Source organism: Vipera berus (assembly GCF_964194415.1).
Source record: "Vipera berus genome assembly, chromosome: 1".
Lineage (NCBI taxonomy): Eukaryota > Metazoa > Chordata > Lepidosauria > Squamata > Viperidae > Vipera > Vipera berus.
In genome coordinates, this window is record NC_138202.1 from 213,470,860 (window position 1) to 213,615,038 (window position 144,179).

General features: G+C 40.4%; 1 protein-coding gene across 1 annotated transcript; it reads left to right on the forward strand.

Annotated features, from left to right (window-relative positions):
- The first annotated feature begins 20,028 nt into the window (after nucleotides 1-20,028).
- WDR35 (WD repeat domain 35) lies at nucleotides 20,029-66,003 on the forward strand. Its single transcript, XM_081314243.1, has 27 exons — nucleotides 20,029-20,288; nucleotides 23,821-23,938; nucleotides 26,497-26,568; nucleotides 32,961-33,053; nucleotides 33,687-33,815; nucleotides 35,304-35,434; nucleotides 35,946-36,111; nucleotides 36,949-37,094; nucleotides 37,539-37,664; nucleotides 38,052-38,237; nucleotides 42,523-42,583; nucleotides 43,222-43,366; nucleotides 43,796-43,865; nucleotides 44,234-44,287; nucleotides 45,143-45,252; nucleotides 45,956-46,166; nucleotides 46,882-46,962; nucleotides 47,060-47,196; nucleotides 49,145-49,348; nucleotides 50,438-50,584; nucleotides 50,931-51,063; nucleotides 51,995-52,105; nucleotides 60,303-60,467; nucleotides 61,659-61,799; nucleotides 62,825-62,981; nucleotides 63,432-63,672; nucleotides 64,743-66,003. The coding sequence occupies exons 1-27, from the start codon at nucleotides 20,265-20,267 to the stop codon at nucleotides 64,894-64,896; spliced, it is 3,513 nt and encodes a 1,170-aa protein (XP_081170369.1). The 5' UTR covers nucleotides 20,029-20,264; the 3' UTR covers nucleotides 64,897-66,003.
- The last annotated feature ends 78,176 nt before the right edge of the window (nucleotides 66,004-144,179 follow it).

The window sequence follows — 144,179 nt, forward strand, 5'->3', positions numbered from 1 at the left end:
ATAAATTTCGTGTCTGAATATCAGTGAAGCTCATTGAGAAGAAAAGACAAGAATGAGAGTGACCAAATAAATGACATGTTCTGATGGCTTTTATGCTCAGCTGTAAGGGAAGGAAAAGTTATTTCTCGAATAACTCCTGAATAGTTGCTGATTGCAAATGTCCTTAGAGCTACTGATTGCCTATTGTGGATGATTAAGCAGAGGCTATACGAATATAAGGCACTCAGATGTCAGAGAGCAAAACTGAAGCTATTAACAAAAAAAGCAAATAGTTTGACAGTGATGTGTCATGGGAAAATTCCTAACAAAATTTCTCTCTAAGCGAATCGCATGTATTTGGCTAACCTGAGAGCCCTGAGGGAAAAAATAAGAAATAAAAATGTCCTCCTCATGTAGCCTAGGACGAGTAGATGTGCCTTTGCAGTCACGACCTCCAAAGCTTGTGCTATCTTTGTATTCCTGCCCAAGAATAACCTGGCAGAGATCTGCAGCAGACATGTTGGGTCTCAGTGTGAAGAAACAAAGGACTGGAACATTGAGTGGCTAGTTTTGGTCGGTAAGAGAAAACAACAATTTATCACTTCAAAAACACAACAGGAGTAAGAGAGGAAGCAATTCTATATAAGGCAGACAGTCAAATAAAGAATCAAGCCCAGAAAAATGATCACAAACAAGGGATAGAAAATTGAAGCGTAGGAACAGAACCGCACAGGAAAAACGGGTTGTGAGCCTCTAAGGCAGGGGCTCCCAACCTTGGCAACTTTAAGACATGTGGACTTCAACTCCCAGAATTCCCCAGCCACCATAATTGGCTGGGAAATTCTAGGAGTTGAAGTCCAGGCATCTTAAAGCTGCCAAGATTAGGAACCTCTGCTCTAAGGAAGAAACAAGTGATTGGTCTAATCAAGAGTTAAAAGACTGGAGTTCTAAGATCAAGAGGTATGTGGCGATTCCCTGCAAGAAAACCAAGAAAAGAGGCAGGGCAGTTGGTGAGTCCTCCAGGGACCCAAAGCAAATGTGTGTGAAAAATTAGTAGGGTTGTGAAATGTTCTGTCTCACAGGAACAAGAATCACTTACCTGACAGAACAACCAGAATATAATTAGAACTCAGGCTTTAAATGGATTTTTTCCAGGACTGAGAGATGAAAACTTTGATGCAAGGACCTCAAAGCAACATCTGTGGTCAGTAAAAAGAAATGGCTATGTTGTTGTGAAGTAACCCATTATGCTAGTATTGGAAAATGAGCAAGAGTATTGTCTCATAAAGCTCACATACTAATGTCTTGTCTATATACTAATGGCCTAAGCATGAGAAATGAAAAATAAGCTTGAATTCTTACTACACAAATGTAAGCATGACATAAAAGGGAAACAGAGCCCCCTCTTAATTAGAGAATCTAAAGAGCACGTTGGAGATTTCAGGGGTCTACATATGTTACAGACATTTTATAAGTTGGATCCACAAATCATGAATGGCACCAGTGTTACTGGTTATCTAGCAGAGCTTTCACATTGGGCTGGCACAAGGCCCTTTTTGACGAATTACACTGCTATATCAAGGAATCTATGTTCCTCAATCCGTAAATTCTATATTGACAACTATCCCAAGAGTGATCACTGTCCCAATGTTCTACTTTGAAGCCCTTTAATGTTCCTTTTTGGAAAATCATCCTGCTCCATCTAAAGATGGGACAAATATGAACAAAATGCCATGCAGCCAAGAAATAAGGAATATTAATTTCCTGCTTAAGGAATATAAAAAAAGATCCTCTTTCTTATTCATCCCAGGACCTGTTGCTCTTCATTTCATTTCAGTGGAGGCTATTCAAAACAATTTCAGTTGGTGGATACTCATTTTGACTTCCCTGTTCATACTATATTCACCTATATCGATGACCACGCTAAGATCACTGATGACTGGGGCTAGCTTTGGTGATTCCAATCTACAAAAAAGAAGATAGAGATTTACCCACCAAATATCAGCCCATTAGACTGTCAGTGTGGTTAGTAAATTATATACTAAATACTTGTACAATAAGCTTCTGAATTGGGTTATTAAAGGAGAACATCTTGACTGATGTGTAGGCAGACTTCAGAGAAAGCTGCTCAATTATTGACCCTGCTTTAACTCTTCAACATCTAGCTGAGAAATACTTCTCCAATGCTTGCTCATCACTCTGTGCAGGACCTACTGATTTTAAATGGGCTTCTGATCTCACCTCTAAATCCAAACTTTGGGAGAAATTGAATTCCTCCTCAATTAATATAAGATTACTTGTCCTTATATACAGGCTTCACCTGGATGAAGGTGTAATACACAAGGACAATGCACCAAGGAAATTCCTGTCAAGAGGGGATTGAGACAAAGCTGTATTCTGCCCCCCCTTCTTTTTAATCTATATATTAACTCTTTTATTAGACAAACTGAAAAGTCCATTTCTTCACCCACCAAAATTGACCAACACATTTCTATTATTTTGTATGCAGGTGACACCGTGCTGCTTTCTCAGATATAGATTGGCTTGAAACAGGTACCGTGTTTTCCCAAAAGTAAGGCCTACCCCAAAAATAAACCCTAGTTTTGGGGCGAGGCACACACCTAAAAATCAAACTAGGTCGGGGTGGGGATGTGGAGCTGCCCCATGCACCCCGCACCCATTTACTTTGCAGCCAGGCCTCTCCTCGCTGGCCCACTTCTTCTGCAGCCAGGCCTGAATTTCTCAGTCACAGGCCTTCCCAGAAGGCCTCTGCAGCCAAGAACTGAGCTATGGATTCAATCCATACCTCAGTTCTGCAAGACCTCTGCAGCTGAGAACTGAGCTATGGATTCAATCCATATATGAATATATATATATTCATAAGATATATCTGATCTGTTAAGAATCAATAAAAAAGAGAAGTTAGATACTGTAATTTCAAGCTAGAAGCATTTCTAAATTGTTTAAAACAAAATGAAATGAATATGACTTATGGATTTTGAAAATAAAAGAAAGTAACATGCAATACAATAGATTAAATAGTTCTTGCTTAAGCTTACGAAAAAACAAAATGTCATCTATTTTGATAAATCATTGTGGCAATTGAAATGAAATTCTTAGAAAAGATATCCATAAAAGTTTTCTATATAGAGTTTTGCATTAGATAAACAAAAGTGAATTTTAATAGGAATTCATGAATAATAGGAATGGAAATAATTTATGGAACTATTTGGTACATTTTTGTTATTCTCTCATTGTAAATCTGTACGGATTGGAGTTTAAATGAAAAAAAAGAGGGTGCAATCACCTTCATGTAATATATTTGTTTTGTTTTCTTGTTTCCCATATCTAATTGTCTTCTTTCTGGTTCTGTCCAGCAGATTGTCCTGAGCCACTTTTCTCCTCTTGTTCTGACAGTTCACTTGTTTCTCCCACCATCCAGTGCATATACACAAAAGCTGAGCAGCCCAGGAGAGAGATTGGATCTGCTGCTACTACATTGTATTACAAGATCAGAGGCGGTATCTCAAATCCAGGCATTAATAATCAATCCAAATATCAATCATCAGTCCATATACCTGAACATCTTGCTTTACTCTTATTGTGGTTGAATAAGTACCACTTTGCAGCATTGCCAAATCCCAGAGATATTTCCGAGAGGAGCAGGAAGTGGACTCATTTGGTCTCTTTACATTAAAAGTGTTGTGTACTGGGTTCGTTGCGCAGGAATGAAGACGAGGAGAGTGAGTTCAGCAAAGATCATGGTTTATTGCTTGCAGGATCTGAACTAGAGAACAGGGCTGCAGATGCAGCAATTTATACCCTGGCCCCTAGGCTGCGGCCAATAGGTTTGAAGCAACCTATTGCCGCCCTAGGGGCAACCAATAGCAGCGCTGGAGACTGGTTGTCTGAGGAGCTGGGAGCCGTTAGCTAGCTTCCCTGCTCAAACAGCCTTCCAGCAATTACCACGTGGTGTTCTCCCAACAAAGCAAGCCCAATACATTACAAAAAGGATCAATGGGAAAGCCATTCAAGGGATTAGGATTATTTCACAATTCAGAAGAGAAGAGCAATTCACAGTCATATGGTTGGTAAAATAAGGATACAATATAAACTGCTTGAATATTTTGCTGTACACTATTTCTCTGTGTGCACATGTGTCTATATAGTGTCTGCCTCTGTCTCTTTAATTTACTGGAATTGGGCTGAATTTATTTTGTTTCACATTGTGAACAACATGCATAACTTGGGGGTGGAATATATTCTTCATGAAAATATATAACCAAACACTTAGGTGTGATAGGACTGGTGATAGTTTGGCCCTCTGCATTATTTAGAGTTGTCTGAGATGTATTTGTAGCTTCTATCATAGCTAATTAGTTTTATTGCTGAATTCTTACCAGCTCAAAAGACACAACAATAATTGCTAGAGCCTTGAAGCTTATGAAACCTGCATGAAAACAAATATAGAATTTCTCTTAGGCCTTTAGATTTTATAAATTATACAGCTTCTCCTTCAGTATCAAAGACCTTATTCTTGTTCTCAGTCATACGACTACCTATTGCCAAATTTCTACTAACCTCTATAAATAAAACACATTGGTTGTATATATTTGAACCACAGCATGTCTTTCTAGTCCAAATAAACGGATTATAATCAAAGGCAGCACGGAGACATATATCCAGTAGGCTTCTGAAATTAGGTTTATCATTAGGATGAATAAATACATGCTATAATGTTAAGAACATTTTTTTAAAAAAATCTTTCAGATCAAATCAATGTTTCCTGCTTCTTCTCCGATAGCTTCCTTTTCCCAGTAACTGATTAATTAAGGCTGATTAATTATACGAGCATAGTAAGCTGCCTTACTAGTTCTTCTACCTAGTGGTGATGGTGTCAATTCTCCAGATTCTCCATTTGAGCATAGCTGATTAAACCTGGAACCTTCTGCACACTGAGATGGTCCTCTATCATTGTTTCATTCCTCACCATGTGCAGCATGAATTATATTTTTCCCCTACACTTGAAGCATCCCTTGTGTCATACTTAGCATAAATCCTTCCACTGATAAGGTTCAAGACAACTATTTCCAAGCATCTGGATTGGGATAACCACCTCTAGTTAAAATATAACTTCACATCATCTTCTGAGACCAAAAAAACTGCTGCATCTTTGCCAGCTTCCAACAGGCAAAATCAATGGGGAAGCCAGCAGGAAGTTGCAAATCATGGGCACATGAGGTCCTCATTTAATGACTTACATGGTTCTCAATTAACAGCAACTGGGATTGCAAGAAATGTCATCACCAAGTGGCACAGTCGTGTGGTTTTTCAACTTATGACCACTTATTTAATGATGGGGTTTCTGATCTCAGTTAGTGTTAAGCAAGGACTACTATAAATTGATTATGAGTCACCAATGTGAGTTGGCTGGGGGGGAAAGGGGGGGACAAATGGAATATTAAGCTCCATCCAAAGAAGTGTGCTTCGAAAATCACAGGATACATATACATACAAAAAGGATGGAATTTCAATCACAATGCTACAAAATCTTGCTTCTTTCAACCACCTCAACAGACGCTACTACGGTGGTCAAAACCTATTGAAAGTATTGAGCCCCAGGTACCACAATTTAGAGAAACCAGTACCTATTCAAAGAAGGGGAGCATCAGGGCACAAAAACCTTGCTCCTCTGAAGAGAGGGTGAAAAGATTTTCAAATGTTAGCCTGGAGAGGGAATATGATGGATATCTTCTTTGCTGCGTGCATTTAAAGGCCAGAGGACTATATAATTTGCATAGCTTAATTTGGAGCCTGCTCAGAGCAAACGGGTGAGTCTGATAGCCCAGAGCAACGTTTCTCAACCGTGGCAGCTTTTAAGATGGGTAGACTCAGCATATTGGCTGGGGAATTCTGGAGTTGAAATCCACACATTTGCCAAGATTGAGAAACACTGTCCTAGAGCAGAGGTCCCCAACCTTTTGGGCACCAGGGACCGGTTCAGTGGAAAGAGGTTTTTTTGCGGACTAGACAGTGCGTGGTTTTGTGTGTTCCCTGCATCTGTTGGATGGGGCTTTGCTTGTTTGTGTGGACCAGTTGCTGGCATGCCACGGCCCGGTACCAGTCCACGGACTGGGGGCTGGGGACCCCTGGCCTAGAGAACTCTTTCAAATCTTCAACTACAGAAGTCACCTAGCTGTAAAGCAATGTGATTTTTAAAAAGCCAGATGCTTTATTGTGGCATTCTTGCAGCTGTATCTTTGGGGGGGACAGGAATGATATGCTAAACTTTTGGGCAGCTCTTTGACCTAGCAAGTGCCCAGTGCATGAAGGGTAGGCAAAATGAAATACTGATCCACTGAGGACAGTGATATTACTATGCCAGTAAAATCATTAATATCTGGCCATGAAACTCTGGAAAGGCAGAATTTTTGTGATGCTTTCCAACAGCATCAATTTCAAATCAGGCCAAAGGGTATTTGCTGAGCATTTACACAATCTATTATCAAATCCCACTAGTCTAAGACAATCCAGGAAACTTTCTATATTCACCCATTGGTTATTGCTAATAATTAGCTACTGTCAGCATCAATTTGTCGGATCTTTTACAGCTTTCAGACTCCATTGCAATACTACCTGGTATGTACTGCTTCATTACGAAGTTATCAAAAGAGTCTAAAAATACTATTTATGGCACTTAATAGATTAATTATTAATACTTTTTCCTCATTAAGATAAAGGGAAATGCATGAAGATATAATCAGGGCGCGAACCACTGAACATTTCAGTACATAGACATATCTGCAAATGAAATTGGCATGCAATCTGTATTTTGTTAGATTCAGGGGCTTGTCTACACTCATGTAAGCCACTATCGGAGATACTTACCTGCACAGTATATTCCTGGAGACCAGGATTAAGCCAAAGTGGGATTTACTTCAAGCATTCAAATAACAACAAGTGTTGATTTCTTTTTTAAAAAAAGTACGTATTTCTTTCCTTAATTACTTTTCTCAGCAATTTGGCATAAGATGGGCCAGAAGCTAAATAAATGGAGTGAAGATTTTGAAAGTAATTTTTTTCTCTTAAGTGGGAAGAAAGGCTGTCCTGAACACCTGAGTTAAATTAAAGCAATGCATCTTATCAGTTCAAGCAGAAACTGAATATAAGAGAATTTGATACAGCCTCAGGCCAAAGAAGATTAAATTCCCGCCCTGAAGTTGCAGTAACTTCCCATATTATTGTTCAGTTTCATTACAGAATTTGGAGATGAGATAGCCACCGTCCTTTCTGAGAATGTGATTTAGTTTTCTATTCATTTAAAGTAAAAAAAATAAAGTAAAAACAAAACCAAAAAAACCCTAGGTAAGGTAAGGTAAAGGTTCCCCCCCCCACATGCCTGCTAGTCGTTTCTGACTCCGTGGTCATGTGGCCGGCATGACTAGACGCCAAAGGCGCACGGAACGCTGTTACCTTCCCACCGCAGTGGTCCCTATTTTTCTACTTGCATTTTTACGTGCTTTTGAACTGCTAGGTTGGCAGAAGCTGGGACAAGTAACAGGCGCTCAACTCTGTTACGCGGCACTCGGGATTCGACCCACCAAACTGCTGACCTTCTGATTGACAAGCTCAGCGTCCTAACCCACTGAGCCACTGCATCCCTTCAAAAAAAAAACACTACTGTTACCCTATTTCAGTATTTCCCTTACTACAGTATAGAAAAATTTCAGATTTTGTTTGTTCCAGTGTTTTGTTTCTGCAGGGAACTATAATCCTTTATGGGTTCAACCAAGCACCTAATGTTCATTGCAATCCTATGCCTCAGAAAAAAAATGTTCTTTAGACCCCGGTGTTATGTACTGGGCTTTTTGGAATATCACCACGTGCGTTGCTGGAGAACTAATGGTTCTCCAGCAACCCAGACAGGACGTCTCTGGTCCTGCAATTGGTCAACTTTGGGTAGCAAACATGGGTTCAATCCGATTGGTTGCTACCAGAAGGTCTGGCTATATATATTGAGGCAGGGTGACTCCAAATCCTCAGTACAGTTTCAGCTTAAATAAAGAATGAGTTTCTCTGTACTCAACTGCGTGTCTTCATTTCTGCTCATCAGAGCCCACGACATAATACCCGTGATCACTAAGGGTAAATATTGTGGTTTTACAGAGAAGGATCACATCTCAGAATCTCTTAGCAACTGAAGAGGTACCATCATCTGCCAAAACATCAGAACTGTGGAGAAGACTATGAGTCTTTCCAGCTGAAACTGGACAACTCTTTTCTTTCATGGCAATCAAGCCATTTCACTCATAAGGCTTCTTTGCAAGGTGGTTTGGATTTCCATTAAAAATGAAAGGCTGCATTTCTGCTGGCTGAAGGAAAAAGCTTTTGCAAAACTTCTTTGCTGTTTGAACCTTTATATAAAGGAGCAAAATGCTGCATGAAATTTGGAGAAAGAGCAGACATTCTGTTTTCTTTAGTGCATTAAAACCTGTATTAAGCAGCTGATAGAATTAATGCATCTTGTTTTCAGAATAAATTCAAATCCCCAGTCCCCAAAGCCTGGAGAATAGGGGCCAAAAAGTTTGCTGGACGCTAGACGCTAGACGCTCTCTGACCCTTTCCAGCTTGACCCACAGCCTCGGGATATTTCCATCGAAGATGCCTACTTTCGACCTGCCAGATTCATAGCATCTAATCAGTATTTCTGAACTTCAATTTTGTTTTTCCTGGTGTGGAACCATTGCCAACCAATTGGTACTTGAGAATCGGATTAATGCCTCCTTTCATGTTTGTACATCTTCATTATTTCTCATTTTGATCCCTCATCATGAGAGGCGAGGTTATTGAATATTTTTTTATTCCACATTTTGATGTAGTATAAAATTTTCAGAATGTAAAAGTGCCTCAGTTTGACTGTCCTGACAGCTGCCAATCTATTAAAGAATCATCTTCTCAAATCAGTTCTCTTTAAGTTAAAAAAGAAACTTACACAGAAAGTAAAGCACAGAAAATAACATAGCATGGCATTTTATCTACACCATGACTGTAGAGTTTTACTGTGGACATAATATATCTGCAGGTCATGCTTCTTGAATTTGGATAGTCTATTGACCGCTATGCATAAACAGTAAAAGAATCAAACAAACTGTTCCTGATTTTATTATTTCATTCTGTATGAATGAAGTTATTTCAATGTTCTGGCTTGAACAAAACTATTATGCCCCTCTACTTGTGCTCAGGCTGAGCCACAGCTGTGCTGGGAGTCTGAGTTGGACAATTTTTGTATTTTATGTCTCTTAATTTTTATTGTTGTGAGCCGCCCTGAGTCCTTAGGGAGAAGGGCGGCATATAAATTTAATAAATCCTAATCCTAACAGTTGGGACAAATCCAGGATGCACAAAAGCGCAGGCAAGAGAAGCAAGTAGGACAGAGGAATGCAATGGGGTGGCTCCAAAGGCAAAGGAGGAGGCATTAGGAAGCCACTCCTTGGCTGAATTATAAAAGGGAAGGTGTGGGAGGTGCTGGTTGCTGAAGGCAACCATTCATGTTGAGGATCGAGTTTCTGTGGACTGTGTTTGTTTGCCTTGGAGATTGACTCAGGTCTGTGAGAATAAAAGGGGTTGTTTTTTTCTTGTGGTTCCTGCCTGTTTCTTGGAAGAGGGATTTCTCCTTGTGAGCATAACAAGGACTCACGTAGGCTGGGACAGAACAGCTTCTCTGTGAAATGTTGACTTTCTAAGTGTAGGGAACAGTCAATGTTATTACAGGTATTAATATCCTGCTCTTACTCCAAAGATGTGGGAAGAATACAGATGCTCCTTACTTTTTTATTTCATCCTCAAGACTTTGAAACTGCTAGATTAGGAGACTAGAATGGAGCTTCAGGTTTCAGAGGTGAGATTTGAACTTGGCCTTTGCTTGCTCCAGTCATCGCTTCCATTAGGAGTCATTGTTCACAGTCTGAACAACACCAGATCTATATATTTATATACATTTATAAGCTTCTTAGGTTTTAATAACCCACATGAACTATTCTAGTAATTATTCTAGATTATGCAATGCCACAATTGTAATTTCTTTTTTAACACAAGTGTTTTTCTATTGCCTTTTCCCTAGGACTGAAGGAACTGACTGGCCCAAGATCACTTAGCTGGCTGGTGGGACTAGAACTCACGGTCTCCCAGTTTTGAATATGGTGACATAAACAACTAAACCAGAGACTTGTTTAGGTGTTTCCATTGTTGAGAGGGCCATTTTTATTCTCCCTTTATTTGTGGCTGCATTTGGATTTTTAGGATATTTATTACTATGATTTTTATATTTGCATTTGCTGTCTTTATGCTTTTTATCTAATTGATGTGTGCTGCCTTCAGTAAGATGGGCAGTTACATATTTGATTAATCAATAAAATTTGGTTAATCAACAAACCAATCTAGCGCTCTCTCTTTTTTTTTTACATAGTAGAGTTTATTTTGCACAATTTCTTTCACCGATTACAGAGAAGGGGAAAGGATATTGAGACCCCTCTCAGTGGATTCCTGGGATTTCATTTGTCCTACACAGTTATATCCAGTTCTGTGTTTGCATCCTTTGAAGTTATGACATTGCTTTAAAAAAACATAAATAAAAGTTAAGAGTGTCAGGGACTATATCCTGTGGTCACATTCTCCTTCGCTTCTTTCCAAGAATCAGTATGAACTGCAAAGCCAGGGATTCAGTGACTCTTGTATTATGATGACTCTGAGACCAGCTGAAATATGGTTCTGGGAAGAGAAGTAGAAAATGGTTTATATGGGATTGTTTGTTCAGAATGAAAGCAGCAAAAGTTAGATACAAATCCTTTAATAAATTGCAGGACTCTGCTGAAATTGGTAACAGCCCAATAGGATGTCACCAAAAACAACAAAAAAGAGGAATTAATTACAAGATGCTAGCAGCAGCTGGAGCTCAATAAATTACAAGCAGAGACTAATCGGAATTTCAAAACATATCATTGATTTATACTCCATTTAGATTAATGTAAAAACAACAGTATCATTTCATGGTGTCATCTGGGGAGAATATTTGGTAACCACAAGCTTTGGATAGAATCTTATGAATAGCTTTTCCCTCTGTCAGCTGCTTAAAATTCCTGTTTTCTGCTGTCTTTGGCCAGGCATGTATAATCTTTAGCCAATCAGTCATGGGTTACTATGCTTTGTCTTCTAGATTTTGGAGTACTTTGGGAGCAAGGAATGGACAACTCAATGCATCTTGAATTTCAGGCCTCTCTGGTTAGAACTGTAGGAAGTTGGAAAACAACCTAAGGGCAAGGCTATGCATCCAAAGCTCAACAGATATAAAAAGAAACCAATTAAACTGATCCTAGAAAGAAAGCAGTTCATTTGGTTTTAAAGTCACATTAGTCCATTTAACAACCAAACACTTTTCTAAAGTGAAAAAAATTCAGACCACCATCATCTAGCCTTTTGCTGATGAATTTTAACCAGTTGTGGCTCCAGACAAAAGATGTGGAAAACGGATTATCCACTCCTAGAACAGCATCTAAAGGCACCTAAGAATTCATTTCTGCAGCTTTAAGTATCTTTCACTGGAAATACTGGCTTGAATCAGTTTGAATTGTGGACGTTTGGCTTGGAGAGGACTTCTACAGTAGAAGCAGTTGAAATATTGTGAGCTTAAAGGTAAAGGTTCCCCCGCACATGCGTGCTAGTCGTTTCCGACTCTAGGGGCCGGTTTCAAAGCTGAAGAGCCAGCGCTTGTCCGAGGATGTCTCCATGACTAGACGCCAAATTTGAGCTTACTTAACAGTATTAAATGTCAAAAACAGTAGCCTATTTTTGCGGACAATATCAGATTGAGAAATTAAACTTGGATAATATGCAGCAAGTGGCAAAAGTCATTGTATATATATTCACAACAGAAGAGTAATCAAATTCAGGCAAGAGTGCCCCCCCTTATATATCAGATATTACATAATGCAAGGCAAACATAGACATTTAGAATACAGTTTCTAAGGAAAAAATAGAAAAGACCTAACTAAAAATCAGAAATAATTCCTAATAATTACAAATATATGGACTTGAAATAACAGACAGGATACAAAAAGAAGGAAGAGTATAATTTATTTATTTATTTATTTATTTAATTAAATTTTTATACCGCCCTATTCCCGAAGGACTCAGGGCGGTTTACAGGGATCACCCGCCGGCACTCCTTAACTGCCGGCACCCTGAGAAGGCCCTCCCTGTGGGAGTGCACAGGACGATGGGAAGTTGATGCCGGCAGCAGGTGTTCCCTTAGATAATCTGGACCCAAGCCATTTAGAGCTTTATAGGTCATTACCAGCACCTTGAATCTCACCCGGAGGGCAACCGGAAGCCAATGCAGCTCACGGAGAAGAGGTGTTACACGGGAGTATCGGGAAACTCCCATAACAACTTGCGCGGCTGCATTCTGCACCAGTTGAAGCAATTTGCAAATAGAGTAGTTTCTTTAAAATGTTTTTATTGATTTTTATTTGATATTTTTATATTTTTTGTATATTGGTAGTCTTAAAAAAATATTGCAGTTTGTAATTTTATTTTATGATTCATATTGTCAATTGCTCTTGATATGTATACAATTGGGTTTAGTAATGATTTTCAGGTTTTTAAATGATTTGTATATTCAGTTACCTCTAATGACTTATAGGAATATTGGAAAATTACAATTACAAACATGTTTTAACATTTGGAATTAATGGCCTGTCCTTCATCTTCAAAAGTCAGTTTTGAGTAAAAAGAAGAGGACAATCAGGAGCAACGTAAATGTACTCGGTGGCAATGAATGCACGATTGGAAGACTGAAGGACCAAGTTAAGAACAGTTTAAAAAATGTGTCTGGTTGCTAAGACTTGACATTGACTTACTAACACATAATCAATCAAAGATGGAATACCTGAGATCCATTCAAAGCAAGCCATAAAAGCCAAAGAGTTTATTTTAGTACGTATCAGCATATGCAGCATCTGGAAAAATACTAGATGAAGATCTCTAAAAAAAACTTAAAAGCAGACAGTCACAAAACAAGAAATTGTTCTCAAATGAACTGAATAAGAAAATGGTGCTCAGGTGGAAAAATAGAAAGGCGAGAGTGATTAAAATTGTCAGACAGTATAAGAGTGGATTAATTATTTGAGAGCCATCACAAAGTATGAAATACTACATATCATGGGGGTCTAACCTTTTGGCTTCCCTTGTTCACATTGAGTAAAGAGGAAATCATCTTGGGCTGCCTATAAAATATACAATATAGTTCAAGTATATAAATCATATATTAATGTTAAAAGTTTACAGTCTTGTGATGCTGCATTACTAGCTGTCCAGGGCCGCATGTGGTCTGCATGCCACAGGTTGGACACACCAACTGCATATGATAGGCATCCTGCCTTAATTTTTCTCAACTCACAACTAGCTAGATTTTGTGTTGTAAATATGTCTGTGTCTGAAGCACTGAAAGCTTAATTCCAAAAGAAAACAATGGAAATTGTGAACTTATTTTTACATGTCCTGGATACATAAGACCTACAAATAGCACCGAAAGTATAATAAAGAATCTCTTTATAACCCTTCATGAGACAGGAACATGACCTCTTAATCCCTAGAAAGCCAGATAAGATCAATATTGCTAAAATAAAAAGGGCCAATGGCTGAATAGGCAGAAAGCAACTTTCTATATTTCCATAATAGTGATTGTATGTTGCCACAGGGGACTAATACATTCTGTGATTTACTATAAGAAAATTATCTATATTTTACATTGTTATAGTTTTTAGTTTAATGTATAATATTTTATATGATTTTTTAATATATTTGTTGCTTTTACTGATTGTGGTACACCACCCAGTCGCTTTTAGTAAAATGAGCAGCCGTATACAGGTAGTCCTCAACTTACAACCACAACTGAGCCCAAAATTTCAGTTGTTAAGTGAGACAGTTGTTAAGTGAGTTTTGCCCCATTTTATGACTTTTTTGCCACAGTTCTTAAGTGAATCACTGCAGCTGATAAGTTAGTAACCCAGCTATTAACTGAATCTGGCTTCCCCATTGACTTTGCTTGTGAGGAGGTCGCCAAAGATGATCACATGACCTTGGGACACAGCAATGGTCATAAATATGAACCAGTTGCCAAGCATCTGAATTTTGATCACATGATCATGGGGATGCTTCTAAGGTCATAACTGTCAAAACGGTCATAAGTCACATTCTTCAGTGCTGTTGTAACTTTGAATGGTCACTAAACGAACTGTTGTAAGTTAAGGACTACCTATAAATGCAAAAATTACATTAAATCTACAAGAAACGGTTCAACTCCAGCAAGAAAAGGATCCTAAATCATAAAGAACTAGCATGGAAAGAAGACATCAGCCAGCCCATACTACACCCAAGAATGTAGTATAACTATCTTGCTATGTGAACAGTGCAGCAGCTCCCTTTTCTATACTCTGCACCCCTAGAATACTTCTGATATATTTTTGCACTCCTTACAAAAGTTCGAAATAACGGCAACAAATTATGTGTATACACTATAATTTTGAAAACCCAAGTTTTCGCATCCACTGGAATATTGTCTCACATCTCAAGGTGGTGCGAACACCCCCGGTTGGGAACCCCTGGTCTAGTGTAATAATCAAGGCTCTAGGCTAGAAACCAGGAACTTTTGAGCTGTGGTCCCACCTTAGGCTTGAAAGCTGGCTGGCTGATCGTGGGCCACTCACTATCTCTCAGCCCACGAAGTCAGGCTTGGGTGACAAGCTGGCCAGTCAATTCTTGTTGCAACCAATGGATCAACATTCAGGTGATTTGAAAAAAGTAGGCCCCGTACTTGCAGGGAAACAATTAATGGTAAAATAATTGTACTGGAATTTAGATATGAAAAGCACTCAGATAGGCTGTTTATAAAACCATTTATGCAAAAGTGGCAATGTTGGAAAGCAAACTCACTTTGGAGGATCGAGAATCCAAGGTGGCCATGTGTAGCAGCCCTATAGCCACAAAGCTGCTAAAGGGTCTTTCTCTAACTTCAAAAGCCCACCCAGTTAATAAATCTAATTTTGATCAAAGCCTTGGAGGAAAAAATGGTGCTATCTAGCTTTGTTAGCTTTTATAGTTTAACAGTTTTAGATACTGGATAACCAGTATATTCTGAAACTTATACGATATGGCCCACAGACCTTAAACACCTGTCTGAATCATTCAAAGGACTTTGTTTAAGAAGAAAAATAGGTGGACTCTATAATGAATTCAAAGAATGGAAAAGACGTATTATAGTATATCTTTGGATTTCTGACACCACATTCTCTCTCCTCCCAACCCTGCCTAATGGACAATTTTCACTGAACCCGATTCTTTTTAGATGAAACGATTTAATAATGTTGCAGGACATTAGCTGTTAATGAGTTTTGGACTTAGGTTTAATGGAAACATTAGCCAATATAGTTGGGAAAAGATAGACAGGAAATTTTTTAAAAAAAATAAGCATTACCTTTCTCCATAAAATAAGCAAAGTATGTGTTTATACCTCTGCACTTGCTGTAAAAGAGCATTTATTGGGTTTAGCCTCAAAGAATTGTAAGGATAGTCATTTTTAATATTTAATATATTTAATATTCTTTTGTTATGTATATGTAGGGTGTGGGTCTATACATATGCTGTGTATAGTATGTTTAGGTGTGTGTCATGTATGTGTTTCACTCTGAGAGCGGGCAACTAAATTTCATTTTGATGTGTGCCATTGTGACAATAAAGGTTATCTTTTCATTTTTCTGTCAGAGGGATTAAGAATGAGTTCTTGCAAAGAACACAATATGCATCATCTTCATTTAAATATTGGAAGATGAGGTGGCTCTTAAAACTGATCTAGATCAATGGAGCCATACATACATGCACAATTACCTCTAATTTTGTTGGATTTTGTTGGATCCATGTTCAAACAAAGCATTAACCCTTGCTAAAGCAAATAAAGCATACAATGCACAACCATAAGTTACCCACCCACACTTTAGCCTAATTTAAGGAAAAACAATCTCTGCCCCACAACCTGTGGCCCCAAAGCACCCTGACCTGGCACTGCAAAAAGTCAGCTAAGTAGTTATAAGAAAAATCCATTTAATCAGTTGCAAAAATCAACACTTTTTCCCATGTGGTATTTTTTATAAAAAATCTGTACATGAAATATATCCTTATTGTTAAACTTCCAGGACATTCAAATTTATTCTATCTTCAGTATTTACTGTCGGATAACGATAATACAATTTCATTAAATATTTGTAAATAGTGATATTTGGTATCTAAATAGATTATACATATTTATATATTTATATGAAATGATGTGTATAATTGAGGAAAACACATTCTTAAAATGTCTTGGAAACCAATCTGGTAGAATTTATAATTATTATTATAATGGCTTATGGAATTATTATTATTATTATTATTATTATTATTATTATTATTATTATTATTATTATTATTGGCAGGGCAGACTTGGTAAAGATATCCATAAACAAATTTATGGTATTTTAGGTTTAATCTGGTACTACAAATATCTTTGGGCCAAATTTGTGTAAACATCCCTGGAGGATAGGGCTGCTAATATGGAAAACCTGAAAGGACTGTTCCAAGGTACTGACCGACTGAATCCTACTGCAGACCTAGTGCAGAGGTTCATTCAAGATATTGGGTGAGCTCATTAAGTCCCAATACAGCGTTTTTGTTGTTGTCAGTCATTTAGTCATGTCCAATCCTCAGCCACTCTGTGAATCAATACTTTCTGTGCCCATCTGTCTCACACAGCTTCCTTCAGATCTGCCATGGTCAGCCTGGCGGTATCCTTTATAGTATCCAACCTGCAGCCCTTTCTCCATTTTTTTTGCTGATCACTCCCAGCATGACTGACTTTTCCAGTGAGTCAGCTTGCATGACATGACCAAAGCATGGCAGCCTCTGTTTGATGATCTTGGCTTCAAGTGATATTTTTGGTGAGGTTTGGTCTCTAGGACTTCGTTTGTTATTTTTGCAGTCCATGCATAATAATCACCTCCAGCACCACGGTTCAAAGACCTGTCTCCTCTCTGCCTTTTTCAGAGTCCCAAGTTTCAGAGTCATAAGTAGCAATTGGAAAAATATAATTAATAGTTCTTAAACATTTTTATTGTATTAGCTGAAGAACACAAGTAAGGCAACTGATTTCAACATTGCCTTAAAATAAATGGACCTCTATAGGCTTTACCTTTGTCCTTTTTTTCCTTTCCTTCAATTAACTTTAAATCTTGGTGATTGGACAAGTCCTTGCACTTTTCTTGGCAAAGTTTTTAATAAGTGGATTGGCATTGGCTGACTCCCAGGGCTGAGAAAGTGACTGCCCAAGGTCAACCAGCTAGCATGTGCCTAAGCTACAACTGGGGCTCAGTTTCCAGTTTCTAGTTTGATGCATTAAGCCAGGGGTGTCAAACTCAATTTCATTGAGGGCCGCATCAGCATTGCGGTTGCCCTCAGGGGGCCGGGTGGGTGTGGCCTGGGTGGGCGTGGCCTACTGGGTGGGCGTGGCTAGAGTGTGTATGGCCTACTGGGTGGGCGTGGCCAGCTCTACATCGTTTGCATCAAGGGTGCCTATGGGGGCCTGGGCAGGAGTGGGACAGATCTGAGGGTCTCTGGCAGAAGGAGGGTCTCTGGGCCAGGGCCAAGGCAGTGGGGGCCGTTCCCTCACTGTTTCCAGGGTGGCTTTGCGGGCCACATGAAACCACTTTGTGGGCCGGATCCGGCCCCTGGGCCTTGTGTTTGACATGTCTGCATTAAGCACTACACCAAACTGGCTGGATGTCCTAATTACAGCGCTATCCATTTATCCTTAAGTCAGCAGAAAACTATGGAGGCAATTTGCTCTCCATTGTCAATGCATATTTTGCCTCACACCTGTTCCCAGTTACTGCAATCACAATCTTCCAAGATAATGAATGATAATTATCCTTTTTTTTACATAGTGACTGATCTTGGACAGAATAAAGGGGATTACAGCTATGACAAACATAGTAGGGCTATCTCACTCATGGGCTGAGAACAAGTTAAAAGCAAAATGATGCCGAGCATGTTCATGCTTTAATTAGGTACAACTGGTTTAAGGTCCTAGAAAAACCTAGATTTCCTGGTAGGGCAATAAACTCAATTTTCTGCATATTTGATAATTGCAAGCATTCAAAAATTAAATGATTCGTAATAGATAGGGGAGCAAAATGATGCTTCTATATTAGACATTTTAAGAGTCACATTGACATCAATGGTTTATTATTTAACATTAAAACTGTTGTCTATAAAATAACAGGACTTCAGTTAGGTTTCAAATTATTTATCATCTAGACCCAAAACAAACCAAGTCATGTTTAAATAAACGTGAGAACTAGCCAAGATCCAATTCAATTCAACTTTGAGATGTGAACAATTCAAATGGGCTTCAAGTGAAACAATTATTTATAAAAGCAAAAATATTTCTTTATAATATTCCACTGAGCTGGAAGAAATAAAAGTGAGCGGGAAACAAAAGGATTCAGAATTCTAGATTTTTAAAAATCTGAAGTACATTTATCCTTTGGCTTTTATAGCTGAATAAATCCAGGGATGATTGGATGCAAAATTGTATCCCTCACTCAAAAAAAATTAAAACTCTTGCTTAACTGAATAACAACCAGATTCAATTTGATCCCGAGACCTCTCCCCACTCCTTTCTTCTAAAGGCTTTTCTTGCTCTCTTCCTTAGTCCTTGACACTGTGAGGTTTCCCTAATACTGAAAACGATTGACAGTCTCTTTGAATTCATTAATAAAATTTATTAGTGGGGGGGAAAAAGATATAGTGTGGCAAATCTTTCAAATGAGAAAACTGCTGGGAAAACCCTGTTTTTGTATTCCTAAAGACCAGCAGTTCCATCACTATGGAGATAGTGATCAAACGAGCAAGGTCCAATACTTAACCAAGAGAGATGAAGAAAGCAAAGCATGACTTTTGAGATCCTGCCATAACTGTGCAGAGGAAAAGCACATCCTAGTGGTCACAACTTGTTTACTCTTTTTCCCCCAGTTCCTGGAAACCTGATCAATATTGGTTGCCTCTGCTTTTTCAATACTTACTCTAACCTTGGTGTTCCCTCTGGGTCTCTCATTTACTTAGGAACCAGATCTAACCTTTACAAGATCAGCTGGGAACTAAGCAAAAACAAACCGGAGGGTGGGGAAACCTCAGAATAGAGTTGGGGCAACGATGAACATGGGCTAATATTAATTAGCCCACCCCACATACACTTTTCCTAATCAAAGCTCTCTTCCTCCAAATTTGGAATGAAGGTCCAAGGAAGAACGTGTTAGGGACAAAATGTATTCGCTCCTATTGAATTCCTGCCTCACCTGTTTTTACTCAAGAGGTTGAACAGGATAAAAAAAAAATATGAGTCCAAAACAACAATTAGACTGAGAGTGGCTCCCGTTGCAAAACCAAACAAGAGTCGCAAGGAGCCCAGCTGACATATAAATGTAATATTTATTAATCCTGCCCAAATTGCAGGAAACAAGATTTTTTTTTCCCCCAAGGATCCAATCTTTCTATTTCGGCGCTTCTCTTTTTTTGTTATAGTTCAGAAGCAGAGAGCTTCCAAGGAAACCCATAAAAGAAAAGACACAGAAATACTCCACTCTGTCCGTTCTCCCAAGCGGAGGACAAACCACTCGAACAGCGCTCTAGAACAGGAGTCTCCAAGCCCGGCAACTTTAAGACTTGTGGACTTCAACTCCCAGAATTCCTCAGCCACGCCGAAGTCCACAAGTCTTACAACAGGGGTCTTGAAACTTGGCCCTTTTATGACTTGTGGACTTCAACTCCCAGAATTCCTCAGCCAGCATACGCTGGCTGAGGAATTCTGGGAGTTGAAGTCCACAAGTCATAAAAGGGCCAAGTTTGAAGACCCTTCTCTTACAAGTTGCCAAGGTGGAGACCCCCCCTGCTCTACGGTGGATAGAAGGCCGCTAACGCGCCAACAATTCAAACGGGCGAAACCTTTCCGTTTCCCTTAACCCGGAAGCGTTGTGACGCTCCTTCATATTATGTTTCCGGTTTAGGATCGGTTGCCACGGCGGCCGCACTTCGGCGCTCTTTGTTGTCATGGAGACAGCGGCTCGGGCGAATTGAAACGGTTATCCTGCTGGCTCAGAGGACCAGGCGGCGCAGAGTCAAGGAGGGGTATAAAAGCGGTCAGGATGTTTGTCTACTTGAGCAAGAAGGTGGGATCGGTGGTTTGTTTTTTTTGTTTTATTTTTATTTTATTTTTTGCTTCCTTCGTCCTTCCCCAACCCGCTTTTTTTTTTTCAGGAAAAGTTTAACCGTCTAAATCCGTAGCGGCCAATTTGACGCGGTCAGAATTTCTTACTTAAATAACTCGCCACATGTATCTTAACGGTTTTTGACTTGGTTGTGGCTCGTATTTAATTTCTAAATTGCCTGAAACGTATTAAGAGCATGTATTAATCCAGGGGTCTTCAAACTTGGCCCTTTTATGACTTGTGGACTTCAACTCCCAGAATTCCTCAGCCAGTGTGCCTGGCTGAGGAATTCTGGGAGTTGAAGTCCATAAGTCATAAAAGGGCCAGGTTTGAAGACCCCTGTATTAATCTCTGCAGATTGAAAGGCGGGGGGGGGGGGGGAGGGAGTTGCAACAGTTTGTGCTTGCAGTGCCTCTATATAGAAATATTCCTAATGTATACAGGTAGTCCTCGACTTACAACCGTGCATTTAGCGACTGTTCAAAGTTACAATGGCACTGCAAAAAGTGACTTATGACCCTTTTTCACACTTAACAACCCTTACAGCGTCTCCATAGCGAAGCAGGCAAGCCAGCGTTTGAATTTCCTGCATCGGATGAGGAGAGCACTTCTTTCTCCTTCTGTCCTGGTCACTTTTTACAGAGGCGTGACTGAGAGCATCTTAACAAACTGCATCACTGATTTTGGTGGTAGCAGTGCCTCAGATAGAAGATCCATACAGAGAGTGATAAGGACAGCTGAGAAGGTTATAGGAAGTTCGCTTCCTGTTCTTCAGGACCCTGCTTATAAGCGCTATGTGCTTTTAAACTCAAAAGCATTGTTAGAGTCCCCACACACCCACTTCATGGTCCGTTTCTGTTGCTCCCCTCTGGGAGGAGGTTTCAAAATATTTATAGCGTAACTACTAGATTCTGTAATAGCTTTGTTCCTTATGCCATCCGTCTTGTAAATTTGCAGGATTCTTTTTCTCTCTCTGTGTATATGTACACCTTCGAACTAGACTGTGATGTTTCTCTGTGTCATACATGTGTGTTTAGGCGGGCAAATGCATAATGGTTTTGTTTTTTTAATCCCATTTATATCCCGCCCTTCTCCGAAGACTCAGGGCGGCTTACAATTTTAAGCACAAACCAATGTGCTTAGCAATAGCCTTCATTCTATGTATATGCCTGCTTATTAGGGCTTTCGGGGGCCCCCAAGCGGCATTATTACAAAGTCAGCTTATTGCCCCCAACAATCTGGGTCCTCATTTTACCTACCTCGGAAGGATGGAAGGCTGAGTCAACCTTGAGCCTGGTGGGATGCGAACCTGCACTAATTGCAGGCAGCTGGTGTTACTTAAGGAGGCATTAGCCTACTGCTCCACCAAGGCTCTTTTTTTTTGAGAGCTGAATGCAACGAAATTTCATTTTAATGTATGCTGAGTAGTGTACATTTAAAGTGGCAATAAAGTTTTTATTCTATTCTATGCTATTCTGTCCTATGGTCATATGAGCAAAATTCAGATGGTTCATATTTATGATCATGTGATCAGCTTTTGCATCCTTCTGACAAGCAAACTCAATTGGGGGGGAATGTTTACTTAATAACCATGCTACTAACTTAACTGCAGTAATTCACCTAACAACTGTGGCAAAAAAGGTCATAAAATGGGGCAAAGCCACTTAACAAAACCTCGCTTAGCAACATAAATTTTGGACTCAATTGTGGTCGTAAGTCGAGGACTACCTGTATAGTCATAATTTTGTAACTGCATATTGAATCCATATCCTTGGCAATAAGTGAAACCGTCACACTACTTATAGATATGAATGAATTCAACTTCTTTTTACATATATGAATAATCTATATTTTTGTCCTAGGTTTTTCCCAAAGAGTTCACTGTGATTTCTCCATCCCCATTTAATCTTCACAATGATGTGTAATGTAGCTTATCTTGGCACATATGTTTGCATATGGAGAGAATTGATATGTATGTGTGTCATATCTAATATTCCCCAATATTTCAGTTTCATGATTCTTCCAGGGAGAAAATTCTACAATTTTTCCTTCAGATTTTTTAATGTTTGTTGATGTCAATTTATGACATGACTACTAGTTTCAAAGCATTAGAAACTCATTGTACTACTGTTTAACTCGAAGAGACTTAGCTAGTCCCATCTGGGAGGGAAATAGTCTTGCCCATAAAACTCAGGCACCCGAGTTGGCATACAACTGAAAAGAATCTAGTTCCTGAATCTGAGAATATCCAATACTTTTACAAAGTGCCTTTTCCAATACATACACACCCAACAATATGAACCACAAGTAGTTCAGGCAAAGAAAAAAGCATTTATTAAGTAGGGGTCAAGTCTTTATATAAAGTATAGAAACAAATTATAAACACATTTGATATGTGCGATGTGTCAGAAGGTAAAAAAAATCAAACAATAAAAGACATAGTCTTGGTTTTGTTAGATTTGTGAAAAGACTCACTTAAATTATGCTGCTGGGGTTTGTTTCTTTAACATTTGCTACTTTAATCAAGGACTTCAGAATACAGCCCTATCCTTTCCTCAAAGGAAATAGCTTTAACTCATAAAAAACTTGAAAGCAGACATAAATATCATCTAAAATGCTAATCTCTTTATTGAAACACTACGGTACTAATAAAGCGTAAAATTCTATTCAATACTTTCTACATACAGTGGTCTAAATCAATTTGAACTGGGGATATTGATCCTCCAGTTAGAATAACAGAGTTGGAAGGGACCTTGGAGGTCTTCTAGTCCAACCCCCTGCTCAAGCAGGAAACACTATGCCATTCCAGACAAATGGCTGTTCAGACTCTTAAAAGCTTCCAGTGATGGAGCACCCACAACTTCTGAAGATTCATTATTACATATTAATAGTAATATACATTATATATTATTAATATGAAATAATATATAATATATAACATATAGTAGAATAATAAAAATCTAATATATTAAAAATATATTAATATATATTATATTATTATATATGGAATAAGTTATTCCATATAGCAGCAATTCTCAAACAATTTGGTCTCAATTCGTAAAAATGATTGTATACACAAAAGGTTTTGATTTATATCTATCAATATTTTTCTGTATTAGAAATTAAAACTGGAAAATGTTAAAATATTTATTTGATTTTTGCAGACATTTTCAGAACTGCCATACCGTACTTTCTTGCCAATCAAGAAACTTTTTTGATCTTGAAGTAAAATTATGTACTGTGTCAGATATTACTTTCTACTTTTAGATATGATGCTACACGAAAGAATTATTTGCATAGTTTAAAAGGGTAAGACCTATGGAAAAAGTTACTATTTGTTGCAGGCGTGTTCTTTGTATATATTCTGTAAAACATTTTGTACATAAATTTAGTTTGGTTTCAGTTAAATTAATTGCTGGAACAATTCACAATTTGTGTTCAGTTTCAGTGTTGTTATTGTTTTCATATTTTTTTAAAAATATATTTATTTCAGATTACAATCCCTGGTAATTTTAGACTTAGATCTATTTGTTGGAGCAAAGATCAAGGCTATATATCCTGTGGAGGTGAAGATGGTCTACTGAAAGTTTTAAAGTTAGAAATAAAAACAGGTAAATTACATTTGTCTCAATATAAATTTGTCGGCAACCTAGGGGATATAATGATTTTTTTTCTTTTTCACTGTGTTGTGATTTGGCCATCTTGTTCTGTCCTTGCGTTGCTCACGTTATTTGTTCTAGGACAATCCCACAATCTCTCTTATAGTCTAATGTTCCAAATATTAAAAGCAAACCTCAACAATCCTAACTGAGGGCATTTGAGACAAATCTCATTAAAATTCCCTGTATATTTACATAACAGAATAAGGTATTTTGCCATTTTCCTACTCATATAGAGTACAAGTAGTCCCCACTTAATGTCTGTTCTGCAACTATTCCATGTTATGACTGTGCTTAAAAAATGGAATGGTGACCGATCATTATGACCATCACAGTGCTCCTGCAGTCACATAATAAAAAATTGAGCCAAACCACATTTACAAACACACACACACACACACACACACACACCACCACCACCACCACCACCACCACCACCACTTCTGCCACCTCCCCCAGCAGATGATCATCTTCACTTGTCTCCCTCTGCTGGGCTCACCATCCCTGGCCATGCATAGGGAGATGGGACACCACAGCTCTGGGGCTCATTGCAACCTCACCCAACCTCACTCACCAACAATAGGCATCCCCAACTCTACTGTGCCTAGCCAACCGCCTGCTCACTCTCACATAACATCCTTCACCCAGCAGTAGCCATTTACCTGACTGCTTGCAAATCCCTTTGGACTTGCAGCTTCCTGCTGGTTTCCCCACAGATTTGGGTCATTGGAAGCTGGCAGGAAGGTGCTTATCGACCTGCAATCCTCACTTAATGATGGCAGTGGGAGCTGCAGGGATAGGCATCGCCAAGCAATGGGGCGATGTGGCATCACACTTTATGACCATGTTGCTTAGTGGCAGAAATTCCAGTCCCTATTGCCGTTGTTAACTGAGGACTTTGTGTATGCAAAATTGGCTCGATGGTGAAAGGGCTGAATATAAAGTACTCAATATCAAAGGTATAAATGAAGGGTGTCTTTTCTAGGTCACGGAGTCATTGAGGTCCTTTCATCCATAGTCTAATAAGATCTCAGTATAATTGATCTTATTAATAAAGGATGCGGTGGCTCAGTGGGTTATGGCACTGAGCTTGTCGATCAGATGGTCGGCAGTTTGGCGGGTCGAATCCCGAGTGCCGCGTAACAGAGTGAGCGCCTGTTACTTGTCCCAGCTTCTGCCAACCTAGCAGTTCGAAAGCACATAAAAATGCAAGTAGAAAAATAGGGACCACTACGGTGGGAAGGTAACAGCGTTCCGTGCGCCTTTGGCGTCTAGTCATGCCGGCCACATGACCACGGAGACGTCCTCGGACAAGCGCTGGCTCTTCGGCTTTGAAACGGAGATGAGCACCGGCCCCTAGAGTTGGAGACGACTAGCACGCATGTGCTGGGGAACCTTTACCTTTACCTATAATTGATAACCAGGGTATATATATTCTAATAGGATTAAATGTTGTGGACATTTTTTTAATCTTTTGATGCTGGGCAGGATTTCAGGTAGAATTATGGGAATATTTTAGTAAGATGGAATGAACTTATAGTTGACCATTCCATTCGGTGATTTATATTGTGCTGATTCTGATTCTTGATATTCACTTTTAGCTCAGCTTTACTAGTGATTTACAATGAATTATATATTAGAAAACCATAGCTTCCACAAAATTTTAAAATGTGTGCTTTATTAATTTGTGTTATATTCTTTTATTCGTTTTTATGTATTCTTTTGTAGTTTATAAGTACTAATGTGAAATATATATTTTTCTTTAAAATGTTCAAAGAATTTAAAAGCAGGCAATTGTTTCCCCTCCCATTTATGTGAAGTCACAATATCTTGATGGCTTGCCATCAGTTGATGAAAATAAACACATAAATGAAATTAAACCTAGCCACAAAGAAGTTGCCTATTACTATGTTAGGTCTGCATCAGGTCGAAACATAAAGGTCTAATTCAGACATGTCAAACTCACGATGTCATGTGACATAGCACGACGTATTGGAACCTTTCCCCCATTGCTGGCAATGGGGTGGGTGCAGTTTCCTTGTGACACATCTGGTTTAGCAGGCCGGCAGTTTGATACCCCTGGTCTAATTAAATTGATTTATTGCTAAAAAAAAAGTTAGCACCTGTTTGGAGTTAGATAGAGGTCCATAGAATTCAAGGCAGGTTGATCTTAATCCGCTATGGTTATATAGTGATTCTAGGCTAATCGCTCCATTCCCAAGTTCTAACACTCCTTCTCCTACAGTTAGAAAATCAAAATACTGTTTAAAAAAATACAAAGAGAAGCTAGATTTGGGATTCCAACTTCTTTTTAATGAGCAAAAGAACAAGTTCAGTTCCTTTGGAATTCCTGCTTGTTCCTCATCAGTTTCTACAGAACATGCCTCGTTAAATATTATGATTAGTTGAAAGGGGGCACCATTTAGGGAAGAAATAAGCTAATAAATATTATAAATGTTAGTTTATGTAGGGTTCATGTCTTACAAAAATGCTTTTTTGTGTGTTTTTAGAAGAAGCCAAATTAAAGGGGCTTGCTGCATCTAGCAATCTCTCAATGAATCAGACACTTGAGGGTCACACTGGTAAGAGTTACTATTGTTCAGTAAAATAAAATTGCTTTTTGACTAACATGTTCAGAAAATGATATGGTTTCAGTGATGAACTTTCAATTTTTGCTGGATAAATTCCAATGAATTTCTTGGGATAAAATTTTGAATTGGCATGTTTAGAAATGAAATATTAATATTACAGAATATATATATATATATATATATATATATATATATATATATATATATATATATATATATATATATATATATACACATATACATATATATATATATATACACATATTGTTGTTGTTAGTTGCGCAGTCGTGTCCGACCCATCGCGACCCTATGGACAATGTTCCTCCAGGCCTTCCTGTCCTCTACCATCTTCTGGAGTCCATCTAGGCTCACCCCTACTGCTTCAGTGACTCCATCCAGCCACCTCATTCTCTGTCGTCCCCTTCTTCTATTGCCCTCAATCTTTCCCAGCATTAGGCTCTTCTCCAGTGAGTCCTTCCTTCTCATTAGGTGGCCAAAATATTTGAGTTTTAGCTTCAGGATCTGGCCTTCTAAAGAGCAGTCAGGTTTGATCTCCTCTAGGACTGACCGGTTTGATCGCCTTGCAGTCCAAGGAACTCGCAGGAGTCTTCTCCAGCACCATAGTTCAAAGGCTTCAATTCTTTGGCGCTCAGCCTTTCTTATGGTCCAGCTTTCACTGCCATACATTGCAACTGGGAAGACCATAGCCTTGACTATACGCACTTTTGTTGACAGGGTGATGTCTCTGCTTTTTAGTGTGCTGTCTAGATTTGCCATGGCTTTCCTCCCAAGGAGCAAGCGTCTTTTAATTTCTTGGCTACAGTCCCCATCTGCAGTGATCTTGGAGCCCAGGAAAATAAAATCTGTCACTACCTCCATTTCTTCCCCATCTATTTGCCAGGAATTGAGAGGGCCAGATGCCATGATCTTGGTTTTCTTAATGTTTAGTTTCAACCCAAGTTTTGCACTCTCCTTCTTCACCCGCAACAAGAGGCTCTTTAGTTCTTCTTCACTTTCTGCCATTAGAGTGGTATCATCTGCATATCTTAGGTTGTTGATGTTTCTTCCGGCAATCTTAATTCCAAGTTTTGATTCATCTAGCCCTGCCTTTCTCATGATGTGCTCTGCATATAAGTTAAATAGGCAAGGCGACAGTATACAGCCTTGCCGGACTCCTTTCCCAATTTGGAACCAATCAGTGGTTCCGTGTCCAGTTCTCACTGTTGCTTCTTGACCTGCATATAGATTTCTCAAGAGAAAAATAAGATGGTCTGGTATGCCCATCTCTTTAAGGACTTGCCAGAGTTTGTTATGATCCACACATCAAAGGCTTTAGCATAGTCAATGAAGCAGAAGTAGATGTTTTTCTGGAACTCTCTAGCTTTCTCCATGATCCAGCGTATGTTAGCAATTTGATCTCTAGTTCCTCTGCCTCTTCGAAATCCTGCCTGTACTTCTGGTAGTTCTCGATCCACATACTGCTGGAGTCTAGCTTGTAGAATTTTAAGCATAACTTTACTAGCATGAGAAATGAGTGCAATGGTGCGACAGTTTGAACATTCTTTGGCACTGCCTTTCTTTGGAATTGGAATGTAAACTGATCTTTTCCAATCCTGTGGCCACTGTTGAGTTTTCCAAATTTGCTGGCAAATTGAGTGTAGCACTTTTACTGCATCGTCTTTTAAGATTTTGAATAGCTCAGCTGGAATACTGTCACCTCCACTAGCTTTGTTGTTGCTCAGCTTTTCTAAGGCCCACTTCACTTCACATTCTAGGATGTCTGGCTCAAGGTCAGTGACCACCTCATTGTGATTATCAGGGACGTTAAGCTCATTCTTGTATAGTTCTTCTGTGTAATTTTGCCACCTCTTCTTAATCTCTTCTGCCTCTGTTAGGTCCCTGCCATTTTGGTCCTTTATCATGCCCATTTTTGCATGAAACGTTCCTTTCATCTCTCCAATTTTCTTGAAAAGATCTCTGGTCCTCCCTATTCTATTGTTTTCTTCTATTTCTTTGCATTGTTCATTTAAGAAGGCATTCTTATCTCTTCTAGCTATTCTTTGGAATTCTGCATTTAATTGGGCATATCTTTCTTTTTCTCCCTTGCCTTTCGCTTCCCTCCTTTCCTCAGCTATTTGCAAAGCTTCCTCAGACAGCCATTTTGCTTTCTTGCATTTCTTTTTCTTTGGGATGGTTTTGGTTGCTACCTGTTGTACAATGTTGCGAACCTCTGTCCATAGTTCTTCAGGCACTCTGTCTATCAGATCTAATTCCTTAAATCTATTTGTCACCTCTACTGTATATTCAACAGGGATATGATTTAATTCATACCTGACTGGCCTAGCGCTTTTCCCTACTTTCTTTAATTTAAGCCTAAGCTTTGCAACAAGAAGCTCATGGTCTGAGCCACAGTCAGCTCCTGGTCTTGTTTTTACTGACTGTATAGAGCTTCTCCATCTTTGGCTGCAGAGCATATAGTCAATCTGATTTCTGTGTTGACCGTCTGGTGATGTCCATGTGTAAAGCCGTCTCTTGGGTTGTTGGAAAAGAGTGTTTGCTATGACCATTGTATTCTCTTGACAAAATTCTATCAGCCTGTGCCCTGCTTCATTTTGTACTCCAAGGCCAAACTTGCCTGTTATTCCGGTTATCTTTTGGCTTCCTACTTTAGCATTCCAATCCCCCATGATGATAAGGACATCATTTTTGGGTGTTAGTTCTATAAGGTGCTGTAGGGCTTCATAGAACCGGTCAATTTCATCCTCTTCAGCACCGGTGGTTGGGGCATAGACTTGGACTACTGTGATATTGAATGGTTTGCCTTGGATTCGAACTGAGATCATTCTGTCATTTTGAGGATTGTATCCCAGTATTGCTTTTCCTATTTTTTTATTGACTATGAAGGCTACTCCATTTCTTCTAAGGGATTCTTGCCCGCAGTAGTATACCTGATGGTCATCTGAATTAAATTCACCCATTCCTGTCCATTTTAGTTCGCTGATACCTAAGATGTCGATGTTTAGTCTTGTCATCTCTTGTTTGACCACGTCCAGCTTTCCTTGGTTCATGGATCTTACATTCCAGGTTCCTATGGAGAAAGAATCTTTACAGCATCGGACTTTCCTTTCACCACCAGACATATCCGCAGCTGAGCGTCCTTTCGGCTTTGGCCCAGTCGCTTCATTCTTTCTGGCGCTACTAGTACTAGCCCTCTGCTCTTCCCCAGTAGCATATTGGACGCCTTCCGACCTGAGGGGCTCATCTTCCAGCGTCATATCGTTTTGCCTTTTGGTACTGTCCATAGGGTTTTCATGGCAACATATATATACATATATATATATATATATACATACATACATACATACACAAACACACAAGGAAACAAACTGCTTTAGTGCTGTTTCAGTGCTATACATATATGAGGATACACAATAATTGTTGCAAATAAAGTAAAAATATGCTTGTACCTCAGCTCTTATTGTATACTGAAAATTTTCTCCTTGCAACTTCAAAATAGCCAATGCATGGTTCAGAATATATTTACACAGTATGCAAGAATAATCAGAACAAAATGCCAGAATTGCTAGCAGTAAGAAATTGATTTTTTTGAACATTTGATACAATTGCTTTCAAGTTCTCCTAAAAAGACTAGAACAATACAAGGAAATCTTGCCTTTGCAAAGCCCCACTAATGCTTGCTGAGATATTGATTGTAGAAATAGCCTTCTGTAGAATCTGGTGTTAGAAGGTTGAACAATGTCGGAAGCCCCGCTGTACCCAGACAGCACAACTCTGCAAGTGAAAAAAAGAGTATCAGAGGTTACCCTGTTAACAACAGTAAGCACAAGATTTTGAAAGGGGGCATTTCAAAAGATGTAAGAAGGCAGCTCTTTCAAAAGTCATGCTTTCTTTAAACAACAAAACACATAGATGGTTGAAATTTAGCAAGCCAGTTGAGGAGCAGCAGATATTGCAGTTACTCTGAGAATGCTGAAGCAGAGGAAAATGTATCATTTGGGGACATGCATACAAATTATGAAATTTGTGTGCCTTCGAGATTCTTACCAGCAGAAAAATCTTCAGAGAGTATAAAATGGTGTGTATTATTGAAGCTTGACGTTATCAAGGAAGATAGGTTATTAGAACATAATTGTTCTATAATATCCTAAAAGTTACTGGTTTCCTGGTTTGTAATTTACACTATCCTGTAAATGGCCTTCACGGTAGAGACTTTAAATAACTGATCCAGAGACATTACTATAATTTCTGTGGGTGGAAAAAGCTCTGAGCCAGATATTCAAATTACTCTTGGAACAATATCATGGGCAACAAAAGAACCAGCAAAGTACATACCAGGGCAAGTGGGTGGATGGAAGTAATTGTGTAAGGATACTGTAAGGGAGACTGTTGTTTTTATTTATTTACTTTTTTATTCTGCCTTTATTATTTTTACAAATAACTCAAGGCAGCGAACGTGTCCTACATACCTTCCCGCTCCTATTTTCCCCACAACAATAACCCCGTGAGATGGGTTGGGCTGAAGTGAATGACTGGCCCAAAGTCACCCATCTGTCACTCACGGCTATAACAGCACTTGAACTCAGTCTCCTGCTTCTTAGCCTGGTGCTTTAACCACTAGACCAAACTGACTCTCCACATAGTTGTTAGAATGAAATTAAACTTCTCAGGGGGTTAAAACAACAAAAAGAACTCCTCTGTGTTAGGCAGTAAAGAAAAAGTGATAAGCCTGGTTCTAATTCTGTTATGCAGGTTGTCACCTGTGATTCAGTAAAATAAAAGAATGAGTCTGGATTTGACTTGATAAGCCAAACACATTTATTCAGTTGAATAAAGATGGGTCCTCCCTAAAGGTGGAGGAACCCTGAACACAATGTAAGGCAGATATTTATACATCTCTCTGCTTTCGCTTGGTTACATAAGAGGAAGCTGGCACATAGCAGATAAGGTATAGAAATATAGAAATTATAAAAATAGTCAAGCACGCCTTCTGTGGTTTTGATCACATGTCAAAACTGCAGGCTAATGGGTGTCCTTATGCACTTTCCATGACCTGAAAGGCCGCCTAGGGCCTGAACTTTAACCTTGCCATCTTAATATATGAGCAATCATCAAATTCATCAGATTCCTGATCAACAATTCTTGTTTTGATTCAGCCTTATTATATAGACTATACGCTTAACCTGAGACAAGTAGCTCAACCGATTTTAGGAACAAGTTAGGGACATTTGTGTGAAACTCTTTAAGGCAGTGGAGATTTTTTGTTAATGGAAGGAAATTTCTAGTCTCCAAAATCTGATTCTATAAAATTATTCAGATATTTTTATAAACATAGATATGTTTGTATATGTACGAATCAGTTCACAATCTTATTGTGACGAATGTAAAATTTTTTGTTTCTTTGTTAAATTTATTTGCCGCCCATCTTGCTCTAGGGCTATGGGTGGCTTACAACAGTAAAATGAGGGGGGAAAAAGATTACAAATGTAAGCATAAAAATAGCAGAGCAATGAAACAATAAAGATAAACAATGAAAATATTATGAATTTAAAAAATGGGCAGAGAGTGAGCAAGAAGCGTGGGGCAGAAATTGGGGTCGGTTAATTAGTGTAGGAGGTACCTTGAGTGTGGCATCCCCTATTGGATCCCCAGGACAGGCCTTGCCGTTGTGGAAGGACAGGATGGTGGGGACAGACCCCATGCTGGAGGCAGGACATTCCAGAGGGCCAGCATTACAGCAGACAAGGCTCTTCTGGACCCTGTTAGATGGAGTTCCTTGACCAACAAGATCCTCAGCAGGCTTTCTCTGCTGGTATAAAAGGGGCAAGCTTGTCTTAGCGGGATGAGACAGGTTCATCAAGTAATCTGGCTCCATGCCAGGGAGGACTTTAAAGGTCATAACTAACAGTTTGAACGTCCCCCAGAAGCAAAATGGCAGCCAGTACAGCTCACGAAGCAATGGCGTAATATGGGCATTCTAGGGGACTCAGGGAATGCTAGTGCTGCCATACTTTGTACCGACGGAAACTTCTGAATGCATTACAAGATAGCCCGATGCAAAGCATACTGCAGCAAGACAGACAAGGGATGAACTAGTGTTTGAGTAACCAAACACGGGGAGTTCTGATCTGGGAAAGGCTGAGGCTGGTACACAAACCAAAGCTATGCAAAGGCACTCCTAGTCACAACTGCCACCTGTTCATCAAGCAGGAGTTGCGAGTCCAGGAGAATCCCTAAGTTGCCAACTGGGTCTGAATGGGTGTTTATATATGATGCTTATCTTTAGTAGAAAGTGCGTTACGTTTTTCCCAAATAATCTTGTTGTTACTAGTGTAATTCAACAGTATCATTATGCAATTTTATAGGTGCTGTGCAAGTAGTGACGTGGAATGAACAATATCAAAAGCTAACTAGTAGTGATGAGCACGGACTTATTATAGTGTGGATGCTGTATAAAGGTAGGTGACTTGCTGGAGGATGGCTGTCATATTTATGGCATTTCAATTCTTAGATGGCTTAGAGATTTCTATAGTATACCTTTAGATCTTTAGTTGTAGGATTCTAAGAAGAATTATTTATTCCCAAAGAATATTAATATGACAATTTATTCTAAGAGATTTATTTTTAAATTAATATCATGCTGACATTCTCTCACCAACTCAATATATTGCTTTGGTCCCATGTTAGCCTGATACTAGAATATTTGGGAAGCTTTTTCTGTTTCCCAGCCTCTGAGGCTGCGGATTAGGAGCAAACCGGATGAAATCTAGAGCTGCATGAGATTTTTAAGAAAATCTGAAAGCCATAAACAAAAATATGTTATTACATACAGGGCAAAACTTCCTTTTGTTAAGGAAGGGGAATGGAAGAGCAGTTTTTAAGCACTCCTTCCTTGCCATCTCCATCTCCCAGTGTTGGAATGCTCTTCAGAGAAACTTCATGGTAGTTACACAATAACCATGAATCAATGTCCAGCTCAGTAGAGGTTATTGTGTTTGCAAATAATTTCTTTTGTATTACTTTTAACAATAGTTCAGATGAAAAATAGGAGTGTGGTAGATATGGATAATTCTTTTCCCCTTTGGCTTTAGGTGCTTGGTATGAGGAGATGATCAACAATAGAAATAAATCTGTGGTTAGAAGCATGAGATGGAATGCTGATGGGCAGAAAATTTGCATTATATATGAAGATGGCGCTGTAATTGTTGGTTCTGTGGACGGTAAAGTACTACTTATGTTAATAGAATATGCAGTTTTTTAAAAGGTTTAATGACTTATAGTGTTAGCTCCCTTCAGAAATCATTGCCCTGTTAGCTCCATCTCTAGGTTTCCATATCTTGAATAGGAAGAACTGAGGGTATGTTTGCACACATTCAGCTGAATTCATGTAAGGTCTTCCCAATAGCTGTAATTTTCAGACTGTGTAGGATTCAAAACTTATTTCAACACTTTGCAGTTTTCTACCAGGTCTTTCTATTCAATTTACAAAACTGAGAGAGGCCCAAAAAAGTGTAGGGGACATGAATGTCCATACATCTTTAAGCAGAAGTTTTTAAACCGTGTATTCCCACATGCCACTTTAAACCAGAGGTCCCTAACCTTTTGGACACCAGAGACCGGTTCTGTGGAGAGAAGTTTTTCTGCGGACCAGAGAATGTGTGGTTTGTATGCTGCCTGCATTCCACGGATGGGGCTTTGCTTGTTTGTGCGGACCAGTTGCTGGCATGCTACAGCCCGGTACTGGTCCACGGCCCGGGGGTTGGGGACCCCTGCTTTAAACAATTCCATTCCAAGATACATTACCATCACTGGAGTGATTGCTCTCCAAAAAGAATATGTTATTATTTTGCAATAACTTAGATTCACTTGACAATGTCTGACTATAGAGAAGGAAGTTTCCATATATTTTACTTTATCATTTGTTTTCATATTAAAGGAAACATTTGAAATTAAGGCACATTTAAGTTTTATTTTCCCAGCACATGAATATCATTTCTAAATAACCCAAATACCTTTATTAGAATATAGATAGGTATATATTTTTATCAATATCTAATTATGGGGATGTACAATATCAGAAGAAGAATAAAGCCAAAATAATATGATTTTATTACAATTCCATTTCAGTTTTTGTCATATATTCTTAAAGCAGTTAATGTCCTAATTCAGCTAATCTCTAATTTAGTTACTATGAAAGGAATAGAGTTGTGTTCCAAGAATGGAACCTTCCTGTCTTCCACAACCCCTTATGTTTTTTTATACATTTAATGCTGAGTGAGATGATCTTCTGGAACAGAATGGTATATATAACAGGAGTGTCAAACTGTCGGCCCACGGGCCGGACACATCACAACAAAACTGCGGCCACCTCATTGCCGGCAATGGGGAAAAGTTCCAATACGTTGTGCGATGTCACGTGACGTCGTGAGTTTGACATGTCTGGTATATAACAACACAGCACAAAAAAGAAAAAAGGCTGAAGAGTAGTTTTATCAACAGTAAGAATCACGTATTTGAATCCAAGTTTATATATTCAAGAATGTATATCATTAATTTTGAAAAGGTAGAGGGAGGCATTGAGAAAAGAGAAACAGCTTTCATTCCTGTGCATGTTCAAGAGATAAAATTCTTTGTAAACTTCCATTTTTAATGTTTTCAGTTTTGAACATTTTGTTGTGAGATGCATTGAACTTATTTTCCTTTGAAAGGGAATCGTATTTGGGGAAAGGATTTAAAAGTACAACTTCACCATGTTGCATGGTCTCCAGATGGTAGAACTCTACTCTTTGGAATGGCCAATGGAGAAATACACATTTATGACAAAAATGGAACTTTTATGGTAGGTTTAGAGATATATTCTACTAAGTAGTCACCTTTTGGATGCTTTAGTATCCAGTTAGAAAAGTTTTTCTAAGCATTCCAGCCTAATCTACAGTGATTGAATGGTTTTTAATTCTGCAGTTGCAAAGTTTAAAAAGATTTTTCCAATCATCATAGGGATTTAAGATAGTATATTATATTATTTCATATAGCACAACACAGGGCTGCTAATTAGCCTATTTGTGAAGTTGGTTTAAGGGACATCTTGATTTGTGAACTGTAGCTATTTCTTATAATACATCTATTATAAAAAAATTGTATAAAAAGAAAGCTATTTAATTTACTTTTTAAAAGATCATTGTGATTTACATATTAATATTAAACTGATTCTATTATGTGTGTCAGGTTTCTTCACTTACTTGCAGGTTAGCTCAGTTAAATGTTAGTTTAAATATTGTTTCAGCCAATCATACAATAATTAGATTTGTGAAAATATATATTTATGTATGTGTATTGAATTTATGTTGTAGATGAAAATGAAAATGAACTGTTTGGTGAATGTAACTGGAGCATTCAGCATTGCAGGAATCCATTGGTACCCAGGAACAGAGGGATATGTAGAACCAGACTGTCCTTGCCTTGCAATTTGTTTTGACAATGGAAGATGCCAAATAATGAGACATGAGAATGATCAAAGTAAGCATGCCTTGTGGTAAAAGTTGTAAAGAAGTACCATAAATTCAGTTGCCTAAAGAGGGCTGAGAAAATATCTAAAGACCCCTCAAATTCTTGATATAAACTTTCAACTTCTCTGCTCAGGACACCGCAACTAGGTTCCCCCCCCCCACCCCCCATGCCATCATTCCGCTAAACACCTAACTCCCACAGCATTATCTTATGCCTAAAGAAACGTATCCATGTAGTAGGGCTGCATTGCTATTATCCTGTATTGCTATTAAAGAGCCATGGTAGTGCAGTGGTTAGAATGCAGTATTACAGGCTAATTCTGCTGACTGCCGACTGCCAACAGTTTGGCAGTTCAATCCTGACCGGCTCAAGGTTGACTCAGCCTTCCATCCTTCCGAGGTCAGTAAAATGAGGAGCCAAATTATTGGGGACAGTATGTTGACCCTGTAAACCATGTATAGAGAGAGCTGTAAAGCAGTCATGAAACAGTATATAAATCTAAGTGCTGTTGCTATCCTTCTCATCTTTCTCATTTTCTCATCTTTCCTACTATATTTTACTATTGGTATCTTATGATTTATCACTTGTTTGCATCTTACGATTTATGATTGTATCTTTTAATTTATGATCTATGACTTATCATTTTGTTGTTTGTATGTACACTGAGAGATTATGCACTGGAGACAAATTCCTTGTCCAATCACACTTGTCCAATAAAGAATATTCCATTCCATTTCCATATTTCCATTCAAGGGGCAAATATAACTAAGAATTATCTTTCCATTAATATATTTGTATATGCCCTTTTATGTCAATATTTGTTTGTTTGTTTAAAACAACAACCAGACCCTGTCTTAATTGATGCGGCTCTGAATGTTGTGAGCATCCAGTGGAACCACTGTGGCAACGTGCTGGCTATTGGAGGCTTCCAGAAGATACCTATGCAAGATAAAGATATAAATATTGTACAGTTCTATTCTCCATTTGGTGAGGTAAACTTACGGATTTTATGGATTTTCCCATTTCTACATTCAGTGTAAAATAAAAGAAGCAAATGTTGATAGTTGAAAAAATCAAAATTTTCAAACTGATTGAGATAATATTTTTGTCATCTGGGTTTCTTTGCATTTATTTGAACCTGTTAAGATCTGATTTTTTTTACAGACAGAGGTTCTGTAATTAGTATTCAAAAAAGTAAGGATCACATTGGAAGCAGTCAACTTTCAAGTAATTTATTCACATAAATATGTAACATTTTTAGGAGATAGAATTTTTAAAAAATAGAATAATAAAAAAAATATTTTTCAAGATTTTTCTTAGCTAATTTAACCTCTTTCAGGAACTTCCAAGAAAATATTCAATATGCTATTTATTTATAACTATTTTCAAAATACTTCTAATAGTGTCCAACTAATTTATGATTGATGTCATTTCAGCATTTGCGTACATTAAAGATTCCAGGGAAACAAGTATCGGCTTTATCTTGGGAAGGAGGCGGTTTAAAAATAGCATTAGCTGTTGATCAGTGTATTTATTTTGCAAATATTCGACCAGACTACAAGGTAAGGGACATGTTAAAATATTATCAGATCCTGAACAGGATTTAATTGAGCATCTGCTTACTACTATATTGCTGAATACATTTTTGAGAGGGTTTTAGTATATTATAGTTCACTATTTATTGTTATTTTTAATGTCATAAACTCTATTCTAATTATTGGAATTGTGATCCAAAACATTAGTTTGGGGAGGGGAGGGGAAGAGGATGTTTCCTTAAAGACCCTGTACCATTTTCACAAACAATAATTATCTGAAGCATTCAACATTTTAAATGTGATTAATTAGCAATATGAGAAAGATATTCATCAATGTTGACTTTATAAATATATTTCTACATGCTGTATTACAATGTTATTGTGGAATATTAGTATCATTGTTTTTGTTAACAGTGGGGTTATTGCACTAATACTGTAGTGTATGCGTATACCCGACCGGACCGTCCAGAATATTGTGTTGTCTTTTGGGATATAAAAAACAATGAAAAATATTTGAAATTTGTCAAGAGTTTAATCTCCATAACAACCTGTGGCGACTTCTGCATTTTGGCAACTAAAGCTGATGAAAATCAACAACAGGTATTATTGCTTATTTTATAACCTTATCTGTTAGTCCAGTTGTTATTCATTCTTGATCTATAATTAAATTATCATGAAATTCTGAATTGTTCCTGGTACTACAGAACACATGAATTGGAAAGGATATTATAGGTTGCCTAGGCTAATCCTCTGCTCAGTATAGAAATCCCCTAAACCAGGGGTAGGCAACCTTGGCTCTTTTATGACTTGTGGACTTCAAGTCCCAGAATTCCTGAGCCAGCCTTGCTGAGGGGAAAGGGAGAGGTTTCCAAGCTGAGGCATGCTGGCTCAGGAATTCTGGGAGTTGAAGTCCACGAGTCATAAAAGAGCCAAGGTTGCCTACCCCTACCCTAAACCATCTCTGATGGGTGCCCATCCTGCCCCAATTTCTCCAGCAAAGGGTGTACCATTCTTCTAGGCAAACTGCTGCTGCATAACATTGCACTTATCATTGTGAAATTCCTCCTAGTGTTCAGCCTGTCCTACCTTTGATTTCAACAAAGTACAAATCCACTCCTGTATGTGACAGCATTTTAGAAATTTGTAAATTCTACCACATACAGCAGCATCTACTTCAGAAATACAAATGATTCAGGCAAGAATGTTCTGCTGTACTTGCTTTATCTTCTGGAAAAAACCCTCATTATTTCTTATATCTTTTGTACAATGCTTACAAAGGATGAGGATGAAACAGAATCCGCTGGAGGAATGGTAAAGCAATGATTTTAAATGATGCCTTAACTGATAGAGTGGTTGTTATATGATAATGTATCTATCAAAATAACAGTTTCTTAGGATGGAATTAGTACAGATTATATCTCTGTGGTAATTTCTGGAATTGCTTTTTATTTTTTATTCACAGAAGTTGCTAGATGAGAAAAATGACTATCTACTTACGTGGGGTGAAATGGGGTGAAATGATACCTAGTCCTAATGTGTATATATCCACATAACTGTCTACAGTTGTCTGTAAAAAATGTGCATTTTACTTTAGTTCTTCAGAATAGGTATTCTAGACTGTTTCCTGATAGACATTCTAAATAAAATACAGTAAAATAAACAAGAAACAAAGTACGAAATAATATACAGATCAGAAATACATGATTTTTTTAGGCCATGAATTCCACTCTCACCTTAGCCATGAAAGCCAGCTGGGTGACCTTGAGCCAATCACTCTTCTTTCAGCTCAACCCTCTTCACAGTGTTGTTGTGAAATAAATGGGAGGAGGACAGTGTGTTAGATATGTTCACCGTGTTGAGTTATTTGTAAAAAAAAGTAATAATGAAAGATGGGATACAAATAAATAAGAATGGAATAATTTTGCCTAGTGGCAGAGTAGAAAATAGAGGTGCTCAATTGGATTTATTACCCTCCTTATTTCTGGTGAAGACAATAACGGTTGAAGGGTCTCCTCTGAAGGTATTCATAGCTATCTCACACGACTCTTGGGATACAAAGGCAGAGGTAACTGAGGGGAGGTGTACGTGAAGAGGAGAGTGGAAAAAGATGAAGGAAGGAGAGATAACGTTGGCACACCTGAGCAACATTTAACAACTGCTGCTACAGGACCTAAACGGGAAGTTACTGGGTCAAAAGTCACATTAAGTAGCAACAGTCCTTGAACCTCAGCTTGGGAGTTTATGCTGATGCTTGGAGCTTAGCTTGGAGCTTGGCAGTAATAGTGTGTTGCAGCTGGAACACAGCCATGGTGAAACAAAACGGTTCTGAAAGGGCTAAGCCTGCTCTAACTTTAAAAGAAAGCAAATAATTCTAATAGGTGAGAATTGGGCTCCATGCACATATGGGGAGACTTAAAGGGTCAGAAAGGACTGAATAAGCTGAAGACCAAGATCTTAGTGACCTGACCCTGGTGGCTAACTGTAGCTGGGAAACTGATGCTAACCCTGTCCAAAACAAACTGGACCCATCAATGGGGAGGAAGGAGAGCAGTGGTGGGATTCAGCCAGTTCGCAGCGGTTTGGCAAAACCGATACCTAGTGTTTTGTTTGTTGAGCTCGCCGAACCGATTGTGATAAATCTGCGCAAGTCTCCCCTGCTGCCTCCCTCCGCCAGCCCTGCTGCCCCTCCGTCAACCCTCCCATCCCTGCCACTGCACTTTCTTGCTGCCCTTGACTCCCTTCTGGAAATGGCAGGCCCGTTTTCTGCTGTCCTCCCAGCAGAAGGGGGGGGGAAAGGAAGGGCGCTTTGTATGGGAGGACGCTAGGCTCCGGGAAAACTACACCAGCTGGAGCTGGGCGAGGAAGGCCAGGCTCCCCTTCCCCGATGGTTCTGCAAAGCCCTTGAGAAGCGGAACCGCTTCCCGCAGGGTCGGGCCTCGGCACCGGCTTTGGATGGCAAACAGAAGAGCTTTGCTCTTTTTCTCCGGGAGATCTTTTGAAATTGACCCCCCACACACACACACACACACCCCTTCGCTTTTCTGCCTTAAAATCCAGAGCAGACAGGTTTTCCTCCTGATCCGCTGAGGATACGGTAGCTACCGGTATGATTTTTCTAAGTCAAGCGTCTGCTCTGGATTTTAAGGCAGAAAAGCGAAGAGGGGGGGAGGGAGTGAGGGGCAATTTCAAAGGGCCTCCTGGAGAAAAAGACCAAAGCTCTTCTGTTTGCCATCCGAAGCGGGTGCCGAAGCTAAACCTGCGGGAAGCGGATCCCCTCCTCCTCAAGGGCTTTGCAGAACCATCAGGGAAGGGGAGCCGGGCCTTCCTCGCCCAGCTCCAGCTAGAGTAGTTTTCCTGGAGCTTAGTGTCCTTCCATACGAAGCGCCCTTCCTTTCCTCCCTTCTGCCGGGAGGAAAGTGGCAGAAAACGGGGCTGCCCTTTCCAGAACGGAGAAAGGAGATGCAGGGCAGCGAGAAAGCGCTGACCAGCAGAAAGAAGGAAGGAACACTTAAGGACATCCTGGGGAGGCAAAGGAAGCTACCGTAAGCCGCCTTTCTCCCTTTCTCTCTTTCTTGGCTGGGAAGAAGGCAGCCAACATGGGCTGCTGCTTCAGGCAAGCAGGTGCACCGTGGCAGCGACAGAGGGCTGGCGGAGGGAGGTGGCAAGGGAGGCTTGGTGGAGGAGAAGGAAGTGGTGGCTGCCGCCAAGCAGGCGATCTGTCGGGCGAAGCAGGCATGGCGGGGATCAAAGAAAGCCCCTATTGTGTAGTGGGTTCTTGACCGCATGGCAATACGATGGACAAAGGGTTCAGCATAACAGCTCTTTATTGGTGGAAGCACTGACTGAAAACAATAGGGGCTACCTGTACCCCCTTATATACCTGGCTAGGTACACAGGTAGCCAATCCCTTTATGTGATTTTCCCGCCGGGCGCTTATCAGCTAATCCTGTCTCAGTACAGCGCCACCTGATGGTAACAGCGAGCCGCTGCTTGTATTTTATTAATCCCCATACATAGCCCCTCCAGTGGCAGATGTGGCTGTTGTGAAGCAGCGGCAGAACCTTTCGCCACCACTGTCCCTTGGCTCCAAAACAGCGGAGGGGGACTGGGTAAGGTCCATCCTCTGTAGCATGGCAACCCAGCTCAGGAGGGGAGCGAAAGGGAAGAGGCAGGCAGGCAGGCGGGTCATTGATCTGGCGTGGGGAGGTCACCAAGTGGGGAGTGGCCTGGGTGCATGGGCCCTGAAGTAAGCAGGTGCAGAACTCGGGGGGGGGCAGCTCCACCCCCCCCACACACCCCCTGCCCTTGCTTGGTTTTTACGTGTGCGCCTCTTAAATTTAACAACTGGCTCTTAAAGGGTTCTATGATTTTAGAGAGACAGTTGTTAAATTATTTCAATCCCACCATTGAAGAAGGGGAAGTCTCTGGTGGGGGAATCTTGAAATTAATACCATCTTGGAAAAGCCTCCACTTTGCGAGATTGTCATATTTTATGAGACTTCATTTTTGTCACTTGAGATTTTATACTTCTTTTGATTATGAAACTGATAAAAAAATGGGGGGCTTTGTATTGTGCAAGAATATATAATATATATATTGTAGTACAAAGGAAAAGGCTGATAGCTCTCTTGACATAATACTGGTGCTTCTATGTATGAGAAGGAGTCTTTTCATTCTGTGGTTATTTTTTAAGTTGAAAAGCCTCTAATGTAATACATAAAGTATAGGTATTGCTCCTTTTTTTCTTCTCTAACTGATTAAAAATATGACTAGATGTTCAAATAATAAATTGTTCATATACATCTTTATATAATCTATCCAGAATCTTGCCTTAGAGTGTGTTGGATTTGTCTTGTGATAATTTTGTGTTTTTATTTTTCTCTAGTATGTACTTGTTCTTTGTAATTCCATTGGCACACCCTTGGATCCAAAATATATAGACATTGGTAAGCAAATATTTCAAGTATATCTGCATGTGTTTGTACGAACATTATTCTCAGTTTGCTGTCCTCATTAACACTAGTTATTTGGTAGACCTTTTTGTTACAAGTTACAAGTTGCTTTACTTAGGTTTTTCTGATTTCTGCATTGTTTTTAAATATATTTCCCTAAACCCAATTCCAAAATTGTTACAGTACATGATATTCAGTATAGAATAAGCTAGAGAAGATTACAATAATAATGATGGACAATAATGTTACATTCTTCCTGTCAGTGTAGGATTGAGGCTGAGAGACAGGCTCTGATATAGCTAATACCATTTACACTAATCTTGTGAATTGGTAGATAAGATGAAATGACAGGTTATGCTTCCAAACTGCAACTCAAGTCCTTAAACTACAAAAGCATTTATGTTTTTTAAAAGAACTTATGCTGCTTAATATGTTTGTTTAAGCAGAACAATTTTGCAAAACTATTCAATGTTGCTGTTTGTTGTTCACATCTAATACTAGATGAATTTGCATCCAAGTATTGAAAGGCCTAATTATTATTTATTTTATTCATTATTAAATATTTATGCCACCCATCTCTTTTGAAGGGTGACTCTTTAATTTATGTTTTTTTTGTTTGAATTTTATAATAGCCCCACTGTTTGTTACAATGACTAAAACACAGGTCATAGCAGCTTCAAAAGAAGCGTTTTATATCTGGCAATACCGTGTAGACAAGAAGCTCACAGCAATGGAAATTAATCAGGTAGCACGGACCAGAAAAGAAGGCAAGGAAAGGTTTGTCCATTGGTTTTTTTTTACCTCTTTTTTCTGTGCTGTATATCTTACCACTTACAGTGATTTTGTGACATTTGATTAATAATCTTGTCAAAAGAAAAAAAAATACTTTCTAGAAAAAGGTTGTAGAAAAATCACACCCACATTGATGCCAAGAACTTACATGACTTGGTCCATGGCGTCGCCCAAAGAGCAAAGAGCAGCTTATCTTTTTTCTAAAAACAATTAAAACAGCTGTTTTATGAATGATAGCTAATGCAGTTGAAATAGTCTGTTACTTGTAAGTAGATCTCTTTTGCAAAATGAAAGTGTGCTGATGCCAGAAATAATAATTGGAATTTAAAACTCTTTTTTTAAAATATGTTTTCCCATATTGTGGTACGCTTTTTCAGTGTAACTTCAGGGCAATATTTGCTTGGTTTCTTTCAGGATTTACCATGTGGATGATAGTCCTTCTGGAGCAGGTGATGGAGTTCTTGACTATGCTAAGGTCCTACAAGTAAGTTTCCTTTTTAATCAGCAGCTGAATTCCAGATGCCAAATTTGTTTATGGATTACTATTTCCATCTTAAATATGAAGTTGCTTTTTAATTTAAAAAGACATCATCAACTCATCAACATTTCTTAAACGTTATTTCATTTATCCTTGTGGTTTGCTTTGTATTTTGTTCTAGAGCACGGGTGTCAAACTCGCCGTGTCACATGACGTGTCATGACGTATTGTGACTTTTTTTGCATTGCCGGAGCTGAGGTGGGCGCGGCCTCTGTATGATGCAACCAGCCCACAGGATGGCAGTTTGACACCCCTGTTCTAGAGAAATAAGTTAAATTTTGGCTATTGCACTGTTATTATTTATATGGTTTCAGGGAACAAGGGATCCTATTTGTGCAATAACTGCATCGGATAAGACACTGATTATTGTAAGTAATAGAGAATTTTGTTTTGCTTTACAATATTTGTGCTTTGCTTTTCAAATATAAAACTTCAAGCAGTTGAGAAGAGTAAAATTAGTTTAAAATAAGTAGTGTATCTGGCCATGATGGATTTGAATTTATATATTGTACATAAGAAAACAGAATTGTACTAGGATAGGAATAGGGAATAATTATATGAACACACATACACAAAGTATAGTAAATGGTACTTTTAACAACATTCTAATTAGACTATTTGAAAATTGGAGGGCAGAGTGTTCTCGCCTAACGCCAGCAGAGATTACAACATCTTACATAAAAGCACAGTGCAACCACATACCTGAAGACTTTTACACATTAAATATTTTTCTGGATGATAATTAAAAAACAGTTCAGAAATACAGAATTAAAGCTATGCATTTTTTGTATATAGATAAATTGACAGAGAAAACTTAGGAGAAAAACACAGTGACCCAGTTCAGGGAACTAACTAAGTTTTATAAGAGAAAATCTGCACAACCATTTTGCATTTTGTAGTTTAGGAACCTGACTTATACCAAATGTAATCACAGTATTTTTTAATTAAAATAGCCTCTATAATACTATGCATTTTGAAGAGAAGAATGGAAGATGCACAGGCAAAAGATCTCCTGTGTCAGTTTGTTAGGCTGACATATGCATGCCAGAATGCACCAGTTGTTCATTTAGCCAGTTACTAACTGAATCAGAATATTAATACAGAAGCCTTTTCGAAGTGCAGCAAAAGTTTGTTAAATGACATGATATACTACATGCCTTACTAAGTGCCTCTAATGAGGAAACGTTTTGCTTCACAGTGCCTTACTATTTATTTTTGCCTAGGGAAGAGAATCTGGCACCATTCAGAGTTACAGGCTGCCCAATGTTGGTTTAATTCGAAAATATGTCCTAAACCATCGACCCTATCAAATGTCTTTGAATTGCAAGTCGAGGTAAGAAAAGAAAGGTTTGATATTAAAGCGAGACTCAATTTTTTATTTGCAGTTCTTATAAATTGGTTAAAGGATCTTGAAGGATTGTAGATAATGTACTAAGGTAAAGGTTCCCCCGCACATGCGTGCTAGTTGTTTCCAACTCTAGGGGCCGGTGCTCATCTCCGTTTCAAAGCTGAAGAGCCAGCGCTTGTCCGAGGACGTCTCCGTGGTCATGTGGCCGGCATGACTAGACGCCAGAGGTGCACAGAATGCTGTTACCTTCCCACCGGAGTGGTCCCTATTTTTCTACTTCCATTTTTTTACGTGCTTTCGAACTGCTAGGTTGGCAGGAGCTGGGATGAGTAACAGGTGCTCACTCTGTTATGCGGCACTCGGGATTCGACCCGCCAAACTGCCGACCATCTGATCGACAAGCTCAGCGTCCTAACCCACTGAGCCACCGCGTCCCTTTTGATAATGTACTATACTATACTAAAAACAAGATTATAATACAGGTAAAGAACAACTATGATGGGAATGACAGATTTTGTTTAAACAAATATTCCTAGTCTCTATATTTGTATTACAGAGCAAAGTTCAGTTGAAAATTCTTTTCATTTTTGCTGAAAATGTATCCAGAGAAAATGTTTGGGTTTTAATTTAATACTGAAATGTTAATCAAAAGTATTTTTTTCCTCCTCTGCCTTTGTTATGTTTGCAGTCGTCTTGCTATCATAGATATGTTAGGAATGCTGATTTTCTTTGACTTGGATATACGAGTAACAGACAGTTCAGGATGCCAAGGAGTTGGTGAACAACTCAAACTGGAGCGCAGAGATGTTTGGGATATGAAATGGGCCAAAGATAATCCAGATTTGTTTGCCATGATGGAGAAAACAAGGATGTACGTGTTTAGAAACCTGGATCCTGAGGTAGAGTAATTAACAACAATGGAAAAATATGAATTTAATTATGATCATAATCGTCATATTTGAATTTGAATTTAAATTTCAGAGAGAAAATAAGTGAAGTTCACTTAAATGGGCTGAAAGTTCAGTGAATAATCATTTTCAAGGAATTGTTCTTTTGATTTTTTTGCCACTGCCACCACTTTCTTGCCAGCTCCATCTGACCATTTATAAAGTGATAAATGAATAGCAACATTTGGTGTAGCATTGTGTAACTTTCAAGATAGGTGTATCATTTTAGAAGGTCATAAGTAAAGTATAAAGGTGATTTCTCTGTTTATTTTTGCCCTAACCATGTTGCAAGAAAAAATTAACTTACATCTTTTGGCTATTACCAACTAAATATTTTCCAATTGCCTGAATTGTCTTTAAAGTCATCTTTGATTACCCTTCAGAACAATTACAGTCATATCTGTTTTAATTGATACTTTTTATTCTCATTGGTCTCCCTTAGTCACTGATTTAAAAGTAAAAACTTTCAAATATTTTTTTTGGGGGGGGAGTTGTAACTAAGGTGTTCAACCCCTTGAGCACTCTAATTGCAGGTGTAGAAACTGTAGTAGCATGGATAAAAATCTTTTAAGCAGGATTCAAAGAGACTTTGTGTTGCACTTCCAAAATGCATTTAAGTTTGTTTTTTTAAAAAAAAACCCCATTAATTACCTTTATGTATTCCAAGGAGCCCATTCAAACCTCTGGATATATTTGCAACTTTGAAGATTTAGAAATCAAATCTGTCTTATTGGATGAAATATTAAAGGTAAGTAAACAAATTCTTTTAATCAATGAAAATGCCATGTGCCAAAAAAAAAATAGCTTGATTGGAAATGAATAAGATTTTTTTTCTATTTAAATAGAATCCTGAACACCCTAATAAGGACTGCATAATACATTTTGATATTAGATCACTACGAGATGCTCAGGCAATTGTTAAAGAGGCAGGGATTGCAGAATCTTCCCAGTTCATTGAAGAAAATTCACATCCAAGACTTTGGTAAAAATCTTGTTTCTCTTTTTTTTCCCTACAGCTTTTATGATGATTCATAATGGTGATTTGTAGTACTTCCTATTACATTCTTATAATAAGCATTACTAGCAGAGAATATTGGACATAGAGAAATTATGAAAAAAATTGGAGGGCTATTTATTCCTCCTAAACCATGGATAGTTGTTCTATAATGTCTACCCATTATTCTATAATGGGCAGGCAGAATTTTTCCCCCCAGTAACTTAAATTATCCCACTGAAAAAGAAAAAGAATAAACAAAAGAAAGGGTACAATGTGCAGAGGTGAAAATTGTGACTAGAAAATTTCTGAGACTTCTTACAGTTTTGTGATTTTGAAGGATAAATTCAATAGGACTACATATGCTTCGGAAATAAGTTTGGAAGAATTATACACACAATATGTTTAGGTACTCACTGCAGCATGCCACTCTTTTCTCACATTTGACAGTTAGCTTTCACATCCCTAGAGGTAGAGCTCAATTAAAGAAGCTTGAAATACTAAAGTGAAGGTTTTCATGGAATGATGTGATTGCCGTCGCTAAGCAACAACACACCAGGAATGGCCTGGCCATTAGGCGAGGCAGCTTCCTGCCAGCTTCCCATAATCAGGGCAGTGGGGAAGCCAGCAGCAAGATGCAAACCCCACACGTTGCTGGGTGAGAGAGGGAAGCAAGGGGGTACGTGAGAAGGTCAGGGAGAATGCATAGGGCCGTGGTGGTGAACCTATGGCACGCGTGCCACAGGTGGCACGCAGAGCCCTCTCTGTGGGCACGTGCACCGTCGCCTCAGTCCTAGGCCTTCAGCTGGGTTTTATAAAACCATTTTGCTTTAGGCCTCTGCTGCTGTGTGCAAAAAAAAAAGTTCAATCAATCAATTTCAACTTCTCAAGGGGGAAAAAAAGATCTCGCAAAGTTGGAATTGATTGAACTTTTTAGTCCCACCCAGTCTGCTGTTACCACCACAGCCATGCCCACCGAATGGACCACACCCACCCAATTGGTCACGCCCACCCGGCACCCAATGATACATAAGTGGGTTTTGGGTTGCAGTTTGGACACTCGGTCTCTAAAAGGTTTGCCATCACTGGCATAGGGTATGGTGCAGAAGCATGGTTTGGGGACAATGTGCAAGGGTACAGAGGAGTGTCAGGCTGTGTGTGCGACGGCCTCAGTGCCACTTGGATTTTCAGCCTGAGATCCAAGAGGCTTCTGAAGCCTCTCAATAACAAAAACCTCCCTTTTTACGACCCTGTAATCCCTTAATTCAGGGTACAGGCAGGGCGACGGGATGGAGCTGAGTGTTATTAGGCAGATGCCCTTCCTGGCGCCATGCAGAGTTTGCAGCAGATATTTTTTCTTTGTACCCTAGAAAAAAATTCTGCCGCTACCTAGGATTGAACTCAATCTTCCAAGTTGGAGGTGAGTGTCTTCATCAGTAGGTCACTCGCTTCTGAAGCCTCTCCATCTGGGACTGAAAATCCTCCCGGGCTGAAAATGCTTCTTGATTTTCAGCAACTCTTGATTCAGCTGGCTGAAATCCCTGATGCCAAAATCTTCCCGGATTTCAGCACACAGCTTTTTCAGCTAGTCCCTAAAGACAGGAGGGATCTTTTTAGAAAGTGGCACTGGCTTGTGATCTTCCCTGTCAGCTTCCCTATTGACTTTCTGGGGAAGCCAACAGAGAAGATTGCAAACGATGATCACAGGGCATTTGGCAACTGGTTGTAAGTGTGACTGTATTACCAAGTGCCCAGATCTTAAATCACATGACAGTGGGGGCATTGTAAAGACCACAACACTGGGGACTGGCTCATAAGTCTCAACAGCATCATAACTCTGAACAGTTGCTGAACAAATGTTCATAAGTCAAGGACTATCTGTATTCCTAATAAAGATGATATCTATATAGATATAAAATATGTGTACTTTATACAGGCGTCTACTGGCTGAAACAGCTCTCCAAAAACTTGATCTTCACACTGCTGAGCAAGCTTTTGTACGTTATAAAAATTATCAGGGTATTAAGTTTGTAAAACGCCTTCACAATCTCCAGAGTGAAGCACTTAGGCAAGCTGAAGTGGCAGTTTATTTTGGAAAATTTGAAGAAGCTGAAAGAATGTATTTGGACATGGATAGAAGGTAATTTCCCTAGATAAATTTAATTAAAAGAGTACAAAATCCCAAGTATATAATAGCATTTGATGGTGGGAAGACATGTTTTTGAACTAATTTAAAAATGTGAGTGTATACATAAATTACATTTCCCGAACTGGACTCCTTAGAAAGACTAATAAGAACGTGAAGCATGAAGAAGGATTGCAGAAAGGTCAAACTAGCCAATTTCAATTTGCAGCATTCAATTTTTTTTTTGCTTGACATAAAGTTGTTTTCAGAGGTGTCCAGAGATGTCTGAATAACAAAAGCAGCTTCATGTTGTTTCTCCCTTCAGGCTCTGCTCCTTTTGTATATCTGTGTGACATCTTGACTCATGTACAGAACAAGTGGAGTTGTGGTACAACAATGTAAACACTGTCTTTGTCATTTGCCGCCCCGCCCCCCCCCCTTGATTATCCTCTTTGTTATTTAAAAGTGAATATTTTGTGTAGCTTTGACATAACTTTACAAAACTTCAGAGCATTTCTGAAATCCAATAATTTCTAAGACTAGTCTATATAAAACAGACCACTGTTATTGCAAACGATACCAAAGCCAAAGAGATGAGATCTTGATTCTCCATTGAGATGAGATTTGAATCAATACTCTCTTCATTTGCTACCCTTTTTTCCCCCATTCCATCATGTCTGATCCTTGGAGACTGCCTAGAGCAGGGGTAGGCAACCTTGGCTCTTTCATGACTCGTGGACTTCAACTCCCAGAATTCCTGAGCCAGCCACCCTGAGGGCAAAGGGAGAGAGCTGGACCATGCTGGCTCAGGAATTCTGGGAGCTGAAGTCCACGAGTCATAAAAGAGCCAAGGTTGCCTACCCCTGGCCTAGAGAGGAGTCGCTGCAGTTTTCTTGGCAAGGTTTTTCAGAAGTCATTTGCCCTTGCCTCCTTCCTAGGGCTGAGAGAAAGTGACTGGCCCAAGGTCACCCAACAAGCTTTGTGCCTAAGGTAGAATTAGAGATCACGGTCTCCCAGTTTCTAGTCTGATCCCCTGACCACTCCAACTAAGCATAAAATAGCATTGTTTCTGCTGCTAAAATTGCATATTTGTCACATTTACAGAGATCTTGCGGTTGACCTACGAATGAAACTAGGCAATGGGTTTCGAGTAGTGCAACTGTTGCAGACAGGCTCAGGCCACGGAGACGACAGCTTCCTTGAACAAGCACACAATGAAATTGGAGAGTACTTTGCAGATAGACAGAAATGGTATGCGGTTGTAACCAGTTGTAATTGTGACTTACTTAGATGGAGCATGTTTGTATTTTGCAGTGCAAAGGATGAAACTGGAATAGTACATGTATTCCTTTGACTGTGATTTTAATTAAATAAATTATTTGCAGGAAAATAGAGAAATATTATTTGGGGAAATTGAAGTATAAAATGCAACATCTGTTAAAATTCTGTTCAAGCACTGACAATACAGAATTATAAATAACTGGACATTTTCCCCCAGAAATCATGCCTTTGCTTGATTATACCCTGAGTATTCCTTACACATTTAGCAATATTCACAGATCATCAGCCATTTCTCTCTTTTTTTTCACCTTTGTAGGGCAAATGCAGTTCCCTATTTTGTACAAGGCAGAAACCACGAACGTTTGGCGGAATGTTATTATATGCTGGAAGACTATCAAGCGTTAGAAAATTTGGCTAACTCGCTTCCAGAAAACAACAAGTTACTTCCAGTGAGTATAAAAAGAGCTGCTTCTTGGGATTAGTTACTATAAACTGCTTATCTTGGATGATATTAAGCCCTGGTGGCGCAGTGGTTAGAATGCAGTATTGCAGGCTGACTCTGCCCACAGCCAGGAGTTGAATCCTGACCTGCTCAAGGTCGACTCAGCCTTCCATCCTTCTAAAGCCGGTAAAATGAGGACCCAGATTGCTGGGGGCAATATGCTGACTCTGTAAACTGCTTAGAGAGGGCTGTAAAGCACTGTGAAGCGGTATATAAGTCTAAGTGCTATTGCTAATTTCTGGGAAAATTGTTTCTGGTTACATATGCTTATGATTGTATTCTCTACTTTATTGATTTGAGCAAGTTTTTTTTATCTAAAAAAATAAATCCTTACTTCTACCAGTGGTTTGATTCTACTGAGGGTAACATACTGAAGACATAAAAAGAAAGTTTAAAAATCAGGCTGTTTCTCATGTTGAAAGAAAATCTGGTAAAAAAAATATAATGCCATATAATAAATGATATTTTTTATCATATCTGACCTTTAGGACAAAATAACCTAGGCCATACTCTTAACACATTTTTAAGATTGAATACCCAAAGGGGCTGTGATTGTGAAATGGCCCTCTACATAGTAAAGCAAAAGCAGCATAGCATAGGTTACAATTTAAATTTATAAAACTTGATATGTTTATGTTAACTTGATATATTTCGATAAGTATATCAAACGTATAAACAATAAAACACTGGAAAAGATGGTAATAATAATTATCCTTTTTAATCTTGCTTACCACTATATCGTATTTTGTATTTCTGGCGTGCCAAGTGAGGTTTTTTGCCAGCACATGGCCACAGTCAATTTGTTAGAAATTAAGGAGTTTTGATATTGTATGCTGCTACTTTTTTAGAATGTAATAATACCTTTCCATACCTTTTAGGACATAAGCCATATGTTTGTTACTGTGGGGATGTGTGAACAAGCTGTAGCTGCCTTTCTGAAATGTAACAGACCAAAGGATGCAGTAGATGTCTGTGTTAATCTCAACCAGGTAAAAATATAAGCATAATATAGGAGACATTATTTGAGGGGAGCTTGTTCATATTAGTGTAATGGATTTCAATATAGCTTCCCTTGCAGCGTCAGCTGGCAGCTAAGAGATTGAATATATAACAAATATATCTATCTAGGGATTTACATGTCCTCAACTTTTGTGTCTTTAATGGCCAATTCAGAAATTACATAAAAAGTGTATAATCAGATCTCCTAGTGTTTAAACATAGGTAGCATGATTGGGGAACACCATTTTCATTAGGGACCAGTTTGAAATTTTTTCCCCCCATGGGCCAATCCCCAAATATCAGATACACACTCCAGCTATTTTTCAGGGGACTACACAGATTCTCAGACAATTAACATTGGGGGAAAATTAATTCTCTTCTTCCATGGTTCCATTCAAAAGCTCTTGCACAACTAATTTTAGAAACATAAAGGAGGTCCAATTTAGGTATCTCTTGTCTCACATAGTTTGGTTATTTGTTTAAAATATGTTGTTGCGGGGAAAGAAAAAATACTGCAGCTAAACTGTGGGAAGGTAATCCAGGGATCATATGCAACCTCCTGCCTCCATCCCATTTGCAGCCTCAAGTACACTCGCTGAGTCAGTGGGAACAAAATAGTTAGTCAACCCATTGTTGTTTTTTTTATTAAAGAGTTTTACAATATTTTGCAATATATCCCCAAATCCCTCCCACCCCAACCCCCCCACTTCCCAGAGCTAAATACAGGATTATAGTTACAACAATCATATTCTAAATAAAAATTTACACAATATACAATCAACCAAATTCGTACTGCGCTTTAACTCTCTCTTAGCATAACTACTAACGATAACAATATCCCACTAAATTCTACTCATAAGCTAAATGGAACTTTTTGGTCCCATATTTGTTTTCAATATAATTTATCCATCTCCTCCAAACTGAAATATATCTCTCCTGTGAGTGATCCTTTAAATAAGCAGAAATCTTGGACATTTCTGCAAGATTAGAAACTTAGAAACACCCATTCTTCTACCGTGGGCAGATTGTCCTTCTTCCAATATTGTCCCACCAGTAACCGTGCTGCCGTTATCATATTCAACATCAGATTAGTCTCTTTGACATCACAATTTACAACAATACCCAGTAAGAACAATTGCGGGGAAAACTTTATCTTCCTCTTAAAAATCTTTTGAATGTTCCACCAAATTTTAATCCAGAAGGCTTTTATGTTTCTACAAGTCCACCACATGTGGAAATAGGTAGCTTCTAAGCTACCACACCTCCAACACTTAGACTGCAGATTAGGATACATGTTGGACAACTTCTTGGGATCCAGATGCCATCTATAAAACATTTTGTAAAAATTTTCTCTTAAATTTTGAGCCTGGGTAAATTTAACATTTCTGACCCAAATTATCTCCCAGGTGTCCAACGAGATTGGTTCCTGAATATTTTGTGCCCACTTTATCATGCAATCTTTAACCAATTCCGTTTCCGAATCCAATTCAATTAAAGCATTATATATCCTCTTTATATGTGCACATTTTGAATCTCTAATTTGCTTTACTAAATTTTGATCTGTAATTGTGATACCAACCTTTTGATCTGACTTCCACCTAGCTTTCAATTAGGTATATTGAAACCAAGAGTAATTTATGTTTTCTTGTCTTAACTCCTCTGCTGATTTAAGTTGCCAATCATTCCCTTGCAATTTGAGTAGTTCCTTATAAGAAACCATATCCATACTCACTCCCATAGATACACCCTCTATCGCGTGTCCAGGAATTCCCCAAATCGGTATTTTATAATTTAACTTATTATAGTACTTTTTCCAGACACGCAGTAAAGCACTTCTAAGAATATGGGATTTAAAAGCCCTGTCTACCTTCTTATCATAAAGCAAGTATGCATGCCATCCATATACCAAATCCCATCCCTCAAGATGAAGTATTCTCTTGTTAGTTAAATTAAGCCAATCACTAACCCAGGTCAAAGCAGCCGCATCATAGTACAATTTCAAATTCGGCGCCTTGAGTCCCCCTCTTTCCCTGGCATCCTGTAAAATCTTGAATTTAACTCTTGGTTTTTTTCCCCGCCCAGATAAATTTGTTAATACCCTTCTGCCATTGATCAAGGTTGGCATCCTTTTTCAGTATAGGTATCATCGGAAACAGAAAGAGGAACTTTGGTAGAACATTCATTTTAACAACTGCAATTCTTCCCAGTAGTGATAATTGTAATTTTTTCCAGTTATTTAAGTCCCTTTGTACCTTCAACCATAGTGTTTCATAATTATTCTTATACAATTTTACATTTGAGGCTGCAATATGCACTCCTAGATATTTAACCTTCTTCACTATTTCAAAACCTGTTAAGTTAGATAACATATCCCTTTCACTCGTAGATAAATTCTTGGATAATATCTTAGTTTTATTACTGTTCACCTTAAACCCAGAAACCTTACCATACTGAGTTATAATTTCCATCAAGTCTACAACCGACTGTAGCGGTTGGGATACTGTCACAACCAAGTCATCAGCAAAAGATCTCAGTCTATAATCATTCTGTTTTATTTTAATTCCCTTTATCAAAGAGGACTCTCGAATTTTAATTAGTAAAATCTCTAATGTTAAAACAAACAATAATGGTGATAGGGGGCAGCCCTGCCTTGTACCTTTTTCAATTCTAAAAGTCTCTGTTAGTCCCCCATTAACTATAATTTGTGCAGTTTGTTGTTGATATATAGCTTTAATAGCATGTAGAAAACCTTCTCCAAAATTCATCTCCTCAACAACTCTTAATAAAAACTGCCAATTCAATTGGTCAAAGGCTTTCTCTGCATCCAAAAATATCAGTGCTGCGGAGACTTGGTTGTTCTTATCCAAATATTCAAGCAAGTTAACGATTTGTCTTACATTATTTTTCATATACCTCCCAGATATAAATCCCGATTGGTCACTATGAATCATTTGTTTCAAAACTTGCATTAATCTATTAGCCAATACTTTAGCAAAGATCTTATAATCTGTATTTAAGAGCGATATAGGTCTATAATTTTTAGGTTGGGTAAGATCTTGATCCTCCTTTGGGATCAACGATACAAAAGCTGTCCTCCATGATGGAGGAACTGCGCCTCCAGTCTGAATTTCATTAAACAAAATCTTTAAGGGTTCAATCATTTCAGGCAGCAACTTTTTATAATAAATTGCTGTTAATCCATCTGTTCCTGGAGTTTTGCCCAATTTCAACTGTTTAATAGCTAAAGAAATTTCTTCTGGTGTAATTGGGCAATTCATCTCAAGTTATTGTTCTTGTGAAAGTCTTGGAAAATGAGCTCCCTGTAGATACTTATCTATATCTAGAGCTTGTATATTCTCTTTAGAATATAATTTCGAGTAAAAATCTAGGAAACTCCTCTTAATCAAATTTTGTTGGTAGACTTCTTTTCCTTTATATTCTATTTTGTCTATAGTACGTAATTTCTGTTTCTTCCTTAATTGATAAGCCAGCCATCTACCAGGCTTGTTGGCGTTACAGAAAGTATTGTGTTTGGCATAACGCAAATTAGTTGCTACTTGATCAGCCAATAGCATATTAAATTGTTCTTTCAATAAATGTATTGAGATCTTTAAATTATTATCCAATGGATTCAAAATAAACTTTTTCTCTTTAGTTTTAATCTCTTCCTCGATATCTAAACGTTTTTGCACTTGCTTACGCCTATAAGCATTATTCATATAAATCAAAACCCCTCTCATATAGGCCTTACTAGCATCCCAAACCATTTCCATCGAAGTACTTTTATGCATATTCGTGACAAAAAATTCTTTCATATGTTCTCTACATTTCTGCAAGAACAAGTCATTTGTAAATAAGTTCTCATTCAGCCTCCAGGATCTCCTACTAGTGTCTTCAGTAAAGAGCTCCAGCCAAACAGGACTATGGTCAGACATTGTCCTAGGGAAAATCTTAACATTCTTAACTGAGGAGGAAAGGTCAGTAGTAATCAAAATGAAGTCAATCCTGGAAAAAGATTTGTGTCTATCCGAAAAAAAAGTAAAATCCCTGTCTCTCATATTCCTTTCCCGCCATACATCTCTTAATTCCAGATCTTCCTTCAAATCAAAAAAGGCTTTAGGCAATTTTGAGTTACAAAGGGTTTTAGAAGACCCCTTCTTGTCTTCAGATGGCACCAAGACCCCATTCCAATCCCCCATCATAATAACAGATTTGTAATCCAGTTCAATTAGCCTTTGGTGTAAGAATTTAAATTTTTTTTGCTGTTTTTGATTTGGAGCATATAATCCAATAAGAAGAACTTTCTTTCCTTGTAATATTAATTCAATACTAACATATCTCCCTTGCTTATCTGATTCAATCAATCTTGCCGAAAAGTCTTTTCTTAAGTAAATAACCACTCCAGCCTTCTTGTCCGGAGCAGAAGATGCAAAATATGTTCCCAATCGGGAATTAGTCAAATATTTTTGATCTCTTAATGCAATATGTGTCTCTTGTAAACAAACAACGTCATTTTTATGTTGTTTCAAATAAAAAAATACTTTCTTTCTTTTCTGTGGTGAATTTAGCCCGTTAACATTCCATGTCAGGAACTTCACCATCTCTGGTGACCATGAGCCTTTGGAACATGGCCTGAAGATCAGCTGTTGCTCTCTTAGGACGTGCTCCTCCCACGGGCTCTAAAACAGTCGCATCTTGCGTAGCTGAACCAGTTGCAGACTTCTGTTTTTGTTCCTTTTCCATATGCTTATGTGCAGCTCTTGTCATCCTCTGTTTTTTTGGGTCTTCCTTTAATATCAAATTCTGCTCTATGGCCTCCGGTTTCTGGATCTCCTCAGGGGGCAGTAACATTGCCTCTTCACTCAATTGTTTATCATCTTATCTAGCTTCTGTTCTCTTAATTCGGGGAGATGGTGGTAAACCTGCTTTCAGGACCTTAGTGTAGAAATCTTTTGCTTTTAAGATTGTATCCAGTCTGTATCTGGTCCCTGCATAATTTACCACAATTCCAATAGGAATTTCCCATCTGAACTGGACTTGTCGCTTCTTAAGCTCATCAGACAAAAAGGCAAAGTCTTTCCTCTTTCCAAGAATTTTTGAAGGTATCTCCTTTAAGATCATAATATCTTGGCCTGCAACCTGGAATTTTTCCCGATAAAAGGCCTGGATAATAGAATTTCTAGTTGATCTCCTGGAAAAATAGATCACTATATCTCTAGGTAGACTTTTTTGCCTAGCAATCCAGGAGTTAACTCTAAATATCTTATCCATTTCCTTAAGTAATTCTTCAGGTTCCCATTTCAAAACAGGAGCCACTGCTTGTGCTATTTCCCATTCCAGATTTTCTTTAGGATTCTCTTTGAGGCCTCTAATACGCAAAGCAAACTTCATGCTCTTATACTCTAATATAGTGACCTCATCCCCTGTTCTGTCAATCTTGGCCTCTGCTCTATCAACCTTCTGCTCAGCATCAGTAATTTTATTTTCCAAGTTCTCCACATACTCCATAACTGAATCCACCCGAGCATCCAGGCGTTCTATATGTGCCGCTAAGCCCTGGAGTGCAAGCACTATATCTTCCCTCATCTGGTTGTTTTGATTCTTTATTTCTTGTTGCAGAACTTGCGTTGACTGCATCACAACTTGCTGGATGTCTGTCAGTGTAAATGCAGGAGGTGGGGGAGAGGGTGGTTGTACTGTAGGTTTCATCGAAGTCTGCCCTGCAGTTTGTGGCATAGGTGAGGAGATAGCGTTCTTAGAAAGCGGGGGCCCTCCCCCACGTTTCGCAGCCATCTCTTAAGTTTCAATTTCCTCTGTCACCCAGCAGAATTAAAGTTCAGGAAGAAAAGGAAAAAAAAAAGTAACAATTCTCCCAGAGTTCTTAACTTTCAATAAGAAGAATAGGGAACAGGCTTTCAAATACACAAAATCAAATACACAAAATCCAATACTGAATAGAGTCAATTGCGAATTGTATCTCTTGCTTTGTAGCAAAATATAACACTTTTCAAACACAGTCACTTCACACAGGAGAGAAACACTCCAGCGCCATTTTCACTCCATTTCACACTTGAAGCTTGAAGAAGATAATGAAACTGAGTTAAAGTTAAGATCCAGTTTAAAAATCCAGATCTTCCTGCTTTGCTCTGCCTGCTTTTCAAAATACTCACAGTCCCCTCTAAGGAGCAGGTGCAGTTGTCGCGTCTTGTTCCACTCCTTTTGGAGCGAAGACGTCCTGGGAGCGGAGAAAGCCTGGGCTCCGAGGGAGCTTACCCTTTTATCCCCCAAACTACTTGGGAGGATCGTATGGGGGCTCTACCTCTATCCAGGCAGGCTCGCCTCTCCCTCTTCTCCCGAAGAAGAAGCTCCAGTGCCGCGGAACAGCTGGTTTTGCTGCCTCCGGGCGTTTTGACGCTTCCCAGGATCGGGCGGCTTCAGAACGCCGCCATTCGAAGCGGCAGCGCTACCGGAAGTCCAGTCAACCCATTGTTGTGGAGGTTGGAAGAATATAAAGGAAAAAGCACCCATTTTACTGTCTAAATAACCCCAAACTTAGGCTCCCCCGCCATTTGATGTGGAATGCTAAAGGAGAAAATGTTTAAAGAACCAATTTCACCTCTTAAAAATGCTCATCTCCCTAAACGACAAAGCAACTGAAATTTAATGGTTGTATCAACCATGTCCCTGCTTCCCTGTGTGACAAAAAATATTACCTTCAAAAGTAGGCACTACAGCAAGTATTAGACTGGTAGATGAATAGACAAATGCAAAAAAAAATAATGGAGATTTCAGCTGGAGCTGGAATTACTTAGTTAGTAAAGAGATTAATGCAGTAGCAACACAAATGTATATTGGTTCTCATGGGCATTTTATTATTATTAAATTTCTTTTCTTCAAGCAACTCATTGCTCCCCTTTTGAGAGTCTCCATTACTTTATCCAGCCATAGCTTTGTTGGTTTTTCATTTCCTTTCAACTCATTCTCTCCTCTGTATATTTATTCTGCAATTCAATCTTCATTCATTCTCTCTATATGTCTCTAGACCATCTTAATGTGTGTTTTTTGTGCTGGTCACTCACACACACAATACACACTCTCTTTTACTCTGGGTCTATTTTCCTCAAGTATATTACACCCACTATTCTCTTCTTGTTTTATTGCACACAGCTGTGATGCACCGCACATTCACTGCTCTCATCTTGCTGTTATGTTTTTCCTAGCTTACCAAATTCCTACTTTCAAATAAAAAAAAAATAAAGACAAGCAGGCTATTATACGCAACCTTTCCCCCTCCTTCTGATAAACATTCTTTCTGCCAGCATTTACTAAATATTCTGCCTCAGGTACACAAATTAATTCATATATAGGTGACCTTTGGGTTATGTCCATTCTCTCGGCCACTGTTCAAAATTACGATGGTGCTGAACGAGGGGGATTTCCTAGTCCTCAAAGCTCTGGTTGTCGCACATGACTGAGAGCTGGGTGTCAATTTCCACCAGTCCCTGCCAACATCCCACAAGCAAATTCAGTGGTGAAGCTAGCAGGAAGACGGAAATCATGGTCAGGTGTAGTCCTTACCCAATGATAACAACTGGAACGGCAAAACTGCCATCACTAAACAAGAGTCATGTGGTGTTGTGCTTTATGACCATAGCAGTTCCAGTCCCAAATGCTGTTGTAAGCCGGGGACTACCTGTCCTCTATTTTTGCTATTGATAATTTTTATAATTGTTCACTCCATTTTCCTGTCAAACTAAAAGTTAATTTTCAGATCTATATTCTTCGTTGCATCTAACATTTGACTTAACAACATGGCATCATTTGCGCTCAATATGTACATTCCTGTCCCTGACAAATGTATCTTTAATATCATCATAATCACTTTTTAAATATCTATACATAAATACATTTGACTGCTGAAGAAACATCACACGTACTTGTCTTATTTTCTGCTCCAGGTTGAAACATTAATTAATTTAATTTAGGCCTACTTTCCCACAAGTGTGGCAACTGTTCCACAAGATTACAGTCCCAATACATCCCTACGAAATGTAATGTACCCTTGTCCTAGTACCGTAATCTTAAAGTCCCCTGGATTATTTTCTCTGATAAAGAGAGCACATTTATTTAAGACTTGTTCCTAAATTTGGATTTGCACTGATTAATGCTTGTTGCTTTTTCTTCCAGTGGAGTAAAGCAGTTGAACTAGCGAAGGAACACAACATGAAAGAGATTGGTTCTCTTCTAGCTAGATATGCATCTCAGTTATTGGAAAAGAATAAACCTCTGGATGCTGTTGAACTATATCGCAAAGCCAATTATTTCTTTGATGCTGCGAAACTTATGTTCAAGGTACTGTTGTTAAGGGATATCTGGAAAAAAAGAGAGAGAGACAGGGTAAACAGTGATGTTCCAAAAATATCTGATGCAATAGATTATTCTTTTTGTGCTTCAGAAGATTTAGGGCATGTTTTGGTGGATACAAAAGTCTACTGGTGTAATACTGGCATACAGTAGCTTGGTGCTAACTATTTAAGAAGTTGACAGTTTTTATTCATGGTAGATTTTTCACTTTGCCCATTGATGGTTCTATCACTAGGAATAAACATACATATTTCTCTTGTCGTACTATGTATTTTATCTATTAAAGCCTTTATATACTTAAAGGAGATTTGGAGCACGTAATTGGCATTTATCTGTTTGTTCAGCAATAGTTGTATCGTATTGAATTAGAAGCTATTTTACAGGTTTTTTCCTATATTTTTCTGAGCATGAAGACTAACCACTTGTGGGGTTTTGATATGCTCTTTTTGGGATGAAGGCTTATGAAGATACAGTATATTTAACTTTGTATGCCTGTGATGTGAAACTTGATTAAATTTGCTTTTCACATACAAATTAGCATTTGGTTCTTGACTTAAAAAAAAAGGAGAGATGTTCTCACTCCCTTCAAAGAGATCCATCTTATGCCTAGTTTTCCATTCTGCAACAGTGTTTGTTCTCGGTTATATTCAACCTAATAAGAACGCAAAAAAGACTCTTATTAAGAAATCCTTTGCTTTCAGGCAAGAGAAAATTGTTAAGGGAAAAACAGCTTGGTGTACTGTCAGTTTTTTACAAATGTCTTGAGTAGAATATAAATCTATTTGATGTGAAAAATACTGCCTTAGTTTTGTATATGGCACAGGTCTGCAACCCGCGGCTCCGGAGCCGCATGCGGCTCTTTTAGCCATCTCCTGCGGCTCCCAGTCTTCTGCTATGTGTAGTCCAAAAAAAAACACGTGGGACTAAAAAAGTACAACCAATCAATTCAAATATGCAGGGTAGGTGCATATCTCGCCTTGGCTCCACTCTTCAGTCAAACCCTGTTCTGTGCATGTGCGTATGTATGTGCATGCGCACACATTTTTTCCGGCTCCCAGTTTATCCTTTTGTGAGGGAACCGGTTCCGAGTGGCTCTTTCACTCTTTCAGGTTGCTGACCCCTGGTATATGGCATTGTAATTAGAAAATAAAGCTAATTTGTAATGTTTGTCTTTTAAAGATTGCAGATGAAGAAGCTAAAAAGAGGACCAAACCTTTACGGGTTAAAAAGCTCTATGTCATGTCGGCTTTACTTGTTGAACAATACCACGAACAAATAAAAAATTCTCAGAGAGGAAAAGCCAAAGGAAAGACTTCTGAGGTAAAGTTTCAGGAGGTTTCATCATTTCCAGTGCGACTGCAAGGAATACCTATCAAGATAGAGTTGTGAAGTATTTCCATAATACTCATATTTCAACTCATATTTCCTCTCCACATTATCCAAAAACATTTAGAACACCCTTTGGGAAATGGTTTTACAAATGTATCCAGTCAAAGTTATATGTTAAAATAGGATATATACCTCACCATAAGCATTTTGGAGTGAGAGGTTAGTATCTGCAAGGTGGTGGACACAGCATTACGGACCATGCCCTGCTCCTTTTTGGGCATGCTTGTGACAATTGATGCACAGTCAAAACACTTCACCATCTTGCAGAAGCCAATGCTGCTCCTCGCACAGAGTTTTCCTTTGTTTACATCTTCCCTAGAAAAAAGGAAAATCACAGAATTTCCAGTGACACTTCACCTTTTAAGAAAAATTCTAATCAGTAGGAGGAAAACCTTGGGTAAAGCAGCTTCTTGGTCCCTGTTAACTGACATTTGATTGTATGCAGTGTGGCCTCCCCCTTCTGAAATGAATACGTTCTATGCATCGGACCATTATCCAAGAGCCGTGGTACTCAGTGGTGGGAATGCAGTACTGCAGGCTAATTCTGCTGACTGCCAGCCGCCAGCAGTTTGGCAGTTCGAGTCTCACCGGCTCCAGGTAGACTCAGCCTTCCATCCTTCCGAGGTCAGCAAAATGAGGACCCAGATAGTTGGGAGCAATAGGCTGACTGTAAAACCGCTTAGAGAGGGCCATAAAGCAGTATGAAACAATATATAAGTCTTAAGTGCTGTTGCTAAATATGTTTGGTTTTTATGCTGAACGTGTAATTCAAGAAATAAAGATGGGCTTACTTCCCTTTCAAAGCTTTTCCTGTTGATAGTTCACTGCTGTGCAACTTACATTGCTATGTATCATGAAGTGCATTGTTACAATGCATGAAATGCATACAGACTTAATGTAAATAACGGGCATGCTATCACTTGTTTATTTTACTTTTATGACATCTTTTATCCCAGGCTACTTCAGCCCTAGCTGGCTTGCTAGAGGAAGACGTTCTTTCCACAGACAGTCGCCTGATCGATAACGCTTGGCGAGGAGCTGAGGCTTACCATTTTTTCATACTTGCCCAAAGGCAGCTGTATGAAGGTTATGTGGATACAGCAATGAAAACAGGTATGATGCTGCCTTTTTTCCACTTAGGATTCATGGGGCAATTTTTCCATTACATATCCAGTCCTTAAGCCAATGTTTTAAATGTTCCTATTATATCCTGTATATCTGGGGAAAGGCTTTCCTCAAAAGAAACCTCCCTGAAATCAGTAAAGATCTAAAACTCTTAGCCTGAATCATTTATGGCTATTGACGACTTAAGTAGTCAACTATTGTATTCCAGGTATTGAACATATTTCTTCCAGTTTGGGGATTTAGTATAGATCTTACAGTTCTCTTGTATGTAGATCTTCTCCTGTTGTTTGCATTAAGCCACTTCATACTGTGGTTCACAACAGTTGGGTGTCAGCCAATGATTTCAATACATTAACGTAACAGTACTTACGTAACAAAACTGCTTATTTAATTTAATAGATGGATATGTTCTGAATCTATTGCTTTCTACATTAACAGCTCTTCACTTGAGGGATTACGAAGACATTATTCCTGCAGTAGAAATCTATTCCCTATTGGCTCTTTGTGCATGTGCTAACAGAGCATTCGGTACCTGTTCAAAAGCTTTTGTTAAACTGGAATCTTTAGAAAATCTTACTCCAGACCAGAAGCAGCAATATGAAGAGCTTGCCCTGCAAATATTCACAAAACACTATCCTAAAGATAGCAAAAAGTCAGACTTGGATGGCCTTCTCGAAGAGTAAGCATGGTGTTCTTCCTTGTAATTACATTACAATATCCTGGGTTTGGTGGAAATCAGTGCTTCAGCAGGAAAAAAGCATTGTAGGTGGTAGATATTCTCTTTTACCCTGCAATTCTGCCTGTTCACAAAGTCTATTTGGATTAAGGGGAGAAAACATGGGAGAAGGAGAGAAGAATATTCTCCCTTTGCAAAGGACTTCTTATACAATGTTGGTCCTCATTTAGGACTTCTTATACAGGTTGGTCCTCATTTAGCGACCATTCACAGTTATGACAGGGATGGAAAAGTAACTTTGCAACCCAGTACATATACAGTATATAACTGGCCTGATTTTTTAGCTTACTGTATTTTTTATAAATGGAGTCTATATTTTATTATACTTGTTCATACAAGATCTACATCTAGGCACCAACTTATAAGTGGCAAGTACAGTCGGGTCCTCAATCCATTGAGTTAAGGGGTCATATTTATCTTTCCAATGCTGCAGTATAAGTCATTTGGGCATTGTAAGGGCTTGGAGAATCCATTTAAGTTTTTTGGTTTTAAATTCCAAGTACTAGGTATGCAGTTCAAAAGAATATTATCTGAATTTTTTAGCTTTTGTCTCACATTTATATAGCCCACTAATTTTCCCCAAAACATCCAATCAAAAATGCTATACACATATATGTATATTCAGCGTTGCCTAATTTGGAAAATTAACACTAATTGTTGGTTCATTATTTAATGCTTAACAATAGGTAAGCATATGATACAGCTTTTCTAAACAAAAAAATTTATTTCTTGGAAATATTTGTCACGTATATAAATTGGAATCCCTCTCATAATATAAATTAATCTAGAAATAATACTCATTTGAGAGCATTCATCTTACCTGCACATTGCATTTTTAATTTTAAAAATAATTCTATTGCTATGCAAGTTTATTTTGTTAACCAGTTTGATCTGTTGTATATTGTTGAAATGTTTGTAATCCATGCTTGTAATCTTAAATTTGAATGAATGACTAATGTAGTTGTATAACGTTGACATACTGTGATAATATTTTTCTTCCTTATGTTTTTTAGGGGAGAAGGAAAGCTTCCAACATGTGTTGCTACAGGAAGGCCCATCACAGAATATCAGTTTTGGATGTGCAATATATGCAAGCACTGTGTCCAAGCTCAAGAAATCAGCAACTATAACTTCTGCCCACTCTGCCACAGTTCAGTGGCCTATTAAATTATGCAGGTGAAAGCAGCCACCTGTGTCCTTTAATCGGGGTACTTGATATAAACAAATGTTTCCTTTCTTAAATTTATTCTTTGCAGAGCTTTGCAATATTTCTTTGTATGAGCATTATATTCTCTAAGCGAAGTCGAGCATTTTTGGAAAGATTGTGGGGAAAATAGGGCTGAATTGTTGCGGGAACGAAACTCCCGTTAATAGTCTTGGCAAAAGTCACGGTCACTTTTGCACCGACGTTCACAATAATAGGTGTATAAAATAAATACAGCTATGCCGCTTTTTCAGCTCTTCACTGAAAAGATCTCACAGTTTAGTCTACAATTTTTAAATATGGGTATGTGACCTGAATAAAATGCATGGGTTTGTTATTGCTACACTTTGAAGCACTATCAAAATATTATAGTCTCTTTGGTCAGCTGTTCGGGCATTGATGGCAGAAATCCAAGCCTTCTGAAATAGCTTAGATTTTTACATGCAGGGTTCTCGGTCAAATTCAAGGCATGACCTCTTCTGGGAAAAGGCTGGGAGAGAACTGTAACAAGAGGAAATTCTTGATTCAGAATATCCAAAGCCTATTAGCCCTTTTGCTCCCTTTTTCCTGCTCTGACCCCTTCCTTCAGCACTTTGCTTCTTTCATAACATCTCCAAAAGCAGCAAAGAATTTTGCAACATTAACTACTGGAGTTTAAAACAGCATAGCTAACAGTAGTTTTGTATAAAAGTTGAGACTAAGTTCTTTATCAGTTGAATGTTTAATAGAAACACATTTCTTATGTGGAAAAGATATATTTGTACATAACCACTTGCTCCAGAATTTTGTTCATATTTGTTGCTTTATATGAGAAAAGAACTGTTTATTTTTAAGGCAATATTTATATACCCTACCTTTCTTTTCTGTAATAATACAGTATTATATTTTTCCATGAAGAAACAACTGTAACTGTAGAAAACTAAATGATAAAATGCATAAATTAAAATAAAAAGTGATATGGACAAATACATGGTTTATTACATAAAATATCATTACATATATCACCCTGGAAATAATTTATTTAATAATTAAAATAATTTCCAGATATACAGTATTCTGAATTTCCTATTCTGTTGGTATATATTGTTTGAGATCATTTTTCAATAAATTAAACATAAAAACTTGTGTGTTTCTGTTTTCCACAATGAATGTATTAATGGAAAATAGGAATTCCTGTGTATGTCTTCCATTATTTCTCTTACATGTAAATTATACCAGATTACACATTATTGAGCAATACATAACCACTGAAAATTACTATTAAAATTTTCAGTGGTTATGTATTAAATTGTTATAAAATTACTGGTCAAGTAGCAGTCTTATATTTCTACACTAATAACGCTAGTGTTAGTTTGGGGTAGAAACTTTGTGGAAATACATAGGTGCATATACTGAACACATGGTAAGAATAACCTGATCATGAGGACAGAAATGACTCAAAGCTTGGGAATTTCTTTTAATGAAAACCCAAAAGAAATCAATTTAGCTACTGTGCATTAATGGTGAACTTTTGAGATGTGCAAGGTCGTTAAAAGCTGAATGGAAAGCTTTAGAACCTAAAATGAGATTCTATAGAGAGGAAGATGGCAGAACAATGATATTTGATAACTCATGACAACTGCATTATGCTAGTTTTAATATTTGATAAATAAGCTGGTGTAGCCCTTTAGTAATTGGGATATCTTGGATGCTGTATGGTGGATCAAAAGACCCATCCACCACTGAAGAGTGATCTTGTAGGGGATCCAGTCTTGGTGTCCCTTTCTCTGATCATAACAGCAGAACATCATTGGGACTGATGATAAAAGCTAGAATCTTCAAAAGCCCTTGCTTCTCAATAGTACTCAAGACGTAGGAGAAAATTGGAATGCTTAAGAAAGACCTCACTCTGCCTATATTTTTAAGTGTGGATGTTATTATTGGTATAAACACATAATTTAAATAGGAGCTCTAACAAGTATGTTTTCTTTTTTGCATGAAGCACAAATGTCAAGGAAATAAAGTAGTATTTACCTTTGATAACTTGGAGAATGCACAGTATCAGAACAACCAAAATTCAAGCATGTCATTCCTCTCAATAGTTAATTCCATGACATAGAGTGGTTTCGGGTGACTTGCCTCTGCTCTTGGGAAGGAATAGCTGAAGAATATTTATGTCCCCATAATTACAATCCTCACTACCTAAGCAACCCACTTGATTTACAAGGTGTCACTATTTCATTACGTACTTCAATTTTTCAGAGGTCAATAACTTACCAATTAAAAGGCTGCATCAGCAGGAAATAAGATATACTGACAACCTATGTCTCTTAATTTGTTTTTCTTCTAGTTCATGACAGAAGAGAAACAATTAAATTTATTGCAATATTTTGTCATATGTTATCTTCAAGTTGGCCTGCTTCCTGAAATTAATATGTTACTGGTTGGCTCTCGAGAGAAGCAGCTAAATATATGCATATGCACACACAAATAAAGAAGCAGCCAAAATATAGCCGTTGTCAACCTTACAGGGAGACCAAACAGGAAACAGGACCACGAAAGCTAATTCTACTTTATTGTAAGTTATGTTGGTAGGATTTTACAAGTCTGAAAGTAAGTTCTCCTGCCTCACCCAAGAAATTAGGCAGGGTCCCTCCTGTTCCTCTTGTTCTATACAGCTACACTGTCTCTTCTCTGACCATACCCTAGGCCAGGGGTCCCCAACCCCCGGCGCATGGACTGGTACCAGGCTGCGGCATGCCAACAACTGGTCCACACAAACAAGCAAAGCCCCATCTGTGGGATGCAGGCAGCACACAAAACAACATATCCTCCAGTCTGTGGAAAAACCTCTCTCCACGTAACCGTTCCCTGGTGCCCAAAAGGTTGGGGACCACTGCCTTAGGCAGCATCTCTTCACCCCATCTCCCAAGGCCTTTCCCACATACCATTACAAGCACTTGTTAAATAGGGAATCCTTAATAGCTTACTCATCCTTAACAGAAGTTGAATTAAATTTTAGTTTAAAAACTCCAATTATTTTCAGACATAATAAAAACACTACTTTCATGCATCCGAAAAGGATGCATAGATTTTTGAGCTTATTAATTTGACTGTCCCTGCTAAAATAAAGCAATGACCCAGGGCCACTAAATTAAATATGTATATTTCCAATTTTCGGCTTACAGCCAACACATCTGTGTTAGGAATTTTAAACAAACCTGCCAATAAACAATACAAAATCCTATTTCAATTGTTAATACATAATGTTATTGTAAATGGACTGTGAACTATTGGGTAGTCACTTTGATTGAGTCTTCCAGTGTTTAAATAGCAGCATCTCATTCACACAATGCAAACAATTTCTGGAGCAAATTTTATCTTCACAATGAGCATCTGATCAACCAGAAAGCTATTTTACATTACTATTCCTCTTCCTGTTGTTTCCTTTTAGAAGAAATCATGTAAACTACATCAGTCCATTCATGTGATTATGATTTAATTATGCTATTATTTACTAAATATGATCAAAATGATTCATGTGTATTATGTTACCACTGTGAGCTGCTCACAGTTTTGTTAATGGAATCAGCACAAAAGCAACATGATAAAGAATATACATAACTGTGGAGCAGGATAATGTTGAGCCTGGGTTACAGGTACCTATGGTGAAAAGCAGTTGTTTACTCAAAGCCAAAATGAAGAGAGGAAAAAAATACCCCTTCTCATTTCCTTTTACAAAGGCAACTGGATTTGCAGCTTAATTCAATTTCAATGCCAGCATGGAAAAACACCTATGGCAATCTCTTTTGTTTTAATAATAATAATTGAGTTGGAAGGGACCTTGGAGGTCTTCTAGTCCAACCCCCTGCTCAGGCAGGAAACCATTTCAGACAAATGGTTGCTCAGTCTCTTCTTAAAAACTTGCAGTGTTGAAGCATTCACAACTTCCTCTCCCCGTGGAAGATTGTTGGGGATTGTATGGGATGGCAGATAGGTCCCAAGGACAGTGGAGTTGGATCCATGATAAAAACTGGGTGTTGCCAGTCCTTCCCACTCTGATATGTCCCATCCCTTTTAACTAAATTACTCAGAGTAATTCAATGGTGAAAAAAGTAAGGTTCTACATTTAGGCAAGAAAACTCAAATGCACAGGTACAGTATAGGTGGTACCTGGCTCAATAATAGTAACTGTGAGAGGGATCTCAGAGTCCTAGTGGACAATCACTTAGATATGAGCCAGCAGTGTGCTGCAGCTGCCAAAAAAGCCAACACAGTGCTAGGCTGCATTAACAGGGATAGAATCAAGATCACATGAAGTATTAATACCACTTTACAATGCCTTGGTAAGGCCACACTTGGAATACTGCATCCAGTTTTGGTCACCACGATGTAAAAAAATGTTGAGACTCTGGAAAGAGTGCAGAGAAGAGCAACAAGATGATTAGAGGTCTGGAGGCTAAAACATATAGGGAACGGTTGCTGGAATTGGGTATGTCTAGTTTAATGAAGAGAAGGATGAGGGGGGACATGATAGCAGTGTTCCAATATCTCAGGGGCTGCCACAAGGAAGAAGGACTCAAGCTATTCTCCAAAGCGCCCAAAGGGAGGACAAGAAGCAACAGATGGAAACTAATCAAGGAGAGAAGCAACCTAGAACTAAGGAGAAACTTCCTGACAGTTAGAACAATTAACCAGTGGAACAACCTGCCTCCAGAAGTTGTGAATGCTTCAACACTGGAAGTTTTTAAGAAGAGACTGGGCAGCCATTTGTCTGAAATGGTATAGGGTTTCCTGCCCAAGCAGGGGGTTGGACTAGATGACCTCCAAGGTCCCTTCCAACTTCATTATTATTATTAATTATTATTTCTCACTAGAGTTGCGGCAGATATTTCTGGAAATGTGGAAAGTGCTGCATCTAGGTGCAACTTGGCAGCTCACACCAAAATTCAGAGAACTTGCCAAACAATCAACAAAACACTTGGCCAAGTTACAGTTCCATTTCTGCAATAAGATGAAGATTAACTTAGAAATTGCACATTATTTTTAATCTATATGAAATCAAAGTTTGAATTGCACTAGAGAATATATTGTCGAAGGGAAATATTTCATCTCTCTTGGGAAAATAAAAATGCTTCCTGACTGTAGAGAAATGTGAACAACACTGAATGTGTCTATCTCTAAAGTATAATAATTCCTCTCTCTCTCTCTCTCTCTCTCTCTCTCTCTCTCTCTCTCTCTCTCTCTCTCTCTCTCTCTCTCTCTTTCTCTCTCTCTCTCACACACACACAAACACATCAAAAGTATTTGCAATGCTATCAAAAATTTGCACATATTTTAAAAAGGATGAGGTTTTCTTTAGACAGACCTGGCTATCTTGTCTTTTCTTAAGTCAACAGAACACAGAGAATACCTCTGCCATCTGGAGGATCTTATTGTTTTTATTATTACCTGAAATTTTACTATCTCTGGTTAATATCTGAGTTTATTACAAAAATAATATATAATCCAGAGCTGTGTTGTGCCAAAAAGTCCAAACAGCTACATAATGGACTCAAGGCAACCAAATACTTTTTTAAAAAATATAAAGCAGACTAATCAATAATGAAATCATTAAAGCACACGTGTCAATAATAACTTCATTATTTATATCACTCTCGGTTTGTATTTCAGTGCTTTGCATAAATATAACCCAATAAAATGAAAATAAACTGAAAAGCATTTTAAATCCAGTTAAAGGGAACTAATGTATCACTAACTGGAACTGAGAAAAGCATCTTTAGGTATCTCTAAATATGTGAAGGGTCAAATACGGAGACTCTGACATTCTGTAACACTATAAAAGCAGCATGTCAATAAGATATGTATATCCGCATTGTCAAACAATTAATGCTGAAAAAAACACTCTATTGATTGATTGATTTAGAGAATTTGTATGCAGCTCACTCCATTAATGATTTATGGTAATTTACAGAAATACAATGATGACAACAACCATACAGCTATGAGCCCTACTCCAGGGAAGACAGAATTAAGTGATATCAGAAATATCCTTGGTGAGGTCTGTAAAACGTACCTGCCTGATTATCTAAGAATACAGGACAGATTGCAATGGAGCTGGCAGTAAGTGCAATGAACTTGATCCTAAACTTTCCACACTATTGTGAGCACCTTAAAGTGGGCTTCAAAGGAAATCAGGAACAAGTGAAATTCAACACAAAGATGAAATGGAACTTTGGGAGGGCCTTCTACAAAGAGGATAATTGCAATAATCTTGAGGTTATCAGGACATGCAGTTGACTTACTAGCTACACCGCTACGAAAAGATCCTCCTTAAGAACAATATTTTGTGATTGTCAATTCAAGATGTCCCCCAGACTGTAAATTTTGGGTAACTTGATCTAGTCCTCTAAATTATCTTGTTCTATGGAGAAGCAAAAGGGACGCGGTGGCCCAGTGGGTTAGGATGCTGAGCTTGTCAATCAGATGGTCAGCAGTTTGGCGGGTCGAATCCCGAGTGCCGCGTATCAGAGTGAGGGCCTGTTACTCGTCCCAGCTTCTGCCAACCTAGCAGTTTGAAAGCATGTAAAAATGCAAGTAGAAAAATAGGGACCACCACGGTGGGAAGATAACAGCATTCCATGTGCCTTTGGCGTCTAGTCATGCCGGCCACATGACCACAGAGATGTCCTCGGACAAGCGCTGGCTCTTCGGCTTTGAAACAGAGATGAGCACCGGCCCCTAGAGTCAGAAACGACTAGCACACGTGTGCGGGGGAACCTTTACCTTTATGGAGAAGCAAACCACCAAAATTTAAAAGGTCCTACCCCCTTTCCCAGATCTGTCTCTCCCCCTTCCACCATATCTCCCTCTATTCCTCTTATTAGACGAGGGACACACATACCACTGGGGACAGTTAAAGCACACCGAAGCAATCCACAAATATTTCCTTAAGCCACAGAAAATTGCTGCAAACAGGGTAGGAGAAAGAGAGTAAACACAGTTGGGTAAAAATATTGAAAAGCAAATTACAGGGGAAAAGTGATTTACTGAAAGAGAGAATCCATTTCTTCTCAGTCACACTCACAGTAGTACCTTCAAACCTACCCCATCACTGTTTCTGCTGTCCTACTAAACCCAACCTATTTGTATGCAGGGAGATTGCAGACTTTCATCCTAGCCCCATTTAACCATCCCACTAGCTCTCACCCAGCGGACACATTAAAAGGTAAGCCTGCTACCCTACGAAAGCCCAATTGTCCTCATTACCACCCCAATCCTGCTAAAAGAGAGTGATCCTTTCCCCTACCACCACCACCACCACCATCCCACACATTCTGGGGTCGAAAACCCTTTTGGGATTTCTGTCAGGGAGGCCCGGCTTAAGACCTGGGCTAAGTATTTTCCACCGACATTTTCCAAGGCCTTCAGGTTGTCCAAGCAGTGACAGGACTGCACTGAGCCTAAAAGAGGTTAATTCTCCAAGATCATGAGGAAGCTGAGCTCCACTACGTCCTTATTGGACCCATGCCCCTCCTGGCTGGTTTATGCGGCTCGGGATAGGACACGAGGCTGGATCCATGCAGTGATAACTGCTTCATTGAAAGAGGGCAGTTTCCCCACAGCCTTGAAAGAAGCGGTGGTGAGACCCCTCCTCAAAAAGCCTGTCCTGGACCCAGCTGTTTTAAACAACTTTCGCCCGGTCTCCAACCTTCGCTTTCTTGTGAAGGTTGTTGAGAGCGTAGTGGCGCATCAACTTCCTCTGTTCCTGGAAGATGCTGATTATCTAGACCCATACCAATCGGGTTTCAGGCCCGGACACAGCACGGAGACGGCATTGGTCGCTCTGATGAATGATCTCTGGCGAGCTCGGGACAGGGGTTGTTCCTCTGTCCTAGTCCTATTAGACCTCTCAGCGGCTTTTGATACCATCGACCATGGTATCTTACTGCGGCGTCTCAGGAGATTGGGAGTGGGAGGCACTGTTCTTCAGTGGTTCTCCTCCTACCTTCTGGAACGTTCACAGTCTGTGTTGGCGGGTGGGCAGAGATCGACCCCGAGACCTCTCATTTATGGAGTTCCTCAGGGGTCGGTCCTCTCACCACTCCTATTTAACATCTATATGAAGCCATTAGGTGAGATCATCCGTGGTTTTGGAGTGGGATATCATCAGTATGCTGATGATACCCAGCTTTTCATCTCGACCCCAAACCACCCCAGTGATGCCCTCGACGTGATGTCCCGTTGCCTGGAAGCGGTCCGGGTCTGGATGGGGAAGAACAGGCTTCAACTCAACCCGGACAAGACTGAATGGCTGTACATACCGGCATCTCAGGAAGTTCAGATTATTCCATCTCTTTCTATTGGGGGTGAGTTATTACCCCCCGTAGATAAGACTCGCAATTTGGGTGTCCTTTTAGATTCACAGCTCTCCTTAGATGATCATATAGGAGCTGTGACTAGAGGGGCCTTCGCCCAGGTTCGTCTGGTGCGCCAGCTGCGACCCTATCTGGACCTGGATGCCTTGCGTACAGTCACTCATGCACTTGTGACCTCTCGTCTAGACTACTGCAATGCTCTTTACATGGGGCTGCCCTTGAGAACCACTCAGAAGCTTCAGCTGGTACAGAATGCAGCTGCGCGAGTTCTTTTGGGGGTCTCCCGATACTCCCATATTACACCTCTGCTCCGTGAGCTGCATTGGCTTCCAGTTGCCTTCTGGGTGAAATTCAAGGTGCTGGTGATGACATACAAAGCCCTACATGGCATGGGTCCGGATTACTTACGGGAGCACCTACTGCCGGCGTCAACTTCCCTCCGTCCTGTACGTTCCCACAGAGAGGGCCTCCTCAGGGTACCACCAGTCAGAGAATGTCGGCTGGTGACCCCCAGGGGGAGAGCATTCTCGGTGGGTGCACCAATCCTTTGGAACCGCTTACCGGCTGAACTCCGGATGGCCCCCGACCTTCGCTCCTTCCGGCGTGATCTAAAAACTTATCTATTCAAACAAGCCGGCCTGGCCTGATGGGTTTGGGTTTTAACATTATTTTAATTAACCTACTACATTGGGCACAATCATTTTACTTTAAATCTTGTATCTTGTATTCTTATTTTTATTGCCCTGTACACCGCCCTGAGTCCTTCGGGAGAAGGGTGGTATATAAATCAAATAAATAAATAAATAAATAAATAAATAAATAAATAAATAAATAAATAAATAAATAAATAAATAAATAAATTTAATTTAATTTTAATTTAATTTAATAATATTTCTATACCGCCCTTCTCCCGAAGGACTCAGGGCGGTGAACAGGGCAAGAATAAAAATACAAGATTACAAAACTTAAAAAATCATTAAATACATGCCCATATACCACAGGTCGGCAACCTGCGGCTCCGGAGCCGCATGCGGCTCTTTGAGCCGTCTCTTGCGGCTCCCAGCCGCCCGGTGCGCGCGCACCTCTTCCAACGGGCGGTGGTGCGCACGCACCTCTCCAAATGGAGAGTGGCACCGCCCGTTTGGAGAGGTGCACGCGCACCTCCCCGAATGGGCGGAGGTGCGCGCGCACCTCCCCAAACGGGCAGCGGTGCCGCTCTTTGAGGAAGCTGCCGCGGCCCGTCTGTGAAGCTGCCGAAAGCGGCAGCTTAGCAGACGGGCCGCGGCAGCTTCCTCAAAGAGCGGCGCCCCTGCCCATTCCGAGAGGTGCGCGCGCACCTCTCCGAACGACCGGAGGTGCGCGCGTACCTCCGCGCGAATGGGCAGCGGTGTCGCTCTTTCAGGAAGCCCGCCGCGGCCCGTCTGTGAAGCTGCCGAAAGCGGCAGCTTAGCAGACGGGCCGCGGCAGCTTCCTCAAAGAGCGGCGCCCCTGCCCATTCCGAGAGGTGCGCGCGCACCTCTCCGAACGACCGGAGGTGCGCGCGTACCTCCGCGCGAATGGGCAGCGGTGTCGCTCTTTCAGGAAGCCCGCAGCGGCCCGTCTGTGAAGCTGCCGAAAGCGGCAGCTTAGCAAACGGGCCGCGGCAGCTTCCTCAAAGAGCGGCGCCCCTGCCCATTCCGAGAGGTGCGCGCGCACCTCTCCGAACGACCGGAGGTGCGCGCGTACCTCCGCGCGAACGGGCAGCGGTGCCGCTCTTTGAGGAAGCTGCCGCTTTCGGCAGCTTCCTCAAAGAGCGGCGCCGCTGCCCCTTCGCACGGAGGTACGCGCGCACCTCCCCAAAGGTTTGGGGAGGTGCGCGCACAACTCCGGTCGTTCGGAGAGGTGCGCGCGCACCTCTCGGAATGGGCAGGGGCGCCGCTCTTTGAGGAAGCTGCCGCGGCCCGTCTGCTAAGCTGCCGCTTTCGGCAGCTTCACAGACGGGCCGCGGCGGGCTTCCTGAAAGAGCGGCACCGCTGCCCATTCGCGCGGAGGTACGCGCGCACCTCCGGTCGTTCGGAGAGGTGCGCGCGCACCTCTCGGAATGGGCAGGGGCGCCGCTCTTTGAGGAAGCTGCCACGGCCCGTCTGCAAAGCTGCCGAAAGCGGCAGCTTTGCAGACGGGCCGTCGCCATCGGGCAACCGGGAACCGGTTCCATCTCATTTTTAAAAAAATGGCAGCCGCGTGCGTCCGCGCATGCGCAAAAAACCTTTTTGCGCATGCGCGTGCATGGACACACGCACGCGGCTCCCTCTTTTTTTAATTTGTGATGGAACCGGTTCCCAGTGGCTCTTTTTCTTTTTTAGGTTGCCGACCCCTGCCATATACTAAAAATACATCTTAAAACCCCAATAAAATAAAAATAGTAAACCCCCCCCACTCCCCTCATCAGGCCAGGCCAGCTTGTTCAAAAAAGTCTTTGAGCCGTCTCTTGCGGCTCCCAGCCGCCCGGTGCGCGCGCACCTCTTCCAACGGGCGGTGGTGCGCACGCACCTCTCCAAATGGAGAGTGGCACCGCCCGTTTGGAGAGGTGCACGCGCACCTCCCTGAATGGGCGGAGGTGCGCGCGCACCTCCCCAAACGGGCAGCGGTGCCGCTCTTTGAGGAAGCTGCCGCGGCCCGTCTGTGAAGCTGCCGAAAGCGGCAGCTTAGCAGACGGGCCGCGGCAGCTTCCTCAAAGAGCGGCGCCCCTGCCCATTCCGAGAGGTGCGCGCGCACCTCTCCGAACGACCGGAGGTGCGCGCGTACCTCCGCGCGAATGGGCAGCGGTGTCGCTCTTTCAGGAAGCCCGCCGCGGCCCGTCTGTGAAGCTGCCGAAAGCGGCAGCTTAGCAGACGGGCCGCGGCAGCTTCCTCAAAGAGCGGCGCCCCTGCCCATTCCGAGAGGTGCGCGCGCACCTCTCCAAACGACCGGAGGTGCGCGCGTACCTCCGCGCGAATGGGCAGCGGTGTCGCTCTTTCAGGAAGCCCGCCGCGGCCCGTCTGTGAAGCTGCCGAAAGCGGCAGCTTAGCAAACGGGCCGCGGCAGCTTCCTCAAAGAGCGGCGCCCCTGCCCATTCCGAGAGGTGCGCGCGCACCTCTCCGAACGACCGGAGGTGCGCGCGTACCTCCGCGCGAACGGGCAGCGGTGCCGCTCTTTGAGGAAGCTGCCGCTTTCGGCAGCTTCCTCAAAGAGCGGCGCCGCTGCCCCTTCGCACGGAGGTACGCGCGCACCTCCCCAAAGGTTTGGGGAGGTGCGCGCACAACTCCGGTCGTTCGGAGAGGTGCGCGCGCACCTCTCGGAATGGGCAGGGGCGCCGCTCTTTGAGGAAGCTGCCGCGGCCCGTCTGCTAAGCTGCCGCTTTCGGCAGCTTCACAGACGGGCCGCGGCGGGCTTCCTGAAAGAGCGGCACCGCTGCCCATTCGCGCGGAGGTACGCGCGCACCTCCGGTCGTTCGGAGAGGTGCGCGCGCACCTCTCGGAATGGGCAGGGGCGCCGCTCTTTGAGGAAGCTGCCACGGCCCGTCTGCAAAGCTGCCGAAAGCGGCAGCTTTGCAGACGGGCCGTCGCCATCGGGCAACCGGGAACCGGTTCCATCTCATTTTTAAAAAAATGGCAGCCGCGTGCGTCCGCACATGCGCAAAAAACCTTTTTGCGCATGCGCGTGCATGGACACACGCACGCGGCTCCCTCTTTTTTTAATTTGTGATGGAACCGGTTCCCAGTGGCTCTTTTTCTTTTTTAGGTTGCCGACCCCTGCCATATACTAAAAATACATCTTAAAACCCCAATAAAATAAAAATAGTAAACCCCCCCCCACTCCCCTCATCAGGCCAGGCCAGCTTGTTCAAAAAAGTATGTTTTTAGCTTGCGGCGAAAGGAGCGAAGATCGGGCGCCGTCCGGAGCTCAACCGGTAGCTGATTCCATAGCTCCGGGGCGCCCACAGAGAAGGATCTCCCCCTGGGGGCCACCAGTCGACATTCTCTGACCGGTGGCACCCTGAGGAGGCCCTCTCTGTGGGAACGCACAGGGCGGAGGGATGTCGATGCCGGCAGCAGGTGTTCCCTAAGGTACTCCGGACCCCTGCCATGTAGGGCTTTGAACACCATTACTAGTACCTTGAATCTCACCCGGAAGACAACTGGTAACCAATGCAGCTCACGGAGCAAAGGTGTAACGTGGGAGTATCGGGAGACTCCCAACACAACTCTCGTGGCTGCATTCTGTACCAGTTGGAGCTTCCGGGTGGTCCTCAAGGGCAGCCCCATGTAGAGAGCATTGCAGTAGTCTAGTCGAGAGGTCACGAGCACGTGAGTGACCGTGCATAGATCATCCCGGCTTAGATAGGGCCGCAACTGGCGCACCAGGCGAACCTGGGCAAAAGCCCCCCTAGTCACAGCTCCTATGTGGTCTTCCAAGGTGAGCCGTGAGTCTAGGAGGACTCCCAAGTTGCGAGCCCTATCTATGGGGGGTAATAGTTCACCCCCCCATAGCAAGAGATGGAATGTCCGAATAAACCCGGGATGAAGGTATGCAAAGCCACTCAGTCTTGTCGGGGTTGAGTTGAAGTCTGTTCCTCCCCATCCAGACCCGAACCGCCTCCAGGCAACGGGACATCACGTTGAGGGCATCACTGGGGTGGTTTGGGGTCGAAAGGAAAAGCTGGGTATCATCAGCATACTGATGATACCCAACTCCAAAACCACGAATGATCTCACCCAGCGGTTTCATATAGATGTTGAACAGGAGAGGCGAGAGGACCGACCCCTGAGGAACTCCACAAACGAGAGACCTCGCGGTTGACCTCTGCCCTCCTGCCAACACCGACTGCGAACGTCCCTGGAGATAGGAGGAGAACCACTGTAAGACCGTGCCTCCCACTCCCAATCCCCTGAGACGCTGCAGCAAGATACCATGGTCGATGGTATCGAAAGCCGCTGAGAGGTCTAATAGGACTAGAACAGAGGAATGTCCCCTGTCCCGAGCCCTCCAGAGATCATTCACCAGCGCAACCAATGCCGTCTCCATGCTGTGCCCGGGCCTGAAACCCGATTGGTATGGGTCTAGATAATCCGCTTCATCCAGGACCAGAGGGAGCTGATGCGCCACCACACTCTCAAAGCGAAGGTTGGAGACGGGACGAAAGTTGTTCAATACAGCTGAGTCCAAGGCAGGCTTCTTGAGGAGAGGCCTCACCACCGCCTCTTTCAAGATGGCGGGGAAGCTACCCTCGTTCAAAGAAGCCGATATAACTGCCTGGAACCAGCTGCGTGTCCTCTCCCGGGCTGCATAGACCAGCCAGGAAGGGCACGGGTCCAATAAACATGTGGTGGTGCTCAGCCTCCCCATGATCCTGTCCACTTCCTCTGGAGTCACAGAATCAAACTCCTCCCAGGTAATATCGACAAGACCGCCCGCGTCCTGTTCGACAGACTCTGCCCAGTCAGAGTCCAGACCGGTCCGAATCCGAGCGAAATAAATAAATCTACTCCGATGACGTGGTATCTGATGCTTGTGGTCTGCAAGAAGGTAGGGTTTTTCTTTACTGGACTGTGCCTAGACAATTATTTTATTTATTTATTTATTTTAATAATATTTCTATACCGCCCTTCTCCCGCAGGACTCAGGGCGGTGAACAGGGCAAGAATAAAAATACAAATTACAAAAGTTAAAACTAAATTAAATAAATGCCCACATACTAAAATAGATATTTAAAACCTAATAAATAGCCCCCGATCCCCCCATCAGGCCAGGCCAGCTTGTTCAAAAAAGTATGTTTTTAGCTCGCGGCGAAAGGAGCGAAGGTCGGGCGCCGTCCGGAGCTCAACCGGGAGCTGATTCCATAGCTCCGGGGCGCCCACAGAGAAGGATCTCCCCCTGGGGGCCACCAGTCGACATTCTCTGACCGGTGGCACCCTGAGGAGGCCCTCTCTGTGGGAACGCACAGGGCGGAGGGAAGTCGATGCCGGCAGCAGGTGTTCCCTCAGGTACTCTGGCCCCCTGCCATGGAGGGCTTTGAATACCATTACTAGTACCTTGAATCTCACCCGGAAGGCAACCGGTAACCAATGCAGCTCACGGAGCAGAGGTGTAACGTGGGAGTATCGGGAGACTCCCAACACAACTCTCGCGGCTGCATTCTGTACCAGCTGGAGCTTCCGGGTGGTCCTCAAGGGCAGCCCCATGTAGAGAGCATGTAGAGGGCAGCCCCATGTAGAGGGCAGCCCCATGTAGAGAGCGTTACTGATCAGTTTTCCTTAGGAGTTTTTTTTTTAGTGCTGCTTTGAATTGGACAAGACAAGAACATCTGCCCTTCTTTAACTAGAAGTGCTACACAGCATTTTAGTAGGGTAGAGCCATGAGCTTCCACAGGTTCTGTTTTCATCCAAATGTTGAAGGCTGCATCACACCATTGCACCTCGACCTGCTCCCCCTTCACATCATCACGCAATGTCACGTACAAAAGGGCAGCATGCATGGGGGCATACCTCCATCACTGGGGTTGTGATGGGGCAACAGTACTTTCTTCATTCTTGCTCCCCTTTGAGGTCCTCCCAGCTGAGATTGCTGGATAGAGATGACCTCTTCCACATAATTTACATGTGGGGTTTGTTTCCTCATCCAGATTTTCATCCGGTAAAAGATAAAGGCAAAGACACCTTTAAATCAAGACCAACATCTAATCCAGCCATTTTCTTGATAGAATTTGAGGAACAGCCTTGCTTATATTAAACTAAATGTCTTAGTTTAGCCAACAGCCTTGGAATTGCCAGGTGGTTTCCCTATCCAAACACTAACCAGAACCAACCAGTTTAGCTTCTCAGATCAGCCAAGATCAGGAAGATGCTGATTCCTGCTGAGGTGGATTTTGATCAATTGCCCATGTATCTTACTGTTGTATATTGGCCAGCCCTTTATACAATATCTTTACCCTGGCATCAAATGCACACTCTAATGGCTTGCTAGAGAAAAGGGAATGAGATATCATAATATTGTATTGTTTCTCAACTTCCTTTTAAGATGTTGTCCACAATTGCAAAGATGGGACAAGAAATGGGATGCTTCTAAACTATTGATCACAGAGAGTAAAAACTTTTTTTCCCCTTGCCAAATCCAATAAAGAAATCATGGCGGCTTTCCAAGTGATTCTTTGATTCCACCAGTGAGTCCCCTGCTGACTGTATAATTCCACCAACATTTTCCCCTCTGAAAAAATCCCTGCATTCATAAAAAAATCATTACTTTGCTTCAGGGGTCTTCCAACCTGGCCCTTTTATAGCTTGTGGACTTCAACTCCCAGAATTCCTCAGCCAGCGTGCCTGGCTGAGGAATTCTTGGGAGTTGAAGTCCACAAGCCATAAAAGGGCCAAGTTTGAAGACCCCTGCTTTGGTTGCTCTGGTTCTAACATCTGCACCTTCAGAAACATTGGGGATGTTTTTCAATGACAGCCATTTTTATGTGTCATTACATGCACACACCCACACACAAACTCATGACATTTCCACTCGACTTCAGCCTCGCAGACGTGTAATCTCCTGGCTTCAATCAGGCCTTGTTTTTTCCATCCCAAAGAGGTTTTCTTCCCATTTGTGCAGATGCCGTGTCCCAGTGGGTGTGTATCAATGTTGACAACTCATCTTCCTTTGTTTCTTTTTTTCTCCACCATCACACGCCATTTAGAAGACAGTTGGGTGAAGACTGAGCACGAGACCCTATTTTCAGCCAATCAGGAGGTCATTTCCTAGCAGGTTTTTTTTTCTTATGCTATTCTGATGCTTTGTGTTTGCTTGCTAACTCCTGCTGGAACCATTAACCCTGTCACTTTGCTTGTATACAGGTACAAGAAAGGATAGCCAAGGAAGCGCTGAGCCTTCTGGGATTTGGGCAGTGGTGGGATTCAAATATGTGAACAACCGGTTCTCTGGGTGGATGCCTTTCCAGAAGTCCATTCTGGGCCTGCGCAACCAAAAATTAGCTACCGGTTCTGCTGAACTGGTGCAAACCAGCTGAATCCCACCAGTGGGTATAGGACTCATCCTTTGGAGAAGGACATTTTAACATTCAAAAGAATGAAAGCATTCAAAGGAGGGACCTTGCAAAGCTAACATGCTTTACAAGATGCCACCTTTGAATGCTTTACCCACCAGAGTTCAACCCTTGTGGTGTTTTGTTTTTTTTGCAATGACATGAATATGAGGCCAGCTTTATCACTACGTCCAGTGAAGTTAAATGAAAGTATGTTAAAAATGACTATAGGTAGTCCTCGACTTATGACCACAACAGAGCCCCAAATTTCTGTTGCTAAGCAAGACCTTTGTTCAGTGAGTTTTGCCCCATTCTTTCCACGTTATTAAATGAATCATTGCAGTTGTTAGTTAGTAACATGGTTGTTAAGTGAATCTGGCTTCCCCACTGACTTTGCTTGTCAGAAAGTCACAAAAGATGATCACATGACACATACATACCCCAGGATACTGCAACCATCATAAATATCAGTCAGTTGCCAAGGATTTGAATTTTGATCACATGCCCATGGAGATGTTTCAAGGGTCGTAAGTGTGAAAAACGGTCACATAGGTCACTTTTTTCAGTGCCGTTGTAAGTTCAAATGGTCATTAAATGAACCGTTGTAAGTCGAGGACTACCTGTATTGACTACCTTCATAATTTCATTTTCCTCTCTCTGCCAGTGAGGGGGACAGATGATGTATGCCAGTTCTTCTGCTTCCTGCAGGCACTTACTGTATGACCCTTGCAGTGGGTGGTCCCACTTGCTGCTCTGTGCAAGACAAAATTTGGGGGGAACCTCTGCATAGATTGGATCCAGGGGGGGGGGAGAATAAATGAATGAATAAACTAGCAAGAAGGAGGAGGAGATGGGCTGACCCAGAAAGAGATAGAAACTGATACCTTCATGCCAAGAAACCTCAATATCTGAATTCAGCATTGTGCTTAATTTCATAATCCTGAGTACCGTACTTTGTTATCTTAATGTTCCAGTGAACAGATAATCCGAGAAACTCTCAGCACAACAAGAGAGAGACCAGAATGCTATGTACTGTAGGTCAGGACTACTGTAACTTTATTGCAACAACTATAGTAACAGAATCCTGCAAGTCTGAATGTGGTTTCCCCATTCCTTACTCAAACTGGTTTCTTGGCCTGGGCTCAAGTGCCTCTTATCTGACCACGGTCTTGGCAGAGGCTCTTCCTCCTGTCCTTCAAGGCTATTTGCTCTACCCTTTAGAGGAATAGGACAAGCTGATGGCATGTAAATTTCTTTAGGTTTCTGTTCTCTATTTTTTCTCTCTCTTTCTCTTCGAGTTATGGCATATTTTTTATCTATCCTTTTATGGTCTCATAGTTTTGCTTAGCTGCTGCTGATTCAGTGTCTAAATTATGGAACTAAATCAATGCTTCCCATTACTTGGATTGTAAACCATCGATTTTGCCCCCACCCTTGGTCAAATAATTTCAAGCAGAGAAATTCCTTAGAGGAACTGATGAGAAATGAAATAGGGAAAAAAGAGTATGCTTCTCTCAGCTTTTGCATTTTATTGATAGATGAGAGAGAGAGAGAGAGAGAGAGAGAGAGAGAGAGAAATTTAAATAAGTAGGTATAGTTATCTATAACTACGTATACCTACTTACTCTTTCTCTCTCTCTCTCTCTCTATATATATATATAGTAGATTAGTTATATGAAAAGAAAAGGAAGGAAGGAAGGAAGGAAGGAAGGAAGATTGTTTTCATTCACAAATCCTTTGAAATATTATCGGAGCGGGGACACAAGATATTTTGCTCCTTTGAAAAGTTTCAGTTTCAAAACAGCATCCAAAAGGAATTTGCTGTGATGAACTCCATTTGATAACATCACCAATATGAACTCTTCCACAGTTACATTAACATATATTCCTTCAATAGTTGACTCTGCGGGGGCGGGGGTGGGTGGGTTAAGCACAGGCCTGGTGTCCTTTCAAAACAGTAGTAAATATTTTTCCCAACAAGTGTAGCACTCTTTCAAAAGACGTTAAGCCCATGGATGTAAGGAGCCTGCATGAGGCCCAGCAGCCTCTTAGAAAGTGCTGGTCAAGCATTACTTATGCAGAAGCCTTTGCGAAAGCCAGATGACCCCTCTCTCCTGCAGCCCAAGGTCAAGTGGCTGTGGAGAGCCTAGCCCACAGGGGGCTTGAGGTCAAAAAGCTAAAGCAGCTACGCAATTGGAGCTCATCAGATCCTAACCCCTAAGTACATTGTTAAGAAGGTATCCTAGATAATTCATATAGAAAGAATTGTGTCAGAAGTGGGAGAACACTACTCAAACATGGAGTAACTAAACTGGAGTGTAAGTTGCCTCCTTAGCGGGCTGGAAATGACTCAAAGGGGATACCAAGGTGCAAGTCCTTTAAAACTGGTTAGCAGGGACCTTTATACCATGATTGGGATTTGAAGATGAGTCTCATGTTATGCCATTCCATAGAAATATCTCCTTTCTTTCTCTAGCTTCCCCCCCCCCCCCGCTTTTCATTTCAACATTACTGAACATTTGTACTGTGTAAGTGAAAAACTTTCTGTTACATGTTTTCTGAGTCATTTTGAGGCTATGGAAGAGGTAGGGTAAAACAAGGAAAAATACATGAATAATGTAATACCATTCTATTCTGACGGGCATTTATATTTATAGCATAAAGTCCATTATTTTGAAATATTTAGGTATATTTTAAAAACAGAGCTAGCAATATAATAGTCACAGATGCATTGCTGTTGTTAAAAGAAAAACATACTGAAGAAAGAATGTGTCCTGATTTTTAAAAAAGGATGAATAGGGTTTGCCTTGATACCTGATGTTAATTGACTTATTTTTACTATTAGTTTTACTGCATTTACCATGAAGGTTTAAATTGCTATTATACCCGTTTTAATAATTTGGACCTTGTCTGGATCACAACCATTCGTTTAGTGACTGTTCAAAGTTACAATGGCACTGAAAAAAGTGACTTATGACTGTTTTTTGCACTTACAACCTGTTGCATTATCCCCATGGTCACATGATCAAAATTTGAGTACTTGGCAACTGGCTCATACTTATGACGGCTCTACTGTCCCAGGATCATGTGATCACCTTTTGTGACCTTCTGACAAGCAGAATCAATGGGGAAGTCAGGCTCACTTAACCACTGGGTTACTTATTTAACAATTGCAGTCATTCACTTAACACCCTTGGCAAGAAAGGTCATCAAATGGGGCAAACCTCACTTCTCTCATTTAGCAACAGAAATTTTAGGCTCAGTTGTGGACATAAGTCAAGGACTGTTCCAAGTAAAATTGCAATTGACTGCTGGCGAATTTGTCAGTGTTGATGGTGTTCAAGTGATGCTCCAGCTGTTTTGGGATTGCGCCCAAGGCCCCTATTTCTATTGATACTACCTTTGCTTTCTTTTGCCACATTCTTTCTTTTTCTACTTGCGGGTCATTGTATTTTGTTATCTTTTCCAGTTCTTTCTCTTCTATTCTGCTTGTCTCCAAGTTTTGCCACGTTCACTATCCAGACTTTTTTTTGGTCTTTCTTTTTTGTCATCAGTTAAGTCTGGGGTGTTATGTGGCAAGTGCCTGTCTATTTGAATTCTAAAGTCTCATAGGATTTTAGCTTCTTCATTTTCTAATACTTTCTCTGGTTTATGGTCCCACCAGTTCTTGATTGCCGGCAAATGGCATTTCTTGCAGATCTTCCAATGTCTCATTGTTGCTACTTTGTCATTTGTCTGAAATGGTATAGAGTTTCCTGCTTGGATTAGAAGACCTCCAAGGTCCCTTCCAATTCTGTTATTCTGTTATTCATGCTGTTGCTTGTACTAAACTTCCTACTTCAAAAAAGAAATTATGAAGTGACACCCCCCCCCCAAATTTGGCCTAGAATTGATTTAGGTCAAATTGTCCCCAAGTCTCTCATCCCTTGAAGGATGGCACAAGGTCGCCATTTTGAGAAGCAGAAGTGGTGCTAGGCTGAAGCCAAAGCCTCTACTTCAGGCCCAGTTTCCGTACCGCTGCAAGTCCTGCTGCTATTGTGAGGGAGATTGTTTCACTTTTGCCAGCAGAGTCATTAGGCGTTTTTTGAAGGTTTGACATGCCGAGCCCAAAAGGTTTGCCTCCATTGCCTCAGTTTGTCCATTATTAAAGTAGCATTTTCTTCCTTATTCCAACATCAGCCAAGGACAGGTTCCAAGGGTATAAAATAGCTTAGCTTCCACTATTCCAACGAGCTGGCAGATTTATTCTACAGTTGTAGAATGTGCAAGAAGCAAAACTGCCATTGATCATTCCAAAGAAGCAGGAGGAAAATCAGAAAGCGCAGAGAGTCCTTGCCGCATTGTTTAATGCTTCTTCTCCAATGTCCTTTTCCAAAACCAAATCTGCAAATGAAACTGTCTGTGCCACTCTGTGGCCTGCTGGAAAAGTACAGCAGGTAGTCCTCGACTTATGATCACAACTGAGCCCAAAATTTATGTTGTTAAGTGAGTTCTTCCCCATTTTATGACTTTTCTTGCCACGGTTGTTAAATGAATCACTGCACTTGATAAGTTAGTAACCTGGTGTTAAGTAAATCTGGCTTCCCCATTGACTTTGCTTGTGAGAAGGTCGCAAAAGGGGTCACATCCCCATGATCATGTGATCAAAATTGAGATGCTTGGCAACTGGTTCATATTTATGACCGTTGCTGGGACTCAGCAACGGTCATAAATATGAACCAGTTGCCAAGCATCTCAGTTTTGATCACATGATCATGGGGATGCTGCGAAGGCCATAATTGTGAAAAACGATCATAAGTCACTTTTTTAGTCCATTGTAACTTGGAATGGTCACTAAATGAACTGTTGTAAGTCGAGGACTACCTGTAATTCATTTCTGAAAATATTTTATTAGGAGGCTGAAAAGGATACAAAGGAAGATGAGCAATGAAGTTTTGCCATGGAGAAAAACAATGACATTCTGGTCTCAGAAAAGGAAATCCTATCAGCATTCATCAGGCATGCTTTCTATTTGCCAGTAATGTCTGTTTTGAATGTGTTTAAAGATTAATTGCACACCCTCCCTGAAGGGGAGGGAGGACTGCAGTAACGGAGCCCCTTTTCATAGCAAATGCAGCTACTCCTTTCGACATTGTGGCTTAAAGGCAGCATTAGCAAAATTGCCAGTGGAAAATCATAGGCCAAAAGTCAGGAGCAGATTGATTCAAATTGCTACTCTGCCCTTCATTGTTAAGCGGTGAAGAGTACAACTTACGACAGGCTCCACAGACAGAGCTACACAGGGAAAACACAGAGACAAAAAAAAATACTCGAGCAATTTACATAATTGGATGTCATTGGTCCATCCAGTCCAGTTCTCAGTATAAAAGGCTGTGGTAGCTTTTCAGCCTCATAAGTCTTTGGCCATGCTCTACAAGCAACACCCCGCATTGTTGCCTGCATCACCAACCACTTTAACATTGATGGCAAATGCTCATTCAGAAGACAAAGCAAAGGTGTCAGAATACAACTAACACAGACATGAAAATCATCCAGTTTGACTCCGTGAAATGGCATTCATTGATCCAAAAAATGGACCCTACACCTGTAGGAAAACAGTAGGATGATAATGAAGTGGGCCTCTTTGACGCTAAAAGTCCACCCACAAACTAGATGACACACAAGACTTCTAAAACTGTTGTAAGAATAGCTTCACAAACAGAGTAATTAATATTTTCTGCTCCCCTTCCCATATCTATTCATCCACCAGATACAAATAATGGTTGAATCCAGTCAAAATGTTCTGGAAAGCGGCATTTTACAAACTGCTTTCAAACAGTGCTTCATAATTACGATTTTTATTTATTTTGAAATGACTGATGTATTTCTTGCCCTCCTTGCTTCTCTGAGCGCACCTGCCAATGTACTGTATATTTTAAATTTTGTACAGAGCAGCTTTTCTCCTTTCAAATGTAGGATTGCTAAACATATACAGAAATAAGTGTAATCTTTCAGCCAACATAGCTTTGCAATCGCTGAAGTTTATAAAAGCGGTAAATTGTGGTGAAAACCCATTGTTGGGCTTGGAGCATAAAGAAAACTGTAAATATCATATTAACTATAGGCTATTGTATTTCAAGGATCATTAACTTATAACTAAATTTCTATTGCACTTACCTTGACCTCTGAATTTCCTATCTTTCTCTAATGACTTGAGAAATTGAACTTCAAACGCACAATTTCAACTTAAACAATGAGCTTCCAATGAATCCATCACAAGAATAGAAAAAAAAATCAATTCTTTTGCTCTTCCTCCTCAGATAGTAGTTTATTTATTATACAAAACTGGTTTATTCTAATAACTGGAAGAATACTAAGAGTATTTTTTTTAAAAAAAAGAGAGAGAAAAAAAATCCTGTCAAAGATTTGAAGAGTGCATGTTATAAAAGTGTAGCAGATATTCTGAGATTCTTCTTTTGTCATTTCTGATCTCGTATTTCCAGCTACATGTTCAATAATTTTCAGTCAGTCAGTTAACTTATGTGCAAGAGTACAAATTCAGAAAAGGCAGCCAAGAATGCTATGGGGACAGATGTCAATTCATAATTCATAAGTAAAAGTTCCATTGTGGTGATCCCTGGAAGGTAGCATAAAACAAAGTGAAGGGGGAGGGGTATTGCTAATTTTCTTTAAGAGGTTCAAATTGGTATGTTAAATCTGTAGTGGGTTTAATGCATCTACTGTACTTTCTTTAAATTTTCTCAAACTCAAAATGGCATTGGCTCTATGTTTCCCTTTAATAAATACAATTGTACAAACCCTGAAAGGATTAAGTGGTAATCATTTTTTTCAAACTATTCGTGTATGTCTGCTTTAGCTCCCGAGGTACGAGCATTCACTTAATGCTCGTTCAAAGTTATGTGATGAGCACCCCCTAGTGCTTACGAGCAAGTCCCAAAATTACAAATGTTGCCGCACAATGGCGGTTGTTCACCCTTACGAGCAACCACAGTGGTACTGCAACATTCACCCTGGTTATTCGCTCGCTCCCCACTCCCGCCCCGGGTCTCCCTAGGCACCAGGCCTTCAGTACTCACCCTGTGAAGATCGAGAGATCCTTCGCTTTCTTGGCTGCTCCAAGCCTTTGGTGCATTCACAGAGAATGGAGGCCTAAAGTAACGCAAGAGCACGCGAGATCAGTGGGGTGAGATCTCACACTGCTGATCTTGCATGATCTCATGGTACTTTAAGCCTCTGTTCTCTACAACAGAGAACAGAACCAAAGCCGGGGGATGCTTCGATGTGCCTCCGGAGGCTGGATCCGACCGCCAGAGGCCTTTTCCAGGCTGCTGCCACCTGGATCTGAGGCCAGGGGATGCTTCCACAGCCCTCCAGAAGGTGGACCTGGCCACCAGAGGCCTTTTCCAGGCTGCTGCCACCCAGAAACGGGCCTCTGGAGGGCCGCAAAAGTGACTTCTGGCCTCAGATCCACGTGGCAGTGGCCTGGAAAACGCCTCCGATGCCCAGATCCACCTTCCGGAGGGCCACAGAAGCATCCCCCAGCCTCAGATGTGGGTGGCAGTAGGAACCATGGCAGAGAAGGGACGGATATTTTCAAGGTGAGTCCAGCACAGCAGGAAGGGAGAGGGAAGCATGAGGTATCTTAGGGGGTCAGGGAGGCCTTGGAGCCTGGTCCATCACTAGGCCCTCTATGGCCTTCCCCACCCTGAGATACCTCATGTGCAGTTAACAAGCTGCCTGCATCTTAACGATCAAGGGAGTGATCTTGTTCAAGGTACAAGATTCACTCCCACGAGTTATGAGTGACATTTTGCCATTTGTAAAATGGCTGGAAACTATGTAGTGCTATCTATATCAGCAATGTATTTTTTACTTTCATTCACCCCAATGATATTTATAAGAAGAACATGGAACAAAATGTCGCTGTACATTCACATTGACCAACAAGAGAGTTCCTCTTTATGGTTCTACAGTAGCTCTTCTGTCTACCATCCTCACAATTTTCTGATCATCATTCCCACTGACAATATTCTGATACTCAACATCCCATGGGTTTTAGAGATAATTGAAAATGTAGACTTCAGTACTGTTGGACAGATTTTATTCTGGGACCTGAGTTTTCTCCAATTATATTGCATTCAAGAATTGAATGCATTGTTTATGGGTTGGAATACATTTTATACAACTTTTTTAAAAAAAAATAAACACAGTTTTTTGCTTTTTTTAAGTGTCAGCGATAACATTTCAAACCCCAGTGATGCCCTCGACGTGATGTCCCGGTGCCTGGAGGCGGTCCGGGTCTGGATGGGGAGGAACAGGCTTCGTCTCAACCCTGACAAGACGGAGTGGCTGTGCGTACCGGCATCTCGGGATATTCAGGATATCCCACCCCTCATTATGGGGGGTGAGTCTTTACCTCCTGTAGATAGGGCTCGCAACTTGGGAGTCCTCCTAGACTCACAACTCTCCTTAGAAGATCATATTGTAGCTGTGACTAGGGGGGCATTCGCCCAGGTTCGCCTGGTGCGCCAGTTGCGGCCCTATCTAGACCGGGATGCCTTGCGCACGGTCACTCATGCGCTCGTGACCTCTCGTCTTGATTACTGCAACGCTCTCTACATGGGGCTACCCTTGAAGACCACTCGGAGGCTCCAACTGGTACAGAATGCAGCCGCGAGAGTTGTATTGGGAGTCTCCCGATACTCCCGTGTTACACCTTTGCTCCGCGAGCTGCATTGGTTACCAGTTGTCTTCCGGGTGAGGTTCAAGGTGTTGGTAATGACCTACAAAGCCCTCCATGGCATGGGTCCAGAATACCTTGGGGAGCACCTGCAGCCGGCATCAACTTCCCTCCGCCCAGTACGCTCCCACAGAGAGGGCCTCCTCAGGGTGCCGCCGGTCAAAGAATGCCGACTGGTGGCCCCCAGGGGGAGAGCGTTTTCTGTGGGTGCACCGGATTTATGGAACCATCTTCCGGTTGAGCTCCGGATGGCGCCCGATCTCCGCTCCTTCCGGCGCGACCTTAAAACCTATCTCTTTAAACAAGCTGGCCTGGCCTGATGGGTCGGGGTGGGATTTTTATTAATGACTTCAATTTTAAATTTGTATTATCTTTGGGCATTGTTTAATTATGTTTTAATAATTTAATTTTAATTTTTGTATCTAATTTTTATGTATTGCCCTGTTCACCGCCCTGAGTCTCTTGAGAGAAGGGCGGTATATAAATTAAATAAATAAATAAATAAATAAATAAATATTGACTAGCCCTCCTTTTACATAGTCAGGTGAAGAAGCAAGACTTATCATATCAATCCTACATCCAGCATTTCATATGAGGGTAATAAATGTTCTCATGGTATAAAAGAATTCCAATTTAGATCTTTCCAATCAACAAGGGAAGAGTGGGAACAGAACCTACATGGATGTTGTGGGCAGATGTTGTCCCTAGATGATTGCATAATGTCATGAGCAGACTTCTCCTCATCTCTTCTCTGCATGTTTCCGGATTCCTTTTCTTAAGAAATGCGTGGAGAGAGAGAGAGGACAAGTCAAGAGAGAGGAGTTTTATCTGTTTGCTGCTTGCTTAAAGGCCATGAGATTATGCTGAACTGTTGTTTCACATAACTCTTTTGAATTTCCAAACTAGACAGATAAGCTAAAACTAAATGACTCTGATAACTATCAGAATGCTCTGAGGAATTGTTAATAGTACATCAACAAAAATAATTAAACATTCGAGACACCTGTGGTATGTATTTGCTTTTTATGTCACATAAATCAGTAGAGATTAGGTGGCCAACCATTTCCTTTAACAGATGGATTACTTACTTTTTAAAAATATGCCCTTTGAAAGCAGTGTTCGTAAAGAGTGTGTGCTGAAAAGTTGTGTTTGCACTTGTAAATTGTCTCTGCAGAGATCAATTTGGCAGACGATCAGGTGTCCTGAGAACTTCCCATAAAGTTTCAATTTGTTCATTAATTCATTTAATTAATTTCTATGCCAGTCTTCCTCCTGAAACTGAATTTACAGAATAATGTGAACCATTGCAGCAACAATAAAATCAACCTTTTTTTAAAAAAAAGTTTCATTTCAAAAGCATAAAGCAATATAAGAGGCAATCTAAAAGACAGATGCTGCAGTAGCTGTCCTGCTGATTGAATAGTTGCTGATTAGCCCAGTTGCTAACTGAAAGCAGACTATGTGGGAGTTAGTGACATTTTTCTTTGGAGGGACCATCACTCAGGCCCTGCTACTGAGAAGCCCTTTCTGCCAGTGAGCCAAACTAATACAAGCAGGGCCTTTGACAACTTAAATTAGAAGATAACTGGGGGAAGGAAATGTCCCAAAGGTGCTATCAAAAAACAACTGGACTTTCTTGGCTTTGTCTTTGAAAACCTTTCACCTCTCCTCCAGGAAGCTTCTTCAGTTCTGACTGAATGGTGGGCAATGGAAAGATTTATATGTTTTGTAGTCATCTGGTCGTTAGCTCTGAGAGTCATTAAGAACTGCTGGAACTGCTGAAAGACCACTGCAAAGATAGTGCAGATCTCCAAAACTGCCATCCTGATGCATTCATTACCTGTGGTTAAAAGTACATTGATTTGATTGTTCTATGTAATGTTTCTTTACTTTCATTCACAAGAAGTTTATATTGCACGGCATTTTTCTTTTAAGATGTTCTCTGATCACAACAATCGGAAATAAATATTTGCTGTATTAAAAATTAAAATCAAAACATATACTTTTCCCTTCTCTCTTTTCTTGTCCTGTTTTGGACTGCCTTGCTTATCAGAGAGATCCTGGTGAGAAGTAGGCTGCTTCCCGCCCCCCTCTGTAAAAGGGAATATTTATTCTTGTTTATTTGTATGCATAAAACAGATTTAGTGATCTGTTTGTCTAAGCTACATTTTTCTCATTGTTTTGGAGTGGAGTCCTTCCTCATTGTTATGCAAGAGTTCGTGTTAATTTTTCCTCCAATTAGTGAATCGGAAGTAGCTATTCCCTGAATGCAAACGAACAATGCATAAGTGGGTTCTATTTCTGCCTCATCTGAATTGAAAAAAAATATTTAAAGCAGCTTTTGACTATATCCATGTGTATATGTCAGCTATAGTCCTTAGAATATTATTAATCTCCAAATACACCTGATAAAATAAGTAATTAAAATGATGAGAAAATAAGGGAGTAATTCATCTCTGATGAAGTAAGTATCCATACTGCAATGTCAACTCTTGCACTCTATATTAATTAAGTTGTAAAGTTTATCACCTCCTTTTCCATACACACATTTAATTATCTCTCCTCTGAATGGTATTTGCATCTGGGGTGGGTCACTATGGAAATAAAGAGGTAACTTATTTGCATTAATTGAGCTCTAACATGTGTTCTTAATATTTTGCTTAGATCTACTGGTAGCAAGCAAATTATAATGGTTGGTTGCACAGTCAGCCAGATGTTTAGACGATTTGGCATTTTTGTCCACTTATCAAGTCTTTCCCAAGGACCTGGAATAAGCAGTTGTTGTTTCGTGGTGTTAATGTCACAGGACATAAGCTGTTCCATGTAAAGCTGCTTTTACAATTGAATCATGATGACTTTGTCAATGCCAATAGTATTCAAATAGTGCTCCAGATGTTTTGGAATTGCACCCAAGAAGCCTATTACTACTGGTACTATCTTTGCTTTCTTTTACAACAGTCATTTTACTTCTATTTGCAGGTCTTTGTATTTTGCTATTTTCTCCAGCTCTTTCTCTTCTATTCTGCTGTTTCCAGGTATTGCAATGTCCGCTATCCAGATTTTTTTTTTCATATTGACCATGGTTAAGTCTGAAGTATTATGTGGCAGATGCTTGTCTGTTGGAATTTTAAGTCTCAGAGCACTTTAGCTTCTTCATTTTTTGGTACTTTGTCTATTTTGTGTTCTCACTGGTTCTTGTTCACAGAGAAGTGGTATTTCTTGCTGATATTCCAAGGCACTGTTGTTGTTACTTTGTCATGCATACCTTTGTAATCAGTCTATACAATTTTCTTGCAACAGCTAACCAGGTGGTCCCTGTTTCTTCAGCTTCTTTGCAGAAGCAGCATTTGCCGTCTTCTCAGTTCTGTCTTCTCTGCCTTCCCAGTTCTGGCTTTATAGGCATTTTTCTTAAGGTTTGATCTTACGCAGCCATAATTAGCCCCTCCATCTCTTCCTTCAATTTTCCTGCTCTGAGACACTGCCAGTTCTTGTTGTCTGTTTGACTATTTTATATACTTTCTTTAAAAACTTTTTTTTACTTTTTTACTTTTTTTTAATGTACTGGCTATGCAGTGTAACTTCGCCTTGCCGTGTCTCTTTTCTATTCTTCATTTGGTTTTTCTTACAAGTCAGTTGGCTCTCTTCAGTAAACTTCATGGTGGGTGTATAGCTATAGCCCTGCATCTTCTTCACTGTCCTTTAAATATTTTTCCAATGTCCCTTTTTCTTCTTCAACTGTCTGATGTACTTGCAACATTCCATGCTCATCTTTTTCCTTGGAAGGTAGAGTCTAACTAGTTCCCTGCATGTATGAAGGGCATGGATTCATTGTCATTCCTCTTCTTTTTCTATCCAGGGCTTTTAGTTCTGCTTGAGACCAATCCATTATTCCAATTGTTGTCCCATACCTGCATTCACAACTGCACTTTTCCCCCCCTTTATCAGGTGTTAACTCAGTGATGGCAAACCTTTTAGAGACCGAGTGCCCAAAACCCGCCCCTACCCTGCCCCACCGCCCCCACTCTTCCCCCCACCCCACCTGGCCCCCTGCCCCACCCCATCCTGCCTGCCCGCAGGGCCACCCACCATCTCCATGGCCTGCCACACATCACCCAAGCGGCCCAGCACCACCATGGCGGCTACGCCCTCCACCTACACCCCACAGCATCATCTGCACATGATGGGGCACGAGGGTGGAGTCTTGTCCTCGCTGCCCAGCTGCCATGTCCTTGGCTGCACTGCTCTGCGCAGGCTGTGCCTGGGGGTGACTCTCTTCCAAGGGCCTGCTGGTAAGGAGGGGGCCGCAGGGGGAGGCGGAGCTTGGGCAATGGCGTGCATGCCCAAAGAGAGGGCTCTGAGTGCCATCTCTGGCACGCATGCCATAGGTTTGCCACCACTGTGTTAACTCATTCTGTGCAATCATTGATGGACTGTAAAAAGGTTTCTGATTCAATTGAAATTGGACATTCTGCCTATAGCATGCAATTCGAGCTTCAGCTCTGTCGATTGTTTTGGCTATAGCTGTTATTTGTTGCTTTATTATTTTCAATACTTCCTTAATCTTCCTCATTTCTAAGTGATATTCCTTGTTCAGGTATACTTTGGTCTTCTTGTTATTCACTTTTCTTTCAATGGCTCTAGCTTGCTTACACCTAATCTGAGGATACTAATCTTATTTTGCAACCTGATCTTCCATTCTGGTGATGCACTGTTTGACTCTTTTCTTTCTTGTCTGATGACTTTGGATTCAAGTTATTCAATTGTAACTGCAGCCGTACCGTACATTAGTAGGTTTTCGTCTTACACTGAGCTGGTGCTTATATTTGATATTACAGTATTGGCATCTTTTAACTCTTTGCTGTTTGTTTTGTTTAATACTTTGTCTGTTGTTTTTGTGCTATTCTAGATGCTCATTTTTTTCTTTCAATTGTTTTTTAGTTAGAGGGCTTTGTTCTTTCTAAGGAGATGGGGAATAGATACCATTCAGTAGCTGTGCTGCCTTCTTCTACTGCCAGCTTCCTCTAATTTACTTTTACAGTCTGAGGTACTTCTGGTAAGGCTTTGGTTTCTTTGCCCTGGATAGTCCTTTGAAGTTTTTTCAGTTCTGCTTCTATGGATACTTCATTTAATATTACAAATTAATAATAATAATAATAATAATAATAATAATAATAATAATAATAATAATAATAATAATAATAATAATAATAATAATAATTTGTTGTTGTTAGCTGCGAAGTCGTGTCCGACCCATCGCGACCCTATGGACAACATTCCTCCAGGCCTTCCTGTCTTCTACCATCTTCTGGAGTCCATTTAAGCTCATGCCTACTGCTTCAGTGACTCCATCCAGCCACCTCATTCTCTGTCGTCCCCTTCTTCTATTGCCCTCGATCTTTCCCAGCATTAGGCTCTTCTCCAGTGAGTCCTTCCTTCTCATTAGGTGGCCAAAGTATTTGAGTTTTAGCTTCAGGATCTGGCCTTCTAAAGAGCAGTCAGGATTGATCTCCTCTAGGACTGACCGGTTTGATCGCCTTGCAGTCCAAGGGACTCGCAGGAGTCTTCTCCAGCACCATAGTTCAAAGGCCTCAATTCTTTGGCGCTCAGCCTTTCTTATGGTCCAACTTTCACTGCCATACATTGCAACTGGGAAGACCATAGCCGTGACTATACGCACTTTTGTTGACAGGGTGATGTCTCTGCTTTTTAGTGTGCTGTCTAGATTTGCCATGGCTTTCCTCCCCAGGAGCAAGCGTCTTTTAATTTCTTGGCTACAGTCCCCATCTGCAGTGATCTTGGAGCCCAGGAAAACAAAATCTGTCACTACCTCCATTTCTTCCCCATCTATTTGCCAGGAATTGAGAGGGCCAGTTGCCATGATCTTGGTTTTCTTAATGTTAAGTTTCAACCCAACTTTTGCACTCTCCTTCTTCACCCGCAACAAGAGGCTCTTTAGTTCTTCTTCACTTTCTGCCATTAGAGTGGTATCATCTGCGTATCTTAGGTTGATAATAATAATAATAATAATAATAATAATAATAATAATAATAATAATAATAATAATAATAATAATAATAATAATAATTTAATTTTTATACCGCCCTTCTCCCGAAGGACTCAGGGCGGTGTACAGGGCAATACAATAAAATACAATATATAAAAGTTAAAAAATATTAAATACTACAGCCCAATTCAATAAGTTAATACAATAGCGTTAAAATACCCCTAAACCCATCAGACCAGGCCGGCTTGTTCAAATAAATATGTTTGACAATGATCTGCTAGCTTCTGCTCTATGTTTCTGATTCTGGAGGTTGTTCTTTTCAGAACTGGTGTATTCTTTTTCAGATATCCTTTTCTTATTGAATTTGATTTGCAATACCACATCATTTTACCTTTGTTTATATTTATATTCAGTTATACCAGGCACACTGGCTGAAAAATTCTGGGAGTTGAAGTCCACAAGTCATAAAAGGGCCAAGTTTGAAGATCCCTGAGTTACACCTTAGTCATGCAGTCCTGAGTCCTGGAGCTCATTTGTTACCAGACGTCACCAGATGTTCAGGAACTCCAACACCTATTGTCATCCTTGTTGACCCAGGCAATGACCGATCCAGTATGGGTTTCTGGAAATGATGTCTCACCACATCATTTGTGGGAGAGACACTCTTTGTTGAGCTTCTCTGATGAAACCTGTCCAATATGGTAGAACCTCTGTCATTGATCTTATCTTCCTTAGAGCACACAAGCCCCACAAACACACCAAGGTATTATTTTAAAGATTTGAAATGGTTCAAAGGTGATATGTAAATAAGAAGTGATCAAATATATATTTAAGCATATTCACACTGCCTAGCCTTTGGTAGTGATTAACAGTATAATGAAATCATTTGTCTGGAGTTTGATGTATAGTTGTTATTATCAGACATTGTTCTGTTTTTCAAGTTTGTCATTTTACTTCAGTCATCAGTGTAATAATACATTCATTTTGTAAAGGACATCACTTCCACTAAGAGATATGCCGAATTGTTCCAGAAGATGTAGAAGCGAGGAGGGTGTAAAATAAAAACATGTTTGGACACAACTATTGACCTCAAGCTAGAAACTAAATAATTATAATAGCTAATGGATGTTATTTGCGGCTCTATTTGGACCGAGATGCCCTACGCACAGTCACTCATGCGCTCGTGACCTCTCGGTTAGACTACTGCAACGCTCTCTACATGGTGCTGCCCTTGAATACCACTCGGAGGCTCCAGCTGGTGCAGAATGCGGCCGCGCGAGTTGTGATGGGGGTCCCCCGATACTCCCATGTAACACCTCTGCTCCGCGAGCTGCATTGGCTTCCAGTTGTCTTCCGGGTGTGATTCAAGGTGCTGGTGATGACCTATAAAGCCCTAAATGGCATGGGCCCGGATTATTTACGGGAGTGCCTTTTGCCGGCGTTAACTTCCCATGGTCCTGTGCGCTCCCATAGAGAGGGCATCCTCAGGGTGCCATCGGTCAGGGAATGTCGACTGGCGGCCCCCAGGGGGAGAGCATTCTCTGTGGCGCGCCTGCCCTCTGGAACCAGCTTCCTGTTGAGCTCCGGATGGCTCCCGACCTTCGCTGTTTTCGCCGCGACCTGAAGACTTGGCTATTTGAACTTGCCGGCCTGGACTGAGGGATTGGGGTTTTAGATTTTAAATTTTAAATTTTAAATTTTAGAACGTGTTTTATTGTTTAGGGCTACTTGGTTTAATTTATTTTAATGTTTGTATATTATGTGTTGTATATAGTGTTTTAGTTGCCCTGGACACCGCCCCGAGTCCTTCGGGAGAGGGGCGGTATATAAATCCAAATAATAAATAAATAAATAAATAAAAGTGATGAGAAAAGAAAATTACAAAAAAAAATTCTGTACAGTTTGATGCTCTTCAGTGGTCACTTGGACTACAGAACTGCAGAACAGGTATAAATAAAGGTGCTGAAACACATGTATAAACATTAAGAAAATTACAGATACTCAACTTACAACAGTTCATTTAGTGACCATTCAAAGTTACCACAGCACTGAAAAAAGTGACTTACAGGCATTTTTCACATGACTATTGCAGCATCCCCAGGGTCACATGATTTGCATTCATATGCTCAACAACTGACTCACATTTATGATGGTTCCAGTGTCCTGGAGTCATGTGATCCCCTTTTGCAACCTTCTGACAACCAAAGTCAATGGGGAAGCCAGATTTGCTTAACAACCAGGTTACTAATTTAAGAACTTGAGTGATTCACTTAACAAATGTGGTGAGAAAAAAATGGGGCAAAAACTCACTTAACAACTTTCTCACTTAGCAATATAAATTTTGGGCTCAATTGTGGTCATAAGTTGAGGACTACCTATAGTCTGATTATCCTTTGTAATAGTATTTCAGAATGTGTTTTGCCACAATCTCAACATCACATACAGTTTTATTTTAGGCAGAATTTGCTGCTCTCCTTTTTCTTTTTATCACCTAAATTTCCCTTTGTGACACCCCCATCATTACAACTTTCCCATTTAGCTCTTAGTTTTACAATTTTTACAACTGTTTAATACATTGTTTTAGCTGGGGCACACTTAAAGTTATGTAAATATTGTATGGCTGGTTATTTAACTGAGTGACATTCAACTACTAATAAACAATCTAGAAACTGGCTGGGTCCACAAGATTCTGGTCCCTTGAGACTGCAAAACCTTTGATTCATATCCTGTGTCATGGTTCTGATAGATGAGACTAGTAAAAGAGAACTCCAAGGCAAAAATATTCCTTAAAGAACATATTTATTTGGCTACATAAAATCAGCAGGATCAAAAGTGAAACCAAGACTGAAGTCCCCCCCCAAATGTTACAATGTTACAAAATTGAACTGCCCAGCCCAGTAAAATGTCATAAATCACATTCCCCAATTAACTACTTGAGCGGGCATTCTAACAGAAGCTTTAGCCCACCAAAATGCATTCAGCAATGACCTTGGTTCCCACAGAACAATTTATTGTTTTGACTAAGCTAAAAAGTACTCATCCCCCCTCCCAATTTTGTGGCAACTGAAAACGAAGGGAAAATGGCTTCAGCCAAATTCGTTCATAGAGTTGACATCCTGATTATTTAATATCTGCATTAGTTTAGCAGTTTGCTGTTGGGATTGACCTTTCCACTCTTTGACCCTTTGTTTGGGAGCAAAACAGTGTTCTAAGTGCTCTTTTGGAACTTACCCACTTTTCTCAAATGTCTCTTTTGGTGTGAAGTCTCCCATGGCTCTCAGTTCAACCATGTTTTCAGCTCCTTCCCCTGCTTTACTAATTCTATGCCTGTGCAAGTCAACACATATTGATCCTGACAAAGGAAATATGCCTTGAAGGAAATATGAGTCACTCTGCTGATGCAAAGAAGCAAGGCAGTTGGCCTCACCATGTCATCCTGAAGCCTCCCCTCAAGGCTGACTCTTGCTAAAGGTGAAAAAGGGTTATCCTCTGGTTGGGGAAGTGCTCCCACAAAGGAGAGGCTGTAAAGGAAGGGAAGCCTTCATTGGGTGCCCCTCTCGATGTTCTCTGTCAGCCCTCCTCAAAACCAAAAGAGGATTCTGGATATCTGCAGGAATCTCTTCTGGGGTTTTCATAAGTTTCAGAGAAAGATTAATAGTCGCTGGAAAGCAGAGTAAGATAACGCAATGTGATCATTTCACTCTTAGCAGGCTATGCTGTTTCAGGAAACAGCTTCACAGGGACACTCTGCTCGAATCTCCACTAAAACAAAATGAAACTCTAGAAAATTTCTTTTATGCCTGAGCAAATAACCTGGTCTGTGAATTTCTTATATGCCTGGGCAAATAACCTGGTCTTTACTAGGACTATAACATTTTGTTCTTAGACTTTTGTAAACCTGGAGCCAGTTTACTTGAATTAATTGCTTTGGACTGTTCTATCAGAGCTAAAATGTATATAATAAGAGCTAAAGGCAGTGTTATTTGATGTTATCCTCTACTGAAAAAAGGTCATTATGTTATAAGGAGCTGCATTTTATTATTTTTATAACAGAGACAGGAAAATTTGATATACAGTAGGTGAGGTCTATTACGTTAGCAATTGTCAAATGTAACCAAAGAAGGAAGATCAGCACCCTTCAGAAATACGTTGTTTTGGGGGGAAGGGGGTTAGAAGAACTTTCAGTAGTCCCCTACTGCAAGGATCTTGTGCGTAGGGTGTATAATCTCTCCAAACCCTGCTTACTCTTCTCCAGCACTCTATGGTATGTGCTGTCAGGCTGATCCGGCATTCACTCCATGCATGTGTGTCTGTGGAGGGAGACTGGGTGAGCTGTCAGGACTGTGCAGATTAGCCAAGCTATCAACTGTGATGCAGTCTGGTCCTTTTCTTTTCAGGAAGAGTAGTGTACCATGAGAAGAATAGCAAACAGCAGTGTTGGCTCACGTATTGTATTTTGATTTTGGAAGGAAATGGTTCTGCAGCAGGCCAGTAGAAGACTCCAGGATGCATATTCTTTGCAACTTCCTTCATTTTTTTTTCCTGGGTAAATGCTGCTTTCAAGTCAAAATACTCTTGTTTTGTTCCAGCCTATGACCAGCCCTGTTTGTGTGACAGGGACAACCCCTTTTTCCTTTTGACAAATTAATAGGCTGGAAAAAACCCAACCCAAATTTATTTACAGTTCCAAAATGATAAAGTCTTTCGAACAAAAAAGCAGCAGAATATTTTCTTCAATAAATGATTCAAAACATCAAACAAGAGTCAAACAGATTAGCAAGAACAGACCAGGATTCTCTTTGAATGTCTCCAAACGGTTGCTTTCAGCAACCAGCACCGCCCACACCTTCCCCTTTTATTATCTGTCCAAAGGCGTGGCTTCTCAATGCCTTCTCCTACTTTCACTGAGTTGCCTCATAGATTTTCTCTGCTCTGCTGGATTGCCTTCTGCTTCTAACATCTCTGAACAGATTCAGCTATGACTCCTCTGAGTCCGACCCCTCCTCCTCACACAGCTGAGCCTCATGAGGAACAGGATTGGAGGGGCCAGGCTGAGAGTCTTGCAGTGCATCAGAGCCTCCCTCCAACCTTGAAGGCTCTCCAATATAGAGCTTGCTTTATTTGAAACCCAAACAAAATGAAACTAACTAACAAATGCAAAACATTATTTTGATTTCTAATTCCAAACTTCTGAGAAGCTGTTACAATCCCAGACAAACTTCAGCTAAGATGATCGGGTCCCTTTGCCTGGAAAGTTGGATCGTCATTGCTGCTCTTTTGCTCTCATTTAAGAATGGATGAGGCATTGGAAACCAAAGCTGATATCCGGGGCATGTCATATTGGTATCCCTGGGCACCATACTGTCTTCCTATGCGTTATTGGATTCATTAAAGATTTGTTTGAAAGACAAATTAAAACAAAATGAGAGGGAGAAGAAGCTCACCTTTCAAACAGTGACATTCAGGCACTCATATTTTGTAGTAATTATAACATTGGTGAATGCACTATATGAAAGAACCATTATATTTTCAAAGGTGAAAATAGCGTTGTGTATATGCTTGGAAAATCATTATATTCCCAATTAGGAAGACAGATTTGAGAGATTTGATATATTGTATTACGTTACATAGAAAAGAAACTCACATTTTTATTGAGTCAACTTAAAGCCAAACTCCTAACAATATTTACTTATCTGTATGAGACAAAGATGGGTGATCTTTTTGAAGTAAATGTTGGGCTGGGTTAGTATCAGCAGAACTTACTACAATACTAGCCTCATTCTCCTTTGCTTCCTCTCTGGATATCTTCAGAGAAAAAACATTCGACCCAAGGAAAGATTCCAGGCAACTAAGGATCGGATCCTGGTTTTCCAGAGTGCTCACTCACTTAAGTATCTATTGTAGATACTCAGTATTTTTATTTGGATGGGACAAGGATAACGCCAGACATCTATGCTCATCACTTTTAAGATAGAAACTTTTCCCCTAAACTGAAAGCAGACTTTCCTCTGCTTTCAACCATATTATTAAAAATAGTAAAAATATTTTATTAGAAAGACTCTTCTATCTTTGGATTCCATTCCATAGTACCCCTTTTATCCCAAAGATAGCTTTCTATCAATGGATCACCATGTGGGAAATAGGTTCTCCTCCCCTCTATAACTCACACTGCAATTCTAAAATTGGAGAGAGGGATGAATTTTGAAGCAGATTTGAAGGGGCAGAATAAAGACAAGAGAAGGGAATTTATGCTTACGTGACACTGTGTGTCACATATATTCTTTTAAAAAAGACCAGGAGATCTGTGGTAGTAGAATGCCCTTTGGCTTCCTCTCTAATACACTCTTATTCACAGGGCTTTTTTTCTCATAGAACGCCCAGAACGGAGTTCCGGCACCTTTTTTGGATGGAACCTTGTAGGGTAGGCAAAGCAGGTTGTATGACATGTGTGAGTTCCGGCACCTTTTTCTTTTACAAAAAAAGCACTGCTTATTCACATTAGGGTTACAAAAAAGAAATATATGAGAGCAAAAGAGCAGCAATGACTATTGTGTAGTGGGTCTGACGCAAGGAAGAGACGCCAGCCGGTGTGTGAGTTCAGCTCTTTATTGAAGGGGGGTAGTGAACTGGGGAGTGAGGGCTACCTGGCCTCCTTAAATTCCTAGCCAGGTAAGCGGACAGCCAATGGGGTTGGCCCTAGGTTTCCCGCCGAAACTGGGTTTCCCGCCGAAACCGTCCAGGCCAACGCCCCCTGGTGGCTGTTGCTATGCAGGTGCCTGCATACATAACAATGACGATCCAACTTTCCAGGCAAAGGGACCCGATCATCTTAGCTGAGGTTTGTCTGGGATTGTAACAGCTTCTCAGAAGTTTGGAATTAGAAATCAAAATAATGTTTTGCATTTGTTAGTTAGTTTCATTTTGTTTGGGTTTCAAATAAAGCAAGCTCTATATTGGATTTTTCTCATTTCTTTCTTCAGTGTCCTAAAACTCCCTAAAACTTTAAATGGACTGCCAGTTTTCTAAATGGAAGCTACGAAAAGATAAATGTTTGATATCCAGCAACTCAGGGCGATAGCAGCCACTACCGTACAGGAGTAAAAGGAGAACAGCCAATGGCGTCAGCAGATTAATGGTTCTTACATGAACACAAAAGCATGAGAAGGGGGGAAAAACCCTGTTATTTTTGTGAAGTTGGAACTGGAGAACCACAAAGTTTGCTCCTGCTGAGCCTCTGTATACGTGACTGGATTGCTTTCCCACAGACCTAATGATCTCCTGCAAGATCAATAGTCCTAAGGAAAGCAAGTTTAATGGATTGCAAGGTGAGAGGAAGAATGAGCTCTAGAGGGGAATAGGAGGAAGAAAGTGGGTGAAGCTCTGCTGTCCAGAATGACACCCTGATACTTGTTTCTTTTACTTCCTCGCCACACCCGAATTTCTGCTTTTTTTTGTTTGCTTTTTATAAGGGAATATCAGGCTCCTGATATGAGTTGTTTTGGGTTATCTGAGGCATGGGGGAATTGAAAGTGCAGTATAATTTTATACAAACATATTTTATTCATTGAGGTATATGACGGGAGGGGGAGGGGCAGGATAAAATGGAAGAGATTGTTATATGATAGAGAGAGCAAAGGACGGCTGCTTTTCCCACAGCAGGCAATGCTTGGTGGGAAGGGAAATGAAGCTGGAAATCTCACCAAACACTGGCACAAAACTACCATGTATTAAGCCTCTAAGACCAGCTTTGCTGCTGAGGAACAATAAAGCTCGGCTGTGGCACCAGCACAATTTATATTGATGTATTTCTAGGCTGTCTGAAAGGCAGAAGGAATACTGATCAACAAGGCTCTGTGAAAGAGCTTCCTAAGAGAACAGTTCCTTCCTTCCTTTCCCCCTCCCTCGCTTTCTTTCCCCTTTCCTCTCTTCCTTTCCTCCTTTTCTCCTTTTTTTATCTCCTTCCTTCCATCCATCCTTCTTTTTCCTTTTCTATCCTTCCTTCCTTCCTTCCTTCCTTCCTTCCTTCCTTCCTTCCTTCCTTCCTTCCTTCCTTCCTTCCTTCCTTCCTTCCTGACATGGGGCTGAATATTCTAAGAATCAAGGCTTATTTAAGTATCATAGGGGACAGAAGGATTTATTGAAAGGAATAAAAGAAATTAGAGGTTTGAGGTTTCTTTAAGTCCAGAACTGAATGGAGCTCATACTTCTGGATCATCCAAAGTTTCTTATTTCAGAAATGATATCTAGCTGGAGATAAAAATGTGTTTCATTGTCTAATAACCTATTATAAGCTCCTGTTAAACTATGTCAGAGCCCTGGCAGCTAGTAGATATGACATCTACTGAGAAATGGGCAGGTTGAGGAACTCTGATGAGGGAATACTATATTCATTTATAGTTAGGAGAGGAGAAGCCTCCTCATTTTCATTTTATTTCATATATATTACTGGATTGTTTTTTCACATTAAGAACAGATTGTAGAGCTGTGCTCTGGCCTTGCTACAAGCCACACATTTTATTCTCTAAATCTTTCATTTTTATATGACATCTACCACTGACAGTTTTTTCAATAGCTATCTGAGAAAGTTTATTCTTCTCATTCCAAATAGTGGAATTAAGACAGACCAAGAAGCCTAAAAAATAATAAGAAACTATATTGCAGACTGCATTATAAATCACCTTCAAAATAGGCATAGAAAATACAGATATAACAGAATTGGCAGATTGTATTCCATTCATCTTACATGGAGTCCAAGGTTGTCTTACTATTTCCTTGGTTAAAGATTCAGATGGAAAATAGCAATAGCAATAGCAGTAGCACTTAGACCTATATACCGCTTCATAGTGCGGTAGTTTAAAGAATCAGCATATTGCCCCCAACAACCTGGGTTATTTTACTGACCTCGGAAAATGGAAGTCTGAATCAACCTTGTTGATCTTGTGTTGTCCAAGATTTACCATCTTTGGTTATGGGGGGGAGAGGTGTTGCCTCCCATTGATAGGGTGCGCAACTTAGGCGTCCTCCTGGATGCACGACTCAATTTAGAACATCATATAGGAGTCGTGGCCAGGGGGGCATTTGCCCAGGTTCGCCTGGTGCGCCAGATGCGCCCCTATCTGGACCGAGATGCCTTATGTACGGTCACTCATGCACTCGTCACCTCCCGTATAGATTACTGCAACGCTCTCTACATGGGGCTGCCCTTGAAGACCACCCGGAGGCTTCAGCTGGTGCAGAATGCGGCCGCGCGGGTTGTGATGGGAGCTTCCCGATACTCCCATATTACACCCCTCCTGCGTGGGCTGCATTGGTTGCCGGTTGCCCTTTGGGTGAGGTTCAAGGTGCTGGTTCTTACCTATAAAGCCCTACATGGCTTAGGCCCGGGATATTTACAGGACCGTCTTCTGCCAGGAACGACTTCCCATCGCCCTGTGCACTCACACAGAGAGGGTTTCCTCAGGGTGCCGTCGGCCAGACAATGTTGGCCGGCGACCCCCAGGGGGAGGGCCTTCTCTGCCCTTTGGAATCAGCTCCCCCGAGAACTTCGGATGACCCCAGATCTCTGGTCCTTTCGTCGCAACCTAAAGACATACCTTTTCCAACTGGCCGACCTGGACTGAAGACGGGGGTTTTAATTTTGTTTTAATTTTTATTGGTTTTTAGTGGGGCTTTGTAAATTTAATCTCTTTTAATATTTGTATTTATTGTTTTATTGTTGTTTTATTGTTGTTAGCCACCCTGAGTCCTTCGAGAGATAGGGCGGCATATAAGTCTCATAATTAAATTAAATTAAATTAAAGCTTGAACTGGTCAGGATCAAACTACTGAACTGCTGGCAGTTGGCAGTCAGCAAAATTAGCCTGCAGTACTGTATTCTAGCCACTGCACCACAACAGCTCTTAAAAAGCATTCATATCCAGGGACTTATTTGTTTATTTAACAGGGCACCCATCTCACTCTGAGAAGAGACTCTATTTTGGAGATAGAATTATTATGCATCATCAAGTTGGTACTGAATCTTAGCAATCACATAAATAGACTTCTTTCCAACATGGTCCTTTAGATCTTCTAATAGTGTACCCACTGATGCTGTAACTAAGTCCACCACCCTGCTGTGGCTTGGCAACTGGATTATATTTATGATGGATGCAGTGTCCCAAGGTCATGTGATCACCTTTTGCGACCTTTTCACAAGCAAAGTCAATGGGGGGAAGCCAGGTTCATTTAACAACCAGTCACTAACTTATCAGCTGCAGTGATTCACTGAACAATTGTGGCAAGAAACGTCGTAATATGGGGCAAAACTCACTTAACAAACATTTCACTTAACAACAGAAATTTGGGGCTCAATTGTGGCCATAAGTTGAGGACTACCTGTACAGAAACTCAAGAGTGATGTAATACAACAAAAGCTTTTGAAGTCAGTGAGAATGAATTCCCCACTACTTGCCTAACATGCTTTCCCCTAATATGTTTTCTTGGTGAATGCAGTCTTTTGTCACCCAATGGCTAAAAACCTTTACATTTTAAATCTTAAATATAATATCACACAATGTTCTTAGTCGTTGGTCCTAACTGGTCCTAAAAGTATTATGAAGCACTTCCTTTCCTTCCTTTTTGACTCTGCTAGATTCCTCCAGCATCTCCTCCTCACTGGCCCCAGTCAAAACCAGGTCAGCTGCTCATCAGTTCTTCCACCACCCCCTCCCCCCTTCTTTACTTTCTCAAATTCAATCTTCTCTCCAGCTGACAGGTTAGGTTATAGGTCCCCTTAGAGATTTCCTTCAAGGTGGCTTGCTCACTGATCCATATCCGAAAACTGCCAGTCAGCAAAACACCCAACAGTCAGAAAGCCTTGTGGGTTCTCCGTTTCCCCCTCACTCATAAGTAATCTTTTATTTCCTAACTTTATCGTTTCTCGCCCTTTTGACTTCTTAAGCTGACTCATAAGTAAGTAATCTTTCACTCATTTTAAATCTTTTCTGCTTTCTTTTCTTTCCCTCAAATAATATTTTGGCCTCATTTTAAACCTCTAAAATTTTCAGGGGTCTTCAAACTCGGCCCTTTTATGACTCGTGGACTTCAACTCCCAGAATTCCTCAGCCAGGCATGCTGGCTGAGGAATTCTGGGAGTTGAAGTCCACGAGTCATAAAAGGGCCGAGTTTGAAGACCTCTGCTCTAAATCCTTGTTGTTTCCTTAGGTTGCTTCCCTAAGCTAACCACTTCCCTTTTGTTTTCCTTGCTGTTTCTTCCAAGCTTGGTTATCTAGATGGCTAAGCAGAGGCCCTTGTGTCACCCACAACTCATTTTCCAAACTCATTTGTATTTTTCTTGCACCTCCTTAGGGTTATCTTCCATTCCTTTATTTTGTTTTTAAAGAGTCATTTATTTCATCTAGTGAAATAAATCTTAGTTTATAGAGAACCTGGGGCGGGAGGGGGAGAGACGACTTTTCGACACTCCTTGGCTATAAATGCCCCCTCCACTCTTCTGCTTCAAAGAAATTAGGCAGCCGTGCAATGGTGAGTCTAAGCATTTCCCGCTGCAAAGTTTGAGAGCAGAAAAATCAATGTGAAAGGGTTTGTTATAAAAAAAAAAAAGGTGTTGCCTAAGGAATACTATAGGAAAGATGCCAGTCAATACAAATGACTCAATCCTCTTCCTGTCTTCTAAAGGTTTTAAAGAAAAACATATAGGATGAAGCATGGGGGGAAAAACATTGTGTGCTCTCTGTGAGCAAAGCCTGTTCCCCATACTACCCCAAATCTAGTACGAAGAATCAAGGAACTGCCAAGGAAAAAAATCACACCCCCACGAACAACGGCAGGGCAAGCTACTGTATATAAACACGGACCAAAGCCCACTCCTTTCTAGCACTGATGATTTTGCCTAGCTGGGTAATGAAAGTTTGGTTAGCAAACAACCAAGATCAGAGAGCTAAAGATATTCCCTTCTGACATGAAGAATCAGATAATTTTCACTAAATCTACCCATTGTAGGTAAATATGTTGTTTATATTTCCCCATTGCTGACTTACAGCATCTTCTAGAGTCATCCAAGCACTACTGGGCCAAAGTAACAATGATAAGGATGAGCTTTCTATCACTTCTGAGGTGATGATGCCATGAAGACAGGACTGTGTAAGTCTCTGGGAGGAAAACGGATGCTTAGTTGGATTACTGTACCATAGAGACACATTTATTATATCAGAAACACTGAACTTCCTACTGTAAGACAGGAATAGCTGTGGATTCTAAATAAGGGGAATATATATGGGGATAAGCTATATGAGGGGGTTTTTTTGCACAGGGTCCTTAGTTAACTGGAGTCCCTTTCGAAAAACAAAGACGAAAATTTTTGTGGTCCAGAATTCATACTGTTCTTCCCCCCCTCCCCACCTTCAGCTTACCTTGGAAATGAAGGTTTCAATTCTCCTCACATTTACCAACCATCATTTTAAATTGCCCCAAAGCAGCTATTAGCTACAAGGAAAAATAATCTTAGCACATAACTTTGAGGGAAATGAGATTTAGGGGTTTAACTCAGGAACAAATGGTTGGACCTTCTTTTTTATTCTTCTATGCCCAATTCTCCAACATGGTGCTTTCCGATACCTTGATTTGATCTCCTATCATCTCTGTGGCTAGGTAAGTTGAAGTCCCAATGTTGAAGAAGGCAGATATAGCAATAGCAATAACACTTAGACTTATATGCTGCTTCATAGTACTTTACAGCCCCTCCTAACTGGTTTACAGAGTCATCATTTTACCAACCTTGGAAGGATGGAAGGCTGAGTCAACTTTGAGCCGGTGAGAATCAAACTTCTGAACTGTCACAGCCGGCAGTCAGCAGAAGTAGCCTGCAGTACTGCATTCTAACCACCGCGCCACCAGAGCTCTTTACTAGTCATAATGATATAACTTTCCCTTTTTCCAGTGATGGGATTCAGCCGGTTCACACCACTTCGGCAGAACCGGTAGCTAATTTTTTGTTGCCCAGGCCCAGAATGGACTTCCAGAAGCGGCATCCACACAGAGAACCGGTTGTTCACACATTTGAATCCCACCATTGTATTTATCTCTTAAAATTTTTCCAAAAGAAATACAAAACTTGCAACTTAAAAAAAACCCCAAAGCTCTGTAGGCCAAACATTAGCACATGTGTATGACTTACACTGCCATCCTGCATGCATAAGAAAGACTTCTACCCCACTGAGCTTTCTATAGGTTTTCCCCAGTATGTAGTAGTAGTCTCACTGAAGTAAACGGGGCTTGCTTCTAAGCAAACATACATATTTTGCTGGAAAATAAAGTATCCACTGTTCAACCTCCTTTCCAAGTAAAGGTTTATTACATAAAACTTATACTTTAATGAGAACAACATAGTTGGTATGTCATATATCTTGGGAATGTTTTAAAGCAAGAACAGGCAATCTGGTCCTATCCAGATGTTCTAGTCGTCTGTGCCAACCCATCCCTGATTTAAAGATGTGCTCCATAAGAGAAAATAGATGGCAGTTGATGCATCTGCAGAATGCCGTTCTTTGATTGTGTTCTTGTGGGTAATCTGCTAAAAGTACAACAAATTAAACTATGCAAAACTGATAAATGTTGATACAGATGCAGATCCCTCCCCCCCCTCTCTCTCTTCCCCCTGGACATTGTTTTGTTTCTTTTGTGGCAGTTCACAAGCAAATGGGCAATGTGCCAATATCAGAGAAACACCTACAGTGGTACACCCATGGTCTACAAACAACACTCCACATCATTGCCTATATCGCTTCCCACTTTAATACAGATGGCAAGCGCCTACATGAAAGGCTAAAGCAAAGGTGTCCAGATACAATAAATGCAGGATATGAAAAATGCCCAGTTGAACCTGGATGATGCATTTGTTCACACAAGATGGTGCTTGTTGACCCAAAGAGCAGCAATTTTCCTGCATCTGCGGGAAAAGTGCTGCTGCTGATGATGATGATCTTTTTTAGGCAATGAATATCTAAAGCTTGAGACTCTTGGTCATCATTCCTTGGTACATGTAATCTTCAGGTTACAACCATTCATTTAGTGATTTTTCAAAGTTACAAAGCCACTGAAAAAAGGGACTTATGACCAGTCCTTGCACTTATGACTGTTGTAGCATCCCCACGGTCATGTGATCAAAATTCAGGCACTTGGCAAACCAGCAATGTATTGCAGTGGCTCGGTGTCATGGAATCACCAATTGCAGCCTTCCCAGCTGGCTTTCAACAGCAAAGTACATCGGAGAAGCCAGATTTGCTTAACAACTATGTGAGATATTACTTAGCAGCTGCAGTGATTCGCTTAACAACCATAGGTTATAAAATTGGATGAGACTCACTTAATAACCGCCTTGCTTAGCAATGGAAATTCTGATTCCAGTTGTGGCTGTAAGTCAAGAACTTCCTGTGCAAGCTAAAGAGAATTATTTTAACATTCTTGACTAGGATGCCAAAATGAAATAAATAAATAATTTCCAAAACTAGGTGTAAAGCAGCCATCCATATGGAGGTGTCCTTAATATGCATTGGAGTTCAAAACCCATAATTCTCCACCTACATGGCCATTAGTGTCTGGATGTTGCTGTGTTTTTTTATATTAAAGTTTTATTAATTTTTATGAATTACAGTCTTTAGTGCTTGGTAAACTACATGTTGTTGGGTTCAAATATTTAACACTAACTTTTTCAATATAAATCTGTTCAGTACTACACAATCCAGTATTTTTTCCCTCATCCTTCTTTCTTCTCCATATTTTTTTCCATTTTCCCTTCATTACACCATTACAATTTTTGGTACTGTTAATGTATACAAAGTTAGATATAAGCATCTTCATCATATTTTACTAATATCATACAAATAATAATATCAATTCATAAATCAATAATGTCAATTCATTAATCCTGTTTTTTGTACTCTTGTCAAAATTTGATTTCCTATCAGTATTTAAAATATCTTTATCAGTTACAGTTTCCTCAATATTAAACATTTCCCCTGCCAGTTTAGAGGACTTTCCTTGGATCAAATGAAGAGACCGCCATCTCTCCATGATCAACCAGGCACCCCTCCTTCTTCATTGCCTCTTCAGGGTGACTTTAGGCCCTTTTCAGGCCCCCTGCAGGGCGAAATCGGGTTCGGAAGGCAGAGCCTTCCCTCCCTGCATCTGTTTCACCGCAACGCAAAACCAGAAGTCTGGATGTTGTTGTTTTGATTGCATCCTGTCTCCGTCAAGCACACTGACGTCTGTTTGAATTTAGGCGCTCTGCCTCTCTCCATTCACCCCGCCCATCAGGAGTATTCATCCTGCCGCAAATAATCCTCTCACTGCTCATTTAACACTTCCACACTCGCTGTTGCTGTCCTAGTCTGCCGCAATTATCTATCAAATTACAGAGCATCCTATTATGGAGAAGTAGATACTCATTAAGTCTAATTTATGGCACAGGTCTTCATCTTCTGAATTTTGAGTGCTGGGTGAGCAGGGCCTGGCAACATTGTATGTTGTGCATGGTTGGTATCTTAAAGCAGCAAGGAAAAGTACAATTATCCTGTGCTCTCTGGACATTTACGCAGTAAATATGCAAATACATCTGTAATACAGGTATGCAGGAGGAGCGTGTGCTCTGTTGTTTCTGTGTGTCCAAACTCCAGTCACAGGGGCATTATCACTCTGGTAAGGAATCTTCTTGTATGGGCCTTGTAGGGCAGCTGAAAGGAGGGCATGATATTGTGCCAGAATAAAAGCTCCATGTCTACGCTCTTTGAATTAGTCACATATACCATAGTGGAGGCAGAGTTGGATTCACTGGCAATAAAGGTTGGGGAACTGGCTATACCCAATTGGCGCTCTTTGTCTGCTACATGTTCTTGTGGCTGTGGCCTGACTATACCCCATGCTAAGTAGAAGACTTGGAAAGAAGCCCAAGGATGAGATTTTAGTTGCCGCTGACTGTTTCACGTCGAATGAAAATCATCACTCATAGTTAATGGAGCAAGGTAAAGGGAGGAAAAGGATAGTCAATAGCTGAGAATGGTCGTGATTATTGCCTGTTTCCTAACAAGATAGTATCTAGCTATAAAAATAATTTCCACTCATTCTCTTCTTCTCCTGAGACCACAGAGCCAAATCTACTGGGGAGGGAGCAATGGGATATAGGGCAGCTTTTGGAGACAGGCAGGAGGACAAACTGAATAAATAAACCAAGGTGAAGCCTCTAATGCAAGTAGAGAGAGAGTTCCACTTGCAGAGAGTTCTTTTAAAAAGTACTTTATTTGGGGAAATTTTTGAAATACATAGAAGATATCGACAGCATCCCAGAGCATAATTAGTTACCTTCAGGCAATAAAAACTAAAATTAAGAAACTCTCTCTGTACCTAATTAGCCCATGCTTACACAACACAGGAATTTTTTCCGTGAAAAATATGAGATGTTTCTCTTATGCCCTTCAGTCCTAAACTAAGAAGACTCTAAGAGATTAGCTTTGGAGAAAACCAGGAGACATGTTTGTTTCAAAATAAACACCATAAAAGGAAACAAGATTTTAGCCAACAGCTGCTCCTATTCCATTCTCTTAAACTTTATAATATTGTATGTGAGTTTCTCAGACTGAGCAATAGTCAATACATAAACTAATCAATTAACAATAATTAAATAATGATAGCCTAGGGAAAAAAGTTCCTAGTGGTCGGATTCTGTATACGAATTTCTGTGCCTTCTCACCTCCTCTAATATTTCTTCAAAACAAAGATAATAATAATGTCAATAGCTGGATAGGAATTTACAGGAGTTAAGTAGCACTGATGCCCAATCTTTAAGACAGACCCTTGATGGTGAATAAGAATAGCTCAGATAGATTGCTAATGGCCACTGAGTATGAGGATGGGTCATGCCTAGGCCTGCAGGCCATACCATATCAAAAAAAGACAATATTTTTTCTAAATAATTTATCAGCCAGTCCAGAACTGCAGCTCTTTAGGTGAAAAAAAAATCTAGTTATTTAAAACAAAATCACAGATCTTGCCACTTCTTTAGACTTGAATATGTTGTGAATGTATTTGACTCGTTGACAGCAGATATTCTAATTCCTTGTCAAGTTACGAAATTCTGTCTCATGAAAATCAGATAGTGATCTTGACTGTATCATCTAGGATTAAAAATTGACCTGGAAGGCAATCTAAATCCCATTATTAGGATGATGCAACGACTGATTCCATTGTGATTGGGTGTGAGCTGCTTGTGACTGTGTCTCTGGCACAAACTGTCAATGGCCATCAGGGAGTCTGCATGTATACTGTAAGACAGCTATTCACGTCTTCCAAATAGTGTTTGTAAGAAAGAAGCATGATGTTAGATCATACTGGCTGGGGAATTCTAGGAGTTGAAGTTCACACACTTAAAAGATGCCAATTTTGAGAAACACTGGTTTAACCTTTGAAATCCTAAAATAAACGTATGAGGCATTAAAATTCATGAACTTCGGGGTGAAGTGCCATTACCATGCAGGTCCTTATGCCAGTAATCCACGGCTCCCTTGCCTAACAAAAGACAAAAAAGATTTGAGGTGAATAAAATCTTTTCCTTTTACTTCAGGATGTTTGTGGTCTGGAAATTGTCTGACGTGGAAGAGCTTCCCTGGCTTGGTACACCCCCCCTATTATCTATGGGGAAAAGTGGGGTCAGGCGATTAGACTTGGGGATACAAATACTGATGGAAGATTAATTGTTCTGTCATTGGTCCCACAACTGATAGGGCAATTTTTGCAAATGGTTTGCTTGGAAGAAAAGTTGGAATTGTTTAAACAAACCCTTAGAGCTGTGATAAGAAAAATAAGTACTGTAAGCTAAAGCACTATGGGAGCTGTTTAAAATTCAAAGGTATTATAAGGAATAAGATAAATATTTGTCAAAACAATCTTTCTTCTGAAAAAAAAAATGTATAAAGTCTGGTTAAGCAGCAGTCCCCTTTTGCTTACAATCTTTCCTTTAACAGATGAGTAGATTCCAGAATGGGATTCAGATTAATAATTAAAACCTTCAGTGAAATACTGCATTTCAGATTCCGCTGTTGCTTGAAAATCATTTCAGAACTTAGAGTTCTCCTGAAATGGAAAAGGAGGTCTGTCCCAATTTGTCTGTTCCAGCGATAAATCTTTCATTATGCTGAGGAGTAACATAATACCAGGAAGAAAATCCTTTTTTTTTTTTTTGCAAGATGAGGAATGGGCAACTGAACATTATATTGTAAATTGTGGGAAGTGCATACTGCAGTCCACTTCTGCATACCTGGATAAGAAAATGGACATTTATGATACACAAGGAAATAATATGGGTGCTGAGATTCCTCCAGATGACAACAAATGTGGAAGGAAGATGCTATTAAATCTCACTGAATTGACTTCGGGTTTGTCACGCAGCCACTATGGACGGCTGGGAGACTTGCTCTCTCTCCCCCATCCAGTTTCACATCGCTGGGAGGCCCTGAAAAGGGCAAAAGTGGCCCCAAAGAGGTGACCAGCAAGGAGGGGTGCTAGCTGGATCGCAGGAGAGCTGCAACTCTCCTGTTGGACCTGGCAATCCCTCCAAACTGGCGGACGAAAGGACCGGCCATTATGGCTCGTCCCTAGTCTGTGAACAGCCGAAGTCACATTTTCCACCAGGCAACTCTTAAAGCAGCGTGGAAGAGACTGGGTGAGATCTACCTCTTTTACACCCTAATTACCGGTACTTTCTGTACCTCCTTAAGCTGCTAAGCATTCTCCCCCCCTTGCGGTGAGGGAAGGGGGACTTTTGCTGTCCCTCCAGAAAGAGCGGCGACTAAATACCCAGGGGCGTTTTAAACATTGAAAAAGTAACTGAATCCCAATTGGAACTTTATTTCTCAAAGCATGTGGATTGAAAGATTTTTTATTTCCTATTTTTCATTGTCTACTTCTGTTGGAAATCTGGATTCTTTCTTATGAAAAAAAAAAGAAAAACTGAAAAGATTAAGACAACTTTGGGACTCAAAGAGAAACTTTAAAAGGGGCCTGGCTGACTGTCCAGGGAAATAGATAAGATACATAACCTTGAGAACTTTGAAACAACAGCTGTGAAAGGCTTTGTGTTCCCTACCTAGAGAAAAAAAATTCTCTCTTTTGGATTTTGTAAGTGTAAAGCCTTTAGCTTAAAATACCAATATGGAAGAAGGCCAGGAACAAAATTTCTTTATAGATGAAGATCAACAAACTCTCGCTATGTTGAAAACACTAATCCAAACTCTTACCACTACCAATGAAATACTAAGAGGCTATGTGAAGGAACAAGAAGACAGCCCAGATATGAAAGCCCAAACTTTGACCACAACTAAAGAACCATCTATACAAAATACAATAGAAAAAATGAAACTTTCAAATACTATGACAGAAGAATCTACAATTCAACAAATAATGATATTTGAAAATCCAGAAAAGATATCAACAACTTGGAAAAAGGAAAAGGTTTCTTATACAACATAGAAGGAACTAGATGATCTAGAAAAAGAACAGTTGGATGAGAAGACAAACACTTCAGAACAACCACATCAATATGGAAGAATAAAGAGACGACCCACTAGACCTACAAGTCCTCTCAAAAAAATGGCGACTGGATGGTTTTGCCAATATCAATTAATATACATGATATTACAAGGAGATTGGTTCGATGACCCAAAAACAAGGACATAGAAGATGATTTGGCAAAGGAAAAAAGCCAGAATAAAACTCAAGAAGAATGGAGTTTTGACCATCTTATTGAAATCTAAAACAGAATGTACTTAAATAGATAAGATGTGCATGTTGAACACAAGACATTGTTATGAACTGAGATAAAGAAAAAATTTTGGTCATTAAAATTTAGCAGTATAAATACTAATAGCTAATTTGAATATTGATTTGTGCATAAAGGTCATGTAAAGGTGAATAATATAGATAAGCTAAAAACCTATTGTTGAAAGTAATAAATAGGTGTATATGGACCGTTAAAAACAAAAATTATCAGTTTAAGTAAGAGATAGCAGATGCAAAGAGGAAGAGAGGAAGTATTAAATACTGAAATAAAAAAGAAATTTTGATTATTACTTAAAAAAACAAAACTGAAAATTAGCAAAAAGAAAGGATATCATATTGTATTCTCAATTTGTTGACATAGAGGGTGAGAAGTTAAGTAAAAGGGATGTGTATTTTGAATATTAGATTTTGTGAGGAATGGTGATAGATGAATTGGGAGTATATTAAAAATTTTGGGAATGATAAATATCAAACGTTAAATCTAAATGCTAGTGGAAATTAAAATTGAAAAATTTATTAGGCCATTGATTGTCTAAAAGATTGTATGTTAAAACAACTAGAATATGCGTAAACTAAAAACTATGAATATACCGTATGTAAGAAATTTATTTTTTATGTGATGGATAGGATAAAACTTGTCTTTAAATTCACAAATAGACAGAACATATGAAGGGGAAAAGAGAGGAAATGTTTATGGTAGCAATCTGAAATCTGTACTAATGATATTTGCATGTAATTGAATTACTACTACCCAGCCACCATGCTGCTTTTCAAATATGTAAGTTAATATTAGAAAATCAATAAAATTGGTGCAAAAAAAAATCCCACTGAATCACCAGAAAATGTTCAGTACTTGCAATTTCTCAACATGATTAAAGTTGAGAGTATGACTTGAAAGTATGGCTTCTGCTGACTGCCGGCTGCCAGCAGTTCGGCAGTTCAGTTCTCACTGGCTCAAGGTTGACTCAGACTTCCATCCTTCCGAGGTCAGTAAACTGAGGACCCAGATTGCTGTGGGCTTAGAGAGGGCTGTAAAGCACTGTGAAGTGATATATAAGTCTAAGTGCTATTGGTATGGCTATCATACACAGCAGTCCTAAATCAAGATTAATTGATTTAGAAAAAGTTAACAGATACAAGCAAGACATTAATAGTCTGTCATCTCTCTTTAGATCCTGAAATTTTATATCTAAAACATAAAGATCCATAATGAGGATATTTGTATTTTATAGCAATAGACTTATATATTGCCCTATACAGCACTTTCTAAAAGTTTACAGAATCAGCATGTTGCCCACAACAATCTAGGTCCTTATGTTACCGACCCCAGAAAAATGGAAGGCTGAGTCAGTCTTGAGCCTGTCAGGATTGAACTCCTGGCTGTGGGTAGAGTTAGCTTGCAACACTGCACTCTAAAAACTGTGCCACCAAGGCTTCTTGATCCCCTTAGTTTGGCATAATCATATTTTTCCACCCCTACCCACCCCATCCCCAGGGGCAGATTACAGCTGTGGGAAGCCATTAAGGAGCATTATTAAACAGAGTGTAAAAACATGGTATAAAAAGCTTGCTTCAAACTTAGAATCCAACTGTTGGGAGACTCAACATGATCTGCGCCTCTCCATTCTCCTGGAGCATAGCTAGATGGTCAAGAAAGAAGGTGAGAATTTTTTTTAAATGTTTAAACTTTTAAAAATGATTTTGAACATTAGAGCACTTGTATTTTATTTTTCAGGAATTTTGGGCAAGGAAGAAATTAAAAGCTGAATGCCTTTGTTGCTCATAAACCCAAGGCCATTCGAGGGTGTCAGATAAGGCTGTACCATTATGGCGATATGCTAATGAGGTGATAACTCTAGCTCTGTATTAGTTGGTTTAAGAAGCTTGTTTAGATAATTGGTGACTTACTTCAAGAAATAACCCTTAGTAATGAAGTGCAAAAACATTAAGATAATTATTTTTACTAAAAGTAGGAAGAGGCGCAAATGGAATGAAGAAAAATGTATGCAGCAGGTAATTTTAAAAACTTATAATACATCAGGCTTCAGGCTCAAATGAAACATGTAGGAAATATGCCGCCAAGAAAACAAATTAAGAATATGTATGCAGTTATATTTCTTTTTCCTACCTTGGGGTAGGTGTGTTGTATACGTTGTATATCTCTTTCAATATTTTAATTGCTAAAAGCATACTGTTCTAGAATCTTTAACTATAGAGGAAAAGTTTTAGTTCATACTAGACAAACAGTGCCCCATTGGGATATCATGTCAGAGATGTTTCCTTACCTGAACAGAAGCAGAATGACCACAGAGGGGGAGTGACTTTTGACTTCCTGCTGGCTTCCCCATTGGCTTCCTGCTGGCTTGTGGGGAACTGGCAGAGAGCATCAGAAATCTTCCCTCCTTCCCTCCCTCCCTCCCTCCCTCCCTTATTTCCTCAGTATTCCTCCATCTGTCTCTGTTCCTTCCTTCCTTCCCTTCCTCAAATGCCAGCTGACTTCTCCAATTACTTTGCTTGTGAGAAGCTTGTAGGAAGAAAGTCAGTGGGGAAGCCAACAGGAATTTGCAATGTCAAGGCAAGCAGGTAAATGGCTCCCGCCAGGTGGTACAGGGAATGAGAGAGTACACAGGGATGATGGTTGGAAATGGTGTGCAAGAAATACTGCTTGTGTTGGGATGTGCATGTCAGTAAGTGTTGGGAAGGGCATATGGGGGATGCACAAGAGGTGCTCTGTGGGTCAGGAAGGATTTGCAGGGGAGCAGGCATGGGAATCATGAGTGTGAGTCAGAAAGGAGCTGCCCAGGTCAGGGAGGGCACATAAGGGGTGTCACAGGTCAGAATGATGTTTGGGAGTGCACAAGAGGTGCTCTGTGGATAAGGGACAGCATGCGTAAAGCAGACCAGGTCAGGAGGAATGCATGGGGATGTGCAAAAGGTGTCACGCAAATCAGGGAAGTTGTGTAGGTGGTAGTGCTGGTTGCAGGGGGTCACATGGGGAGGATGGTGTGGGCCAGGAAGGGTGCTGGAGTTCCTTCTTCCTTTTTCCTCTCCCCCATCATTTTGTCATTATCTATCTTCCTCCCTCCCTCCCTGCATTCCCCTTCCTTTCCCAGCAGATAGATAAAGTAGGTGGCCACTGCTGGGTGGGGGAGTGAGGGATTGCTCAAGTGGGTGGGAAACTGTCACAGAACATTGAAAATTAGGATCACATGACCACAGCAGTGGCCTGGTAGTAGCTTGAAACAGCCACATCTTCCCCTAAATTTTATTCCTTCAGGAGTACTGCATCCTTCAGGAGCAATGTAAGTTAGCCTATTTGAGGTACATTTGTTGACAAGGTTTTGGCCTATGTTGCATCATTTTGCCCAATTAAAGGTTACAGACCTGACAGTTTTAGTAGTATATAAATTTCTGAAGGCACATTCAAGGGTATTAAAATGCAGTTCTTCAGGACTTATAAATCTGGAAGCAGAAATGGCATTAGTTGAATCCAAACTATGGCTTTTAGTTATTGATTTCTACTAAGATCATGCTTCAGGCCCAAACTATTTAGTTCTAAAATTTCAGATTTGTTTGTAGATCTTTAATGTATTGGGATTTTACCTGAACTGTTTTACGTGTCTGTTTGAATGCTGCTTAAGGTTGCTCAATTGGAGTGTCTGTGAAACAGTCACTGACTAAGCCAGACTTGCTGTCTCCAAGAAGATCATTCCTTGATTCAGGGTGGGAATGGGCTCCTTTAAACCTATTGGCTGCTGCCTAGTGGCCAACCGTGTAAGTAGCTGTGCAGAAGCCTCTGTTTCAGTTCTGTTCCTGTTTGCTTCAATAAAGCAATGTTCCTGTTTGCAACCTCTCGTCTCGCTTACTGCCTCCAAAAAACTCACTACACAACAAGATCCATGGCTTCATTTTATTTGCTTCCCAAACCATACAGGTAGTCCTTGTTCAGCAACCATTCAGCAACTGTTTGAACTTACAATGGCACCGAATAAGGGAACCTGGGACACTCCTTCTTGTTGCAGTGGACAGTTTCCCCACGGTCAGATGATCACAATTCAGATATGCGAGTCACCTAACAATAGCAAGTGGGACTGCTGCAAATGCTGTCATAGGTCAGCATAGTCATGTGGCATTATGAGAGCCATGGTGGTACAGTGGTTAGAATGCAGTATTGCAGGTTAATTCTGCTCACTGCCAGCAGTTCGATTCACACTGGTTCAAGGTTGACTCAGCCTTCCATCCTTCCGAGGTCGGTAAAAATGAGGATCCAGATTGTTGGGGGCAATACACCAACTCTGTAAATTGCTTAGAGAGGGCTGTAAAGCGCTGTGAAGTGGTATATAAGTCTAAGTGCTATTGCTATTATGCTTTACAATCATCACTTCATAACAGAGTTGCAAGTCCCAATTACCGTAGTTAAGCAAGGACTACCTGTACAGAAGTAGAGTAGAGCCCAGAGACTTACTGGTGGGGTGGAGCAGGTTGGAAAGGATGCCTTCAGGTATGAGAATATGTGAGAGATGCTGTGTAGATCAGGGACAGAGCATGGGGAGCAGTGCAGGTCAGGAAGGTTGTGTGTGCACAAGAGGTCCTGTGCAGATTGGGGAAGGCATGCGGGGTCGTGCAGGTGAGGTGGCATAGATTGGGAAGGGCACTTGGGAGGGGTTGTATGAAAATAGTAAAACATAAGATACCATATTTTGAATATCAAAATCATTTTGCAAGAGCTAAAGGATCACATAGACATTTAAGAAAGAAAATAATCAACAGTTTATTTTTTTAATTGGATAACCCCTAACTGTATGAAATTAATGCTTTCTTTTGGTTAAATGTGACATTTTCCATCTGCAGTTTGGGAAGCTAGCACATGAGAAACGCATAATGTCTCTCATGGGCCACAGAGAAGCAGACCATAAACCAGAACCTATTGTTCTGTGAGTTTTATAGAGATAAAGGTAGCAGTTTTTCTACTACTAATGTTGAATTACCCAGATAGAAAGTCTAAATTCTACAAAGCTTATTTATTGAGGGATAAAATTATTCTTCTTATACAGCAAATCGTTAACTATGTTTGGGCAGCTTTGATGGTTAGGAAAAGTAGGGAAGTGGGGTCAAAATGGTTTGAGTTTCAGGACTGTACACAAGTATATATGTTTTGATATACTACTGGGTTTTTTTCATGGCTTAAAGTCTGTGTGTATGTTTTGTTCTTTTTGCCATGGCCTACAACTAAGCAAATAGGTTTTTCTTTACTTATTTATTTACGTAAGTCACCCAGTCAATGTGATCTTTGGAAAATGTTATTTTGACTTTTCATATGCTAAGTGCATCGGGCCACGCGAGAACATTTGTTTGAGAAGCTGAGCTCTAAATGCAGTCAGATTATCCTCAAGAGAAAGACAAACATGTAACCTTAAGCAGAGCTGAGGATCATCTGTGACTCAAAGGTGCATGTAGCTGTGGATTCTTGGTGATCTCTGAGCTTGGTTGTTTGCTTGCCCACCTTTCATTACCTCAGTAACATCATCAGTGTTAGTGAGTGTAACTCTCTGTTTATTCACAGCAATTTACCTTCCAAATGTTGGTGGGCTGTGGTGGGTTGCTGGAGAGGATGTGTTTTGAAAAATCTGCAAGCAAACAACCAAATTTAGAGAGCACTAAGGACTCCACATTTCATCCCTGAGCTATATACGAGGGCAATTTGGAAATAAACCTCCATTTGATTATCAATGACAGACCCTCACATATAGAGAACTTTTATTATACACATTAGAAAACTACAACATTACATTTCTTTTTGACATAATCGCCATTCAAATTGAGGCACTTGTCATAACATCTTACAAGGTTTGAAATTCCTTCTGGAAAAAAATGGCCCGCCTGGGAATGAATCCAAAGCAGAACCCACTCGGGGTGTTTTGTGCTCCTCAGAAAGGAGTTTTGGTACCCAGCAAGCACAGAACTTGTGGTATCCCAAATTTTCTGTCACTACTGTTATGTACTGGGTTTGTGGTGACACACCATGTGCATTGCTGGAGCAGCTAACGGCTCTCCAGCAACCCAGACTAGCTGTCTCCTGTCCTGCAATTGGCTAGCCCCAGGCAGCAAGAGTGGGTTCAAACCTATTGGCTGCCACCTAGGGGCTAGACTATATATTGTGGCTGGTTGCAACCCAAGTTTCAGTACAGTTCTAGTAAGAATAAAGTATGAGTTATCCTGTACTCAGCCTCGTGTCATCATTCCTGCACCCAAGAGCCCACTACTTAACAGTGGTGACGAGGATGGGATCCTGCTTCTCCAATTAAGAGCTGAAGTCAATGAGGGGTTGGCAGCACACGCTGGAGGGAAGAGGCATTCCCCCCCAGGCCGGCTAGCAAGCCACACTAGCGGCCTTGCGCTCAGCGGACGCATTCCCTGAGCCTAGAAGCAGGATCCAAAGATCGCAGGAATCTGAAGGAAGAATGCCGAAGGTCGGCAAATTAAAAGAATTTGACGTGAAGCATCCGGAAGAATGGCCATCTTACCTTTCACAAGTAGAAAACTATCTGAGAGCAAATCAGATTGCGGAGGAAGGTCTGAAGGCTGCAATGTTGCTTTGCGTGTGCAGCCCAGCAACCTTCAACTTGGCAGAGAATCTTTTCGCGCCGACGCCCATTGAAGCAGTCTCATACGCAGATCTTAAGAAGAAGCTAACCAGGCACTTCCAGCCCAGGATGTCTGAGATGGCTTGGAGATTCAAATTTGACCAAAGAGTGAAGCTACCCCGGGAGACAGCTTCGGAGTTCATTGTGGGCCTAAGACAGGCCGCACGCCTTTGCAAGTTCTCAAACTTAGAACGACTAAGAAACTGGCTTGTCTGTGGCCTTCGGGACAGAACGCTTCAGCAGAGACTGTTTGCTAGACCCAATTTAATGTTTTCCGAGGCACAGGACGAGATGATGGCCGACGAAGCCACCGGAGGCGCAGTGCAGACAGTTCAGCCCACCAAATCTTCAAAAGTCGAAGAATCGGTCCATCTTGAGGTTGCCAAATGCGTCAGAGAATCATCATCAGAAGAAGAACCCGAAATCACAAACTCCAAAGGCAACCCAATGTGCAACACCGCAACAGCCACCAGGAAGAGGACGGTTGCAAGGCAGTTCTCTTACCGAGATGTAAGGGGTGTGGAGGCAACCATATTCGCACCAACTGCAGATTTCGTTTGGCCACGTGTAGAGCTTGTGGAAGAACAGGCCAGATCGCGGTGGTTTGCAGAGCCCGCCAGAAAGACTGGCCACCCAAATACCAGTCGGAGGAACCAACCAGGAGAGGTACTGGGGCCCAGGGTCCAGTTAGTGTGGGATTCTTCAGAAGCCAGAGAAGCGTTTGCCGCACTGGGGCTCGACGCCCCCTCAAGCCCAAACTTAAGTTCTTAGTAGAGCTACAAGCAGTTCCATGTAAGATGGAGTTGGACTTCAGCTCTGCAGTCTCAATCATTTTGCAAGACACATACAACTTTGTGTGTAGGCGCAGTAACAATTGGGCCAAACTAAGACCCACAGATATCATTTTAACGGATTTTCAAAATGCTCACGTTAAGGTTAAGGGTGAAGCCACCGTATTGGTAAAATTTAAAGGGTTTTTGGGGCACCTGGATGTAATAGTAGTAGGGGGCCAGAGAACAACTCTCATTGGACTTGATTGGTTTGATGCCTTAGGTATTCAGATTACTGGCATAAACTGGACGCAAATGGCAGACCTCATGTCAGTGTGCGAAGAATACACGGATGTTTTTGATTCAACCCTAGGGACATACACAGGCCCACCAATTTCTTTCAAGTTAGATCCCAACGTTGTCCCAATCAGGATTAAACCTCACAGGGTCCCCTTTGCATTAAAACATAAAATAGATTGTGAAATTGGTAAACTTGTAGAACAGGGCATGTTACAGCCTGTTGATGGTGGGGAGTGGGAAACTCCTATTGTCACTCCACTTAAGGCCAACGGGGAAATTCGCATTTGTGCTGATTATAAATGCACATTGAATAAGGCCCTCAAGCAGCATGCTTATCCGGTTCCAGTGGTCAACCATATTTTAGCCTTTTTGCAAGGGGGAACCATTTTTGCTAAACTTGATTTAGCACAGGCCTATCAGCAATTGCCGGTTCATGAGGCCACAGCCGCGGCTCAAACAATCGTGACTCACAGAGGGGCATTCAAAGTCAAATGCTTACAGTTTGGAGTCAGTGTTGCACCGGGTATTTTCCAAGGGATTATGGAACGTACACTTAAGGGTATCCAGGGCATCTGCCCTTATTTTGATGATGTTGTTATTGCTGGGGAATCCCCAGAATTGTTGGCCAGAAGGCTCAGGGCTGTTTTGCAGAGGCTTCGCGAAGCAGGCGTCAAATTAAAAAAGAACAAGTGTAGTATTGGGGTTTCAACAACAGAATTCTTGGGTTTCTGCATTGATGCTAATGGCATTCACCCCACTGATTCTAAAGTGAAGGCCATTAAAATGGCTCCTAGGCCCAAATCAAAAGGAGAGCTGCAAGCATTTTTGGGTCTCCTAAACTTTTATCACACATTCCTACCTCATAAGGCAGCAATAGCAGAGCCCCTCCACAGGCTGCTTGACAAAAAAGCTCCTTGGAAATGGACTAACTTACACAAAAAAAGTTTCCAGGATTTGAAAGCACTTCTGTCAGAAAAGTCCACTGTAACTCATTACATAGAGTCTAAACCTGTATGTCTTGCATGTGATGCATCTTCCTATGGGGTGGGGGCAGTCTTAAGCCAAATAGATAAAAATGGGAAACAGGTTCCTATTGACATTTTACTCAAGGACTTTGTCCTCTGCTGAGCGCAACTATGCACAAATTGACAAAGAGGCCCTGGCCATAGTTGCTGGAGTTAAAAAATTTCATGATTATTTATATGGCAGGGATTTCACTATCTACACTGACCACAAACCTCTGTTGGGACTTTTCACAACAGACAAACAAACCCCCCACATACTATCTCCAAGAATGTTGAGATGGTCTATTTTTTTGTCTGCATACAATTTTAAATTAATTCATAAACCAGGAAAGGAAATGGTTTTTTCACACATAGGAATCGTATTGCTGCATGCACTTCACATTTGGCGGGATTTTCTATGGCAGGGCTTATTTTCAGTTGATCTGGTGGATGAGTCAACTGCAACACAATCTTCTCCTTCCACTCCTCACTGCCTACTGAACATGGCACCACAGGACGGGCGTTGCTATCCCCGCCCATTTCTCGTGCATGCTCAAACGGAGTTTTATTTCCAAATTGCCCTTGTATATTCCATTGGAACTACATGTAGCTGTCAAGACCCCCAATTTTCCATGTACTCCCAAATTGAAGCACTGAAACAATCCTAATTTGAAATGTCACAATTTCTTTTGATCCCTCATCACTTTCTTCCCTCTCTCTCCCTTCTTCCCTTTGTAAAAAAAAGTGTTAAAAGTATTATATGACTATGGAGATTCTCAGTCATCCAGACCATGGTTGTCACAAAGGTGCTTTTTCAAAAGGCAATTGGCTTAGGCCTTTTTCCCTTGAGGAAAATGTTTCACTTCTCATCCAAGAAGCTTCATCAGCTCTGCCTGGATGGTGGTGGAGGGGGGGAGGAAGATTTAGTTCTGACAGGATGTTCTGGGGGAGGAGTGGAAGGATTATATTTCTTTGGAATCATCTGGTTGTTAGTACTTTCTCTGAGAGCTATTGAGGCCACATGGGGTTTATCTGTACCATCCGGGGGTTTATGTGTTTATTGTATTTCCGTAAGACTTAAGAAACCATTTTATCTTTTAAATTTAAAATATTATCTCCTGTCAGTGGGCTGGTTCCAAATTTCACGGGAGTAATTTAGGAGTTTCACTCAAATCAATGGAATTTCAGTCAGTCGCGACTAATTTAAAACCTATCGATTTCTCTGAATCTGTGTGAAACACAGCCAGTCTGCATTCCCCCCCCCCACTTCATTCACACAGAAAGTAATTTTTTCAAATTTGAATACTGTAAATCACGGGTGTCAAACTCGCCACGTCACGTGACGTGTCGCGACGTATCGCAACTCTTTTTGCATTGCCAGCAATGGGGTGGACCCGATTTTGGTATGATGAAACCGGCCCGCGGGCCGGCAGTTTGACACCCCTGTAAATGAAGTAATTATAAAAACGAAGCAACTCATCAAACATTTGTATTCTCTTCCCCATTTCTGTCTTTTGTGGTTCCCCTCCTCTGTATCTTTGTCTTTTTTGTTCACACTACCATCTAAGCTGATCAGCTATGACAAGCCACACACCTTTCGTTTATGAAACTTCAAGTCTATGACACAATAACTTCAGAGGGAACGTTACTGTGTCCTCCACAGAAATCACACCTGTCTCCTCTGTCAGCAAGATGGGAGTGGAAATGTGAATAAAGGAGAATAAAAACGGTGAGTTTGAAGGTAAAAGATGGCAGCCAATAAATAAAAAGCCAATGCAATGTCTTCTGCCGAGTGCCGCAAATCACTAAAAGTGGCAAGCTCTTTCAAAGCATAAAAGCAGTTAAATGGTTTTAGCTCGGTTGTTCTAGAACTAGTATTACCTGTATATTGTTTTTTATTGTTGTAAAATGTTTTTAGTGGTTTAACTGTAATATGTTTTTAGAACTGTAAGCTGCCTGGAGTCATTGACTGAGGTGCGTAGCTATAGAAATTGAATGAATAAATAAAAAATAAATATATTAACTCTCATCATATTTAGTCATTATGACCATGGATTATTTGGGGGAGGGGGAAGTGTAATTATGGTGATTATGTGGGTGAACTTGATTTGCATTGTCATTGCAGTTTCATTTGATTACTGAACCATATGACAATTTCTTGGCCTTAACAATACGTGCAGTGTTTTCTCCTGCTATCTTCTCTCTTTACACTTTCATTTACTAAAATGGGCTTTTCCTTCAAGATAGTTACTGAAAGTCCTTGGCTTGCAACCACAACTGGGACCAGAATTTTAGTTGCTATGCCAGGTAGTAGTTGAGTCATGCTCAATTTTATGACTCTTTTGCTATGGCTGCTAAGCAAATCAGGTTGGTTGTTAAGTGAATCATATGGTTGTTCAGTGAATCCAGCTTCCCCCATTGACTTTGCTTGTCAAAAGCCAGCTGGGAAGATCGCAAATGGCGATCACTTGACCCCAAGCACTGCCAATTGTCGCAAATGCATGCTGGTTGCCAAGCACCCAAATTTTGATTCACCTGACTGTGGGGATGCCGTAATGGTCATGGGCACAAGTATTTGTTGTAAGTCACTTTTTCAGTTCCATTATAACTTTGAATAGTTGCTAGACAAATGTCATAAGTCGAGGATGACCTGTATGTGCATGGTATAGTTCAAAGACAGGTTCAAGATTGTATTTGAAAGAGTCCAGATCCCATACCCAGCCAGACCCAGTTTTCTCTATCACTTCTGCATCTTCATTTTGCAGACAGAAAAAAAAATCCTTGAAGGAACTTAAAAGTTTAAAGCTTCCGTATTCTGAGGTGTTCTGTGCTATGAAATATTACCACTGATGTACATACAAATGGAGACAGAAGATGATAAATCTCTCCACAAGGAATGTAAAGCCTTTCTTTCGCGAGAGGAAAGCAGAAAGCAAGAGAACAAGATATAAGCACACAAAGTCATGTTGAATTGGCAGAAACAAGAAAAATATACAGGGAGGTATTCGTAGCTAGATTTTTTATCTCATGAAAATTTATATTGGTAGTTTTCTAAAAATGAAGTTTAATTCTTTGTGCACAAAGTAGGTGAAAGGAAGTACTATCTGCTTTCTGAAAATCATTTAGCTGGGCCTTTTTCCTCAGAACGTCTGGAATTTTCTACCTAGCAATAGCCATAAGGGTAATTGTGTCATACATCTTGGGCATCCATGCGAATTATATGTCATTTGGGGTTCTTTGTACTTTATTTACAAAATAAAAGAATCCAGTAGTGAATACATCACAATTTTATTCCATTTCACACTGTTTTAATAACAGTTTGAGGCTTACCCTACTGTTCAAACTTCAATCACATTATGGATTTACACGAAGTGGAGATTGTAGCTGCACAAATCCCAAACTGAAGCTATTTCAGCTTCAAATTATTGAAGCCTCCAACCTTTATTAAATGCAATTTGTGAAAGGGAATAGCGGTATGTGCATTAACTGAGTTTCTGAGTTTAACATGTCCTATACAGTACAAGCAGTTTTTCCTGACCATAAGATCCAGTATCTGCTGAAGGCAGGACAAGAAGCAATGGATGGAAACTAATTAAGGAGAGAAACAACCTAGAATTAAGGAGAAATTTCCTGACAGAACAATTAATCAGTGGAACGACTTGCCTCCAGAAATTGTAGATGCTCCAACACTGGGTTATTAAGAAGAGATTGGACAACCATTTGTCTGAAATGGTATAGGGTTTCCTGCCTGAGCAGGGGGTTGGACTAGAATAGAATAGAGCTGGAAGGGACCTTGGAGGTCTTCTAGTCCAGCCCCCTACTCAAGCAGGAGAACCTATACCATCTCCGACAAGTGACTATCCAATTTCTTCTTAAAAACCTCCAGTGAACATCCACGATTTCTGAAGGCAAACTGTTCCACTGGTTAATTGTTCTCATTGTCAGGAAGTTTCTCCTTAATTCCAGGTTGCTACACTCTTTGATCAGTTTCCAATCATTGTTTCTTGTCCTGTCCTCTGGTACTTTGAATAATAATAATAATAACAATAATAATGATGATGATGATGGAAGGGACCTTGGAGGTCATCTAATCCAACCCCCTCCTCAGGCAGGAAACCCTATATCATTTGACCCCCTTTTCTTTGTGGCAGCCCCTCAAATATTGGAACACTGCTATCATGTCACCGCCACTTCTTCTTTAGACTAGCCAAACCCAAATCCTGCAACCAACCGTTCTTCATATGTTTTAATCTCCAGGCCTTTGATCATGTTAGTTGCTCTTCTCTGAACTTTTTCCAAAGTCTCAAATATTTTTGTAGCATGGTGACCAAAATTGGTTGCAGTATTCCAGATGTGATCTTAATAGGGTTTTATAAAGTGGTATTAGTACTTTGCATGATCTTAATTCTATGCCTGTTTATACAACCCAGGATTGTATTAGCTTTTTTGGCTGCTGCTGCACACTACTGGCTCATAGTCAAATGATCGTCCACTAGGACTCCAAGGTCCCTCTCACCGTTACTGTTTTTGAGCCAGCTCTCACCTAATCTGTACGTATATCTTTTATTTTTCTTGCCAAAATGTAAAACTTTGCTTTTCTCCACATTAAAATTCATTTTGTTGGATAGGGCCCTTTGTTCAAGTTTGTCAAGATCCTTTTGGAGCCTAAGCTTGTCTTCTGGGGTGTTGGCTGTTCCTGCCAGTTTAGTGTCATCTTCAAATTTGATGAGTTCCCCTTCTATTCCCTCATCTAAGTCATTTATGACGATATTGAAGAGTACTGGGCCTAAGATGGAGCTTTGTGGTACCCCACTGCTTAATTCTCTCCATGTGGATGTATTACTATTGAGGATTACTTGTTCAGTACGGTTTGTCAGCCAGCTACAAACCCATCTGGTGGTGATGTTGTCTATTCCACCTCCTCCAAGTTCCCATCCAACTTTGTTATTCTGATTTTGCAACAGTACAAATTCTGATTTTGCAACTGAGCCAGTTTACATATTCAGATGCCAATAATTTGGAGTTTCATGATAAATATGTGGTGTTCTTAAACTGTGGGAACTAATTGAGTTTCATATAAGAATGAACCACAAATAAAACTTTACATCATCACAGATCCAAAACTTTTGGTTGGAATCACCCACATAGACAGCTACTACTTTTCAAATCACTGTAAGACAGCTATGTGTAATAACCTTTATCAAATGCTTCTATGAAAGGCTGTTACCTGGTAGCTTTATTTATTGCAATGTGTATTTTGGAATTACAGATTAAGGTGTGACGTTTTGAAACTATTCCTTTTAAGACACAGACTTCAACTACCAGAATTCCTTATGGACCACGTTGGCCAAGGGATTGTGGGAGTTGAAATCCGTACACCTTAAAGTTGCCAAGATTGAAGAACATTGGTTTAACTTAGTAGCAAGCAAACTTTGCTAGTACGCAATCTTGGTTTTTCAACACTCAGACAAAATAGTCATGAAATGAACACATTGTTGAATTAAAGCTATTAAAGAAAGAAATGGAGCTGATTTTTCAAAAAGCAACTGCATATAACACAAAGTGAGTCAGCTGCTGTAATTATTTATCCTCCAGCATTATGCAAATTTAAAAAACAGAAGGCAATTTTCAATTAAGTGGTCATGCACCATCTGCCTATGGGCATGTTTTGTAATAAGACTGAAATGTTGTTTGCCTGCTCTTTATGATGTATGTGACTTGATAACTAATGTGAAAATAAAATTCTAATAAGATCCAATAGGAGCCTCCCATTGTGACAATGAGTTAAATCCATTGTTGCAAACAATGTTGCAGAATTGGGCTGGTTAGGTGGAATGGGAGGGGGGAGCAACTCTTCTTTCAGGCTTCCCAATTTTCTTCCAGATACCTCCCTGCCCCATAGAAATGGATTGACTAGGTCAGGGGTAGACAACCTTGGCTCTTTTATGACTCGTGGACTTCAACTCCCAGAATTCCTGAGCCAGCATGGCTCAGCATGGAAATCTCTCCCTTTCCCCTCAGAGTGGCTGGCTCAGGAATTCTGGGAGTTGAAGTCCATGAGTCATAAAAGAGCCAAGATTGCCTACCCCTGGACTAAGGAGAGAGCTGTTCCCCTCCGAGTGGATACCACCAAATGACTGAAAACTTCTGGATATTGTTGACACATTCAGAGATTTTTGCTCTTCCTACTTTAACATAAAATTGTGCTGTACTGCTTAGATCACCTAGCTGTCTTATTTCAGAGGAGCCTAACTGAATTTTGTTGCTAGCCTTCTCCTTAAGGTAGATAAGAGCCAGAAGCGTATGCAAAATTGTTAATATTGTGCTTCTCAAGACAAACATGCCTATTATGGTAGGCTGACTTACTCAAGTCACAAAATGAGCTTCTGCAGTTAGGATAGAAGCTGGAAGAGACCTTGGAGGTCTTCTAATCTAGTCCACCCCCTGCTCAAGCAGCAGAACTTATACCAGGGGTAGGCAACCTCGGCTCTTTTATGACTCATGGACTTCAACTCCCAGAATTCCTGAGTCAGCTATGCTGACTGGGAGTTGAAGTCCATGAGTCATAAAAGAGCCGAGGTTGCCTACCCCCGACCTATAACATCTCAGACAATTGACTGTCTCCTCAGCTAAAGGCTGAGCTCATCATAGAATGGCACTCTGGATATTGCTGAACTTCAGTTCCCAGCATCCCTTGGAAGGATGAGCAATGCACAAGTAGTTCACTTAGTGTCCGTTCAAAGTTACAACAGCACTGAAAAAAGTGACCATTACAGCATTCCCATGATCATGTGATCAACATTCAGATGCTTGGCAACTGACTCAGATTTATGACGGTTACTGTGTTCCAGGGTTATGTGGTTACCTTTCACAACCTTCTGACAAGCGAAGTCAATGGGGAGGCCAGATTCACTTAACAACCATGTTACTAATTTACCAGCTGCATTGTTTCACTTAACAACTGTGGCAAGAAAGTTCCGTTAAGTGGGGCAAAATTCACTTAACAAACGTCTGACTTAGCAACAGAAATTTCAGGCTCAATTGTGGTCGTAAGTCAAGGACTACCTGTACTTAGCCTGGATATTTACAGCGAAGCCGATTGATGAAATGTGCATGGCATCCTCACACAAATACAATGTGTATTTTTATTAGTGGCTTTTAAGGACAGAAAGAATATTGGCACTTTTAAAGGCTGGGAACCCGAGAATATCGTGGCTAGACAAGAAAACAAACCATTAATTCAGACTCCTCTGTATTTTTACAAGCTGCCTGCTGAGCCACTGAATTCAATCATTTGCCTAGTCTGGACTTTCTGGATTATATGTTTTAAAGCCTCCACAGAAATTTTCATCGCTCGGCATAAAATATTAAGCAAGAATACGCACACTCATCGAGGAAAACAGGTCATGTCCAAACTTTATTAGTGTTGAGGTAGCCTTCCTTTCTTGTGAAGAAGTCGGGTGAGATATTTGCAGAGTTGCCCTGCTGAAGTTCCCATTTTACTGACATTTGTTTAACTACAGCAAGCAGAAGAGCAGCAAGCAAATACATTGTTCTCAGTGTCGTCGTTGTCATCCAGCAGCCAAAGTCAATGGCAGTGGTTATGATGGGGGGAGAAGGGGGGAAGCGTTTGAAGGGATCTGAAGGGCTGGTGCTTTGTTAATTCACGGGGAGGGGGGGACATGAAAAGAAGACCATGTGGGGGAGCTGGGTCCATATAAATTCCCCCCACCCGGCCCATAGTAAAAAATGAGGCTGTTGATGGTACATATGGCTTGCTTAGGGTGAAATGGGGATTGGCAAGAAGCCGCAGCAGCAAATGCACAGTAAGCCGTAGCGAAATTTGCTAATAGTGCCTCATGTTTGCCACTTACTGCTTCTCCCCTAGTGCTGTGAGAGAGAGAGAAAGAGAGAGAGAGCTCCTTTAACCATCCTGATTTAGTTGGGTTGCTGAAGCGTCTCGTCAACAATACATGGATTCATTTGGCTGTGCTTAGTGCCCAAGGTAACCATCAGGCTATAGATCCAGTCACAGATGGGTCTTCGAAGAGACTAAGGATGCACGTTCTAAATGAGGGAGACAAACACACACACACATATATACATGTGTATATATACATATATAAATGTTAATGTTTGGTTTCTTCAAAATCAACTTTTTATACACAACTCAATGATGTGCTTGGAAGCAACACACTGGCGTGCTAATAGCAATAGCACTTAATACTACTTCACAGTGCTTTACAGTCCTCTCTATGCAGTCTGCAGAGTCTGCATTTTGCCCCCAACAATCTGGGTCCTCATTTTACCGACCTTGGAAGGATGGAAGGCTGATTCACCTTGAGTCGGTCAGAATTGAACTCCTGGCAGTCGGCAGAATTAGCCTGCAATACTGCATTCTAACCCACTGTGTCACCATTCCCTCCATCCCTAAGGAATAGGAATACCCCACAGTCTTCCTTCCTTCTAGTGACTGCCTGGGTTTTAGAGGTTACACAAGGTTTTTTTCCTCATTAAAAACACAATGATTCAGGAAGGCCACAGCAGCTAAAATGCTGGTTTAGAACAATGCTATAATGAAGCCCTTCTGCACAGGTCTGTCCCCTTTCACTTTCCCCACAAAATAATGCAAGATAGCCAAAACTCAGCTATGAAATATTGGATCAGATTATGCCCTTTAAAATCAGATAAAGGGGCCATTTGCAGAAGCTTGCTGTTTTCATTATTCTGACAAAAACAGTGTTGCAGCATTCCACTGCAAGTTTTGCTTTTTGGGGAGTGTGTGTGTGACATTTGCTACACACATGGAAAATGAGGAGGCTTGCATCACAATACTGTTATTTCGTCAGACAAACCTCTCCCCCATGTGAATACTACTGATCAGACATGTTCTGATCAGCTGAATCCAGTCCAGGAATCCTTCCTGGTTCTATTGTTCATCAACTACCAACTGTGTTATGATGGACAAGAGGGAAGAAGGAAGAATAAACTGAAAATGTGTTCATGTTCCCTATGCCTTGTTCCTTACTCATTTGATACTAAGCTCTTGGGCTCCAAATCACAATGCTTATGCTGAATGGAGGAGGAGGATGGGAGTAAGAAGTATGCTCCTAACATTGCCTGTCTGGTGTGTGTGTGTGTGTGTGTGTGTGTGTGTGTGTGTGTGTGTGTGTGTGTGTAGGGGAATCCAGAATCCTATCAAACAACTTTATGCATAGTTTTATTCATGCTCATTTGTCCAGTGTGGTATTTATATTAAGAATTTCATATTTTTCCAAATGACTTTCATTGGTCAAGCAACCCCATTGGAAGGTGTTTAATATTGGATCTATAATGTGTGATCATCATTACTTCTCATATTGAAAAACAATTTCAAATTCTATTGATTTCAGGATGAGAATTCAACAGATGCTTAATTGTTCCCACTGAAATTCATGGAACTTTACAACCTTTTATCCTGACATGCAGCATCCTGCTTGACTGATTACAGCTACAGCAGAATATTAGGAATCTAGGCTTTCTGCTTTTGTTTTGCTTTGTTTTAAGTGAGTTCATCAGTGGACTTTCCAATCATCCTTTAAAAGAGGAGGAACAACAGAAAACGCCACAAAAGTAGAATCAAACAGTGATGCCTAAGATATTACAGCTTAGACTTCTCTTTAACGACCACAACTGGGACCAAAATCTGTCGTTGAGCAAAGTGGTCATTAAGCGGGATATCCTGTGACCACTCAATGACCAGAATCCCAGTTGTAATTGTCAAGCAAACTCATAGGTTGCTAAGCTAAAATACTCCCACCACCACCGTTCCTGCACAAGCGTGAAGTAGTAAGGAGAGAAGGCATGGACAGAAGGGTTTTGAATTTTAACGCACTAAAATAGTGCAGGCACGGAGAGGCAGAGAGGTTTTAGTATGCTAAAATCCTTATCTCTCTGACTCTGTGCTTTCTCCCCTGTAATGGTAACTTTCTGGGGAAATTGGCAGAGAAGATTGCAAAGAAGAGATTACGAGTCATAAATCAGCCTTTCTAAGACTAATACCAATCACTAAGCAGAGACACCCTGTACTGAACTACAACTCTTATCATTTCTGCTTATTTGCCATACACCAGCAGGGTTTGTTGGAAATTATAACTCAGCCACATCAAAATGGCCACAGGTGATGTTTTCATGAGTTGATTGCCATTGATCTTATATTTTGTTTCCTTTCTAGCCTACATCAGCATACATTATATTGACAACATGTTTTCTATCTATCACAGATCAGCTAGCTGACCACAGAAGGTGATCATTAATATAGTCTTTCACAGAGACCTTCCGTGTTTCTCCCTGTTGTTGGACTAATGGTTCTTGAAGTCTGATCTGAGAGCTATGAATGAAGCAAAAGGTGGAACATTCGCCTGCTACCCATTTATTTTGTCTGAAATCAGTGTATCACTTCTTATCGGGTAGGAGAGGCTGAGAACTGCAAAACTAATTTTGGGAGCCCCAATTGTACAAGACCTGGTCTTATATTGTGCAACCACTCTGCCAGCAGAAGCAGGATGGACACAAATAGAGCGGAAGAAACTGCAAGAATCAAACTGGAGAGCAGCAGTGGTTTTATTCTCATCCCCATACTTTTAAAAGTCTATCTGGCTTTGGTAACAATACCTGTTATTACACAAACTGTTCCTAGCATTTTAGTTCTATTTCCATTTGTTTTCTAATCATAACCAGTATGTATCAGAGTACGAGATGACTGAAGATTCCCAAGATCATCAGATTGCACAATGAATGGCAGCGTGATAAGAGAAGGATGGATGGATGGATGGATGGAACATTCTAGTGGTTAATTGTACTGTATTATGTAACACCTTGTCTGCAACTCCTTAAAGCAGCTGTATCTTTTCCTAGGATCTTTATCCCAGAAAAAGGTGCAGTTGCTTTAAAAATTGCAGGCAGATAATACCTTCTTCTTTCTATGAAGAACTATTTGGAATTCCAAAACACTGCCCATCCCTAATATGAAACTATTTGCACAACCATGATATGGAAACAGAACTGAGTACCAAAAACAGAGAAGAATACAGACATTTTCTTCCAAATGTCATGACTTGGGGGGATAGAGCTACATCCAAACAAGATGAGCAGAGGCCAGGTGGGTCCCGGGACAAGTTTGATTCTGCACAACATCCCCACAATGTGACTGCTGCAGGGAGAGCTTTTTGGGAGCAGTGACCAACCTGGATATAGATTCTTGCTCTTGGGTAGCCTTTCTTTCACAACTATGATCAAAACCTAAAAATTCCAATATCTGAGCCTCTGCTTAGAGATCTACAGTAAATGCTGGCATAACCAACCTCTTGTATTTCTTCTGTCTTATCTACTAACTTTACCCAGCCATTTGGAAGCCCTGACACTTGATACTTCAACCTGAGAGTGCTTTATTGCTTCATCCATAGGTCCTTGACTATTGACCTGGATTGATGATGGGTTTTTAAATATGTTTTAATTTTTAACTGTAGTTAATTTATTTTGGGGCTGTTATTTAATTCTTTTTTAATTTTTGTATTGTTGTTTTTTATTGTTGTAAGCCGCCCTGAGTCCTTCGGGAGATAGGGCGGCATATAAGTCCCAAAAATAAATAAATAAATAAATAAATAAATAAATAAATAAATAAATAAATAAATAAATAAATAAATAAACAAACTGTGCTCTGTGCCTTAAATCTTGGTCTGGGCCATGGGTACGTATGCCTTTAGCTAATACATTCTAGGGTGAATGAACCTTGCAATGCTAACCTTGGGCTGTTGTTCTTTGCAGACTCAAGACCTGGACTAAAAAAACCCAAAACTATGCATTCAGTATAGGCAAGGTAATATCTGGCTATGTTTGTGTATCTACTAAGAGACTAAAAGTAGGATTTAACTAAGTTGAATGAAACGAAAAGGATGTATACAAAATGGCGATAATAATTGGGAAGGATTCAACAGCAAGACAAAAATGCCAAATTCAATCCAAACACCTGGCTGACTCTGTGACAAACCATAATAATATTCCTCAGGCTAAAAACCCAATGAATTTGGTGAAAAACTACTTACATTACAAATTTTAAAGCAAACAGCAAATGCAAGAGGCTAATGCACTACAGCGGCATGCAGTTTGTGTACTACTGAGGTTCTAGAATGTCTTAAGTTCCTTACACCTCCTGGTTGCATTGGAAAAGCTTCCAATTTTGTTTGATTTAGAGCTTCAATGAAAATATCCAGTGCCGAGCAGGAATCACTGTGGGAGACAAAGATTAAAGTCCTCTTACTTAGTTTCAGACATGTAACAGAGTGCCCTGGTTCTGAACTTCAAATTTAAAAAGCTATTCAGGCCATAACCACAGCCCACTGAACAAATTGGAACCTAATTTTAGAGTTGTCATCAGCCATGAGAATTTCAAAGCAATTTTCCAGTTTATCCTATGGACAATTTTAGCTCTTGTAAGTGCTGATTCAATAGAGTGCAAAACTCTATCCGTCAAAATTTCACAGACTGCATAAAATGCACGTCCTGTGTGACATTTATTTAAAACTAAGTTCTCAAAGTCATAGGAAGGGTGATAAATTTCTTCATCCCACCTTTTTATTAGGAAATCCTCTAACATCTAAACAATAAATATCTTTTAAAAATCTTACAGCAATATTTATGGGATGCTAGTCACTCATTTTTCTTCCCTTTTTGTCTCTATTAACAATTTTGTCATGCAGAATGGTGGTCTTTATTAATTTCTAGACATGTAAGGTACTTAATCTAAGTAAACGTTAAGAAAAATACTGAGAAAAGACGGGTTTAGACATTTAATCACACATAATTTTTTGGTCATTATATTTTGCTCACCTTAAACGGTGTTTTCAGGCTTTCATACATTAGAGACATTAAAATTTTCTTCCTAAATATATTTTCATTTAAAAAGAAAGCAATGGACAACACACTAGTCACATTTTCCCCTTTTCAATAAGATTATCAAAGCTGAGCTATAAAAAGTCTAAATGATCACCAGATGGCAGCAAAGAGATTAAAAAATTATAATCCTTTATTGCCAGCCACCTAGTGGCTCTTTAGAGTTTTGCTTCCCAAGAGACATACTGGAGACTACAAAAGTATTACTGCTCTTTATAACAAAGTCTAGATTAAAAAATCATAGCTTTTGAAAATGCTATTTTTTCCCTACTAATTAAAAAAGACACTGTTTCCCTTTGGCACAGATTTTATGTTTTACAAGAACAGTTTTATGCATAAAACCAAATTATATATATATATATATATATATATATATATATATATATATATATATATATATATATATATATATATATATATATATATATATATATATATATGTGAGAGATATATTTAACAGATTTATATCCATTAATTTGTCTTTTGGGTACAATAACTTAATAAGTAATTAAATGGGACGTGCATATATCCCATAACTGTTGGATGGGATGTGTGTATATCAACTTTGTAAAAAATTTGTATGCTGTTTCCTATGTTTTTTGTTTTTTAAAAAAATACAATAAAATATTAATTCATCTGGAAGAGAGAATGAATAATTGAGGATTTAGTTCAAGATACATCATTATTTTATTGCCAAAAAATGGGAAATGCCGCTTGGGGGTGTGTGAAAGCCCTAATAAGCAGGCATATACATAGAATGAAGGCTACTGCTAAGCTTGTAAGCCGCCCTGAGTCTTCGGAGAAGGGCGGGATATAAATGGAATTAAAATAAATAAAAAATAAAAAATATATTAAGTATTTTCATACCCAGAAAAACTACTAACCAATATCTTTACCCTACTTTAAGGAAGATTCCTTGAATTAAAGCAATCCAACTCATTCTCATCATCTCCACTAGAAGAAGAAGAAAAAACAACTTCACGTTTATTTCAAAGGGGAAAAGCACAGTCTAATTTCCTGTCATTCATTCTGGAAGGACAGGTCACTAACTAGCAACCCTTCTGTGGGGGTCCTTGGTGCTGGGGCTGGTAATTGTCATGATGACGTTACCTAGCTTGGTAATGAAACGTCTGCAAGAAAACCACCAAGCTCAGAGAGCACCAAGGACCCCACAGTTCAGCCCTGAGATCTATTGGCAGCTTCCCTTCTATTGTTACATTCAAACTCTGGGTCAATGCATGGCAGTATGTATAAAATACTAGTTTTCAAAGTGTTGATGCAAATGTGTCTTTTCCCTGGCTCACTGCTGCAAAAGCTGCTCATAGCTGCCTCCACCTGCAAAGGCATACAGAACCTCTTCGCTTTGCTGAGAAAAATGCCGGTGTCTGGCCTCCGAGACAGCTGTGCAAACCTTGGCTGCTTTAATGCTCTGAGGACAAAGCTGCAGCTGTACTACTACGCTTGTCAAAGCACTTTTCTAAGTGTTTTGCATAGATAAATATAGACTGACAGGGACTGATAATCAGTTATACTGAGATCCAGCCACCTGAATACAGAAATGATACATATAATTGGTCCTTAGCAGATTTAAATAAATATATGATTACATGGTCTGTTTTCTAAGAAAAACATATTCCACCTAGAATATGCCATAGTAATGTTGGACGCTTGATTAAAAGGTCAGGGTCTTTACTAGATGAATCCAAGTAATTCAGGTAATTAAGAAGAGCCCTCATTAGTCATGGATCACAAGTTAACAAAAGCATGATAGCAAGCTCTAGTATAGACCTCTGCAGGGTCTATGTAAGGGACCAACTACAGATTATAGGGCAGATAAACAATTGCAGAAGAAATTGGTGAGTAAATAAACTACAGGTAGTTCTCAACTTATAATGTTTGTTTAGCGACCATTCAGAGTTATAACAGCACTGAAAAAAGTGACCCATGACCATTTTTCACATTTTGCAGCATCCCCATGGCCATGTGATCAAAATTTGGATGCTTGGCAACTGATTCATATATTATGATGGTTGCAGCATCCTGGGATCATGTGTTCACTTATAGAATGGAATGGAATGGAATGGAATGGAATGGAATGGAATGGAATGGAATAGAATAGAATAGAATAGAATAGAATAGAATAGAATAGAATAGAATAGAATAGAATAGAATAGAATAGAATAGAATAGAATAGAATAGAATAGAATCAGAACAAGAATAGAGTAGAGTAGAGTAGAGTAGAGTAGAGTAGAGTAGAGTAGAGTAGAGCAGAACAGAAGAATTGGAAGGGACCTTGAAGGTCATCTAGTCCAATCCCTTGCTTAGGCAGGAAACCCTATACCATTTCAGACAATTGGTTGTCCAATCTCTTTTTGTGAGCTTCTGACAAGCAAAGTCGATGGGGAAGCTCCATTTACTTAACAACCATGTCCCTAACTTAACAGCTGCCCTGCCATGATTCACTTAAGAACTGTGGCAAGAAAGGTCATAAATGGGGCAAAACTCACTTAACAAATGGCTTGCTTTAGCAAGAGAAATTCTGGGCTCAGTTGTGGTCGTAAATCGAGGACTACCTGCACTAAGGAGATATATAATTTATCATATCATGCACTGTACTTCTCCATGCATTTCTATTCTTGGGAATCATCTTGCTCCCAATACACATCTATATACCATGACATGTATTGCCTTGTGTTCCTTCTTCCTGAATATCTCAAGTCCCTCCAGCTACAACCTTCTCAGCTCTCCCCCTTCCTCTTAACCCATTCACTCTTCTATATTTGTTTTTGGTCCTTGGTCATTCCCTCATTATGACCAAACCACCTCAGTATGTATCTTTCAGACAGATGCCTTATTTTGTATTCAGCCCATGTATATTCTGCATCCATCCATTCCTAACTCCGTCTCTTCTTGTTTTACCAAAAACATTGGATGTTTTTGCATTGACACACACATTGAGTGTCTACTCCCACTGATTCCAATTTTTATGTTGCTTCTGACATATTCAGTTCTTGTTCCATATGATAAATGGGCAGAAACAGATAGTTATATAGTTCACTCAATAAATATTTATGCCTTACAACAGATTCAATACTATCACTACTATTCTACCCATGTCTGCATGTCTTAAAGCTTTTATATCCATTTCCCCATCTTTAGCAAGGTACTAAGGTACACATAATTATCCATTTGTTCTACTTTTTCATCATTTATACATGGGTAGTCCTCGCTTAATAAACACAATTGGGTCCAGCAAATCAGTAACTAAATGATGCAGCAATTAAGCAATTATGGTTGTTAAGTGAATCAACCAATGTCGTGAAGCAAGTCATCTTGTAATCATGACTTGCAGTTTTATTGCAGGCTTCTCCATTGGCTCTGCCTATCACAACCTAGCTGTGAAACTTGCAAGTGTCGATCACACAACTGCTGGGACACTCTGCAACTGTTGTAAATGTGAGGACTGGTTGTAAAGCTATCAGTCCTGTCATAATTCTGAATGGTTGGTAAAGAGTAGTTAAGTGAGGACTACATGTATCATTTAAAATCATTTATTTTCCTTGTGAAACCCAACAATTTAGAGTATCTGACAGATTTATTTTCAATTAGTACTCCTATAGTATGCTCATGCCCCCAACCAAGACAGTTCTAAGAAGTCATCAGAAGTATTCTTCATATATTTATTTTCGCTTATTTAAATTAATATGATTTGTTGGTCTGAAATCATACTTATATTTGCCTACATAAAAAATATGCAAATATTGTCTTCCTTTTTCTTTCTTTTCATTTTAGAGTCAAGTTGCAGCCCACAATGCCTTTGTTTTGATGATGATGTAAAAACAAACATAACAACATGATTTAAAAAATGAAAAGCTTAGGAGCGAAGCAGGAATCTTGCTGGCAATCAGCAAAAGTTCCCTGTGCATCCTAAATGATAAAAGGAAACAATACTAATGGCTATTTTGGCATCATCTAAAATGAGATGGGTTCCAAAATTATTTCTCTTACCAAGAGCTCACAATCAGCAGAAAATGTGATTGCATCAGAGGTTTTTGCATCGGTGGGAAATTTCCAAGATGGAAATGATGCTATTCACTTTCTCTTTGTACTCAAAACAAACTCCATTTTCCCTACAGCAAAACAAAACTGGAGTATATGCTCTACACTTATGCAAATTCTTTCCAAGACAGTATCTGGAACAGTGCAATAATCCAATATTACGGTGGCTGCTTTCTCTGGAGAAATTTCAGGGACCTGACTGGAAAAAAAAGAAGTGGATCCTGCAGGGGGGGGGAGGAGGAAGAGGAGGAGATGATGTTGAATCTTCAGCTTCTAGAATTCCAAGCTACAAATACTGTACAAGAGTTGCCCTGTATACATTAACAAGGAAGTGTCCGGTTGGGAAAAGCTGATATATTATAGTTATATTGTGATATATAATATGATAGTTATGTTATGATAGATAATATAACTCAACCCAGACTTTTTTTTCATACAGTTATTGAGGGAAACAGTATGTCTAAGTCCACTGGCCTTGCATCTATTATCACAATCTCCACCTCCCCTTTCACATTCATATTCTACTCCCACACATAATATAGACTGTTATTCAGCCAGCTAAATTCATACCCAATCCACACTTGGATATACAACAGTCTTTAACTTCATTAATCAATTAGCATATGCAGGAAGAATAAAACATTTAGCTTAAAGTAGACGCTTTGGGGAGACCACAAGACCACTTTGAATTTTCTGACTGGCTCATGGAGAAAAGGCTAGCACAGAGACTTACTTACAAAATGACTGGCATTTTAAAACACAAAATACCAATTTACTACATGTCAAACTAGTCCTATCCTCAGAGGCATTATACCATTCCACTATGATAATATTTGTATGTGGCAAATAAACACTATGCTACAGATTCATGTTTAGCCTTATAGCATGACATCTACCTGCTTTTAAAATCAAAATTTAATTAAAAAGACCTGTTTAAACAGTAGGTATCAAGGACAGCATCTGTCAGCACACTGGTACCTCCAAGAACTGGGCTTCCTCCCTTCAAACATTGACTGGGTTGCAAGCAACTCCTAAGCCTCCCTTTAGGCCCTTCAAGAATGGGGAGGACTGAACATTTTGGACCTATTTTGAAGTCTGGGAAGGATTGAGGGCATTAGCATTCTTAGCACACCTCCATACTTACAGCAGAGAAAAACGTTAATTAAGGAAAGACTATTCTGTGCATACGGGCTTTCGCTATGATTCAAATGCTACATGATCAGGAGTTTTAAATCCTTCGTGCATGCAGATGGTATTCCTCTGTAACGATGTTTCTCCTTACCTGGGGGGCAAAGGAACGTGACAACTGGGATGAGGCAGCTCCAACTATACTCTCAAACAACTATACTCTCAAACAATTACCAGTTAATAAAGTAAATCAGGAACTTCAAATGGAGTGTCACACAGAGTTATTCTAAACAAAAAGTAATTATTTTTGTTGAAAATAATTCTGTGCAGACATCTCCTCATCCTTACTTCCCAAACATTTGTTTGTTTAGCTTAAAAATAAGAGTATTTTCAAAGCAGTTAACAAAGTAAAGTTTTAAAAGAGTTGGTTATTTCTAGAGATTAGCGCTGCATGACTGTGAGAATTTTCACAAACTGTTTAAAGTTTGCATTTTGTGGGTAGCAACGACCTGAACATCGAATTGGGGTGGGAACTACAACTTCTAACTTTGAAAGGGGAGGGGAATTTAGTCTTGGGTTAATGTCATGGTTTCCGGCAGATGAGACCAATTAAAAGAACTTCAAGGCAAGGGATTCTTCCTCAAAGAACATTTTTATTTGGCTACAAAATAACGGCACATACAAAGGTGAACCCAAGACTAAATTCCCCTCCCCTAGGTTACCAAGTTACAAGATGCAATTCCCACCCCAATTCGATGTCATAAATCACATTCACCAATTAATAGAAAACAGAGGCACTCCTCCTAGCTCTCCAGCCTGCCAAAATGCTGTCAGTAATGCTTGGTTCCCATATATAAAATTGTTTTGGCTAACTCAGAACTACACCCCTTCTTGCTTCTTTCTGAGTATGTGGTGGATTGTCCAGCAATGATGAGAGGGAGACGGCAGGCTGGGTTTCAGATGTTTATTTGGCTTCAGCTCCGGACAGCTGTCAGGCGGAGAAACCCTTGCTTTTATACAGGAGCTGTCAACCGTTTTAACCAATCAGCGTAGCGCAATCTCCCGCCGTGAGGGCGGCGACCAATAGCATTCCGGCAGTTTTGACAGCTCCCGAATGATTGCGCCTGAGCGGCTAGGCCGGGGAATCTGACAGCTGTCAAGGCAGCCGGCCGCGGCGAGGCGTGTGTTCAGCTGGCGTTTGACAGCTTTGGCAGCTATCAGCTGAGGCCGGCCCTGGTGCATGCGCAATTGCTTGCGGCAGCCTTTTGACAGCTGTCAACTGTCAACGGCTGCCACGTTTGGGTTTCCCTGGATTAGCCTCAGGTCTCTGAGGCTTCCTATTGTTGTGGCAACTTTACCGTTGTGTATAACAGTATACAACACCCCTTTCCCCCCCCCCGACCCGAGAACCTTTAATAACATTTTTAACTGAACTGTCGGAATAA

Excerpts from the sequence above, each read along its gene's own strand:
- WDR35 (XM_081314243.1), top strand. The coding sequence starts at position 20,265 with ATGTTTGTCTACTTGAGCAAGAAG. Across the intron at positions 20,289-23,820 it reads TTGTCTACTTGAGCAAGAAG|ATTACAATCCCTGGTAATTT; the intron begins GTGGGATCGGTG and ends TATTTATTTCAG. Across the intron at positions 36,112-36,948 it reads GAGACATGAGAATGATCAAA|ACCCTGTCTTAATTGATGCG; the intron begins GTAAGCATGCCT and ends AACAACAACCAG.